Raw genomic sequence first — 144179 nt, 5'->3', positions numbered from 1 at the left:
CTAAGAGATGGAATCAACTCTTGAACTAGAGAATCAAGAGCAAACAAACCCCAAAGCTAGCAGAAGGCAAGGAATAACCAAGATCATAATGGTACTGAAGAAGATAGACATGAAAAGTCTTCCAAAAAAATCAAAGAATACAGGAGATAGTTTTTTGAAAAAAAAAAAAAAAAAAAAGCCACTGGCCACACTAATAAAGAAGAAAAGAGAGAAGAATCAAATAGACACAATTCGAAATGATAAAGGGGATATCACCACTGACCCCACAGAAATACCAACAACCATCAGAGAATACTATAAACACATCTATGCAAATGCACTAGGAAATCTAGAAGAAATGGATAAATTTCTGAGCACATACTCCCTCCCAAGACTGAACCAGGAAGAAATGGAATCCCTTAGTAGACCAATAACAAGTTCTGAAATTGAGGCAGTATTAAAGAGCCTAAAAAAAAAAAAAAAAAAAAAAAAAAAACCCAAGACCAGAGAGATTTACAGCTGAATTCTACCAGAGGTACAAACAGGAACTGATACCCTTTCTTCTGAAACTATTCCAACCAATGGGAAAGAAAGGATTATTCCTTAACTCATTCTATGATGCTAGCATCATCCTAATGCTGAAACCTGGCAGAGATACAACAACAAAAAAGAAACTTCATGCCAATATCCCTGATGAACATCAATGCAAAAATTTTCAATAAAATACTGGCAAACCAAATCTAGCAGCACATCAAAAAGGTTTCCACCACAATCATGTTGGCTTCATCCTTGGGATGCAAGGTTGGTTCAACATACACAAGTCAGTAAGTGTAATTTATCACATAAACAGAACTAAAGAATAAAACCACATGATTTTCTCAACAGATGCAGAAAAGACCTTTGATAAAATTCAGCATCTCTTTATGTTTAAAACTCTCAATAAACTAGGTATTGAAGGAACCTACCTCAAAATAATAAGAGCCATTTATGACAAACTCACAGCCAATATCATACTGAATGGGCAAAAGCTGGACGCATTCCCCTTGAAAACTGGCACAAGATAAGGATGTCCTCTCTCACTATTCCTAGTTAAAATCGTATTGGAAGTTCTGGCTAGGGCAGTCAGGGAAGGGAAAGAAATAAAGGGTATTCAAATACCCAAGAGAGGAGGTCAAATTGTCTTTGTTTGCAGATGACGTGATCCTATATCTAGAAAATCCCACTGTCTCAGCCAAAAAGCTTCTTAAGCTGACAAGCAAGTTCAGCAGTATCAGGATACAAAATCAATGTGCAAAAATCGCAAACATCCCGTACAACAACAGACAAGCAGAGAGCCAAATCACAAATTAACTCCCATTCACAATTGCTACAAAGAGAATAAAATATGTAGGAATGCAACTGACAAAGGAAGTGAAGGACCTCTTCAAGGAGAACTACAAACCACTGCTTAAGGAAGTTAGAGAGGACACAAACAAATAGAAAAATATTCCAAGCTCATGGATAGGAAAAATTAATGTCATGAAAACGGCATTACTATCCAAAGTAATTTATAGATTCAGTCCTATTCTCATTGAATTACCATTGACATTCTTCATAGAATTACAAAAAACCTATTTTAAAATTCACATGGAACCAAAAAAGAGCCCCATATAGCCAAGACAATTCTAAGCAAAAAGAACAAAGCTGTAGGCATGCAACGCACTACCCAACTTCAAACTGTACTACAAGGCTACAGTAACCAAAACAGCATGGTATGGGTACAAAAACAGATACACAGATCAATGGAACAGAATAGAGAACTCAGTAATTTTCTGTATCTATGTATCTCTTGATGAACATTTGAGTGTTAATGGAATTTGAAGAGCCAAATTCTATCGTCTAAAATCTAAATATATATATATAGAAAATAAAAAGGGCTCAAACAGCTGATACACTCCCTGAAAGAGTAACCGGGCATGAAAATTGCTTACAACACTATCCCTTCACTGTATTAATTGACAAAGTGTGGAAGTTGCATGGAGACAGACTGATAAATCAATGAAACGGATTAGACTCCAGAAACAGAGTAACACATATATGTAAATAGAGTCAAAATGGGAGACCATTAGCTATAGTGTAGAAATAACTGAATATCCACGTTAAAAATATGTTTTGAAAGGGTCCTTTATATCACACACATGTACATACACATGCATCCTAAATATAAGAAAGACTTTACATTGAAAGAAAAAAATATGAAAGCTAAAAAGTTCTAGGAGGAAATCTAAAACAGTTTGGAGTCTGGACTTAAAAAGCACAAATCATGAAGGAAGAAGAGCTTGATACCTTCAACTCTATAAAATATAAAAAATTCTGTTTATTGAAAGACTCCAAAAAGTGAATGTGTAAAGGAGCCACAGCTGAGAAAAGAAACTTTCAAAACATATGACTGGAAAAGGATGTGTGCTAAGGCCTTTAAAATATCCTATCAATCTGTAGAGAGTCAGCCTAATTAAAAATGGACAGAAGATACAAGCTATTTTCAGAGAAGAGGAAATATGAGAAGAGAAAACATGAATAAGAATATAAATGTAAATGTCCACTTACTATTCATCAGGGAGATTTTAATTTAAAAAGCAATAATTTTACATTTATCCAATTTGGCAAAAAATTTAAAGGACTGCCAAAGGATGTGAAGAAAGGGAACTGTCACTTCTGGAAAAAATAAAAATGTGTGTAGAAAATGATTTTAAAAACAATTTAATATTACATAATCAAGCTAAACATACACATAACCTATAACTTAGCAAGGCATACTCAGAGCTCATGAAAGCATGTAATAAAACACATGCACACGCACATACACACAAAATTGGAAACAGGCCAATATTCATGAATGGTAGCTGGACAAATAAATTGGGATTATTCATGCAGTGAAATACCCTACAGCTATGAAAATGAGTGGCTTGCAGCTATGAATGTCTACATAGCCAATTCACCACATTATGGTAAGCAAAAGGTGCAAGGAACTGAACACACAAAGCATATTCTATTGATTACATTTCAAAAAGCCAGAACTAGAAAATATATCATTTATAAATATACATGCGGTAAAAGGATAATGGAAATGAATGACATGATTAAAACTACAGAGGCAGTGAGGGAGGACAGGACTGCAGGACGTTAGTTGGATTCCTAAACGACACAGGTAATGATCTAAAGCTGGATAATGGGCTCATAGGGTTTATAGTATTAATATTCTTTAAATTATACCTAGTTCCTTTTTGTGCTTTTCATATGATATATTTTAATATTTAGAATATTAATGCAAATAAAAGCCCAAAGTGTGTGGAACAAAAGCTATTTCTCTATTGATATCTTCAGGAATTTTGGATTTTTAAACTAAAAAAAATTCAAAAAATCTTCTGGACTAGATTTCATTTTATTTTACTTAAACTTTTATTTGGTTGATGTAACTTGACATGGAAAAAAGAGTTACAAAATATGCTTGAGGCTCAAATTCACATTCAATAAGGCATACTTCTTGAATTCTTCCATAACCTCTGTTTTTAAAACCTGTTTTAAACCTCTGTTTTTGACAGATATTGTATAAAATATTATTGATTTTCTACATTATTCTTGAGCAACCTGTAATTTTTGTGCATTCAAATTTTCCCACTCTGCTTAAAATATTCCTACAAACCCTCACCTTTCCAAGATACATTAAATAAGGCCAGTCTCTCACTGTGGCCCAGCAGGGCAGAATTACTGGGGTTTGTGCAATTCTTTTCACATTGCATATATTTGAAATGCTACAGTAACCACTACAGCACTGGATGCCAGAGCTGTGCCAGTCCCACAGCTTATTGACTTACTTAATTTCTTTTATGTCCAAAGGCCCCTGTCTCATTCCTAGCTCTTCATTTTCTCCAGAAACACTGTTATTCCCCATGCATTCCACTGCCCCTTTGTGCCTGCTATTTTGTTTCTTGGAATTCCCTGGCTTGGTGTTTTGTCTGGTTAACTCATTCATTATTTCAAAGTTGCTTGGATATCACCTCCTTTGTACCTATAACTCACAGGGGAGTCTCTGTACCTGCAGCAGCGGCGTGCTCTGGAGGTTTGCTCAGAATGCAAACTCTTGGGCCCAACCCCAGACCTACAGAGTCAGGTACTCCTGGGGTGGGTCCAGCGACCTGCTCTTTTCATCCCTTTGAGTGACTCTGACCCACACCAATATTTGAGAATGTCTAGAGTAGGGAAAGCATCTCTTCTTTGAGTTTCCATGTGACCAGCCTCTACTCACTGTGCCACTGTATCCTCACCATATTATGTTAAAACTCCATGTTTGCCTGTCTCTCTGTATGAGGCACAGACTCTTATTTACCTCTGTATTCACAGCTCCTGACTGTGGGAGTCACTCAGGAGATGTTTAGAAAACTGTAAGTTCTAAAATATTTTAAAGATGTTCGTCAGAGGCACAAACGAGACAGACCGGTATTTCAGAGCCCTGCAACCCATCTTCCTACCAGAGATTTATCCCACAGCCCCGCTGAGAAGTGTAAGTCATCTTAGAAAAACCTTATTTGACAAGGAAAAAATCAGTCAATGTGTGTGTGAGCATGGGTTCTAAAACATAGCGTGCTGATTTTCTGGCCGTAAATGTAGCAAGAGACCGATAATTCTGAATTCAAGAGAAACTCATTCTAGTTAAAGGCCTTGGTGGTGACTGAGGGTATGGCAATCCTAATCCCGTTTTTCTCTTCTACCGGTTCCCACGTCATAAGGATCTCTGGATCACAAATATACATCAAGGAAACCTCTGCACTAGAATCCAGAAGAGCAGGTGAAGTGGTCATTTTCTAGATCTGGAGGTTGCTTGAATCATAGTAGATAATGGTTGAAACTAGATCACTAACCTGGAATCAGGAGGGTGGAGATGTAGAAATTATGACAAGGCAATGAGTCAAAGTCTGGACATGTCAGCACAAATCACGACTATTTATTTATTTGCTTGTTTGTTTATTTATTTATTTACTTATCTTGAAACAGAGACTCTGTTGCCCAGGCTGGAGTGCAGTGGCACGATCTCAGCTCACTGCAACCTCTACCTCCTGGGTTCAAGCGATTCTTGTGCCCCAGTCTCCTGGGCAACTGGGACTACAGGCATGCATCACCACACCTGGCTAATTTTTGTAGTTTCAGTAGAGACAGGGTTTCACCTTGTTGACCAGGCTGGTCTCAAACTGTTGGCCTCAAGCGATCTGCCCAAAGTGCTGGGATAACAGGCGTGAGCCACTGCATTCAGCCATAAATGATGAACATTTTAGAAACCAACTGTTACAGGTAGCTAGCAGGCATGAGGGGGCAGGAGAGGGCTCTCCTCCACCCACTAGACAAATCAGTTAATGATTTGGCAATGATCACATTGACTGTCTAAAAGTTATACATTGGCAACCGGTGCCAGGGAAAAAGGCCATATCCTGATGGTCCACACCTGTTGCACTAAAGTGCTAATTGAATGCAGATACCAGGCAAAAGCAAATTCCCAGGTATGTGCATTAAGAGACAAAATGGCTGAGTATGAGCTTCCAGGGACACACCCCTGAAAAAGAGAAAGAAGTCTCAGATGGGCTTGTGTGTAACTTCTTTTTTTTTTTTTTTGAGATGGAGTCTCACTCTGTCGCCCAGGCTGGAGTACAGTGGCCGGATCTCAGCTCACTGCAAGCTCTGCCTCTCAGGTTTATGCCATTCTCCTGCCTCAGCCTCCTGAGTAGCTGGGACTACAGGTGCCGCCACCACGCGTGGCTAGTTTTTTTTTTTTCTTTGTATTTTTTTTTTTTTTTAGTAGAGACAAGGTTTCACCGTGTTAGCCAGCATGGTCTCGATCTCCTGACCTCGTGATCCGCCTGTCTCGGTCTCCCAAACTGCTGGGATTACAGGCTTGAGCCACCGCGCCTGGCCGTGTGTAACTTCTTAAACACACTGTGTGTGCTCACTTCCCAGGGTTAAGGAGGACACTGTGCATGTGGGCGGCCCACCCTAAGGGAAGAATCATGGGAAAGGGGCCAGCATATAAAGTCCTAGGATCAAGGTTAAACACCACACTGGACCTTCAGGTGCCCTCTTCGGTCTCTTCCAAGCATACTTTCCCTTGTTTCCTGTTCTAAAACCCTTTAAAATAAACTTCTACTCCTGTTCTGAAACTTGCCTCGGCCTGTTTTTCTGCCTTATGCTTCTCAGGCGAATTCTTTCTTCTGAGGACGCAAGAATTGAGTTTGCTGCAGACCCATATGGATTCACCACCAGTAACTCAGATACCGTCCACTGGTGACACAGCAAGGACTATGGAATTCAGCAGCAGGTATGTGAAGATTCTTGCTTTTGGCCCATTCATGAGTTTTAAAATAAATTTCTTTGACAGCAGAAAACTTGCCTATGTTAAAGGTTTCGCAGGCAGGAAGTAAGAAGAGATGAGAATGTACATCAGATGGAAGTTTGGGTGAAGGGCAGGAAGAAGGTCAGGTCAGAGGGAGAGAGAATGGTTAAAGAAAAAATAAAGGGCTAAGGATGAATACTAACAGCTTTGAGTGTTAACCCCATACTATGATGCAAATCTAGTGTGTCTTGCAATATTAAAAATGTTGTCTTCTCAACAAGTGTGTTGAGATGGGCAGACTCTAAAATCAGATTGCAATGCTACCTATTAAACCATAAGCTCATTAAAGACTATGATTGGTTTTCATATCTAATATTGAAATATATATGCTCCTCATCTTCTTTGCTCAATACATATTTTATGAACACCTACTATGTACCAGGTACTAGGCACTGACATCCTCAAAGAGCCAGGCTGGATATAGCTGCTGTCCTGAAGTAGATCACAGACAAGTAGACAGGAGGATGGGTCCAGGCTTAGTTCATCCTCACATGTACTCACTCCTCACCTCACAACAGCGTCAAGGTCATGCAGATTTGAGCCTCCTATTCTCCTGCCTAGGCCACTGTTCCTCAAACCTGGTTAGATTGCAGTGAATCTAGGATTCACAATGTTTTAGACAAAATACCACATATTGTTGTCTTTTTCTTAAAAGCAATGTTTTACACTAATTCAAATAACACCTCATATTAGCACCTTGTGTTTGCTCATCATTTATTCATTCAACTAAAATTTATTGATAGCTTATTATGTACCCATTCCTGCGCCGAGCACCAAAGATATGATGACAAACAAGATGGGCACAGTTCATGCACTGAGTTTCATGAGACTCCATTCCCCATAGACAGAGCGCAGGTCATGAACAAACCAAAAGTACAGAGAAAAGAGGAAGAATACCTGCTTTATATATGAAAAGGATGGGTGAGTCAGAAAAGCTTCAGCAAAGAGATGATAGCTGAGTGGAGTCATGAAGAATGAGTCTCTGTTTAGCAGCAGACAATGGGGACAGGGAGGAGCACGGGGAATTAATCTCGAGCTTGGAAGAAAGCAGTCCATCAGAGAGAAGAGTACCTCCAGATACGGTGCTTGACAGATAACAATAGTAGGTGAGAGGGAAAACAGAGGCCAGCTGAAAACGTCCTTGAACCCCCTGCCAGGAGCTTGACTTATATCCTCAGGGCAAATTAGCAAGAGTCATGGAAGGGCCAAAGAGAATATGACTGACTTAGTTAGGATTTTGGACACATCAAGGTGTGTTGTGTGATGGAGTTCTGAAGGCAGGTACTAGCCAGATACTGGAAGGTGATGTAGGGCAAAGCAAGAAGTTATTGGAGCTTTTCTGAGATTCTTGATGGCACAACATGGCTCCAACCTTACTTTTCTCTGGCTTCAGGTAAGGAAGGATAACCACTCAGAAGCGGGCACACTTCTAAGTGTTGATTGGCTTCTTGATAAAACCCTGATAAACCAAGACTGAACCACAGACTAGGAAAGGAATAAACAGGGCAGGCTGACCAGTGTGGTGCTGCTTTGGACAGTGGAGAGGGCAGATGTGTCTCTCTGCACATCATTTGTATCTCCCTCTGTAATCACTTCATTCTCTTGTCTGTTTATCAGTTGCCCACATTTCATACACGTTGACAGCACATCTTATTTAGCTTGTGTCTATGATTTCCTCCACCTGACTGACAAGCACAGGTCCCATAGGTTCTCTCTGTTTTCAATGCCAGTGGGTAGCCAATCAATCTTTCAATTTATATGTGGAAGCTGCAAAATCCTGAGAATGAACATGCACTATCAACCTTTCAAAACCAGCTTTACCACTCCCAAAAGATATAGTAATTAAAAAAGAAAACAACTTTGCAAAAGATACAACAAAGAAATAGGATTTCTTCTTTATATTCTCTTCTAAGAGAATTTTAAAATCTTTTCTTTTATAAGAAAAAACTACATTTCTGACAAGAAGGGAAGGGGAGAAGAAAGAGAAAGAAGGAAGAAAAAGAGAGAAAAGAAGACATTCTCTCCTTAGAGAGAAAGAAATCATGTTTGCTAACTCACCTATTCTTTCTCTAGTAAATATAGTGTAGTGAATATTTGAAATCATGAATTCAGTTTCCTGAGTTCTAAATACCCATTTCAAGTATTAATGAGAAGTTATTATGATACTTTCAAATTACTGAGTATAAAATTAGGGGAGAAGCCTGAGCTTTCAAAAGACTGTAAAGGAACCCAGAAGACTAATGAATGATTAATAAAAAGACAAATAAACAGGAAAAATAAATAAATGAGCCTCAGTTGATCCTGAAACTGAATTTTTATAAACCAAGCCACAGTATCCAAATGGAAGTCAGCTAGTTTCTCTCTCTCTCTTTTTTTTTGTTTTTGTGTTTGTGTATCAGCAATATTGTTAAGGATATGTCTTTTGTAGCTTATTTCATTTGTCCCTGAATTGGAGACAGTAAGTTGGGAAGTAACAGAGGATTGTAGTAATGGGTCTAAGTGCAAAAGTGTTGTGGTTCTTGTTTTAAATAGTAACTGCTTAAGAGGGAGGAGGCTAGTAAAGACCTAACAGAATTATATTATATAAGATTATACATATACATGTATTTAAATAAATTCCATTGTGTATATTTAAGGAATACAACATGATGTTATGAGATAATATATAAATCTTTTTCTTTTTGTTTTGTGGCGGAAGCAACTAAAATCCGCTCATTTAGCACAAATCCCGATCCAATACGGTTTTATTGCCTGTGACCTTCACATTGTCTATTAGATCTCTAGACTTGTGTATCCTGCATATCCGCTACTCCAGGCCCTAGGCTGCTCTGTTGTCATTTCTTTATTTTATTTTTCTTTTCTTTTTTCCTTTTTTTTTTTTTTTTTTTTTTTTTGAGACAGAGTCTCGCTCTTGTCCCCCAGGCTGGAGTGCAGTAGCGCGATCACGGCTCAGTGCAACTTTCGCCTCCCGGGTTCAAGCAGTTCTCCTGCCTCCGCCTCTGAGTAGCTGGGACTACAGGCCCCCGCCACCCACGCCCAGTTAATTTTTGTACTTTTAGTGGACACGGGGTTTTGCCATTTTAGCCAAGCTGATCTCGAGCTACTGGCCTCAGGTACCCACCCGCCTCGACTTCCCAAAGTGCTGGGATTACAGGCGTTAGTCACCGTGCCCGGCCGTCATTTCTTAGCAATATTTCTTTTTTATGTCTGCCTTTAAAGTTCGTTTTAACTTTATTGTTCTCAATAAATATGTTCAGAAATGGGAAGTTGATTTTCTGAAGCTCCACACTTCTCTAGAGATAAGGGAATTATTTTAACTGGCCCTTCTGTATCGGGTACCATAGAAATCAGATAAGTCCAGGATGTCACTTAGGTTAGGAGCTTTCCATGTCGCAAAAGAACAAAGTATAACTATTATATCAACATTTTTACTCAACAACCACCCCTGGTGCAAGTCGTGGGTTCCTCTTCTGTAGATTGCTGTTCTGGGGGAATGAATATGATACAGCACTGCAGAAGAGGTGGTTTCCAGCCTTTCCCCAGTGTCTGATGGTATAACGCAGCAGCTATCCACACACTCGCTCTTATTATGCTTAAGGATATTTGGAATTACATGTATCTCTTTGAATTTCTTTTCCGCAATACATACACTTAAAAATGTTCTCTATTTTATCTTAATCCTTTTCTTTTCAGTGAGTCTAAGAACACACAATGTCTCCACCATTCTCATTTGCCAAAATATAAGCACATTAAGGATGGTGAACTATCAACTATCAGGCACTGTTTAGAAGAAAGAAATGCTTTGGGGAAATTATTCTCTAGGTTTATCTACACAAAAACACTTAGAATAGTTTTATTATCAGTTTGAAATAACTTCGTGATATACAAAGTTGTTTCCCAAAGAATGATGCTATCATTAAGTCAAGAATTAGTAGTTAATTACAGCAGGTTACCAGAAAGTATAAATAATACTTGGAATTAAAAAATGTGTGGTCTTATTTGAACCCTAGTACTTAAGTATCTCATTCCTAGATTAATAAGAATCAGGCAAATGAAACATTTTCATTCACAGGCAAAGACAAAATATTGAATATAATTTACTGGGTCTGGTCTACTCAAGCAAGACTAGATAATATATAGTTCTAATAATACGTTTTCTAGCATTGAAACTTTTCAAGATGAATTACATAATAATTACAGAGTCCAGGATTTCTAATATATGGTACAATTCCTAAGGTATAATCTGTTCTAATTGGACATTAAGGGTGAACGTAAAAAGCAGAAAATATGAAATAGCTAATTTAAAACCACCACATTACACTTTCAGACTTCTAAAATATATCTGAGTTTTGCCTTTTCTGAAATAGGTAATTTTATTAATTTTGTCTCCTCTGAAGACATAACGTGTCAAAGAAAATACACTTCAATGACGAAACTTATTTTGTTGAGGATTTTGGGGGGGGGGTAAAATTTCCTATTTCAATTTTCATGATTTTCCCAAATGAAAGTAAACCTCCCTTTCTTCTCTTTAAGGACCCTGGCCAAGATAAGTTTTTTAAAAACTACAGAGTAGTGGTTGTGAAAAAAAATGTTGAAAGTAAGTCAGATCATATAAACCACACAGCAGTCCTTACATGGCTTTTTGCAAATTCTAACTCAATTTATAACTGCTAATATTTGCCTCCCAGACTTTTATTAGGTTTAAATAAAAGAATAGATATTATAGTGCTCAGAAAACGTACAACGCATTACACACATGTTTTATCAGTATCATTTCATCAGCAATATTTACTATAAAGTTGATGGTAATATACAAACAGTTCATTGGAGGGAGGAGGATGAGGGGAAAGGGGAAAACGGAATTCTCCATAAACTACTGAAAGCTGCAGGTCAGTCACTGGTCAATGAACTTTCTGAGAAACAGACATAAAATGAAAGCAATATTCTGCCTGTAGTCCCAGCTACACGGGAGGCTGAGGCAGGAGAATGGCGTGAACCCGCAAGGCGGAGCTTGCAGTGAGTGGAGATCACGCCACTGCCCTCCAGCCTGGGCGACAGAGCGAGACTCCGTCTCAAAAAAAAAAAAAAAAAAAAAAAAAAAATTGATAGCAATATTCTGCAACCTTGTTCTTGGTGGTAGCACAGCCGGTCAAAAATAACTTATTTGCCAGGTTTTTAACCTCTGCAGAAATTGAAGAATGTTCATTTAGCACTAAGGGCTCTAGAGCTCTAAAGACAAAAATCTGACCGTTTTATGCAATGGCATAAATGCACGTAGCTAATCTCAGTCATCCAATGAGATTTACTGTTGAGCACTTGGGGTCGATGGAGAGGAAACAGGAAGGGATTAAACACAGAACCTCTGTCTATACGCATATACCTAATTTGTAATGAGAGCTGTTTAGTCAAAATGTCTTAAAAAGGGTAGAGAAAATAAAGCAAACTTTTTTGTTGAGTTTGTTTGTTTTACCTCTCAATATTGATTCAGCAGAATCATCTCTTCCCCATAGCGCATGAATACAGATGAGACTAGCTCAACTCAACTCCTGGAGGAGAGCATGTCATTAAGGCTTATACCAAAGTGTTTTTTTTCTTTTTCTTTTTTTTTTTTTTTTTTTTGAGACGGAGTCTTGGTCTTGTCCCCCAGGCTGGAGTGCAGTGGCGCAATCTTGGCTCACTGCAAGCTCCGCCTCCCGGGTTCAGGCCACTCCCAAGTAGCTGGTATTACAGGCGCGTACCACCACGCCCGGCTAATTTTTTGTATTTTTAGTAGAGACGCGGTTTTACCATGTTAACCAGGATGGTCTCGACCTCCTGACCTCGTGATCCACCCGCCTCGGCCTCTCAAAGTGTTGGGATTACTGGCGTGAGCCACCGCGCCCAGCCCCAGTGTTTTGTTTTAATCCAAGGTAACTGATTGGATTAGTGATAGACTTGTTTCCCAATAAAACCATAAAATGCAATGAAAGGTTAGCTGAAAATTCTAGGAAAGGGTAACTTAACCTGCTAGTATTTTGTCTGGAGTTAAGAAGCATCTAGCTTCCAAAAGGGGAAATTTTTTCTGAATGACAGTAGATGACAGTAGAGCAAAGTTAGCAGGATGGAAGGCAGGAGAAAGAGAAGACGAACTGAATTCTGCAACAAACTGTTCCCGAGACCTGCCCTTACTCCTAGAATTTTCAGGTAAGGTCCCCTTTTGCTTAAGCTAGTTTGCATTGAGTTTTCTTTTACTTTGAATTGAAATAGGTTTAAATCATTGGAAAATGAAAAACTAGATGTTGAAAACCAGAAAGTTATGAATAAACCAAATTCACAGATTTAACAGAAATAAAAAATTAATTAGTTTCCATCAAAATCCACTCACTTGCACTCAGGCAAAATTAAGTGGCCTCAAATTAGGCCAACTATGGTAAGTTAGAAAACTAATAAAATAAATAATATATCAGGAATCTGGATACACAGATGCTCAGGAAACAAGCAACAAGCAGATGAAACCCAGATAGATGTAGGTACCAATGAGCAAGGCCAATCCAGAGTAGTATATCCACAAATACTTACTTAATAAATTGCAACTAAGGGTTAAACAAGTGATCAAGAATCAATTTATTTGCATGAATCAAAAAAGGGAATAATGTAAAAATTTAAAAATTATAGCATCAAAAACAAGAATAAAGGCTGCCATTAATTGCTTACTACACCAGTATCATCCTCTGTGGTTTACATACTGTGTCTCATTTTATTTTTACTGTTCTTTTTTAAAATTTTATTTTACTTGAAGTTGCAGAACAAAGAGGTTTGTTACATAGGTAAACACGTTTCAGGGTGGTTTACTGCACCTATCCACCCATCACCTAGGTATTAACCACTGCATGTATTAGCTATTTGTCCTGATGCTCTCCATCCCCTCGCCCCATCAACAGGCCCGGATGTGTGTTGTTCCCCACTCGGTGTCCACGTGCTCTCATTGTTCAGCTCCCACTTATGCATGAGAACATGCAGTGTTTGGTTTTCTGTTCCTGCATTAGTTTGCTGTGGATGAAGGCTTCTAGCTTCAGCCATGTTTCTGCAAAGTACACATCATTCCTTTTAACCACTGAATAGTATTCCATGGTATATATGTACCACATTTTGTTTATCCAGCCTATCACTGATGGGCATTTGGGTAGATTCCATGTCTTTGGTATTGTGACTAGTGCTGCAATAAACATACATGTGCATGTATCTTTACAATAGAATTATTTATATTCCTTTCGGTATATACCCAGAAATGGGATTGGTGGATCAAACGGTATTTCTGGTTCTAGATCCTTGAAAAGTCACCACACTGTCTTCCACAATGGTTGACCTAATTTACATTCCCACAAACAGTGAAAAATTGTTTCCATTTGGCTACAGCCTCGCCAGCATCGGCTGTTTCTTGACTTTTTAATGATCGCCATTCAGACTGATGGAAGATGATATCTCATTGTGGTTTTTATTTGCATTTCTCTAATGATCAGTGATGTTGAGCTTTTTTCATATTTATGGCCACATAAGTGTCTTCTTTTGAGAAGTGTCTGTTCATGTCCTTTGCCCACTTTTTGATTTTTTTTTTTTTGTCTTATAAATTAGTTTAAGTTCCATGTAGATCCTGGATATTAGACCTTTGGCAGATGGGTAGATTGTAAAATTTTTCTCCCATTCTGTAGATTGCCTGTTCACTCTGATGATAATGTCTTTTCCTGTGCAGAAGTTCTTTAGTTTAATTAGATACAATTTGTCAATTTTAGCTTTTGTTGTAATTTCTTTTGGTGATTTCATCATAAAATCTTTGTCCATGCCTGTGCCCTGAATATTACTTTATCTCATTTTATTTTCACTATATCTCAGTGAGAGAAATGTTGTCATCTACATTTTTTTCTTAAATTTTTAAAATTTTTATTTGTTATTTCCATTGATTTTGGGGGGAACAGGCAATGTTTTGCTACATGAATGAATTCTTTAATGGCGATTTAAGAGATTTTGATGCACCTATCACCTAAGCAGTTTACACTGTACCCAATTTGTAGTCTTTTATTCCTCACCCACCTCCCACTCTTTCCCCCAAGTCCCCAAAGTTCAATGTATCATTCTGTGTCTTCACATCCTCATAGCTTAACTTCCACTTCTGAGTGAGAAAATATTATGTTTAGTTTTCTATTCCTGAGTTACTTCACTTAGAATAATGGTGTCCAATTCCATCCAGGTTTCTGTGAATGCCATTATTTTGTTCCTTTTTATGGCTGAGTAGAATCCCATTTCTTTAGAAAATTCACAATATCTTTATCCACTCATTAATTGAAGGGTTTTTGGGCTGGTTCTAGATTTTTGCAATTGTTAATTGTGCTGCCATAAATATGCATGTACAAGTATCTTTTTCATATAATTATTTCTTTTCCTCTGGGTAGATAACCTATAGTGGGATTCCTGGATCAAATGATAGTTCTACTTTTAGTTTTTTTTTTTTTTTTTTGAGACGGAGTCTTGCTCTGTCACCCAGGCTGGAGTGCAGCAGCGCGATCTCAGCTCATGGCAAGCTCCGCCACCCAGGTTCACACCATTCTCCTGCCTCAGCCTCCCCAGTAGCTAGGACTACTGGGGACCACCACCACACCTGGCTAATTTTTTGTATATTTAGTAGAGATGGGGTTTCACCATTTTAGCCAGGATGGTCTCGATCTCCTGACCTCGTGATCTGCCCGCCTTGGCCTCCCTAAGTGCTGGGATTACAGGTGTGAGCCACCGCGTCCAGCCCTACTTTTAGTTTTTTAAGGAACCTCCACACCATTTTCCATATAGGTTGTAGTAGTTTACATTCCCACCCACAGTATAAAAGTGTTCCCTTTTCTCCACATCCTCACCAACATCTATTACTTTTTTATTTATTGATTATGGCTATTGTTGCAGGAGTAAAGTGGTATCACATTGTGGTTTTGATTTGCAATTCCCTGATTATTAGTGACGTTGAGCATTTTTTCATATGTTTGTTGTCCATTTGTATATCTTCTTTTGAAAATTGTCTGTTCATGTACCTAGCCTATTTTTTGATGGGATTGTTTTTTTCTTGCTAATTTGTTTGAGTTCCTTGTAGATTCTGGATATTAGTCCTATGTTTTAAATACATAGAGCCATGCTATAAGAGTATAGGGTTTGAAGTCCATGCTTCATTTGCAGAAATAGTTTCCATGTTATTCTCACCTCTTTCAACTCCTTTGCTATATCAGAATTACAAATATAAGCCTTCAGCATACGAATTTGCAGTGCCTCTAATATGAATAGAGAATATGCTCCTATTACCCTCATGGCAATTGGCTTTGGCCAAGTGAATGTGGGTAGAAGTGATGGTGGGCCAGTTATAGACACAGGATCTATGAGCCATCACGTCACTGCTTTCTCTCTTGCACTCCTGAGACTTACCATGAGAAAAACATGTCTTAGGTAGTAGAGACAAAGACCTGAAGTCAACCAGAAGGCTGGAGTTCAGCCCAGCCCAGACTAGCCCTGCCTAGATCAACCAAACTACATGTACAGCATAATAAAATAAATGTTTATAAGCCATTGATATTTTGCGATTATTTTTATTACAGAAAAAAGGACATTTATTCTGAAGGACATCAAATCATACCTACTAACGCAAGAAAGTATCTTGATGTGGAGACTGCTAATCCAGAGCACAGCCAAGTTTGACTGGCAGGTGGAATATAGAAAGTCTTTGCCCTTGTCTGAGAAGAGTGTTGGTCCTGACTGTATTACAGTGATTTGGGTTCCCATTGAGAGTCTTTTCAGCAAGAGTGTAGGCAAGTTATTGACAAGTCGGGTTCAGTGTGAAATCCAGACTCTGCTACTTGCTAATCATACTAATCCTTCGAAATCTTTTCTTTTCCACAAAATATGACAAATAACACATAATTCACTGGGTCCCTGTGAGGGGTCTGTCTATGTAATGTTTATTAAATGCCTAGTACAATGCCTAGCTCAAAGCTAGCACATAGCAAGCTGTCGCTATGCCTGGGATAGTTGTGTCTATCAATATCATTTCCTAAAATTATTCCCAAATAATTATTCTGACAAGGGAACTCTCCAGTTTAGTGAAGTATAAAAAAAAACAATCACAGCATACTTGTATTTGAGCTGGAAAACACATTTGGCAAACCTAAATTAATTCTAAGTTTTGGCTATTAGGCTAAAAAAGTATATTTCTTCCATTTCTTTTATCACTCCTTTATATTTTGGCATCCCTACCAAGTCCCATTTCCACCATTTCCCACAAATATAACATGATTTCAAATGTTAAGAAAGAATTGAGAGTTTTTAATTTTAGCTGAGAATACTTTTATTCTTTACCTGTGGGGATATGTGAACTGGTGACTAGGAGTGTGCTTCCCTTAGAAAGAAAGATATAAAATAGGAGCAGGAGTTACTCATCTGGCAATGACAGTAAATATCCTCCTACCAGAAACTCAAGTTTCTCCTTGAAGATGTCAACTTCAAATGAATTTCAAAGATTTATTTTCTTAGAGTTTTATCGATTCCTTGATTTGGTTTTGACACTAAAAAGCAAACAAGGTCAGAGGCTGTATCTTCTTTGATTTTAATAAATGGCTTAGTAAAATGAGATGGTACATCACACAGATGAAATATCTGACAGCAGTCTTACAATAACAAAATACTACTTTATGGGCCCAGGACAGCAGGTGGTTATCCCATCCTGGAAGAGCAGAGGAGGGGAGGTAGCACCATTTCTATCTCCCCCTCAGAGGGTTCAGCGTTGGGTCTGTTGTTCTTGAAGTAAAGATGCAAATTTAAGGGGTGGCAAGAACAACAGCAGTAGCATAACTTTGTGACAGCATGTTCCTTTGATGGGCGTCTTGATAAACTCTTTAATCATGAATCATTTAGTATATATGACTGGCCTATAAATTCAGTTGTAATCAATATAATTACATTGCCACTTGATCCCACATATATCTTACAACAAAGACTCTGTTTTTAAACACTTTAACATCTCTCCTTTTATTCAATTATTCTTTCAACTTTTTTCTTTCCAATCTAGCTTATTTTAAAATACTTAATTGACAAAGATTAAAGACATTTAAGGTGTCTGCAGTGGTGACTTGTAATCATTACACACTGTCTAATGATTGTCACAATTAATTTACATATCAATCACTACCCATACATTAGATCCCGAGAATGGGCTCACTTTATAACTGGAAGTTTGTATCCTTTGACCAATATCTCTCCATTTCCCCACCTGCTCAGCTCCTGGCAACCACTGTTCTACATCCTGCTCTTATGATTTCAGCTTTTTAAGATGCTACATACAAGTGAGAACTTACAGTATTTACTTTTCTGTTTCTAGTTTGTTTCACTTAGCATAGTGTCCTCCAGGTTCATCCATATTGTTGCAAATGTCAATGATATTCCATTGTATAAATGTTCCACAATATTTTGTATCCATTCATTCATTGATGGATGGCATAGGTTGTTTACCTATCTTGGTTATTGTGAGTAATGCTGCAATCAACATGGGGCTTAGAAATCTCAAGAAACTGGTTTATGTCCTTTTAATATGTACTGAAGTGGGGTTGCTGGATCAAATGGTAGTTCTACTTTTAATTTTCTGATGAACTTCCGTATCATTTTCAACAATGGCTACACGACTTTACAGTCCTACCAACTGGGTACAAGGGTTCTCTTTTCTCTACACCCTTGCCAATACTTGTTATCTCTTGTTTTTTTCAATAGTAGCCATTAGAAAATGTGTGAGGTGGTATCTCATTGCGTTTTTGATTTGCATTTCTCTGAAATGCTCAAGCATCCTTTCTAGATCTGTCAGCCATGTGCATGTCTTCTTTGAATGAAATGTCTATTCCATCATTTGTCCATTTTTAAAATATTGAGTTCTGTGAGTTCCTTATAGATTTTAGATACAAACCCTTTACCAGATATATGGTTTGCAAATATTTTCTCTTATTCTGTAGGTTGCTTTTACATTTTGTTGGTTGTTTTCTTTGCTGTGTAGACACTTTTAAATGTGAGGTCTAAAAGCATAAAACTTGTAGAAAAATACATAGGGGTAAGGCTCCTTGACATTCATCTTGGCAATGATTTTTTGATATGACACAAAAGCATGGGTAACAAAAGCAAAAATAAACAAGTGGGACTACATCAACATATATTCATTAAGCTTCTTCTACGTGCTAAGCAAAAGTCCTTGCTGTCATTAAATTTGCATTCTAAGAGGCATGGGGGAGACAGACAATAAATGAATAAACAATAAATATATTCAGATAAGGAATGCTATTGTGGGCCAGGTGCAGTGGCTCACATCTGTAATCCCAGCACTTTGGGGGGCCTGGGCAGGTGGATCACTTGAGGTCAGGAGTTTGGGACCAGCCTGGCCAACATGGTGAAACCCCGTCTCTACTAAAAATACAAATATTAGCTAGGTGTGGTGGCGTGCACCTGTAATTCCAGCTACTAAGGAGGCTGAGGCACGGGGATCGCTGGAACCCGGGAGGTGGAGGTTGCAGTGAGCCGAGATTGCACCACTGCACTCCAGCTTGGATGACAGAGCAAGACTTCGTCTCAAAAAGAAAAAAAAAAAAAAAGAGAGAGAGAGAGAATTGCTATTGGGGAAAATAAAGCAAAGTAAGAAGGAACAAGGAATGTAGCAGAGGGCTGATGCTCTTTTCAGGGGCAGTCATCTTGGTGAAGATTTTGTGGGTGACAATTGAGGAGCATCTAGGGAAAATGTTGTCACCAGCCATGTAGCATAAGATCATCCCAGAGAAAATTGCATGTGGAAAGGACCTAAGGCAGGATCATCTATGGCATGTTCAAGAAACAGTGGGGAATCTAAAGTGAGCAAGAGTCATGGGAGCCAAGGTTAGAAAAGTGGTGGGAGGCAGATCACATAGCCATTACTAGGGTTGAATGGTGTGAGAGATCCTAGCATGCCTGTGGAAAAGCCATGCCATGATCTGACTTGCATCCCAAAGGTTCAACCTGGCCTCTCTGCCAAAGACAGTGGGTACGTGTTGAAGAAAGGAAATTCATCAGGAGGCTATTGGAATAATCTGTCGGAAACGGGGAATTGTGACTGCTTTTATCACTGAAATTGCAAAAACTGCAGAATTTACCGATGGATTTCACATGGGGCCTGATAATAGGAGAGTATTCAAAGATTGCTCTAAGTTGTGGGGCTTAAGCAACTGAAATGACTAAGTTAAATATGAAGCAGTATGTGTGTAGTATCAAGAGAGGGACTAAAAGCAAAAATGCCTAGACAGCAAGGATGGAGAAGGTATGGATGAAGGGATAAGGAGATGCAGAGCAGGACGCAGAGAGAGAAGAGACAGGCCCTGAAACCATGACTTATGAGTTTGAAGATAAGGTGGTAATAGTATGTGAGGCAATCTGTAAAAGTTCTGGATAAACCCTATTTATTTGGAACTCTGTGAATCCAAATAAAAAGCAACTTTAGAGATAGATATAAACCAGATGGTATTATTCTATTCCAAAGATCAATATAATAGAGTAGAAGTGAAGATTTCCGTTTATATTTTGCCATTCTCAAAAGTCCACAAAAGCCGGTGGTGGGCATGGTATGCATCTGCTTCGGGAATACCTGGTCCCACAGATGCTTGGCAGGGTGAAGGATGGGCATAGGTTAACATTAGGTTAACATGTACCTTTAGGGCTCACAAGCATTTAGAACGACATTTTATTATAAACCATCACTGATCAAAATTCTTTGTTCTCCTCTGTGGATACATATTTGATTTTTATAAATATGAAGTTGTTTGGAAGCCACTCTCCTGACAAGGCCATTTAAATCATGATGAGGAATGAGGGTCAGAAAATGAGATGCAGTCATAAAATAACAGAACTGCTTTCTTTGTGTGGCTCTGAAAGTACGTCCAAACATATCTTCAGCAACAAAATAACCAGAAATGTAGCCAGTTTCCCAAAATGATTTCTTTAAAAGATAACTCTATTATGGATACATTCATCAATGTGTTATTAAAGAAGCCTTACATCTTAGTCACAAGTTTAATAAGGTATTGCAGCAGAAGGGGAATATATTAATTAGTACAAGCTCCTCTTGATTTTATGTCTCAATTTATTTTGATAGTTCCTCGGGTGGTGTTTTTTAACTGAATAGAAGGGGTACTGATGAGTCTGTTGGCAACCAGGAAATGACTGAGGATTCAGGTACAATGTAGGGTTCTTACCCTAAAAAGACTTAGAGAATAAAGAAGATGAAAACAGAAAAGATACAGTTCCAGTCAAACTAAGAATTTGCTTTTCACTCTTTATAAAAAGAATGTTTTCCTCGTGTATTTTATTTCCTTTTTATTTTCCTGGGAGAAAAGAGTATGAGAAAAACATATTACCCAAAATGAGCCTGAGAAGGAAAGAAAATAATAAAAACAACTGATAGGTTACAAATGAGAAGAGTCCAGCAAATGAAATATGTATTAACAATGAAGATAAAGAGAATGTGTAGGAGCAGACAAAAAGGAAAGGTAGTAGAAGAAAGACATACAGACTCAATCACAGACAGGGTCTGAAAATTAAATGCCCTAACAAAAATGGGCTTGCAGACAGATAAAAAAGAGAATGGGAAGAGCAGATAGGAAGGGATAAGTAATGCAGCTTGTTCCTTCTCAGACTACAATCTGGCTTTAGAGAGAAAAAGTCATTAATATAGCTTATTCACTCACACATTGTCAAGAAGAATCAACCAAAGAGGGCCCTTTGGTTAAATTTAGAGCAAAGCTGCTATTTGCACCATTGGCTGTGAACCTCATTATAAAGCCAACATGTGGAATAATCTCTGGGTTGAGAAACAGGAGACCCAGAATCTAATTCCAGATCTGTTGTGACTCACTAATGCCCATTAGGAAGCCTCTGGGCCTCACCCTCAGCATCTATAGAATGGAAGAATCAGGCTAAATGTCTTCTAAGTTCCCTCTGGATCCATTGTTTAATGACTTATACAAGTCTTCCATCAAATGTCCAGTATTTGACTCAAAAATGATAGAAGGATAAATTAGTCAACTTCAGACTTCTTGATTATCCTTTTTGATTTGTCTTCACTTTTATTCCTAGGGAACAGCCTTGACAAGTTTTTAAAACATATGCTTGTTACATTATTAATTTATCTACCTTTCAAATCTCACAATTTATTAAATCCAATCAGTCTGGCCATACCAATGAAGAAACTGTGACAATTTTTCCTTCTAGTTATCTAAAATAGCATCACAAGATGTACAGAATTAGCACTTACTAAAGCATTTTCTATGTGATATCAGAGTCCTCTATAACTAGCTTCTTTATTTTGAAGAATGCTGGTAATGGAATAGATCTGAGAAATTATCTAATGATTACATCATGAAAGAATTATCAAATAACGTTTAAAATTTTTTATAGTGTTTTAAAAAATTTCAACAGCTTTGGGGGAGCAAGTGGCTTCTGTTTACATGGATAAACTCTATAGTGGTGAATTCTGAGATTTTAGTGCATCTGTCCCCTGAGCAGTGTACACAATATCCAATATGTAGTCTTTTATCCTTCACTCCCTCTTGCCTTTGCCAAATCCCCAAAGTCTATTATAACCCTCTGTATTTCTTTGCGTCTTCATAGCTTAACTCCCATTCATAAGAGAGAACATAAAATATTTGGTTTTCCATTCCTGAGTTACTTCACTTAGAATAATGGCCTTCAACCCCATCCAAGTTGCTGGAAAAGACATTATTCTGTTCCTTTCTATGGCTGAATAGTATGCCATGGTGTATATATACCACATTTTCTTTATCCATTTATTTGTTGATGGGCACCAATCAGAGATTGGTTGTACTGCTATAAACATGCATGTGCATATGCCTTTTTTGTAGAATGACTTCTTTTCCTTTGGGTAAGTTCCCAATAGTGGGAATGCTGAGTCAAATGATAGATCTACTTTTAGTTCTTTAAGGAATCTCCTTAATGTTTTTCACAGAGGTTGCACTAATTTACATTCCCATCAGCAGTGCAAAAGTATTTCTTTTTCACCACATTCACGCCAACATCTATTGATTTTTTACTTTTTAATTATGGCTATCTTTGCAGAAACGACGTAGCATCTCATCATGGTTTTAACTGCCTGATAATTAGTGATGCTTACATTTTTTCATATGCTTCTTGGCCATTTATGTATTTTCCTTTGAGAAATATCTATTTATATCCCTTGTCCCCTTTTTGATGGAATTATTTTGGGGGGCAAAAGGGGGAGGCTGTGATTTGTTTGAGTTCCTTGTAGATTCTGGATACTAGTTATTTGTTGGACGCATAGATTGCAAATATTTTCTTCCATTCTGTGGGTTGCCTGTTTACTCTGCTGCTTATTTATTTTGCTGTGCTCAGAAGCTTTTTAGTTTAATTAGGTATCCTTTATTTCTTTCTGTTTTGTTGTATTTCCTTTTGGGGTCTTAGTGATTAATTCTTTGCTTAGGCTGATGTCTAGAAGACTTTTTCCAACATTATCTTCTAGAATTTTTATGGTTTCAGGTCTTATATTTAAGTATTTCATCATGTTGATTTTTGTATAAGGTGAGAGAGGGACCAGTTTCATTGCTCTACATGTGGCTTGCCAGTTTTCCCAGCACAATTTCTTGAATAGAGTATCCTTTCTCAATTTATGTTTTTGTATGCTTTGTCAAAGATGAGTTGGTTTTAAGTATTCAACTTTATTTCTGAAATTTTTATTCTATTCCGTTGGTCTAAGTACCTATTTTAAAATCAGTACCATGCTGTTTTGTTAACTATAGCCTTGTGTTATAATTGAAGTATGGCAATGTGATGCCTCCAGATTTGATTCTCTTTTATTAGAATTGCTTTAGCTGTTTGGGCTCTTTTTCGGTTCCACAAGAATTTTAGGATTTTTTTTTCTAGCTCTGTGAAAAATGATACTGCTATTTTTATGGAAATTGCATTGAATCTGTAGATTTCTTTGGGCAATATGGTCATTTTTACATTATTAATTCTCCCCATCCATGATCATGAGACACATTTCTATTTGTTTGTGTTATCTATGAATTCTCTCAGCAGAATTTTTTAGTGTTCCTTGTAGAGATCTTTCACCTCCTTGGTTAAGTATATTCCTATATATTGTACTTTTTTGCAGCTGTTGTATAATTTAAGTTATTGATTTGATTCTCAGATTGTCATTGATTGGTCATCATAGCATAGCAGTGCTACTGATTTTTGTACATTGCTTTTGGAACCTGAGACTTTACTGAATTTGTTTATCAGATCTAGGAATCTTTTGGATGAGTCTCTAGGGTTCTCTAAGTATATGATCATATCACTGGTGAAGAGCAAGTTTGACTTCCTTTTTTCCAATTTGGATGGCTTTTATTTCTTTCTCTTGCCTAATTGCTCTGGCTAGGACTTCCAGTACTATATTGAATAAGAGTGAAAGTGAGTATCCTGGTCTTGTTCCAGTTCTCAGGGGGAATGCTTTCAACTTTTCTTCATTCAGTATGATCTTGGCTGTGGGTTTGTCACATATAGCTTTTATTATTTTGTGGTAAAACCCTTCTATACCTAGTTTATTGAAGGTTTTTATTATAAAGGGATGCTGGATTTTATTGGATGTTTTTTCTGCATCTATTGAGATGATCATGTAGTTTTTGTTTTTAATTCTGTTTATAAGATGCATTATATTTATTGATTTGCATATGTTAAACCATCCCTAAGATGAAGCCAACTTGATCAAGATGTATTATCTTTCTGATGTGCTGTTGGATTTGATTAGCTAGTATTATTTTTTTTTTTTGAGAATTTTTGCATCTATGTTCATCAGGAATATTGGTCTGTAGTTTTCTTTTTTTTGTTATGTCCTTTCCTGCTTTTGGTATTAAGGTGATACTGCCTTCATACAATGATTTAGAGAGGATTTCTTCTTTCTCAATGTTTTGGAATAATTTCGGTAGGATTGGTACCAATTATTCTTAGACTGTCTGATAGAATTTAGCTGTGAATCTATCTGGTCCTCGTTTTTTTTTATTGGCAATTTTAAAATTAATGATTCAATCTTGCTGCTTATTATCGGTTTGTTCAGGATTTCTATTTCTTCCTGATTCATGCTAGGAGGTTTCATGTTTCCAGAAATTTATCCATTTCTTCTAGATTTTTTATGTTGTGCACATAAAGGTATTCAGAGTAGTTTTGAATTATTGTATTTCTGTGGTGTCAGTTGTAATGTCTCTAGTTCTATTTCTAATTGATATTATTTGGATCTTCTCTCTTGTTTTTTGGTTAATCTCACTAATGGTCTAACAATTTTTTAATATCTTCAAAGAATCAGCTTTTCGTTTCATTTATATTTTCTATGTTTTTGTTTCAATTTTAATATTTATTTAATATTGAAGTTTATTTATTTTCTTTTGCTGACTTTGTATTTAGTTCCTGTTTCTCTAATTCCTTGAGGTATGACATTAGATTGTCAATTTGGGTTACTTCAGACTTTCTGATGTAGGCATTTAACTCTATGAACTTTCCTATTTGCACTGCTTCTGCTGTATCCCAGAGGATTTAATAATTTGTGTCACTATTATTACTCATTTCAAAGATTTCTAAATTTTCATCTTGATTTCATTGTTAACCAAAAATCATTCAGGAGCATATCATTTAATTTCCATGTATTTATATAATTTTGAAAGTTCCATTTGAAGTTGATTTCAAATTTTATTCCACTGTGGTTTGAGAAGGGACTTGATATGATTTCGATTTTCTTAAATTTATTAAGACTTGTTTTGTGGCCTATCATGGGTCTATCTTGGACAGTGTTTCATTTGCTGATGAAAAGAATGTATATTCTGCAGTTGTTGGGTAGAATATTCTGTATATATCTGTTACATTTGTTTAGAGTGTAATTTAAGTCCATTGTTTCTCTGCTGAGTTTCTGTCTCAATGATCTTTATAGTGCTGTCAGTGGAGTATTGAAGCCCACCATTATTACTGTGCTGTTGTCTGTCTCATTTCTTAGACCTATCGGTAATTGTTCTATAAATCTTGGAGTTGCAGTGGTAGGTGCATATACATTTAGGATTATAATATGTTCTTGTTAGATTGATCCTTTCATCATTGTATAGTGATCTTCTTTGTCTTTTTTTTTTTTTTTTTTACTTTTGTTACTTTTAAGTCTGTTTTGTCTGATACAAGAATAGCTATACCTGCTCATTTTTTATTTCCATTTACCTGGAATCACATTTTCCACTCCTATACCTTGCATTTATATGAATCCTTCCATGTTTGGCAAGTATCTTGAAAACAGTAGATATTTGGGTTGTGACTTTTTTTTTATGCTTTAAGTTCTAGGGTACATGTGCACAACGTGTGGGTTTGTTACATATGTATATATGTGCCATGTTGGTTTGCTGCACCCATTAACTCATCATTTACATTAGGTATTTCTCCTAATGCTATCCCTCCCTCATCCCCCCACCTCATGACAGACCCCAGTGTATGATGTTCCCTGCCCTGTGTCCAAGTGTTCTTCTCATTGTTCAATTTCCAACTATGAGTGAGAACATATAATGTTTGGTTTTCTGTTCCTGTGATAGTTTGCTCAGAATGATGGTTTCCGGCTTCATCCATGTCCCTACAAAGGACGGGAACTTATCCTTTTTTATGGCTGCATAACATTACATGGTGTATATGTGCCATATTTTCTTAATCCCGTCTATCACTGATGGACATTTGGGTTGGTTCCAAGTCTTTGCTCTTGTGAATGGTGCGGCAGTAAACATATGTGTGCACATATCTTTATAGTAGCATGGTTTATAATCCTTTGGGTATGCACCAAATGTATATACCCAAACGGTATATACAATGTGTCAAATGGTATTTCTAGTTCTAGATCCTTGAGGAATCGTCACACTGTCTTCCACAATGGATTTGGAATAGTTTACATGCTTTTTATGCTCCCACCAACAGTGTAAAAGCGTTCCTATTTCTCCACATCTCCTCTCCAGCACCTGTTGTTTCCTGACTTTTTAATGATCGCCATTCTAACTGGTGTGAGATGATATCCCATTGTGGTTTTGATTTGCATTTCTCTGATGACCAGTGATGGTGAGCATTTTTTCATGTGTCTGTTGGCTGTGTAAATGTCTTCTTTTAATAAGTGTCTGTTCATATTCTTTGCCCACTTTTTGATGGGGTTGTTTGATTTTTTTCTTGTAAATTTAAGTTCTTTGCAGATTCTGGATATTAGCCCTTTGTCAGATGGGTAGATTGCAAAAATTGTCTCCCATTCTGTAGGTTGCCTGTTCATTCTGATGGTAGTTTCTTTTGCCATGCAGAAGCTCTTTAGTTTAATTAGATACCATTTGTCTATTTTGGCTTTTGTTGCCATTGCTTTTGGTGATTTAGTTATGAAGTCCTTGCCCATGCCTATGTCCTGAATGGTATTGCCTAGGTTTTCTTCTAGGGTTTTTAGGGTTTTAGGTCTAACATTTAAGTCCTTAATCCATCTTGAATTAAGTTTTGTATAAGGTGTAAGGAAGGGATCCAGTTTCAGCTTTTTACATATGGCTAGCCAGTTTTCCCATCACCATTTATTAAATAGGGAATCCTTTCCCCATTTTTTATTTTTATCAGGTTTATCAAAGATCAGATGGTTGTAGATGTGTGGTGTTATTTCTGAGGTCTCTGTTCTGTTCCATTGGTACTGGTATCTGTTTTGATACCAGTACCATGCCATTTTGGTTACTGTAGCCTTGTAGTATAGTTTGAAGTCAAGTAGCGTGATGCCTCCAGCATTGTTCGTTTTGCTGAGGATTGTCTTGGCAATGCGGACTCTCTTTTGGTTCCATATGAACTTTAAAGTAATTTTTTCCAATTCTGTGAAGAAAGTCATTGGTAGCTTGATGCGGATGGCATTGAATCTATCAATTGCCTTGGGCCATATGGCCATTTTCACGATATTGATTCTTCCTAGCCATGAGCATGGAATGTGATTTTTAAATCCATTCTGCCATTATGTATCTAAGTGGAAAATTTATTCATTTTGGTGTAAATCAAGCTTTTGTTTCAAGATTTAGTCCTCCTTTTGGCATTTCTTATAGTGCTGGTTTGGTAGTGGCAAATTCTCTCAGCATTTTTTTGTCTGAAAAATGGTTTTATTTCTCCTTCATTTATGAAACTTAGTTTTTTTGGATACAAAATTCCTGACTGACAATTATTCTGTTTAAGGAAGCTGAAGATAGGACTTCAATCCCTTCTAGTTTATATGGTTTCTACTGAGAAGTCTGCTGTTAGTCTGATAGATTTTCCTTTACAAGTTATCTAATGCATCTGTCTCACAGCTCTTAGAATTATTTCCTTCATGTTGACTTTAGGTAGCCTGATGACTATGTGCCTTGAGAGTATCCTTTTGCAATGAATTTCCCAGAGTTCCTTGAGCTTCCTGTATGCAGATATCTAAATCCTTAGCAAAGCCAAGGAAGTTTTCCTAAATTAATCTCTCAAATATGTTTTTCAAAATGTTAGCCTTCTCTTAACATTTTACATAATCTCATATTTTTTGGAGACTGTTCGTTTCTGTTGATTTTTCTTCATCTTTGTCTGATTGGGTTAATTCAAAACCTTTGTCTTCAAGTTCTGAAATTCTTTCTTCTACTTCCTATAGTCTACTATTGAAGCTTTCTACTGCATTTTGTAATTTTCTAAGTGCATTTGTCATTTCCAGAAGCTCTGATTGGGTTTTCTTTATGATATATATCTCTCTAGAAAATTTTTCATTCATATCCTGATTTTTTTTTTAAATTTCTTTATGTTGGTTTTCACTTTCCTCTGGTATCTCCTTGAATAGCTTAATCATCAGCCTTCTGAATTATTTATCTAGTATTTCAAATATTTTATATTGGCTTGAATCAATCACTGGGGAGCTAGCATGATCTTTTGGGGGCGTCATAGGATCTTTTTTATTATATTACCAGAAGTTACTTCTCTGGTTCCTTCTCATTTGGGTAGACTATTGTAATCGTTCTTGACTTTATGTTTTAACATTACATTTCCCCCTTAAGGATGTGACTTTAATGTTTAATGTTTATTACAACTTAATTTTGTTCTTCATCCTCTTTAAGGGTGAAGATTCTGTATGAGTTCCTTGGTTATAGAGACTATTTGTATGATGGTTTTCTCAGGTGCTCATTGTAGTACCAATGTATGCAGCGTGTGGGCAAGTTCCTTGTCTCTTATGAGGTTGAAATGGCATAGGTCTCTTGAAGCTTATCTCATTTTCCCCGGGTGTGTACTATTTTATTTATTTATTCTTCCACAGTATTTTATTAACTGAGTTGATGGTTCTGGCTTCAGGTCAGTAGTTGAGGTGTCCTTGGGTAAGCACCGGTTTTAGCTAAAGCAGGTGGGTAAATGCAATATCCAACGGTGAGCAGAGCTCTCACCCTTGACAGAAATGGCTGTGGGAGCTCTCAGTGAAATGCCCTGAGGTTTTATCAGTTGGGAAGGGTAGGAGTCACTTCAGCTCCCCTGCCAGGACCTCAGGAAAGCTATCCACCTCTTAGACTCATTTCTTCCCCAGTGTTCTGGCTATTCAGATTCGACAAGCACCTCTTTTCATCTGTAGAAATGTTGATATTCTAAGTAAAGAGGAATTGTGACTCAGCCTCTCATGAAAGCCTGAACCTGGGGTGTACGCCTCCTGTGAGGATGCGGTCACCCTGAAGTATTTCAGGAAAGGTGTCTATAGGTGCAGCTATGCCAAGCTCCCATGGGAGAAGCCCCAGCTATGTCTGTAGTGGTGGACAAGAGGGGAAAGAAGCCCGCTTCTCCAACGTTGTTCACAAATTCCAAAGCTACCTGGGTTTTGGAGAAGAGCTACTGACTTTCCCTGCTAAGCCTAGCACTGCAGTTATGCCTTTGCTGAGAGAAACTTCCTACTAGTGGAAAGATCTAGGATTCAAGGCCTCCCATCTGGATTATTTTGTCCTGTGGGATGTTCCCTTGATATGATGCTCTCCCCCTTCTCCTAAAAGTAGGAGTTCTTGACGGTCAAATTATAAGGATAATATTGGTCTTTTAGGCCTAGCCACCAGTTGGGCTGCCACATTCCAGGCTGGTACTGGGGAATGTCTGCAAAGGATCTGGTGATATGACCTGTCCTAAAATCTCCCAGCCCAGCACCAGCTCTGATGCGGGTGGCAGGAGAGTGATGTAGACTCTGTGAGATTCCTTGGTTATAGATAGCCTTAGTGTTCTTGAATGCTGGCTTTCTCAAATGCTGGTCTTCACAGTAGCGAACTGGTCATGTTGACAGACTAAGGACTTCCTGGTTAGCCAGCGTGTTGCAGGCAATGGTGATAGATGACATCATGCACCAGTTTTCTCCTTTATGGGCGCAGTGTTATTCTACCTAGAGGTGCTGTAATGAACTGTATTAGTTGGCTTCCAACCAGGAAGTGGCATTTGCAAAAGAGCACCAGCTGCAGTGGTAAAAGTGGGATTTCAGCTTGTTCTATGTTGCCCAGGGGAAGTATTCTGGTTTCTCAGGTGAAGGGTGGGGCCATAAATCTCCCAAAAGTTTCTGTCCTTTGTGTTAAGCTGCCAGGGCAGGTGGAGGGGAACAGACAAGTAGGGGCTGGGTCAGACAGGTCTGTGCTCTGACACTCCATGTGCGGGCAAGCTGCGGCCCCTGTGGGGATCAGTGGTTCTCAGGCTACTGGAGTAAGGTTCCAGTGGGGAGTGTAACTGCCTCTGCTGCCCAGAAGGCTTTGCACAGGGAGTGGAGAGTAGTGGGTGGCAGTAAGTCTCACCTAGATTCTACACAATTGGCAAGGCAGATCTCACTCCTGCATTACCCCATTAAAAGCACCCAGCTAAGTTCTAAGCAGCTGAGTTAAGAACTCCACCTGTCTCAGACCATAAGTTTTCCCTGTCGCAATAGCAATTGTACCGTTCAGGGCATGCCCCTTTCCATCTGCATGCAAGGCCAGGTGCCCAGTTCCTGCACTGGTGGCTGCAGCACACTTCTGGCTCACCCCCCAGGTTCTGGCCAAAGGAGTTTGTCTCCACTTGATGTTATATTGCAAAATTCAACTGGAAGCTTCTTTTAACCTGTAACCTCTGCCTGAGCTAGTTGGCTGACTTCCCCAGGGTCTCTTGTGACATACAATAAGGAATGGCTTTTCTAGGTCGGCATTAAAGACTGGGAATGCCTGCCAGGCAATTTCCACTGCCACTTCTTCTGTTACATTTCTCATCACTCCCTAAATCAGTTCCAGTTCTGGGTAGGGTTAAGGCCTTCTCAGATAGCCTGGATTTTCAGGTTCCCTTGTGGGGATGTGTATCCTGGAGGCAGTGTCTCCCACTCTCATACTCTGGGGGTTTACAATTTTTCACCTGTCTCATGGTGAAGGCTGCAGCCTGACACTTCTTTCAAAGGGTCTGTAGATTCTTTCCATTTTTCTGTTAAGTTCGTGTGTTGCTTCTTGGAAAAAAATATATGGTGTGAACCTCTACACATTATTCTTTCCTTCCAAGTACCCATCAGGCTATTGATGAATTTCTTGGCAAAAACCTTATAAGCCAGAAGAGACTAGGGGCCTATTTTCATCATTCTTAAATAAAAGAAATTCTGGGGATGAAGCCAACTTTATTGCTTCATCCCTGGGAAGCAAGCTGGTTCAACATACACAAACCAATAAATGTAATGCATCACGTAAACAGAACCAATGACAAAAACCACATGATTAACTCAATAGATGCAGAAAAGGCCTTCGACAAAATTCAACACCCCTTCATGATAAAAACTCTCAATTAAGTAGGTATTGATCGAGTGTATCTCAAAATAATAAGAGCAGGTTATGACAAACCCTCAGCCAATATCATTCTAAATGGGAAAAAACTGGAAGCATTCCCTCTGAAAACTGGCACAAGACAAGGATGCCCTCTCTCAACACTCTTATTAAACATAGTATTGGAAGTTCTGGCCAGGGCAGTCAGGCAAGAGAAAGAAATAAAGGGTATTCAATTAGGAAAAAGGGAAGTCAAATTGTCTCTGTTTCCAGATTACATGATTGTATATTTAGAAAACCCCATCATCTCAGCTCAAAATATCCTTAAGCTGATAGCAACTTCAGCAAAGTCTCAGGATACAAAATTAACGTGCAAAAATCACAAGCATTTTTATATACCAATAACAGACACAGAGCCAAATCATGAGTGAACTCTCATTCACAGTTGCTACAAAGAGAATAAAATACCTAGAAATAAAACTTACAAGGGACGTGAATGACCTCTTCAAGGAGAACTACAAACCACTGCTCAAGGAAATAAGAGAGGACACAAACAAATGGAAAAACATTCCATGCTCATGGATAAGAAGAATCAATATTGTGAAAATGGCCATTCTGCCCAAAGTAGTTTATAGATTCAATGCTATCCTCATCAAGCTATCTTTGACTTTCTTCACAGAATTGAAAAAACTACTTTAAATTTCATATAGAACCAAAAAAGAGCCCACATAGTCAAAACTATCCTAAGCAAAAGAACAATGCTGGAGGCATTACGCTACCTGACTTCAAACTACAAACCAAAACAGTATGGTACTGGTACCAAAACAGATATATAGACCAATGAAACAGAACAGAGACCTCAGAAATAATGCCACACATCTACAATCATCTGATCTTTGACAAACCTGACAAAAACAAGCAATGAGGAAAGGATTCTCTATTTAATAAATGGTGTTGGGAAAACTGGCTAGCCATATGAAGAAAGCTGAAACTAGATCCCTTCCTTATACCTTATACAAAAATTAACTCAAGATGGACTAAAGACTCAAAAGTAAGACCTAAAATCATAAAAACCCTAGGAGAAAACCTAGGCAATACCATTCAGGACATAGGCATGGGCGAAGACTTCATGACTAAAACACCAAAAGCAATGGCAGCAAAAGCCAAAATCGACGAATGGGATGTAAATAAACTAAAGAGCTTCTTCACAGCAAACAAAACAAAACAAAACAAAACAAAACAAAAAAAACATCATCAGAGTGAACAGGCAACCTACAGAATGGGAGAAAATTTTTGCAATCTATCCATCTGTCAAAGAGCTGGTATCCAGAATCTAAAAAAACCTAAACAAATTTACAAGAAAGAAACAAACAACCCCATCAAAACGTGGGTGAAGGATATGAACAGACACTTCTCAAAGAAGACATTTATGTGGCCAACAATCATTTGAAAAAAAACTCATCATCACTGGTCATTAGAGAAATGCAAATCAAAACCACAATGAGATACCATCTCACACCAGTTAGAGTGGCAATCATTAAAAAGTCAGGAAGCAACAGATGTTGGAGAGGATGCGGAGAAATAGGATTGCTTTTACCCTGTTGGTAGGAGTGTAAATTAGTTCAACCATTGTGGAAGAAAATGTGGCTATCCCTCAAGGATCTAGAGCTAGAAATACCATTTGACCCAGCAATTTTGTTACTGGGTATATCCCCAAAGGATTATGAATCATTCTACTATAAAGACACATGCACATGTATATTTATTGTGGCACTGTTTACAATAGCAAAGACTTAGAACCAACCCAAATGTCCATCAATGATAGACTGGATAAAGAAAGTGTGGCACATATACACCATGGAATACTATGCAGCCATAAAAAAAATAGGACATGAGTCCATGTCCTTTGCAGGGACATGGATGAAGCTGGAAACCATCATTCTCAGCAAACTAACACAACAACAGAAAACCAAACACCGCATGTTCTCACTCATAAGTGAGAGTTGAACAATGAGAACACATGGACACAGGTAGGGGAACATCGCTGACTGGGGTCTGTCAGGGGGTGGGGGACTGGGGAGGGATAGCATTAGGAGAAATACATAATGTAGATGATGGGTTGATGAGTGGAGCAAACCACCATGGCACGTGTATACCTATGTAACAACCTGCATGTTCTGCACATGCACCCCAGAACTTAAAGCATCATAATAATAATAATAATAATAATAATAAAAGAAATTCCAACCAAGAATCTTATGTCCTGTCAAATTAAGGTTCATAAGTAAAAGAGAAATAAAATATTTTCCAGACAATCAATCACTAAGGGAATTTATTACCACTAGACCGGCCTTATAAGATATTCTCAAGGGCATTCTAAGCACGGAAATGAAAGAACAATACTTGCTAACACACACACACACACACACACACACACACACACACACACACACACACACAACACTGCATTGAAATACATAGTCCAGAGGTCCTATAAAACAACTAAACAATAGAAACTACAAAGCAACCAGCAAATGACTTCACAATAGGATCAAAACTTCACATATCAATATTAACCTAGAATGTAAATTGTCTAAACACCCCACTTTAAAGACACCCCACTTTAAAGACACCCCACTTTAAAGACACCCCACTTTAAAGACAGAGTTGCAAGTTGGATAAAAAAAATAAGACCATTTGTCTGGTGTATTCAAGAGACCTATCTCATATGTAACAGCACCCATAAACTCAAAGTAAAAGGTTGGAGAAAGATCTATCTTGCAAACAGAAAACAAAAAACAGCAGGGGTTGCTACTCTTATATAAGATAAAATAGACTCTAATCCAACAACAGTAAAAAAGACAAAGAAGGCAATTACATAATGATAAATGGCTCAATTCAACAAGACATAAACAGGGCAACAAGGAAGAAGTGCTTCTAGACCTGCAAAAAAATCTAGACAGCCATACAATAATAGTGAAGGGCTTCAATGCCCCATTCACAGTGTTAGATAATCAAGGCAGAACACTAATAGAAGTTTTGGACTTAAACTTAACACTTGATCAATTTCATCTAATGGACATCTACAGACCACTCCACCCATCAACCTCAGATTATGCATTCTTCTCATCTGAACACAGAACATATCATGAGATTGACCACATGCTCAACTATAAATCAAGTCTCAATAAATTCAAAAAAATTGAAATCATACCAACCATACTCTTGGACCACAGTGAATAAACATAGAAAGCAATGCTAAGATGATCTCTCCAAACTAAACGATTATATGGAAATTAAACAACTTGCTCTTAATGCCTTTTGAGTAAAGAAAATTATGGTATAATAAAATTTAAAAACTCCTTGAAATGATTAAAGACAGAGACACAACATATCAAAATCTCTAGAATGAATCCAAAGCAGTGTTAAAAGGAGAGTTTATAGAGCTAAATGTCTACATTAAGCAGTTAGAAAGATCTAGAATTAATCTAACATTATACCTAGAGGAACTAGAGGAAACAAGAACAAACTAACCCCAAATCCAGCAAGAAAAAAAGTGGCTAAAATTAGAGCATAACTGAATAAAATTGTGAATCAAAAATTCATAGAAAAAATCAAGGAAACCAAATGTAAACCAAATGTTGGCTTTTTGAAAGAATAAACAAAATCAATTGAAACGCTAGTTAAATTAACAAAGAAAAAAAGAGAGGAGATCCAAAAAAGCACAACCAGAAATGGCAAAGGAGATTACAACTGATTGTATAGAAATACAAAAGATCCTCAGAAACTATTGTAAACACCTCTATGCACACAAATGAGAAAATTTGGAGAAAATGGATAAATTCTTGGAAACACACAACCTCCGAATAATGAATTAGGAAGAAACTGAAAACTTGAACAAACCAATATTAAGCTCTGGATTTGAATCAATAATTAAAAACGTAACAATCAAAAAAAAAAAAAAAAGAGAGAGAGAGAGAGAGATAGACCAGATGATTTCACAGCCAAATTTGGTTACACAACCAAATTCAAATGTACAGAGAAGTGCTGGTACCAATAATAATGAAACTACTCTAAAAAATTGAGGAAAAGAGACTGATCCTTAACTCATTCTTGGAAACCAACATCACCTTGATATCTGAACCTGGTAAAGAAACATCAAAAAAGAAAACTACAGGCCAATATCCTTGATGAGCACAGACACAAATGTTCTCAACAAAATACCAGTAAATCAAATCCAGCAATCACATCAAAAAATTCATTTACCATGATTGGGTGGGCTTTATCCCTGGGATGCAAGGTTGTTACAATATAGGTATATCAATAAATGTAATTCATCACATAAACAAAACTAAAAACAGAAACTATATGATCATTTCAATAGATGCAGAGGCTTTTGATAAAATCCATCATCGCTTCATAATAACCCTCCCCCACCTAAGAAACTAGGCATTAACAGAACATACCTCAAAATATTAAGAGCTATCGATGACAAACCCACAACCATCATTCTGAATGGGCTAAAGCTGGAAGTGTTCCTCTTAAGAACAGGAGAAACACAGTAATGCACACTCCAACCATGCCTACTCAACATGGTATTGGAAGTACTGGCCAAAGCCATCAGGCAAAAGAAAAAAAAGGCATTCAAATTAAAAAAAATACAAAGTCAAAGTATCTATCTTCACTGATGACACGATGCCTAGAAAACTTTAAAGACAGTGCCAAAAGGCTCCCAGACCTGATAAACAGCTTCGGTAAAGTTTCACAATACAAAATTAGTGTACAAAAATCAGTATCATTTCTATACACCAATAATGTTCAAGCTGAGAGCCAAATCAGAGTGCAATCCCATTTACAATAAGTTGTTTAAAAAAAAAAAAAAGAGAAAGAAAAAAAAAAGGAATACATTTAACCTAGGAGGTGAAAGATCTCTGCAAGGAGAACTATAAAACACTGCTGAAAGTAATCAGAGATGACACAAACAAATGAAAAATCATTCCATGCTTACAGACTGGAAGAATTATATCATTAAAATGGCCATACTGTTCACAGAAATCTACAGATTCAATGCTATTCCTATCAAACTACCAATATCATTTTTTCAAAAAATTGGAAAAACTATTTTGATTTATATGGAACCAAAAAGGAGCCATATTAGCTAAAGCATTTATAAGCAAAAAGAACAGAGCAAGAAGCATCACAAGACCCAGCTTCAAAATATTCTTAAAGCTACAGTAATCAAAACAACATGGTACTAGCACAAATATAGACACAAATACTGTCCAATGGAACAGAATAGAGAACACAGAAACTAAGCAATATACCTACAACTATCTGATCTTCAACAAAGTCAACAAAAATAAGCAATGTGAAAAGAACTCCCTGTTCAATAAATGGTACTTGGGTAATTAGCTAGCCATATGCAGAAGAATGAAAGCAGACCCCTGACTTTTACTATCTACAAAAATTAACTCGAAATGTATTAAAGATTTAAATTTAAGGCCCCAAACCATAAACATCTTAGAAGAAAACCCAGGAATTACCTTTCTGGACATCAGCCCTGGCAAAGAATTTATGACTAAGTCCTCAAAAACAATTTCAACTAAAACAAAAATTGACACGTCGTACCTAGTGAAACTAAAGAGCTTTTGCACAGCAAAGGAAACTATCAGCAGACTAAAACGGCAACCTACAGAATGGGAAGAAATATTTGCAAACTATTCATTGGACAAAGTTCAAATATGCAGAATTTATGAGGAACTTAAACACATCAACAAGCAAAAAGCATATAACCTCGTTAAAAAGTGAGCAAAGAACATGAACAGACACTTCTCAAAAAAGGATATACTAGCAGCCAATAAGCATATGAAAAAAATGTTCCATACTAATTATTAAAAAAATGAAAATCAAAACCACGAGATACCACCTCACACCAGTCAGAATAGCTATTATTAAAAAGACCAAAAAAAAAAAAAAAAAAAAAAAAAAAACAGATGCTATCCATTCTGCAGAGAAAAGGGAATGCTTATACACTGTTTGTGGGAATGTAAATAGGTTCAGCCACTGTGGAAAGCAGTTTGAAAATTTATCAGAGAACTTATATCAGAACTACCATTTGATCTACCAATCCCATTTCTGGGTATATACTCAAAGGGAAATACATTTTTTTTTTAACCAAAAAGACACACGTACTAACATGTTAATAACAGCACTATTCACGGTAGCAAAGACATGAAATCAACCTACATACCTATCAATGGTGGACTGGATAAATAAAATTTGGTAAATATATATCATGGAATGCCAGCCATAAAAAAATCAAAATTATGTATTTTTTTTTTTACAATAACATGAGTACAGGTGGCGGCCATATCCTAAGTGAATTAACTTAGGAACAGATAATCAAATACCACATATTCTCACCTATATGTGGAGTTAAACTTTGGGTTCATAAATATACAAGAGGGGAACTATAGTCCTGGGGATTACTAGAGGAAGGGAGGGAGAGGCAAGCAGGTGCCGAAAAGCTGCCTATGGGGTGTTATGCTGAGTACCTGGGTGATGGGATCATTCAAACCCCCAATGTCAGCATCATAAAATATAATCATGTTACAAACCTGCATACATTCCCTCAAATCTAAAATAAAATTTGAAACTATTAAAACATACAAAATAAAAGATAAAAATACGATAAAGGAAAGTTTTTTGAAATTAAAACAATTGTGGTACAATTTAGAAATTATTTTTTAAATGTCCTATCTAGACTTTTATCTGCTATAATAAAGGTATGAATTATTCCTCAAATACTTATACAATTAAGTTCTAGATGAAACTTTACATTTTTGAAGTGAAGAGGAAACAAGGCAACATGTATGCACCCTTGATTTGCAGACAAAATAAATGTACCCTTTAGAGTCTTATTGAAAAAAAAAAAAAGACAAAACAAACAAGAAAACCTACCTCGTTTTATGTAACAAGTAGTCTATTAATTTTTAAAATAGCCAAAACACATTGGACCTCTTTGTACTTTCTGCTTAATTTTGCTGTGGACTTAAAACTTGTGTAAAAAAAAATAAGTCAATAACAACAATATTGGGCCAAAATGTCAGCCTTTATAAAAAATTATTTTTCATGACTAAATTTTCTTCTTGTTGAAAAGTATAAAAGTTAAAGAAGGTAACTATTGGCAAAACCTTTGTTTCTTCCCTATTTAAATGAGGGTTAAGTTGCCTGCTTGAAGATTCCTCTTTTGTAGATCTCAGTCATATTATTCATTTGGTCTTTCTGTTCCCCTAGACAGGTCAAGGAGCTCGAATATATTACGTGGATACAACAGAAGTACTACTTTCTGTTCTAACTTCAATATTTTTAATCTTCCTATAGAAAAAAAGGTCAACTTTAAATACAGATGCAATTGAGGTCAAACACCTCTCGCTTGATCAGTCCACTTTTTCCCAAACTGTCCATTAATTTTAAATATTTAAAACCTCAAGAATGAACTTCATTCAATGAAACTAAAATAAGGGCAGCCATTCAGGCCCAGTGCCAACCAGTTTGGGGGAGATTATTACATAGGTCAGGAAAAGGCATGACAGTGGAACACTTCAGTGTATCAATAGTCATAAGGATGTATAAGATTTAGAGCCATTTGCATAGCTAGCTTGACTTCCTCACCACCAGTATTTCTGAACAGGAGATATCAAAATGTAAGTAATGTGGGAAAAGCATAAAAGAGTAACATAATATATATTTTTTGAAGTGACATATGTGGAAATAAGAATGCTGTTTCCATTGGTGCCCATGTCACTTAGGTACCATTGGAGTTTAATTTTTCCAAGTCACAGTTTCTTTAACCCTTCAAAGGAAATAATAATTCCATCTTCAAGATTATAGTGAACCACAAAAGAGCTGTGATACTATAGTACTTAGCAAAGCATAGAAAAGAGCAAGTACTCATAAATGTTAGGGAAAGATAGCAGTACTTGGAATGACGATGTTAAAAGGAATGTTGGTAATCTTGGTATCATTTCTTTCTGTCATGGCAGTAATAGTAGCAGTGGAGGCTACAGGCACAGCAGCAGAAGTAGCCATAGTGGGAATATGTTCAGCAGTAATTATATGCTGATGGCACTGAAATTCCTGAAAAGCAAGGAAGGACCTAATTCCATCATGCTTTCTATCAGGGGTCAGCAAACTGCAGCTTGCTTCCCCGTTTTGTATGGCCTGAATGCTAAGAATATTTTTTTTTGTATACGTCAATGGTTACATTTTAAGTAGTTATGTAGGTACTTGCATAATATGTTCAATTTTGCTGCTTGACCAAAAAATATTTACCACCTAACCCTTTAGAGAAAATGTTTGCTGATCCCTGCCCTATATCCTTGATTATTGCAAGACATTCAGAATGTCTCTTATCTCTTGTACAAATGCTTTTCAGATCTCCGGATCTGATCTAAGTTAACAATCTCTTTGTAATACCCATATTCTCAGCAAAATCTCCTAAATTCTCCATGCATTCTTTGTTTCTAATCTCCTGAAGACATAGATTTCTCTGTTTTCTCTCCCACACAGCTGGTAACTTTAAGCCTGAAGTGAGGAATACAATCTTCTCTGTTTTTCATAACACTTTTTTACTATTCTCCTTCTGCCTAAAAATCCCAAGTTTGTTTGAAGTTCATACTATCAAATTAAGTATATTAATTATGGCCTTTAATTTGGATTTATTAGCAATCAATTCAGTATCTTACTGACTTAAAATAACAAAAATATTATTTCTCATTCACCTAACCTGTCCATGTCTGCTCAGTGGAAAACTCTACTCCATGTCACCATCATTTTGAGACCAGGTGGATGGAACCTGCATCTTGCCATTCAGTGTGGTGCAGAGAAATAGACATGGAGAATTGTATCTTGGCTCTTGAAAATGACTTTCCAAGAGGTGACATCTTATGCTCACATTAATGGACCAAAGCCACTCAAATGAACAGGCATAACTCCTTGGGGGCATTTCCTACCAAATGACCTGAAAATGGAAAATTGAAACTACTTCAGAACTTCATGAATTACTCTCATTCTTTACCACCTACTATGTCTCTTTAGTTTGCAGTCCGCTGTGGATCTTGGGGCTATTGTCCCTAATTCCTCTAAATGTTAGCACATGAATCATGTCTCTCTCCCACGATTTTTGTCTCAAGACTCAGTGCTGTTAATCTCCACATAGATTATCTTTCCAGCATCTGTCACTGAGTTGTTTGTGTCATCATTTCACCTCAGTTACCTATTCCCATGGTCATAACCTAGACCTTGGAATTACTATACCTGCAACCCACCCATAGTCTCAAGCAGCCATTCTCCTATTAACACCTCCCATTTTTTCGTCCCAGACCTACTTATTTTTGAACTCTAACTTTCACCCAGCCACTGGGACTTCCAATCCATTAACATTACCAAATTTTCACTATTGATTTCCATCCCCTTGTGCTTTTATTTCTTCCTCTATTGTTCTCAAATTTCATAGCCCATCATTATAGTCACTCCTTTGCATGGTGTTTCAGCTCCTTTGTCCCTCTCTCCCCCCTTTTTACATATTTAGCAAAATGCAACTGGGATTAAATATTGGTCTCTGCCTACTCAACATCTGGACCCAAATTTCCAAATGGCCTTAGAAAAACACACAACCTTGCTGACTAGTATCACTTAAAATTCATGATCATACATTTCAAGTGGATTATTGGAATTTCCCAGAGATACAAAAATATTCCGCTAGTCAACACACTGTGCCACTTTCTCCTAGGTCCTTGCTACTCAATGTGTGGTCTAAGGGCCAGCAATAGAGGAATTGCTTTGAGCTTGTTATAAAAGCAGAATCACAAACTTCTCTCTGACTCAAAGTGTAAGAATCTGCATTTTAACAAGACACTCAGATAATTCTCATGTATATTAAAATCCTGGAATCTTTATTCTAAAAGAACTATCTCACATTGGCTGAAAGTGCTCAGTCTCCTTTGCAATTTCTGTTTACCTTCCTAACTTCTAACATTAGGATGTTTTAGGGCTCAGTCATCAGACCTGTTCTTCATTGACACTTAACACGTCATTTTAGATCATCCAGTCCCCTCCCTTTAAATACTTTCTAGAACTGCAATGGCCAAGTTTATAATTCCAGTCAAGTCTTCTCCCATATACTTATATTTTTGCATCCAGTTCTCATCTACTGTGTTTCTCCACGGGCACGTGTAATAGGTACCTCAAATTCAACATATCCACATATCCAAAACAAAATTATTCTTTTCTTGGTCCATCCCTCCTCAACCACCAATCTGCTTCTCCCAAAGACTACTCTATCTCAGTAAAGACAACTTCATTTTTAATGTTTGTCAAACCAAAATCTTGGCACAATCCTGATTTTTCTCTCTTTTGTGCCTTACCTCCTGTCCATCAAAAAGTCTAACTGGATGCATTTTCAACTATATTCAAAATCTGACCATGCCACACTTATCCATTGCTACTACCCCAGCTGTAACCATCATTATCCTTCACGTGACATATTAAAAGCCTCCTAACTGGTCTTCCTTCTTTCACCTTGCCCCTTGTCCACCTGGGTTCTCCATCTATGGATCCAACAAACCAAGTACTGACATGTGATGGAGAACCTGTGGATATGAGGGGCCAACTTTTATATTGAGGGTTTCACAGGCCACCTGTGGGATTTGAACACCTGTGAGTTTTGGTATCTGCAAGGGTCCTGGAACCAATTCCCCATTGAATACAGAGAGATGACTGTACATATAAAAATCCAATTCTGTGTACGGACGCACAAATATATTTATAGTAAAATGGAAGATAATAAAACCACCAAAATGCTAATCATCATGTTCTATAAATGATAGACTTAGTATTCTATCCTGATTTTCCACCTTGCATTTTATCATAAGAATTTAATATAAAATAAACAGTCATATAATGATTAAAATCATTAGAATCGACATTATTAGCACCATAATTTAGCCATTTGCTTACTAATAGAGCTATTCAAGCTACTATTTCTAAATTTTCTCTATTTTAAAAATAGGGAAACCTCCTTGTACATAAGTCTTTACTTATATTTCTAATTATTTTAAAAGACAGATTCCAACAGGTTGAATTACTGGGTCAAGGAGAATATTCAAAAGACTCTTGATGAATATAATCAAATTAACCTTCATCAAATATGTAGTAATTAACATTCCTGTAAGTAGAATCTGAGAATTTAGATGCTATCACACCCTTGATAGTCCAAAATTCTTCATTCATTAAAACACTGCCAGTAATATAGATAAAAATATTTCATTTTTCATGAGAATATCTGTATTAGTAATGGATGTGATCAGTTTTCCATGTATTTGGAGACTAATTCTTAATGCTCACGTCTGCTCAGTACTCCTGACTCTCAGGAATTGGCCAGGGAGGCATGATTCCTGCCTCTGCAGTTAAAAAAAAAAAAAAAATTACTTCAAGTTTACTCATTAGAATTAGCCTCTTGCCAAGCAACCTTTCATTATTCTTTTTCTAACGTTGACCTGACCCAGTGCCGCCTTGCAATTGATCAAGCCAACATCTAATTAATGGGGTTTGTATTGATGGTAAATAAGCCACACTGTAATTTATAATGACTTTATTTCAGGATTATTTACCTATGGGAAAATGAGATTTTTTTCCTCTGTGAATTCAAAAGGTGTCTCAATCAGAATCTCCAAATAAACTCAAATAGATTTAGCACAGGAATGTTATATCTCAAGACTTCCCAAGACAATAGACCAAACCCACAATTTATACATAGAAATAATAAACGGTTACTTGTTTCAATGTGATTTTCATGTCACTGTTAAATCTTTCTTAACCAAAATAATTTATTGAACTTGCCTTACACAGTACCTTAAGTTTTACCATGATAGTGACCTTTTCGCTAATGAATTTCATTGCTTTCAGATGTGCATCTCTGTACCAGGAATCAGCATTCACACATGAGGCTCATTTAACTCATTGTCAGTCTTGGTCATTTTGATACATCTTTGATGAAAACTTACATCTGAAAAAAGTGTAGATTGTAAGGAAGGATATTTCAGAATATAAAGCATTATTCTAGTAGGTTTTAGTGAGATTCCAAAGTTGGGGATGGTAAGATGGAAGTATACCCTGGGGTTAATAATGCATTGGGAAATAAATTGGCAGTGCCTGCCTAAAGAGCTCAATTAAGGCCGGGCGCGGTGGCTCACGCCTGTAATCCCAGCACTTTGGGAGGCCGAGGCAGGCGGATCACAAGGTCAGGAGATCGAGACCATCCTGGCTAACACGGTGAAACCCCGTCTCTACTAAAAATACAAAAAATTAGCTGGGCGTGGCGGTGGGCGCCTGTCGTCCCAGCTACTCGGGAGGCTGAGGCAGGAGAATGGCGTGAACCCGGGAGGCGGAGCTTGCAGTGAGCCGAGATCGCACCACCGCACTCCAGCCTGGGTGACAGAGCGAGACTGCGTCTCAAAAAAAAAAAAAAAAAAGAGCTCAATTTAAAAATATTCTGGGACTAGACACAGCTCTTGTGGGAAATAACATAGTCAAGAAATGGTAACTTCTAGCACCAGCAGAGGAGGAAGGAGTAATATTACAGGTGCTATATATTTGACTACACTGCATATTTGACTACAGTTCTCAAACACGAACTTGCATTAGTATGCCCTAGAGGGTTTATAAAAACACAGATTGCTGGACCCCAACACCAGAGCTTCTGACTAGGTAGATCTCGGTGAGGCTTAATCTTGAGTATCTGCAAGTGGTGCTGACGCTGCCGGTCAGGGGCCGCACTTTAAGAACCATTGGTCTAGAGTGTTAGATGCCATCCCCCTACTGTTGACGGCTGAAGGAATGTGGAGTTGAGAAATCAATTACCTTGATCTCTCTGCTGAAGATTGAACACATTTAACCTGTATTTGAACCTATAAAACAGAAATCTCTGCATAATATAATTCTGTTACAGCATAGGCAGCTCTTAGAATAATTCTTATGGAACTTATCAGACTAGGGTTGCCAGATTTAGCAAAAGAAAAGAAAAAAATCCAACAAAACATTTTTATTCTAAATATGTCCCATGTCATATTTATGTGAAATTCAAAGTTAACCAAGAATTCTATATTTTACCTGGTAATGCTATATCTAACTAAACAGTGTGGAAACGCTTATAGAAAAGAAGAGTGTAACAAATGCACGTCCTAAACCAGAGATACAAAAGACTTAAACAAAGATTGTGGAAACACCATAGGACTAAATATGAGTACTCCGAATCCTCCTCCTCAAAACAGATGGTGCTCTGTAATACTAAGACTATGAAGGATAAATGTCCAAAACGGAGTAGAAAGAAACCAAATAAATGAAGTGAGTAGAACTGCATCTGTGTCACACCTCTTTCACTCTCTCAGCATGTGAACTTGTCCTATAATAGTCTTAAGCAATCCAAGCAGCAGAACAAGGAAACAGCTGGAAGCTGATAACATTTCCTACATCAGGCTGCACTAACTTATATGCAATAAGGAAAACTGGGTATCTTTAGAAATTGAATTTAATGCAGAGATTTGCTTTTAAGCCAATCTCTTAAGAAGAGATAAAAGGGGAAGGTAAATTTTTCCTGAAATTTGTAACTAAAAGTGGTTTCTGCCCCCCATAGAACTGAAGAAGCAGAGGAGCGTTACACCCCAAGCCCAGGATCACTGTCCCATTGGAAATGCTGTTGTTGGGTCTGAGCTACTTTATCTGGAACCAAGACACACAAAATGATAGCAGCTATTGCTACTGTTTCTACTGGTGATACCACTGACATTCTGTAAAGCACCTACAAAAGCAAAAAAAAAAAAAAAAATACATCTTTTCTCCTTCTTCTAACTTCACTTCCGTATTTCCCATTGGCTGAAAGTGATGGAAAGCCAGCTGAAAAAGGAATGTTGAGAACGTAACTTAGAAGGCTTCCAGTCCTTGTTTCAAGGAAAGAATATTAAAGGTTGAACATGAAGCTGAAAGACTAGAGACACCATTTGGGAGAGCCCATTCCAGATGACTGGTTTTCATACTCATCATTCTTCCCATAGTTAAACTCCCAAACAACAACTTTAACAATGTCAGGTTTCCTCACAACTAAAAGAAACAGATGGCTTTCATAAATACTAAGATAGACATTATTTCCTCTGAAAAGGGCACATATTAAGTCAAATAAGTGACTAGATAATATTAATTCCACTTCTAGTTTTGTTAAAAGCCCACCTAGACATATTATTAGCTAAAAAGACTTTTGTACCTCCTCTTACACAATATAGTAGAAAAAATGGAAAGGAAAATATAAATCCTACCTAACATATGTACATAACAAACAATGGGAAAATGTGAGCAGTCACCACAGTCTTCATTTCTGTAACTATCCAGGAGAACATAGTTGATGTTATAACTTCCTTAGTCTGTGATCTATCTAATGTTCCCCATGCCCCTGCAAACATGTCAGCTGATTAGTGTTCTTTACCTAATTATTTATTCCTGAATTTCTGATTACTTGTTTGTCCTACTATTATTGGATTTCTGTCATCTTCCACTAATGTTTACTTCTGTGCAGAGAAGTACTAATACTACTAAGAGACAACCCAGAGAATCCCCCAGGTCTCTTAGTTTCTCCTGCCTCTATGGGAAACAGCATCCTATTTTCACTTTAATAAAAATAAATAAACCCCAGCCTGTACAGTAACCCCATATTTGACTCTTGACTTGATGGCATGAGGAACTCAAATAAGCAAGTAGCAGCCTCAACCTTAATTTTATGGAAAACAATGTTGTGATGCTTAAACGTTTTCCTCCTGGGCTCTAAAACTCCTAAATCAAAAAAACTCAAGATTCTGGAAATGGGAAGCAAACGTTTGTGAGTGGGTTGTTAGAGACATTAGTGACAGGAATCGCTTGCTTCCACTCTTTACTTCTAAACTGCTGTATCTTGCTGTGAGGGAAACAGCATGATCCATTCAACAAAGGTTCTAAGCATGTATCACACTCTGTGGGAAAACAGCCCAAACTCACAAGGTGTTGTCTTTCAACTGATAGCAAGTGAATCATCAGACTGACTCTATCATTCTATGAGGTCAGATGCTTTAGAATAATATGCTACATCCTATAACCAAGAGCTGTATACAGCATGATTGCTGCCCCATGTGACCTACTTTTCCATGCAATTTTATCTGTGTTGAAGATCTTACTGAGCTCAATATCATATATGGTACTAAAATGCCAAAGTGCTGGTGCTACAATCAATTCTCTTACTATTGCCGACTGGCAACACCTTCTTTTTCCCTTATCCCACCTTCTGATCTCCAGTAATTCCCCACTGGAAGAACCTAACAGATATCTGCCAAGGAAAAGAGTATGAAATGTAATAAGCAAATCTCTAGCCCCACTGATAAAGAAACGTCTATAAGAGGGACAAGTGTGAAGCTGAGAAATCAGCAAACACCATTCAACACAAAAAGGGTCCTCAGAGAATATTAGGATGGAAAATCGTAGTAATCATCACTCACCCCTTCTCCCAATGTCAAAGCTACTATTAACTATTTAAACTAATTCTTTCCTGGTCTAAAGCCCCAGCCCTTACTAAGAAGGAAATTTCTAATTTATTGTTTGATGGGCAAAATAGAGTCTTACAGGATACTAAAAGAAAAATAATAATAGACAAAATACTACCATCATTAATCTAACAATTACTGAGCCTTTAATATGAGTCAGATTTTTTTTCTAATCATTTTCTCTATACTGTTTCATTGTACGCTCAATCTGATGAATAATCACTATTAGGATCCTCATCTCAAAGATGCAGAAAAAGGCAGAAGGAAGTTGGTTTGCCCAAGGCTACCCAGCTAGCAAATGCTGCAGCAGAGATACAACCCCAATTTCTCTAGCTCCATAGTTCATGCTCTCAATGCTATGATTATTCTTTCTTTCTGGCCTAATCTCCCTTTCACACCCAAGGCCTCTTATACTCTAATTGACATATTTTTTAAGAAGTAGACCGGGCGCGGGGGCTCATGCCTGTAATCCCAGCACTTTGGGAGGCCGAGGCGGACGGATCACGAGGTCAGGAGATCCAGACCATCCTGGCTAACATGGTGAAACCCCGTCTCTACTAAAAAATACAAAAAATTATCCAGGCCTGGTGGTGGGCACTTGTAATCCCAGTAACTCGCGAGGCTGAGGCAGGAGAATGGCTTGAACCCGGGAGGCGGAGCTTGCAGTGAGCCGAGATCGCGCCACTGCACTCCAGCCTGGGTGACAGAGCGAGACTCCGTCTCAAAAAAAAAAAAAAAAAAAAAAAATAGCCGGGCATGGTGATGCATGCCTATAATTCCAGCTACTCAGGAGGCAGGAGAATCACTTGAATTCAGGAGGCAGAGATAGCAGCTACTCAGGAGGCAGAGATAGCAGTGAGCTGAGACCTTTCCACTGCACTCCAGCAGTGACAGAGCGAGACTCCATTCCCCGTCCACCCCCAACTCCGCAAAAAAACTTCTTTAAATGTGGTATTAGGCATCTGTAAATTACTTTAACTTCATCTTTCATTGTGTCTCAAATCGCAGTCTAACATCTATATTTCAGAAGAGAGAAAGGCAAAACTTACCAATACTTCTCGGGAAACTAGACAAGGTTAAGGTTATAGGGCTACCAAACCCAAAAGACATTATACAGATATTTTCTGAGGTCAGACAGCATGGAAGCAATATATCTGCGAGTCCTAAGTAAGGATTTGACTCCTGATGCCCTCTCTAACGTCTTGAACACAGTTTAATTAATCTTGGAGTTATGAATAATATTGAAGCCAATTAGAATAAGGTTATAGTTTCAAGGGCAGACCGGTAAAAATGAGTCTCTGGTTTTCACAGCAAACACCAGGAGAGCCTTTAGACATGAGAATTCCTGGTCATCCTGGCTGTGTATATAATCACAAGTCTTGATTCTCAATGTCCTTAGCTAATAGAAATGGATATTGTAATGTGGACATTATTATCCTCTCATGAAAAATGAACAATACATGTCCTGATTGTCCTTTATCCTAGTAATATGTCTGGCCCAAAATAAAAGATAAATGAGTCCCCTGATGAAATCAATAAAATGGAAACAATGACCCAAAGGATCGTTTCTCCAAGTGATGTTATTCCAACTTGTCATTCTTTTCCCTTTATGCACTTATCCCCATGCACAGCAGGGCTTCTTTACGCCTGCTATCAGGAAGAAGTTATTGAGTGTACTCCCTCTACTGTCACTTTGGTCCATTTCTCTACTACGCTTCATCAAATTCTTTCATGAATGGCTCCACCTTTCCTCGCCCCAAACCCTAACTTAGACAGTTGATTTCTATGACATTATCTTGCAAAATGACTTTTCATGGGTCACCAAACCCTTAATTCACTCTTCTCTTTCTGGTTCTTACAATATAAAAAGGTCAGACTGAGAGAGGGTTCAGTCAGTCATTCATCTGCAAAATAAACTTCTACTTCTTGACCGGTTACCCAGGTGCTCATCTTCTTCTGTTCCATTCCCTAATGTGAGTACATATTTTGATTTTTTAATGAAATCTTAAGGTGCACACTTCATACCTAACTGCATCCCCACAGCAGGTATCTCCTTAGTGTGACAGGCAAGAGCATTATGCTAAGTAGATAATCACAACAATTAACTGAAAAGGTTATAATTTCATCCTGTTTGGTACTGTTGGCCTGTCAAAAATAATTAGGTTAAAATAGATCTCAAGACTCCCTCTGCAAATTTAGGGGAGAAAAGAGAAGAAGAAAGAAAGAAAAAGGTGACAGCTAAGAATTTTTACTTGGCCAAATTAAATGTTCTGAAATTTCACTGCTGGCTGAAACACTAGAGAGCTATTTAATAGAAGAGTCCTTTCAACTCAGTTGGAGGTATTTGGTTTCTGTTTCAACGCTTCTCAATACAAATATTGAAAACGTATAAGGCAAAATTTCAAGGCACAGGTTCTGACCAAAAAGATAATCTCTCACCATTTACAAGGAAATGAGAAAAAATATATAGAAACAGCTTTCTTAACAGTTTTGACTTTTTTTTTTTTTTATATACTTTATGTTCTAGGGAACATGTGCACAATGTGCAAGTTTGTTACATATGTATACATGTGCCATGTTGGTGTGCTGCACCTATTAACTCGTCATTTACATTAGGTATATCTCCTAATGCTATCCCTCCCCCTCCCCCCACCCCACAACAGGCCCTGGTGTGTGATGTTCCCCTTCCTGTGTCCAAGTGATCTCATTATTCAATTCCCATCTTTGAGTGAGAACACATGGTGTTTGGTTTGACTTCTACCTTCAATTTTGCTAGCACTCGTGCTTGTATTTGTGTTCTAGGTATTTGTGTTCTAGCATCTTGTCTCCACTCATGGCCTAATTAGCTGTGGGATTTCGAGAAACTCATTTATGTCTTTAGCCACCACTTCATTACTAAAAATTAAAAGCTCCAACTAAGATGGTAAAGTATTACCCAGATTTAACATTGTTTAATTATATTAAATGTCTCCATACCAAAGATGAACAGACTTCAGTGACAAAAGTTTGCTTCAGTCACAGCACTATCACTGCCATGAAAAGGGACATTTTCTGTTTGATGTCATTGCTTTTATTCCCTTCTGTTCCTACTGTATGTCTTGGAGGTGGGATGAAATGATTATTATCATCTAATGCTTGCCCTCAAAAGACTTTCAGTCCATCTGGTGAAGCTGAACCTGAACTAATGACATAATTAGAAAAACAATATAATAGACAGAAGATGTGGGCTCAAAGGCCAATATAACGTATTGTGGCTAGTCTAGGAAATACAAAATCACTGTGGTTTATATCATAGACTGCTTGGAAATTTCTTGTAATATTTTTGCAGACTCTAAAACAAACTATATGTATGTATTATATTCAAATAAAATTGGACCTTTCTATAGTGTGGAAGACCACAAAAATACAGGATGAACAGCATAGATGCAAACTGTATCAACAGCATCTCTTTTCAGGAATAATTCTTGTTATTTTTATTTATTTATTTTATTTATTTATTTTTATTTTTATTTTTTTGAGACGGAGTCTCGCTCTGTCGCCCAGGCTGGAGCACATGGCACGATCTCGGCTCACTGCAAGCTCTGCCTTCCAGGTTCACGCCATTTTCCTGCCTCAGCCTCCCGAGAAGCTGAGACTACAGGCGCCCGCCACCTCGCCTGGCTCATTTTTTGTGTTTTAGTAGAGACGGGGTTTCACTGTGTTAGCCAGGATGGTCTCGATCTCCTGACCTCGTGATCCGCCCGCCTGGGCCTCCTAAAGTGCTGGGATTACAGGCGTGAGCCACTGCGCCCGGGCTCTTGTTATTTTTATACTGTCATAATTTTATTTTTTTCTGGAAAAAATTTTGAGGATGTCCTTTTTGCCTTTTAAATTTGCTTCTCCTCAAAAATTTTTCTACAAAAAATGTAAAATAAATTTCCTATTTTTAATTTCACTATATTTGTATGTTTCACCTGCTTTTGTTAGCCTGTTTCTCATGCTTGCTACCAAAGCTTTGTTTAACACTGTTACATTCCAGTGCACCGAACTGTTCCACAATGTATCATTTATTCATATGCTCTCTCCTGGAAACTGGGAACTCCATGGGCACAAAGATTTCCACAATACTTGTCTTAAAACCCCCACTCCTTTACAGTGTTTGTCACATAGTAAATATTAATAGCAGATATTATCGGTTTCCTACTTAGTAACTATCCTTCCCCCTTTGCTTTTTCTATTGGAACCCAGATTTCATTCAAGCACCCACCATTTTCCACATAGCCATATGCTGCAGAAGAGGTGAGCCCTCACCCCAGTCGCCGAGAGCGAATCACATTCTAAAAGAAGAAATGGTCTCATTCTTTCTGCCAGTGATTGAGGTCAAGTGATGATACTTGGAAAGGAAAATTCGTTCACACAATACAAATTCCCATAGTTTGGTATTTCTAAGGTTGTTCCATGCAATGATGCCATTACGGGCTCAGGTTCATTTTATCTTTCTTCTCTGCCACTTTCAACAGGTTGACTTTATCCCCTGCCTGGATCTGCTTCTTTTTAAGATGGCAAACTGCTAGTTCCTAGATGTCACCTTCAGATAAAAAAATGCAGAGCAGAAATTTTTGCTAAGTTGTTAGGAAAAAGTTTTTTTAGTGTTATTGTAAATGATTTATCTTGCCAATAGAAATAGACATCATGCCAATAAAAATAGATTTTAAAAAACTGTCTCCTCTGCAGCATTACCCTATTCTTTATATGTGACATCAGGAACACTGGCTGCCGTGTGAGAGGCCTACGTAGACCCAGCTTGAGGACAAAGTCAGCATGTTGGGGAGGACAGAATAGAGCCATAGAACAATCCCTGTTTCATTAACCAGTCTTGGCACCTGCTCTACCACACAACTTATAGAAACTAAATTTTCCTTTTTCTGTTTCATTGTCTAAAATTTTGTCCTACTAAATGTTGAAGTCCCACAAGAAATATAATAATAATCTCTCAATAATAAATGAATTATTTCAATCCTGAAAGAACTACTGGACCTTAGAAAGGAGCCAAAACATTTTGTCTAAACCAGGGTTTCTCAAATTCTGGCACTATTGACATTTTTGACCCAGATAATCCTTTGTCATAAGTGGGTGGTACTGTGCATTGTACAATGTTTACCAGCATCCCTGGCCTCTACGCACGAGATGCCAGTGGCACTCTACCACTCAAATACGGCAATCAAAAATGTCTCCAGAAATTGCCAAGCATCCTCTGGAAGGTCAGCTTGCCTCAGATGAAAACTACTGGTCCAAACCTATCATTGTCTAGATAAATAAACTTAGGTTCAAAGAATAAAGTGACTTTCTCAACATCACACAGCTATAAAGTAGTAGAAGGGAATGAAAATCCACGTGACGGCCGGGCGCGGTGGCTCAAGCCTGTAATCCCAGTATTTTGGGAGGCTGAGATGGGCGGATCACGAGGTCAGGAGATTGAGACCATCCTGGCTAACACGGTGAGACCCCGTCTCTACTAAAAAATACAAAAAACTAGCCGGGCGAGGTGGCAGGCACCTGTAGTGCCAGCTACTCGGGCAGGAGAATGGCGTAAACCCGGGAGGCGAAGCTTGCAGTGAGCTGAGATCTGGCCACTGCACTCCAGCCCAGGCGACAGAGCGAGACTCTGTCTCAAAAAAAAAAAAAAAGAAAATCCACGTGTATGAATTTTCAACACGTGTTCATCATGAAACTACTCCTCATCTGTGGGCCACTGTGTTTGATTAATTAATAGATCAAGCAACAATATATAAATGAAATAATGGAAATGTATTAGTACTAGGCTTGGCTGTGAGTAATCAAAATTAAAAATAAGAGTGTCTCAAACCAGATGCTTCTTTCTCGCATAAACCCAGGCTTGGTAGGAAGCCTCTATGAACACCATCCTGACTTCTCATAACTCCTTATTTACCAACCTAAAAATACAGCTTCTGCTTCACAGTCTAAAATAGTCCATTTAGTTCTGGCCATCATATCCTCATTTGAGTCAGGAGGAAGAAGGAAAAGAAGCCAGAAAAGTGTTTGTGACATCCCACCTCTAAGGACGTATCACATTTACCATGTCATTTCCACCTCCTCCACGAATCAGAATCTAGCTCCAGGTAATGACAGGGACAGTAGATTTTATTTGGGGCAGCTATCTTTCCAGCTAACAGCAATGGTTCTATAATTGCTGAATAAAGGGAGATAATATATTAGGAGACAATGAGCGTCTCAACTAGAGGAAAAATGTGGAAGATAGAAAAACAGAGAACAGAGCAGAAGAAAGCAAAGAGGAAAAGAAATAAAAAACAAATATAAATGTTAACCATCTGGCACTTAGTAGGTCCTGAATAAAGATGAGTTATCTTTCCTCTTTCAATCCTCCTACTTCTCCTGAAGAAGTCGTTATTTAAGCACTAACACTAGCTGTTCTGTCCATGAGACAAGTTAACTATTTAAAACTTATAGCGAAACCCAAATTCAACGAAATACATTAAAATTCAATGCAATGTTTCTGGTGTTTTTACTCAAACAGAGGAGTAGGGGTTCCATTCCCTCATCTTAATTCTGGAAAGACTTCCGTGTGAAACTTGATTATTATTAGTATTATTATTTTTATTCTGAAGCTGTATCCTACTGTTTTCTGACATTAATTCATCATGTCAGCTGGGCTTACAGACTTTACTTCTAAGCTAGTTACCCTGGAAAGCTTCAGGAACACAACATATTATCATTGTTTTTGTCTCATGCTCATTTCACAGCAGATGGAGTAAGAAATATGTTGCCTGACAGATGGTTATTAAAGAAGTTCGTTGGTCAATCACAACCAATCAGCTTTTTGTTTACAAGGCTGAACATGCACTAGAAGTTTACATTCAAGGAGTTCCCTTAACAGTTTACATTATCTTCAAATAAAACTCGAGGCTGAATTACTTTTTAACTTCAAATTTTAAAACAAATAATCCCATTTAAATTCCTGAAAACTATATGTCAAGAAAAAATGATTTGTTCTTTTTTCTATTTATTCAAAAAGCTTTCAGAGAGTATCAGGCATTGTTCTAAATGCTCAGGGGTATTGTGTGTTATTGAATATTGGTAGAATATTATATTCTATCAAATGAAAGGTAGAGGTAAGACTTTCAGATCTACTTCATCTACTGTAGAATGTGCTGCTTGACATGCCAGTCTGAGGTCTTCATATTCCCTCTGCACTCCTGGAGCAATCTTCCATATGATTGTACATCTTCCCATAAAGAATACAATTGCTGGTTCCCTTGACTATACTCCCCTTAGTTTGCAAACTCTTTGAATAGGAAGGGTCATCTTAGTCATCTTTCAATACTCTGTACCTAGCACTCAACAAAGTCAGTTTTACAAATAAACAAAAAATTATAAACAATTTTGTCTTTTATTTAATTCAACAAAAATGTAAGCAATTGGAACATACATTAAGTTATTCAAAATATAGAAATGATAATGTAGTTTAGAAAAGCCATGGAAAGATTCAAGAAAAAAAAAAGCATTGAGAATATTTTTCCAAAAAGCCATTAACTCTGTCTCACCAGAAACTATTCTTACTACTCTAATTAGCTGCAACTAGTGTGGTAATGTCAAATATCAAAGGTGGAGGAAACTCTAAGATAGTTAATTTCACCTCCACCTAGCGACATTATATTACATTTGCAACTTTTAAGGGTTGATTCTTGAAAAGTTACCATTTCTAAAGAAATGCCTATGTAAGAAATATCTGCTTGAGTGGCTAATGCTTTCTCTTTACTCTCTGGATAGCTGTCCTGGGATGGATGAATACACAGTGACTGACAGGCTGGCAGTTCTACAGCTGCAGATGTCACTGTGAGCTAGAGTTGATCAGCTGAGACTTTGCTGTGACCAGGTAGGATATAAATTCGAAAAGATCAAGTGATAAGTTACTTTGTTTTATAACAAAAACCATATTGAAACCAGGTAAAATATTTATGCAAATGTAGCACATTTTTTAGTCGTTAGGTTTGAATCTGGGAACTGTCTTAAAATGGTTTTAAAACTTAGTGCTTTTACGCCTACACACCAACAACAGTCAAGCTGAGAGCCAAGTCAGGAACAAATTCCCCTTCACAATTGCCACAAGAAGAATAAAATACCTAGGAATACAGCTAACTAAGGAGGTGAAGGATCTCTATAAGGAGAACTACAAAACGTTGCTCATGGATAGAAAGAATCAATATTATTAAAATTGCCATACTGCTCAAAGCAATTTATAGCTTCAATACTACCATTGAGATTCTTCACAGAACTAGCAAAACTATTTTAAAATTCATATGGAATCAAAAAGAGCCCAAACAGCCAATAGTCAGAATGGCTATTATTAAAATATCAAAAAATAACTGGTGCCGGTGAGGTTTTGGAGAAAAAAGTACACTTATACACTGATGGTGGGAGTGTAAATTTGTTCAATCGTTGTGGAAGACAGTATGGCAATTCCTCAAAGACCTGAATAGAGAAATACCATTCAACCCAGGAATCTATTACTGGGTATATACCCAAAATAATATAAATCATTCTATTATAAAGAGGCATGCATATGTTCATTGTGGCACTATTCACAATACAAAGGCATGGAATCAACCTAAATGCCCATCAATGATGGATTGGATAAGGAAAATGTGGTACATATACACCATGGAACACTATGCAGCCATAAAAAGAATGAGATCATGTTCTTTGCAGGGACATGGATGGAGCTGGAGGCTGTTATTCTTCCCAAGCTAATGCAGAAAGAGAAAACAAAATATGGCATGTTCTCACTTCTAAGTGGAAGCTCAATGGTAAGAACATATAGACATGTAGAGGGGAGCAACACGCACTAGGGCTTATTGGAAGGTGGAGGGTGGGAGGAGGGAGAGGATCAGGAAAAATAACTAATGTGTACTAGGCTTAATAAGTGATGGGTGATGAAGTAACCTGTACAACAAACCCCCCATAACACAAATTTACCTACGTAACAAACCTGCACATATACCCCTGAACTCTAAAAAAAAAAAAAGTTGTATAGCTATCCTTTTTCTCTTGAATCCTAGATTGTGATTTATTCTATTTCTCACAAAATATTATTTAAAATGCCCAAATTGAGGAAACTGTATTGTACAATGCGATTACACTAATGGATTTTAGAGGGCTTCATAGGCAAGCGATAGACCATTAGAACAAGCCAATACAAATGTGTGCCTCCTTTCCTTCTCTCTGTAATATTCTCTGCTACTTTACTTGTAACTGGCTAGTAAGATATACTTCATACTTTTGCCTGTTTAACCTTAAGTAAACTTCTGAAGACAGTTATTTTGGCACTATTCTGTGAAATATTGTCTATCCAAATAACAAACAAACACTTTTATTCATTGATTTAGTCTTTCTATTTTCTTTTCTACCTGTCATCCTTCTATTCAATGGCATTTGTGACACCTACTCTATGCACATCCCTGTCCTTGGTCATGGGAAAAGCAAAGCAAATATATATTCTTTGTGGGTCAATGTTATCAGTATGCTAACTAAAATATTTCCTGTTGCCCCAAAATTGGTGATTAGAAACTAATAGTAAAGACAAAGAGACATAAGTACTCGCTATTCTAAAGAGAAACCCAAACAAACAACCCGTGGGGGATGCCATCTTTAGAACATTTGAAATGTCATTAAATAAGCTCTGCTACTCCATCTCAGTTACTGCCTGTATCATAGGTCATTTTTTTAAATTGAAAAACTAGGAGATCCAGACAGATGATAAAATCACTGTAGTTATGAGTTATTGGCTATCTGGATCAGCTGGATCTTCACCCTGTCCTTTCCAAAGGAGTAATGAAGGGGAACTTCCTTACCACCAAGGGACATGAGGAAAGTTTCAAGAAATTTCATTTGTAGACATTGGTGCTGCCTTCAAGGAGGATAACTGGCATCTAATTTCCTGATTTAATATTTGTTTGTGCAGCGGACTTGCCAACTTGCCTTCAATGCCTCTGGAAGCAGCAGAGGAGGAAAAACAGAAAGAAGCTGGCAGGGCAGAGATAAGATTGGTCCCTTTGGTCTAGCAAATATGTGTGAGTTTCCAACATGACAAGAAGACATTGTGTGCGATAGTACAGAGTGAATTGTGTGGCAAGTATCATACCTAAGAGGAAGGGCACAGGGCCCTCATGATCAAGAGGCTGTGAGGTATTCTCCAGGAGTAGAGCACGTTTAGAAATGTCAAGTCAGAGTCTCACATGCCAGAGAATGGTGGAGGGAAGAGGGCTCCTCACAGGGTTCCCTGAAGAACAGGGTTCCCTGAAGGTGGTGCAAAAGGAATCGCAGTTTTGGACCATGAATTTTAATCATGATAACAAGGCTCAAACTCGTCTTTATTAATCAAAATAGGAACCATTCCAACCCATATTTTTGCCAACAAGAAATAAGTTTGTTTATTCCTGTAGCATACAGATCTGTGCTTCGGAGTTTGACCAACTTTCAGCATCCTGCTGCTTGTGGAAGATTTTTTCCCAGCAAAAAGTTGTTGAGATGCTTGAAGATGTGGTAGTCATTTGGTGAGAGGTCAGGTCAAGCGAATATAGCAAATGAAGCAAAACTTCCTAACCCAATTCGTTCATCTTTCGATGTGCAGTTGGATGTTCTCATGGAGAAGAACTGGCCCCTTTTTGTTGCCCAATGCGGGCTGCAGGCATTGCAGTTTTCAGTGCATGCCATCGATTTGCTGAGCATATTTCTCAGATGTGATGTTTTTGCTGGGATTCAGAAAGCTGTAATTGATCAGAACAGCAGCAGACCACCAAACAGTGACCATGAACTTTTTTTGGTGCAAGTTTGGTTTCAGGAAGTGCTTTGGAGACTCTCCTCAGTCCAACCACTGCACTGGTGGTCGTATAAAATCCACTTTTCGTCTCATGTAACAATCCGATAGAGAAATGGTCTGTTGTTGTTGCATAGAATAAGAGAAGATGGGCCGGGCGCGGTGGCTCAAGCCTGTAATCCCAGCACTTTGGGAGGCCGAGACGGGCGGATCGCGAGGTCAGGAGATCAAGACCATCCTGGCTAACACGGTGAAACCCCGTCTCTACTGAAAAATACGAAAAACTAGCCGGGCGAGGTGGCGGGCGCCTGTAGTCCCAGCTACTCGGGAGGCTGAGGCAGGAGAATGGCGTGAACCTGGGAGGCGGAGCTTGCAGTAAACTGAGATCCAGTCACTGCACTCCAGCCTGGGCGGCAGAGCGAGACTCCGTCTCAAAAAAAAAAAAAAAAAAAAAAAAAAAAAAAAGAATAAGAGAAGATGACACTTAAAATCTGATTTTTTAATTTTTTGCTCAGCTCATGACTCATGAGGCACCCACCTATCAAGCTTTTTCTCCTTTTCAATGTGCTTCAAATGCCAAATAACCGTAGAATGTTTAATGTTGGGTTGTTCAGCAACTTCTGGTGTAGTCATAAGAGGATCAGCTTCCATGATTGCTCTCAATTGGCCATGGTCAACCTTCGATGGCCATCCACTAGGCTCCTCATCTTCAAGGCTCTAGTCTTCTTTGCAAAACTCCTTGAACCACCACTGCACTCTGGGCCAAATGCATTGTTGATGTTATGAGTTGTCTCCGTAACATCATTTTGAACTTGAATAAAAAAAAAATCACTCAAATTTCCTTCTTGTCTAACATCTTTTCTCTAAGTCTAAAATAAACAGCAATTAATAAGTCATTGGCAAAAATAAAGCAAGAATCCTCCATTGAAATAATGTTTAAGGTAACCACATTCATTTAAGAATGTATTGCAATATCAAACAGCAAATTCCAACTATGCAGAAACCTCAATTACCTTGGCACCAATGTAATATATGCCCCACAGGTGAGCTAACATTAGGATATCTGCCACAAAAGGAGCATTTCTGGCAAATTAGGTTTAGCCAGAAACAGTAGCCTCTAAAAGACCAAACAGATGGCCAGTCACCTAACAAGCACTGCTGTTTCTTCTATTCTTTCTTCCAGATCACTAATTGCAGAGGAGTGAAGCATAGGTGAAAATAAAGAAATAATGAAAGCAGGAAAGGACTCCCTACATTTTAAAGGGTAAACTGGGAAAACAAGTGTATAAGCAAATCATACCTCATTCCCACTGAGGCCTCTCAGTCTACAAGGCATTCTGCAGTGAATTCCACTGCAGACAGGAGGAAAGGAAGACTGCAATTTTAGATATCTGGACTGGATTTTAATTTTATAATACTAAGCCATTTTAAAAAATTATTTATTTTTTACTTTAAATCAATAGTCTGTTCATATGTTGGAAAAATCCAAACAATGACAAGATATCCTATTTCATTTCTTTGATTTCCCTATAGGTAATAACATTTGTTAAATTCTTGTGGAGTTATTTCTTATATAAAAGTAAAAGATTATTGTGTCTTTTATAAGATATTTCTGTGTCTATTCTTTCTTATACGAAAGTTATATTTAATATGACATCCACCGCTCTTAATCTTGCTTTTTTCCTTAGCATTTTTAATGCAGATCTTTCTATGTCTATACATCTTTAAAATGAATTTTCATTCATTTTAACTTTTATATAATGGTACATGGGGCGGATTATGAAATTTATTAACCACACATGAACTTTTTAAGACCTGTAAATTATTTTAAAAGTATAGGATCTACCCAATATTATTTCATATTTAACAAAGCATGATTGTAGATCATAATTTGAAAAAAATCAAGTTTATATCCTACCAAATTCTGGTTGTTTAAGAAAGAGTTTCTCTACTAAACTGTGTATGTTCAGCCCCAAACATTGTGCTGAGCTTCATATATACAAAAGGTCATTTAGCTATCTCACAAGGGTCTCCAACTGAGCAAATTAAAAATTGAACTAATTATCTTTTCACAATAACATGTGCATATTTATTGTACAATTCCTCTTCAAAATAGAACAGGGTCACTGCTGATGCCTACTGAAGCAGAATATCATAGTTCCCTCCAGTTCCCCCCATAAAGCTAAGGAACAGTGCAGATAGGCTGGCTGACTTTAAGGCAAGTTAGAGGGCCCCAGTACTAGCAATGTGTTTTGTATCTCTCTTAAAATTCTTCTCTGTGAAGGGGTGAGTCATCTCTGACATGGAACCCAGAAATCTAAGTCTTCAATCTACCTAGCCCGACCTACCGCAATTCCCCTGGGCAGGTTCCTAAAAGATAACTACACAAAGGAGGAGCCAACCAAGTTAAAAAAAAAAAAAAAACTTTTAAATACTTGGAGATATTTCCTACAAAACTAGTGTTGGCAACTAGTAACATAGGCTGAACAATGTAGAGAAATGCTTTTGCCTAGGTCCTGGGAAGATTTCATTAATCCACAGTTACAGCAGCCCATGAGCCTCCCACTTCCATTTTCCCAGGACCTGTTCCTCCCTTGGACTCTGAGGATGAAAAATGTCCATTCAGGGAAGGCCATGCTGAGATAGTTCAAGCCAGTCAAAGAAATCAATATCTGTTTTAATGCTTAGAATACGGCAGAGCAATTTTCCAGCAGAAGTAGCACTGACCTCTCCCATAACTTGCAAAGAGGACAGAAAAATTTCTGAGGAACCAGTCTTATTTTACTCTTAACTGTATTCACATGTCAAAGCACCAAGACTTTATGTTATATGTGGCTTTTCTACATCTGCCAGAAACTACTTTGTGTTGTCAGTGTTAAAATAGATGTTGGAGGAAAGATGAGGAGTATTAATGTAGAGAGAGTTTGTGTAATAAAAATGACCTCTGAGACAAAGTAAATGGGTTTTAATTAAGTGAAACAAGTCACAGCTGAAGTATAACTTTGGAATATCCTAAAACTGAGAATGGCACACCATCACTTCCGTGTTGTTCTTGCCAAAAATTCACAACCTGATTCTAATCATGGAAAAACATTAGACAAACCCAAATTGAGAGACATTCTTCAAAATAACTGAGCAATACTTTTTTAAAATGGCAATGTCATGAAAGACCAGAAAAGACTGAAGAACTCAGATTAGCAGGGACTAACCACTAAATGCAATGAAATGTAGTTTAGGATCCTGGATTGCATCCTAGAACTGAAAACATTAGTGAGAAAAGTGGGAAAGTTTTAATATAAAATGTAATTTGGTTCATAAAATTGTACAAATGTTAATTTTCTGATTTTGATTGTTGCATTGTTGTTATGTAAAGCATTGACATTAGGGGAATTTGGGTAAGTGGTGCAAATGACTCTCTTAATTTTCATCTCTTCTATAAATCTAAAATTATTAAAATAAAAACATTTAAGAGTAATACAATGAGATACATCTTATATATATTACATATGTACATACATATTCTCTCTCTACATATACATACTCTTTCTTTCTCGCTCTCATGTACACTTACACACATGACATAGTGAAAACCCTTCTGCTACAAATCACATTAAAAAAGCAGAAAATAACAGTATCTTCACAAAGAGGAAGCTAACGAAGGTACAGTAAGTATGATAAGCCTGAACGGTACTGTTGTCATAACTTTTCCGAGAGAATTTACTGATATCCATCACTGAGAGTAGTAGTTCTCAAGCCTCAGTGTGCATCAGAACTTGGAGACCTTGTTAAAACACACATGGCTAGACTCCACTGTCAGAATTTATAACCCAGTAGGTTTGGGTTAGGGTCCAGAAAGTTACATTTCTAGCAAGTTCTCTGATGATGTAGATGCTGCTGGTACAGAGAAACCACATTGAGAACCAGTGAGAACTGGTGGACTAGCGGATAAAGCTGAGGCCATCTAGTCTCTCACACCCACTACTACGCCAGCACAAATCTCGTAAAGGTTGTGATTTTACCTGAGCTATCAGTAGCCTTTCCCACATATGATTGCTTTGTCTTGAAATATTTGCTGAGATTCTAGAAAACCCCTCTCCTGAGTTTTATTTTTTTCTAATTTCACTGACCATGACTCTTCACTGTCCTTTGTTTGTTCCTCCTCATATTGCAAGCACTAAATGCTAAAATTAATCAAGGCTCAGTCCTTGAATCATTGCTCTGCCTGCACTCATTCTTTGTGTGCTCCAAGCCAATTTCAAGGCCAAATAACATCATATGCTAAAACTCATACATTTATACCTCCAAATCAGACTTTTCCCATGAACTTCCCTACTCATATATACATCTGCCTCCCTCATTATTACCACTTAAATCTCTAAAACTTAAATGCACTTCTTGTTCTTCTCCCCATAACATGCTTATTTTGCAATCCTCCCTATTTCAGAAAGCAACAGTTCATTTCTTTTTAGTTTTTCAGAAAAAAAAAAAAAAAGGTTCTAGTTGCTCTTCTTTGACTGCATTCTGCGACTACCTGATCTGCCAGATACAGTTATTGCTCTTCTCCACCTAGCATGAAATGATCCTTTTATATAGTAGGTAGGATTATGTCACATCTTAGCCCAAATCCTACCAAAGCCAATATTCTTTCAACATTTAAAAGAATCTCCCAGATTTGCCCCATGCCTAGTAACACAAGTTACCACTCTCTCTCCAATTCCATTTTACCCTTCTTAGTTTTCCTCAAACATTATCCAACATGCTCCTCCTTTTCCTATCTTGCCTGAAACATTCTTCCCCAATTTCCTTAATCTTTCAGGACTCTGTTCAAATATTACTCTAATAGGCTTTTTATGCCTTAATGTTTAATATTCCTTGTCTCTCTTACCTGGTTTTGTTTTTCTCCGCATCATTTCCTGAAAACTCACATACTATGCAATTAAATGTACACTGTATTTTTTTCTCTACAGACAAATGGACAAGTAGAATGTAAGCACATAATGGAAGGTATTTTGTCTATGCCATTCACTATTTTATTCCTTTACCTTAAACATTAGTTCACAGCATATAGTAGCTGGCCAATAAATATTTGCTGAATTAATGATATTACTCAGAATGCAACTCAGAGATTAAAAAAAACTCAAAGATAGGCCAATAAATGTAGAATATAAAATGAGTAGGTCTAATATGTATGTAATTGAAGTTCTTAAAAAAAAAAAACAGAAAGGCCGGGCGCGGTGGCTCAAGCCTGTAATCCCAGCACTTTGGGAGGCCGAGACGGGCGGATCACGAGGTCAGGAGATCGAGACCATCCTGGTTAATACGGTGAAACCCCGTATCTACTAAAAAGTACAAAAAACTAGCCGGGCAAGGTGGCGGGCGCCTGTAGTCCCAGCTACTTGGGAGGCTGAGGCAGGAGAATGGCGTGAACCCGGGAGGTGGAGCTTGCAGTGAGCTGAGATCTGGCCACTGCACTCCAGCCTGGGCGACAGAGCGAGACTCCATCTCAAAAAAAAAAAAAAAAAAAAAAAAAACAGAATAAGCAGAGTAAGAAAAAAGCAGTATTTAGGCAAAAAATGGTTGAAAATTTTATAGAATTTCTGTAGGGCATGAATCTTCAGAATTAAGGTGTATAATGAATAGCAAACATGACAGATAGAATGAAATCTATACTTTAAAAGATTGTAATGAACCAGACAGCACTAAAGACAAAGAAAATATCTTCAAGGCAGCTAGAGAAAAAAGTCAGAATAACTACAGAGGAAAGAGAGACCACTGTAAATCTTTTGACATGAAAATGGAGGCCAGAAAACAGTGACATATTAAAATGAAAGCACTGAGAAAAAACAGTGGTAATCCTGGAGTTGTATACCACAGTCTTTCAAAAACAATTGATAAATGAAAAAATTTTCTGACAAAAAATATATATTACCCATTTACTCTCACCAAAGGATAAGCTTCAGAAGGAAGAAAAAATAGATGGAAGAAGAAACAATGAGCAAAAAAATAGGTACATATATTGGTGACAAAAATGTATAAAATAATAATAATAATGTCTAACAAGATAGAATGATATAGAAATTAATTACTAAAAACATGACACATAAGAATAAACAGCTAAAGTAAACCAATGTTGTATTGTTCACAATGATGCTTGTAAACAATCATCTGAATGATTCTGTCTGCTGGTATTATATTAATAATGTAATAGTTATTTTTGAAAACCCTACACTTAAGAGATCTCATAAAGGAAACTAGTATTTAGAGAAAATATTATAAAAGTAATAAATTAAAAACTATTAATAGAAACAAGCTCTTAGGGTTTTGGCTAAATTTTATGTTTTACCTTTTATTTTATTGTTTTATTATTAACTATAGTCTTCATGCTGTACACCAAATCTCTAAGTTATACGTAACTGCAGTTTTGCATCTTTTCATCTATATCTTTCCACATCCCTCAGTGCCCTCCATAACCACTGTTTTACTCTGTTTCTATGAATTTGATATTTTTTTAGATTCCACCTATAAGTGAGACCATGCAATATGTATGTTTTTCTGTATCTGCTATATTCTATGCAATCCATGTAGCCTTGCATTTGAAGAAGCAAGCACCTTTTTCAGTCCATACAGACTGGTTTGGGCATGTTAAAGACTTCTCCTGTTAAAATCAGCCAAGTGTGGTAGTGCACACCTGTAATCCCAGCTACTCAGGAAGCTGAGGCAGGAAAATTACTTGAGCCTGGGAGGCAGAGGTTGCAGTGAGCTGAGATCGTGCCACTGCCCTCCAGCCCAGGTGACAGAGTGAGATTCCATGTCAAAAAAAAAAAAAAAAAAGTTAGATTTCCAGGGTGATGGGATTGTCTCTAGGGTCACAGTTGAATGAGACTGAAAATGGACTATGTGACTGCTGCAGTGGGGCCCATGGCTGATGAGCCTATGACCAGGGGCTTCAGTGGGCATGAATTCTGTCTGCACCCTTAGCAAACCAGACTGTCTCCAGGACCTTGGTCTATAGGCGAGTGCTGGGATGCACATCTACTTAAGCATTTCTAGATTGAAAGTCCATTATTAGGTGCATAGATGGGTGTGGAAACTGGGTGGCTCCCTGAGCAGGTAGTACTGCCCGGGTTCATAGCTAAGAGGGACTGGAACTGAGTTGCAGGGCCACTGCAGAGTCCACAGCGAGAACTGAATAGACAAAGTCTATTTTGTCTGAGGTAAGTATAACCATCCCTGCTGTCTTTTGTTTACCATTTGCATAGAGTATCTTTTCCATCCCTTCACTTTCAGTACACATGTGTGCTAATATTTAAGGGGAGCCTCCTGTTGAGAGTATATAGTTGAATCTTACTATCTGTTCAACCATGTAATGTCTTTTGACTGGTGAGTTTAATTTATTTAAATGTAAAGTAATTACTGATAGGAAAGCATTTACTATTTCCATTTTGTTAATTATTTTCTATCTTTCTAAATAGTTTTTTTCTGCTTCTCCTTTTCTCTCTTACTGTCCTCCTGGACTGGAAATTTCAAATGACCTATCTTCAAGTTTATTGATTCCTTTTTCTGCTTGATCAACTCTGCCTTTGAAGCTCTCTATTGAATTTTTCCATTCAATTATGGTACTCTTCTGCTCTAGAATTTGTTTGTTTTATGTAATAGTTTCTATACCTTTGTTGATATTCTTATTTTCATTATGTATTGTTTTCCTTATATCACTTAATTTTCTAACTGTGTTCTTATGCAGCTTTGTAAGCTTTATGATTATTTTTAATTATTGCTTAGGCAACTTATAGATCTATATTTTTTGTCCAAGTCAGTTAATGAAGACTTTTTTTTTCCCTTTTGGTGTAATATAGTTTCCCAATTCTTCACATTTCTAATAGCTCTGTGTTGATGTTGGCACATTTGAAGAAGCAACCACTTCTTCCAGTCTTAATGGACTGTTTTCAGTAGAAAAAAAAAAAAAAAAAAAAAAAAAGACTATCACCAGTCAGCCCAGCTAGAAAGTCTGGAAATCTCTGAAGTGTTTTCAGTGGATGTGATTGGGATGCTCCACTCCTCCCCTAACGAAGGTTGTGTGCATTCTCCCAATCTCAGAGAGAAATGCAAGTCTCTGTAAACCTCCGATCCCCTTTCTCTATGGCAGTGAACTATGTTAGATGTAGGGTGCAATCTCTACTTCTATCCCATCTTTCTAAAGGAAAAGATTCTAAGTTGTTTGCCTTCTTCTATCCTATGAGGCTGTGACAGCTGGTGAGAGCTACCTATCCTTTTTCCCTTGGGCAGTACACTGAAATGCCAGAACATCTGGCGAAATCATCACTTCTCCCCCTGTCTCCATAAAGAGACGTCTCATGATCGTGTACCCTCAATCTCAGTCCCAAAGAATCATGCTGGCTGCTGAGAGCTGACTGCCCCCTTTCCCTAGGAGAGTGCACTGGGATACTGGGGGACTGGGTGCAAGTTCCACTTCTCTCCCTTTCTCCTGAAGAAGTCTCAAGATTGGGCACCTCCTCTCAGTCCCACAACACCTGCAAGCTGCTTGACCACGTGTTTTAAGTATAATCCCAGCTGGTACAACAGAAATTCCCAGGAAAAACACATGACCTTTTCAGTCTTTGTAGAAATCACATTAATGACTCACCTGGGCATACAGCATTTCAGTAATTACAACAACCTAATAGAATTTTGCAGCATTGCTAACTGGTTGGCATGTCAAAAATGACAAATTTCAGGCTCAACAGTCTTTTCATGTAATTCTTATGAAAGCTTTGCAGAAAGGATAATGAAAAGCATCTAGTACAAAGCTTTTCTTCTCTTTCGTGTCTTCCTCTTTTTACTTACCTCTCATACTAGCTAAGAGTAACTAGGAAGTAACTAGGAAGAGTAACTTAGGAACTTACAGCTGCAGCGGTTCAAAACCAACTGCACTCTATTTAAAGCAGACGTGAGTCCAAGTGCCACACTCCACACACCCAGGCGTGACAGCAGGATAGTTGTTCATCAATCTCATGCTGGTCTGAGGAAGCAAGACTCTGGTGCATGATAGATGTGTATCAAGTCTCTCATGAACCTATTTCTGGAGATATGTGTCTACTTACAAGAGCAAGAGGCCCACAGTCATGAGTTCCAGCACTCATTCATGCATTCAATAAGCTTATTTAGTGCCATCAGTATGCAAGTCACCTTGTATAACCTGGATGATTTAGAACATTAACTTATTAAGAGCTGCTCCTTAGATCAATTCTATGTGTAGAAAAAGGCAATAATAATTAACATATCAGGATTTAAAGAATGCTACAAGGCCTTATCTATTCAAAACTCTACCTTCTCATGCCTTAGTGTGGCTTTCTTTACTCCTCTTTTCTTTTTTTTAATCTCATGTTCTTGTGTTAGAAATATTTTCTTTGCTTAGGCAACCAAAAACGAAAAGATTTCTTTCATTATTCAATAAGAATTATTATTATATGTATACAGTCGACCTCCTGTATTCGGGGTTTCCTTATCCATAGGTTCGACCGACTACTGACTGAAAAGATTATTAAAAAATAAAAATAATTTCAAATTGCAAAAATGCAAATTAAAAACAATACAGCATAATAAGATTCTAAATAGGTCGGGCGTGGTAGCTCATGCCTGTAATCCCAGGACTTTGGGAGGCCGAGGCGGGGGTGGATTACGAGGTCAGGAGATGGAGATCATCCTGGATAGCATGGTGAAACCCCGTCTCTACTGAAAATACAAAAAAAAATTAGGTGGGCATGGTGGCGGGCGCCTGTAGTCCCAGCTACTGGGGAGGCTGAGGCAGGAGAATAGCGTGAACCCGGGAGGCGGAGCTTGCAGTGAGCCGAGATTGCGCCACTGCACTCCAGCCTGGGCGACAGAGTGATACTCCATCTAAAAAAGAAAAAAGAAAAAAGAAAAAAAACAAGATTCTAAATAGCATTTACATTTACATTGTATTAGGTATTATCAGTAATCTAAGGATGATTTAAAGTATGTGAGAGAATGTACACATGACATATGCAAATGCTGTGCCATTTTATATAAAGAACTTGAGCATCCACAAATTTTTGTTTCCTGAAACCAAGCCCCCATGGATACTGAGGAATGACTGTAATAATAACAACCTTATGGCATCCACCCTATCGTAGCTCTGTGACTCCATGTTTGGATCCTTTATATGCCCATATATCTTTTTAACTTTTTTTCAGTTTTGCAAAAAATTGCAGTGCAACAAAACAGCCCTAACAGATACAAGTGATGATCAGTTTATCAGATCAGTTCATTATTTTCTAAGACCGTGCAGATGCCAGAAGTATCAGACACAAGGCAGCTCATTTTACAGCATGGCCACCGTAAGAAAATTATTTTGGTGAGGGGAAGATTTAGAATGGAGTGGCCGCCATAAGGAAAAATAGACAAGATCAGGAATTGACTACATTTTGGGATTCACTCATTCAACCAATATTTATTTAGCACTACTCTATGCCAGGCCTATGACAAAGGTGCTAGGGATACCTCAATAAAGATAACAGACATGGCCACTGATCTCATCTTTGTGAGATAGACCTAATGAAGATCAAGCAAACACATAAATAATAAAATCAATATTGTAATTACTGCTGTGAAAGAAACAAAGCAGATGCAATAGTACTAAGATACATTAATAGTTATCTAGCTAGAGAGTGACATTGAACAAGAATATGTTTTACTAATTCATAAAAAGCGAGACAATACAATAATAGGTCATAGCATTGAGGGAAGAGGAGGTAAGGAAAACAAGAAATGAAGGAAGCAAAGTTACTTGATGCCACTTAAAAGTGACTTTGGTCCTCAAAAGTATAGCCCCTAGCTCTATGGGCTAGGACTCAAAGAAATCTTATGGACACAGTGGTTGGGAATCTGTAAGACTGCATCTCTGAGAATTATCCCAATAGCCCAGTAAGGGCTGGGAATAAAAACATGAAGAATTGCATGATGGATGGGGAAAGCCAACAGCAACCTCATAAACTGTGGACAGTGAGCTGAATTAAATCTGTAAGTACATCTCCATGCTCTGATGCCTCAAATGCTGAAAGATGAATGAAATCAGGTTATAGCATTCATTACTGCCAAATAATTATCTATTCCAGAATATGTTTACTTGGTAATTTATATAGCCTAAGAAGATTCTGGATTGTTAAATGTTTAGTGTGAAGAGATTGTGTGTTGCAATTTTAAAGATTACTAGGTTAAGAAAGTAGCATTTTCACATAGTTGGGATCTGTTACAAACTGCAAGAATATCATCCTTGCACCCTGCTCCCCATACTGCCACTCCCTGTCAAGGAGAGGATCGTAGTAAAATAAAGTTAGGCTCACTGTCCTAAAGGATCAAGTTGCCCAATGATGTAGCAAGAAACTACCTTAGCAATAACCAAGTCACATAATGATCATGCAGTCAAAAATTATGACACTAAATTTGGATATGAGGTTTGAGTGACACAGGTTTATTTCTATGCTACCCCCAAACCTGAAAAAGAACAAAATGCCGGAAATTCTCACTCTGAGACTTTCTGACCAAGAAATTCTTATCTCTGCGTAAGGTTGAGGTTCCTGTGCTTTATCAGCATCTCTCTTAAAATATCAGGGAGATATTGGAAGACTACCAGGCATTAATAGATTGCATGTGTATTCTCTTGCATTGCTTATTTGTTGACTGAATCACCAAGCACTTGAAAATAAGTTTAGTTAAGACACTGTCATCACTCTCTCAAGACAGTGAAATAGGGCAAGTGTATTCCAGTTCAGCTCAGTATAGTAAATATGAAATTTCATTTTAGAAGACTGCTCCCTTAATCAGAGTCTGGTGCTTAGATTCTTTTCAAGAAGCCATGGAGCATAAACCTTGCCCAGGATGTCCTTAAATGTTTTGTCTCCAAAGAAGCACCATTATGGAAAATCCAAATCATCAAAAGATAGACAACTTTGTCATTCAGAGAGAAACAGTGAGGTCCACAGGGGATGTAAAAAAAAAAAATGTTCAAGATATTTGATGTATGACAGTATGTCAATTAAAGGTAGGAATGGACTCTACCCCCAAACCTCAGGCAGATATTTCCAGGGCTTTATTGCATGAGATATCAATTCCTGAGGCTTAAATAATCTCATCTTGGTGGAATTCCACACTAGAAAGAACAGCTCTATGATCTGGTAGATCACAGGTTAACTCTTAGTAATATGTATGTCTTACTTATTTTCTCATTCATTCCACAGATATTTACTAGAGTCAGCATGGATGTGCTAGTGACACAGTTAAACAAGACAGACATAGCCCCTACCTTAATAGACCTCTGTCTAGTTAAGAGGGGTGGTGGCTGTTTTTAAATAAGAAAGAAGTATGTAAATACAAACAGTTGTAAAACACAATGAAGAAAATACATGGTGATCTATGAGCATTAACGAGCATCTGATTTAGCCTGGGGGTCAGTGAGGCTTCCTCTGAGATTGGGAGGATGAGGAGTTAAATAAGCAATTCTGGGAATCTGAGAGAGGAGAGAACCATCTTTACAAAAAAAAAAAGCTGCATATTTTTCATATCATTGACAAATATCACAGTTTAGTAAGCATATGGAGACAAAATTCTCTTTTATATTGCTGACGTGTGTAAATCGGGAAATGCTCATAAAAACTTTATCTATTATTTTATTATTATAAAAAATTATTTTATTATTGGAAAAATAAAATAATTACAAATCCACATAGTTTTTGATCTATTAATTTAGCATCTATGACTGCAACCTTTTAATGCATTCACGTAATATGGCAAAACGTAGTTATAACAAAATTTGGGTGGTGATAATTCAAAAAGATTAGAAACATTTAATCTTTATCAATGGGGGAGGCTAGATCATGAACGCATACAAAGAAATCAATAACACAAAGCATCATGTGGTCATAAAAAGAAAGATTAAGTGCTATATGAACCAATATGTCATTTTCTCTTGTATAGACACTGTAGGGTCCTGCCCAGAACCTCTTCACTGGGGTAGTAAGCATAATCCCGAGCTATGATGAGTGTCATCTGCTAACTAGGTTTGCACCCTTCCCGTGAGAATTACCCTCAAACGAGCACTTCCACCTCAATGAGAGATGTCTGTGATATTACACAATCTCTAACGGTTTAAAGGATGGTCTGCAGGCAATATCTGACTAATTTCAGCTAATAAAAGCCAGATCCCTTGCCCAAAGGCAGGACAGTCTGTGATTCGATTATTCTTCAGAGCATTGTGTGGAAACAGGCTGGATGAAGCTTAACTGAAGCCAGACTTGCACCAGCCCCTGTCTTCTACTCCTTCTCTATCTTCCAACCCTCACTCTCTTATGGGTTTTCCACCCGAGAGCACTCACTTGAACACAAACCCCCATCTTGGGATCTGCTTCTAAAGAACCTGACCTAGGAGGTTTGTATTTTTTATTTATTTTTTACAATCTCTCAGTCCATGAAATATACAGAACCAAACTTTGTCAGAAGAACAAAAGTAATTGAGGAATAGGAAAAAACTATGAGCTGTAGACAGAAAGATCCATCTGCTTTTTCAAAAGAGTTTCAAAAAACACCCTGTTTGAAAGCTGAACAATCAGTCCTAATCCTTAAATGTCCACATCAAAAAAAAAAAAAAAGAAAAGAAAAAAATCCCTACTATCTCAAAACTCTCACCAATTTTCTGCAGCAGTTCTTGGCAAGTTGATCCTTGCCCTTAGGGAAAGTAGATTCTTAAAACCTCTCACAGCAGAAAGCTATGGCCACACACAGACTCTATAAGACGAAACACAACTGGAATAGGTGGGAAAAACAACCCAAACTGAAACAAAACAAAAGCAAATAGAAAACCTGGTCCTGGGAACAATATCCATAGAATATACTCAAAATCAAATGGTCAGAGACACAATGCATACTTGTTTCCATCAATTCTGTTCTCATTACCATCCCATTGTTGAGTCCTCTTCTATCTACCCTTGTAAGCCTGCAAGTTATATTTTTGGAATGGTTATTTCAAGCTTTGCATAAACATTCATGATATATTTTTGCCCATTGGAAACCTATGACAAATGATCATTTCAACAGTGCTGAGCTGCCTTTCAGTTTGCATTAAACCAGTAGGGTTGAGCCACCATACGTATAGTTCATATTTTTTGTTGGAAATATGAAAATTATAAACTGTACCTAAGGGTATTCAGCGGTCTGCTCCCTTATCTGTGGCTGAGAAGCCTATTTTGTGAAAGTCCAGAAATATCCTCTCATAGCCATTTAATGTTGTGGGTCTCTAAACAATGGTGATTGATTTTGTTTGGTCTGGCAAACACAAATTATCCCATAATCATTTTAGCCTGCCAGCCATGCTTACATTGACTTGTTTGTGTTTCAGAGAAGAAAATGCAGTAACTGTCATGAAAAATGGAAAGGGTTAGAGGCAAATAAAAGATTTATCTGTGCTGAGGAAAAATGCAGCTACTTTAATTTTCTACACCAAATGAGTTTCATTTGATATCAAAGAGAAGTGAATTTGAAAATAGAAGCGAGCACTTCAGTTTCGAGTAAACCGATCCTTTAGGCATCCATTATGAGTTTTGAGTCACTGGCTTGCTCTATGCCAAAAAAAAAAAAAAAAAAAAAAAGCAAATCCTAAATGGGATGAAAGTTTCTGCAGTTTTTGTCCTAAAAACACTGCTCCTTGTAATGATATCACAGAAATCTAGTAATGAGTTTCACACACACGTACAAACACACGTGCGCGCGCGCACACACACACACATCCTCATAAACTCCTTGAAAACTAACAAGTAAAATGGACATTAAATAAATATTTGAAAGAGGGGAAAAAAGAAAGAAAAAAGGAAAGAGGGCAAAGAAAAAGGAAATAAGGAAAGAGAAAGTGGAGAAAGTAATGTTTTTCATTTAAATATCTGATGCCTCTCTCATTCTATATCATATTTCCAATACAGTATAGTGGAAAACCAGAGCTTTCTTCTGCTAGTATCCTTTTCTAGGCATCCATATTCTTAACTGAAAATGAGCAGGCAGGACTACTTCTTCTCTTAGAACACCCCTGGTGTTGACTTCCTATGATTCTGAAGTGATTTCTACAACAGCAGGCATTTGATAAATGCCCTATAGTACCAGCTAGAAGGTTGATCAAATCAATAGGGTACAAAGTTCCCAGGGAACTGTGCATAGTCTGAAAAGTAATAGTCATTGAAATGTTCCAACAAAAAAGAGAAAAGTGTCAAGTCAGCAATTTGGAAATACCCTTTTGGGTAAAATAAGAAACAATTATATTCTATCAGGCATTTCTGAGCAGTTCACCTTGACAGCCTTTGCCATTTCAGCTTTGTCTCTCAAGCATACACCGCCCACATTAGCCCTAATTGCTCTTCCCTTTGGATACTCTAAGTTCTTCTGACTTGACTGGGAAAGTTTCATTGCAAAGTGTCATGTACTTTCACAATATTTTTCTTTGCTTGACTCATCCTTCATTTACTAATTGATAACAATAATATAGACAGATGCACAATGTTCTTATTAATGACTACTTTACACAAAAACAAAATAAAAATAATAATACATGCCTACTTCTTTTGTTATACGGTGTTGTTGAGGGTGTTTCAGGAACCAAATATGAGTAGGTACCTGTGTTTCCAGTGTTTTTATCGCTATGGGAAATTTATGTTAAGTATTAGTTTCAGGATAATTATCATAATAACATCTAGGACAGTAAACACTATTTGATTTTCATTCAGGCCTATGAATACATTCAAATTAATTCAACATCTATTAAGTACTTTATATTATTAGGCCACTCATCAAAATTCTGGAATTTTATGGAAGGGCTGTGGAGGATAACAAAATGAATGCATAGTGTTCAAATTTTAAAGATACAATGTTCCATATTTAACTTCTCAAAGATAAGTCATATTCAGCATCTACTTTAGTCCTTTTAGCAACCTTCTGTGGTAAGCAGTGCATGCATTTTTTTCTTTTAATAAACATAGAAAAAACTAGATAAATCATGACTTTTCCAAGTTGCTGAAAATCTGCGGAATCATCAGTATTAAAACACTATGCTTCTTATTAAAAGCGAAAGCTTCTCATACACTAGATTAAATCAATTTGCTACCAGGCTTGGGTTCAAGGAGGCAAGCACAACACAAAAGTATTAAGGAGAATAAAATACTTCATATATGTGTCAGATGAAACATCTGATTTAATGATTCACCAAACAGTCATTGGGAAAATAATATGTCAAGCACTATGTTAGGCATTGGAAATAAGTAATTAACAAGATGTAATCTCTATCCTACAGAATCTTGCAGGTTGTTTCTAGTATGAAGGGCAGAATAAACCACAAATCATAAAATAAGACAAAAATTGTTGTAGTAATATTTCAAAAATAAAGTTATTTCCAGCCTTATTGAAGTCACTAGTACTGGATTTGCCCTCTATCATATAAAACAGGGCAAAATGCATGAAACAACTGTTTTTAAAAACATCATACATCAGCGCTATAGAGCTGCAATCCCTGACACCAAGGACACAAATGAGATGAACCCTGTGGCTTCAGCTTTCTGACAAGGAGGCACCTTCTAGTGCAGCAATGTGGAACCTACGCAGATAGTGGAAGTCACATTGAGTTGAAAAAACAGATGTTGGAATTCAGGGTGGTGAATACAGCTAATAACTGTGAGGCAGAATACTGGAAAACAGAATGTGCATGTAGAGTAAAAATTTTATCTTAAATCTTTGCCTAAACATCAAGCTGCACATACCTAAATAAAACTCCACAAGTCTGAGAATGGATTAACTGTAAGAGGGTTACAAACTAAACAATTCCCAGAGATCACACATTGCTAGAAGAAATGTGAGTTCTTACTTGCCAGAGTACAGAGGTCTCAGTGAAGACCCAGGACATTCAGTAGGAACCCTAGTAACCCTAGTATGTGTCACACCTTATTAGTAAGATTAAACAAGCTCTAAAGTCTGCTCCAGACCTTACCTAACAGTTTTAAAATATATGAAGGGATCTAACTGATATACAAAGAACTTAACTGTTTGCCAACATAACATTTAACAATATTTAAAGAAATATGACAAAATTTAGACATTCAACATTGTAATATTCACAATATTCAGCACCCAATAAAAAAATTTAGGTATACAAGAAACCATGAAAATTTGGCCCATAATCAGAGGAAAAAGAAAGTCAATCAGGGAAAAAAATGTCAATGGAAACAGAACTATAAAGAATAAAGATAATGGAATTACTAATTACTAGACAATGACTTTATTATTATTATTATTATTATTATTATTATTATTATTATTATTTTGAGATGGAATCTCGCTCTTTCACCCAGCCTGGAGTGTAGTGGTGTGATCTCGGCTAACTGCAGCCTCCACCTCCCAGGTTCAAGCCATCCTCTCACCTCAGCCTCCTGAGTAACTGAGACTACAAGTGCACCACCATGCTGGGCTACTTTTTGTATTTTTAGTGGAGATGGGTTTCCATTATGTTGGACAGTCCAGTCTCAAACTCCTGACCTCAGGTGATCTGCCAACCTTGGCCTCCCAAAGTGCTGGTATTACAGGTGTCAGTCACCATACCCAGCCTAAACAAGAACTTTAAAAAAGATTTTATAAATACATACAAAAATTTAAAGGAAAATAGAAACATAATAAATATTTTCTTCTGTTATGTGTGTTGTCTTTTATACTCTCTTGATAATACGCTTTGATGCATAAAAGTTTTTATTTTTCATGAGGTTCAATTTACATATTTTTTTTCTTCCATTGCTCATGTGTTTGGCATCATATCTAGGAATTCATTGTCAACCCAAGGTCATGAAGATTTATTCCTATGTTTTCTTGTAATGGTTTTATAATTGTAGCTTAACATTTAGGTCACTGATCCATTTTGAGTTATTTTTTGTGTATGATTTAAGGGTAGAGGCCCAGCTCCATTCTGTTGCTTGTGGAAATCCAGTTGTCCCAGAACTAACTGTTGAAGTGACTATTTTTTTCTCCATTTAATGGACTTGGCACCTATGTCAAGAATCAACTGATCATAGATTTATTGGTTTAGTTTTGTTATCTCAATTCTATTCAATTGGTCACATATCTATTCTTATGAAAGTGCCACATTGCTTGAATTACTGTAACTTTATAGTAAGTTTTGAATCAGGAACTTTGAGTCTTTCAGCTTTATTCTAGTTTTTCAAGACTGTTTTGGCAATTCAGGGGCATTTGCAATTTCATATGAATTTGAAGATCAGCTTTTCTAATTCTGGAAAAAATACCATTGAAATTTTGGTAGACATTGCATTGAATCTGTATCTTTCTTTGAAGAGTATTGACATTTTAACAATATTTAAACTTCCTATCCATAAACATGGTATGCCATTCCATCTGTTTAGGTCTTCAACTTCTGTCAGCAATGTTTCTTAGTTTTCAAGAAATAAGATTTTCACCTTCTTGGTTTATTGTTTTAGATGCTATTGTAAGGGGAATTTCTTTATAAATTTTCATGTCATCTGTTAATGTTGATAGGTTTACTTCTTTCTTTTCAACATAGATGCTGTTTATTTATTTTTCTCATCTAACTTTTCTGACAAAAAATTCAGTACAATGCTGAATAGCAGCAGTAAAAACAGGCCTCTTAGTTTCTGTTCCTGATCTTAAATAAAAAATATTCAGTCTTTCACTATTGAATATGATGTTAGCTTTGGGTTATTCAGATGTGCTCTTTATCATATTGAGGGAGTGCCCTTCTATTTTTAATTGTTATTATGAAAGGGTATTGAATTTTGTCAAATGCCTTTTCCGCATCAATTGAGATAACTGAGTACTCTTTCCTTCTTTATTGTTATTAGTGTTATTGCATTTACTGTTATTAACGTGATGTATTATTTTAACTAGCTTTCTTATGTTGGGCTAGCTTGCATTCCTTCATGAGCTAAATCCCATAAGATAATCATGTATAATACTTTTATTAAATGTTTGATTTGGTTTGCTAGCATTTTGTTGGTGAGTTTTGTGTCTATGTTCATAAAAGATATTGATTTGTAATTTTCTTGCCATTTCTTTTTGTGGTTGTGGTATTAGTATAATTCTGACCTCATTGAATGAGTTAGAAAGTGTATCCTCCTCTAAAAAAAAGAAAGAAAGAAAGAGTTTCCTCCTTTTATTTTTTAAAAGAATTTGAGAAGGATTGATGTAAATTCTTATTTCATTATGTGGTAGACTTCATTAGTGACCCTTGTTTTGAAATCTCTTTCTAGCGATTTTTTAAATTATTGATTTAATTTCTTTGCTTGTTATAGACCCATTGAAACTTTCTATTTCTTACATCTTCCTTTCTATTTCTTCTTGAGTCTGTTTAGGCAATTGGTGTGTTTTTAGGAATCTGTTTGTTTCATATAAGTTATCTAACTCATTGGTGTCCAATTGTTTTAGTATTATCTTATAATCCTTTTTATTTCTACAAGGTCATTAGGAATGCATTCACTCTCTTCTCTGATTTTAGTTATTTGCAACAACTCTTTCGCGCGCTCTCTGTTTTTTTATTAGTCAGTCTAGCTAAAGGTTTATCAATTTTGTGGATCTTTTAAAAGAATGATGTTATGATTTTATTGATTTTCTCTATTGTTTTTCTATTCTGTATTTTATTTATCACTTCCCTGCCCTTCATTCTGCTAGACTTAGGTTTACTTTGCTCTTCTTTCTCTAGCTCCTCAAAATGTAAAGTAAGTTACTGATTTGAGATCCTTCTTTTTTAGAGAATAATTCTAATCCTAATTTAGAGATAAATTGTGACTAAAAGCATGATACTGTTAATTAATGTGTCTGCTCAATCCAAGTTTCTAATGGAGTCAGGCATTTTATTCATTATTTTTTAATAAACCTTCAAATTTACTCAGGAGGAGTAAGTGAAGTGGCTGAACCCTCTACTTTCATTTAATGTATCCTATACCTAGCTTTCATCCCTGTGGGATAATTTATCTGTGTTATTCCGAAGATAATATAATCTATAAAATAATCTCTAACAAGATCACTGTGCATCTATAATTGTGAACCAAAAAAAAAAAAATGTCAAATATATCTTTTATATCTTTGACATTCAAGATGTTTACATGTTTTACATATATCCATTTTCCTAATCAGTCTATTTCCTTTGTGAAAAATAGTCCAGTCAAATGCTTCCCTCATATGGAATGTGACACCACTGACATTATTTTTGCCCTCTGCTATATCAATGCTAAATAAAATATAACCATGAATTTTGGAAACAGTGTGGTTTGTTTAATTGAAGGGGCAATTATGAGATTCTGAATCTTATCTAAAAAATACAGCACTCGTGAGCATACAATTGATAACCATTTCTGAAGTTATTTTAAATTCAAATGTTAGTTTGTTTACTGATTATTAAAAATGTGAATTTGATATTTTATCAGATTTGAGATAAAAAGTGTTATTGAAGAAAGTGTTTGGAAACAGGATATAGTTTTAATTTGTGAATTTCATATTTTATCAGGTTCAAGATCTAAAAATGTTATTGAAGAAAGTAGAAAACAGAATATAGTTTTAATTTAATCACTTAAGATTTAAAATTCAAATGTGATTTTTTAGAAGCTGCCATATAAAGTTTGAGTATCTGTTGACTACAAATGATGTGTGAAATACAAACCATTGTCTTTTTATATTCCTTTTTATAATAAAATACAATAACCTTCTTTTTAGACATCTGAGACAATTTCCTGATCCTACTCATTTCGGAATAAAATGTTTTCATTCATTGACTTACTCTGCAAGCACTTTTTTTTTTTTTCCATTGACTTTGTACTAGACAATTTGCTAAATGCTTGGGAAGCAAATATATGTAAGATACATTTCAGCTAGAAGTCATTAGAATGATAGATACAAAACAAAGGTCTAGGCACCCGCAGAAACAGAATAACCAATACTAAATATCAGCATACTAAGTGAAAGTCAGATTTTGATACTTCAAAGCTCTAGCTGCTGAAAAGAGACTTGGAAACTAGAATGAAAGGACACTGCAGTCTTTTACAAAGCATTGCTTCTGGGGAAGAATTGTGTAACTAGATAAGGGTGGTACCCCTTAAAGACATAGAAGTGAAGAGAAAGTAGAAAGAAAGAGAAAAAGACTACAAAACTGAAGTTATATAGCGAAGAAAGTAAAACAAATAAGACGAACAATCCCGTCTACTCTCTACCATAACCAAATTTATGTTATCTATTAAATTAAATACTACAAATTTAACAAATAGTATCCCACCTAAAATGATAGAGGAGGGCATATTTGATTTAAAACCCTATTAATAAAATGCCTAGGAATAAAAAATATCTAAACAAACTCAATGCAAGTAAACTGTAAAAAAATTAAGCTATAACATATTTGGTGGATATTATTTCCTAAAAATACAACTATGAAGCAGAAAAAAATTATAGCATGGAACTCAAAACTGAACTAAATATTAATTATATTAATATATTCCCAAATATTCCTCAAATTTTTGGGAATATATTTTACAAAATAAAGAAAAAGAAAACTAGCATCAGAAAATCTTAAACCAAAAAAAAAAAAAGTTACATACAAAAAGAAGTAAATTTCATGAGATTGTTGAAACTCTAAACAGAAATTAGGAAAAAAAGACAAAATCATAAGAAGAAAGACTAATAAAAATAGATGTGAATAATGATTTAATAAGGTGAATTGAAGTAAAACAGAAACACACAAGACAATGAGAAAGAAGAGAGTAAACAAATATAGAGGATCACAAAAAAGTTGTTAAAATTGAAAGCAAACAGAAAAGATTACACATACATATATTTACTCTTCTTAAAAGTGTACCAGGAGCAAAGAAAAAAATTAAAACATAATTCAGGGAGACTTTCCAGAAATAAGAATAAATGTAAATTATTCTATCAAAATGTCCTACCATTTACCTGTCAATTTTGACCTGAAAAAATTAACTCTTAGATATTCAAGTCAAATTAAAAAGTTAACAGGACAACCAGAAAAAATGATCTAATTACTTATAATAGTAATAGAAGAAGGCTATTACTTCACTTCAAAAGAGCGATAATTAAAAGCAATTTTCAAAAAACTCAAAAGAGAAAGCATAAGACAAAAGATTTTACAGCTAGCCAAGCCATTTTTTAAATATAAAAATTACATAAATACTTTCGATTTTGAAAAATATCACATTTCTGAGGAACGTATAAGAGGATAAATTTTAGTTTTTCAAAAGATAATGGGAAATTTCAGGAAACAAATAGATGTTGAGAATTTAATATACTTAATTTTAGATCTAAGTCTGAAACAAAGATGAAGACATGGGAAGAAAGAATAGTATGTAAAGGCTGTATTTTGAAATAGTAAAAAGAATGGTTGTAAAATACAGAAGAAGTAAGAAGAAACAAAAAGTAGAATAAGTCAATTTATTGTTATAAAGGAAATAGGTGGAAGCAAAGGATACTATTTAAAACTGACATGCTAGGTAATAAAATATAAAGTAAAATTATAAAAATTGAGAGCATTATAAAAAAAGTATTTGTTAAGCAAAAATAGAAGCTTTCAACTTAAATAGTTGCATACAAAAGGTCCATTGAATAGAAAAATAAATATAGTAAATTCATTGTAATTAATATATTAATTATAAAATAAAATAACTGACAAAGGAATCTGAGGAAATTCATCATCACTGGGGCTATTTCATAAGAAATTCTAAAGGGAGTTCTTCAATCTGAAAGAAAAGAACACCAGTGTGAAAAAAGAAAACATTCAAAGATATAAAACTAACTCAAAAAAGTAGATTCACAGATAAATTTGGAATACTCTAATACTAATTGTGGCATGTAATCCACTGATATCTTTAGTATGAAGACTAAAAGGCAAATCTATAGAAAAGAATAATAACTATAGCAACCTCTTAAGACAGGGAATATAAAAAGCTGTAAATTGAGACAACAGAAAGTCAAAATGTTGAGAGGATGAGGTTAAAGTGTAGAGAATTTTAGTTTTTCCTTTGTTTCTTTCGTTTTTGTGTGATCAAAATTATCATATATTTAAAGTAACTTATAATTTCTATAAAACGTTTCTGTAAGCCTCGTAGCAGCCACAAAACAACAACCTGTAACAGATACGCTAAACACAAAAAGCAACGAATTAAAACATAATACCAGAAAAAAAAAATCACATAACCACAAATGAAGACAGTAAGGAAAAACCTAAGCAGAAGCAGAAGCAGGAGCAGAAGCAGAAGCAGAAGCAGAAGCAGAAGCAGAAGCAGAAGCAGAAGCAGAAGCAGAAGCAGAAGCAGAAGAAGAAGAAGAAGAAGAAGAAGAAGAAGGAGAAGAAGAAACAAGAGAAGAGTTACAAAACAACTCAAAAAATAAAAATAAAAAAACAGCAATAGTAAGCCCTACCTGCTAATAACATTAAATGTAAATGGCCAAAATTCACTACTTGAAAGATATAGAGTTACTGAATAAATTAAGAAAAGAAAACAAGGCCCAACTATTATACACTGCCTACAAGTAACTCACTTTTCTTATAAAGACAGAAACTGAAAGTGAAGAGATGAAAAAAAGTATTCCGTAAAAATAGAGACCCCAAAAGAGAAGGAATAGCAGTGCTTATGCCAAATAAAATAGACTTCAAGTACTATAAAGGAAGACAAAAAAGTCACTATATAATGATAAAGGGGTCAGTTCTGGAGGATATAACAACTGTAAATATATGTGCACCCAAAAACAAAGCACCCAAAATTAGAGGAAACATTCATAGATCTAAAGACTGAGATAGACTGCATTATAATAATAGTTGGGGACTTCAACACCCCCTTACAGTAATAAACAAATCATCCAGAGATATAAAAACAAATAAACATAGGAGTTAAATGATACTCTAGATCAAATGAATCTAGCTGACTTTTACAGAACATTTCATCTAACTGCCTCAGAATACACACTCTTCTCATGAGCACATAAAACATTTACCAGAATACTGTATTTGTTAAGACACAAAAATGTCTGAACACATTTTTAAGAAGTTGAAATAATTAAAGTATTTTTTTCTGACCACAATGGCAAATTAAAACTCAACAACAAGAGGAACTTAGGACACTAGACAAATACAAGGAAATTAAGCAACATGCTTCTGAATGATCAATGGATGAAACAAAAAATTGAGTTGGAAATTTTAAAACATTTTGAAACAAATACAAACAGAAGCAACACTCCAAAACGCATGGAATACAGCCAATGCAGTACTAAAATGTAATTTTATAGCAATAAGTGCATAAAGAAGACAAGTAGAAAGATTTCAAATAAAAAAAAAAAAACCTAACGGTGCACATAACCTAACCATGCACCTCAAGGAAGAAGAAAAGCAAGAAGAAACCAAATCCAAAATAAGTGGAAGGAAATAAGCAATAAAGATCAGAGCTGGAATAAATAAAACTGAGACTAAAAGATATGACAAAAATCAACAAAATTAAAAGTTCTGTTTTTGAAAAGGTAAAAATAATTGACAATCCTTTCTAAACTAAGAAAAAGAGAGGGAAGACCAAAATGAATAAAATCAGAAATTAAAAAGAATATGTAACGACAGATACCACAGAAATACAAGACTACTAGAGACTATTAAAAACAACTCTATGTCAACAAATTGGAAAACCTCTAGGTTGAATAAATTCCTGGACACATACAACCTACGAAGACTGAACCAGGAATAAATAAAAAACATAAGTAAGTAACAAGACCAAAACTGTAATAAAAAGTCTGTCCAAAAAGAAAAGCCCAAGACCTAATGGCTTCACAAACAAATCCTACAAACATTTCAATAAGAATTAATACAAATTTTATTCAAACTATTCCAAAAAAAATGAAGAGGGGACAGTATTTCAACATGTATTGTACAAGACCAACCTTATTCTGATACCAAAATAGAACTTAAGAAAAAAAAAAAAAAAAGGCCAGGCATGGTAGCTCACACCTGTAATCCCAACACTTTGGGAGGCCAAGGTGGGAGGATCACCTGAGGTCAGCAGTTTGAGACCAGCCTGGCCAACATGGTGAAATCTCGTCCCTACTAGAAAAATACAAAAATTAGCTGGGCGTAGTGGCAGGCACCTGTAGTCCCAGCTACTCAGGAGGCTGAAGCAGGAGAATCGCTTGAACCCAGGAGGTGGAGGTTGCAGTGAGACGAGATTGCACCACTATACTCCAGCCTGGGCAACAGAGTGAGGCTCCATCAAAAAAAAGAAAAAGAAAAAGAAAAGAAAAAGAAAACTACAGGCCAATATTCCTGATGGACATAGATGTAAAAATCTTCAACAAACTAATAGCAAGTCAATCACAAAAACATATTAAAAACATCAATCACCATGATCAAGTAGAGAGTCAAGGATAATTCAACATGTGTAAATCCATAAACATGATACATCACATTAACAGAATCAAGGACAAGAACCATGTAATCGTTTCAATAGATGCTGAAAAATCATTCAACAAAATTCAACATTTTTATGATAAAAAGTTTCAATGAACTGAGTATGAAAGAAACATAACTCAATATAATAAAGGCTATATAGGATAAACTTACAGCTTACATCACACTGAACAGGAAAAAAAATGAAAGCTGTTTCTCTAAGATTTGGAACAAGACAAAGATGCCCACTTTCATCATTTTTATTCAATACACTGGAAGTCCTAGCCAAAGCAATTAGGCAAGAGACAGAAATAAAGGATATCCAAACTGGAAAAGGAAAAAATCAAATTATCCTTGTTTGCAGACAGGATAATTTTACAATTAGAAAAACCTGAAGAGTACACCCATGCCAGGTGCGGTGGCTCACACCTGTAATCCCAACACTTTGGGAGGCCAACGCAGGTGGATAACGAGGTCAAGAGATCGAGACCATCCTGGCTAACAGGATGAAACACCCTCTCTACTAAAAGTACCAAAAAAAATAGCCGGGCATGGTGGCGGCCACCTGTAGTCCCAGCTACTCAGGAGGCTGAGGCAGAATGGTGTGAACCTGGGAGGCGGAGCTTGCTGTAGAACACAAAATCAACATACAAGAATCAGTAGCATTTTTGTACTCCAATAGCAAACAATCTGAAAAGGAAATTAAGAAAGCAATCTCATTTAAAATAGCTACAAGAAATATAATATATCTAAGAATAAATTTAGCCAAAGATGTGAAAGATCTACAGAGAGAAAACTATAAAAAGTTGGTTTAAAAAATTGAAGAGGACCCCAAAAAATGAAAAGATAGTCCATGTTCATAGATTCAGATAATATTGTTAAAATGTTTATACTACCAAAATGATCTCCAAATTCAATGGAATTCCTATCAAAATACAAATGATGTACCTCACAGAAATAGAAAAAATAATTTCTAAAATTTTTATGGAACAACAAAAAATCCTGAATAGACAAAGTGCTCCTGAGCAAAAGGAACAAAGCTGAAAACATCATACTATCTGACTTCAAAATACATTACAACACCATAGTAAACAAAAGAGCATGGTACTGGCATAAAAATAGACACGCAGACCAATGGAACAGAATCGGGAACATAGGTACAGGTCCACATATCTACAGCTACCTTATTTTCAACAAAACTGCTATGTTAGTTCATTCTTGCATTGCTATAAAGAAATACCTGAGGCTGGTTAATTTATAAAGAAAAAAGGTTTATTTTGGTTCGCACTTCCACAGGCTGTATGAGAAGTATGGTGCTGGTATCTGTTCTTGCTGATGCCTCAGGAAGCTTGCAATTATGGCAGAAAGTGAAATGAAGCCAGACTATCACATGCTGAGAAAAGCAACATGAGAAAGAGAAGGGAGAGGTTCTAGACTCCTTTAAACAACTAGATCTTGTGATTATTGATGACTCACTCATTAACAAGAGGATGCCACTAAGCCACTCCTTATGGATCCGCCTCCATGATCCAATACCTCCCACTAGGCTCCACCTCCAATATTGAAGATCACATTTCAACATGACATTTGGAGGGACACACATCTAAACCATATCACACACTAAGAACATACATTTGGGGAAACAGCAGTCTCGTCAATAAATGTTGCTGAGAAAACTGATTAACCATAAGCAGAAGAATCATGCAAGACCCATTTTCTCCCTTTAAACAAATGCCGAATCCAAATGGATTAAAGTCTTAAATGTAAGCTGTAAAACTATGAAACTACTAGAAAAAAAAAATGAGAAAATGCTTCAGGACATTGATCTTGGCAAAATATTTTTGAGCAAAACCTCAAAAGTACAGGTAACTGAAGCCAAAACAGACAAACAGGATTATATCAAACTAAAAAGTTTCTGCACAGCAAATGAAACAATTAAGAAAGTGAAGAGAAAGTCTACAAAATGGGAGAAAAATATTTACAAACTTTTCATCTGATGAGGTATTAATAACCAGAACATATAAGTCACTCAAGCAACTCAAGAGCAAAAATAACAAATACAGTTGACCCTTGAAAAACACAGGTTTGAACTGCATGGATCCCCTTATACTGGAATTTTTAAAAATAAATATATTGAAAAATACTGTGGAGATTTGTGACAATTTGAGAGAAACTCATACTCAACCGTATAGAAATACCAAAAATATTTTTAAAGGTATTTCATGAATGCAAAACATATGCATAGATACTAGTCTATTTGATTCAGTGAGACACGAGTAATCTCTGCATGAGTAATTTGTCTCTCCAGGAAATTGTGTATCACAGTAAAAAGTAATCTCCCATGGTTCTTGTTTATTTTTCATTGTGTTTAGTGCAATACCTCAAACCTTGCATAACACCATGGGACCTATATAAAGTGCCACTAGTGATCCTGGAAGTGCTCCCAAGAAGCAGAGAAAAGTCATGATTTTAAAAGAAACAGTTGAATTGTGTGATATGTACCATAGATTTAGATTTGCAGCTGTGGTTGCTTGTCATTTCAAAGCATTCATATTTTAAGCAGACGACATAAACTTACAGTATCAATAAATACAGTGTATTACTATAAATGTATTTTCCTTTTCTTATGATTTTCTTGATAACATATTATTTTCTCTAGCTCACCTTATTGAAAGAATATAGTATATAATACATATAACAGACAAAATATGTTAACTGTTTATATTACCACTAAAGCTTCTGGTCAACCGTAGGCTATTAGTAGTTATGTTTCTGGGAAGCCAAAATTTATACACAGATTTTTGACTACACAGGGGTCAGTGCTTCTAACCCTCATGTTGTTCAATGATCAATTGTAATCTGATGAGCAAAAGATCTGAATAAACATTTATCAAAAGGAGAGATGCAGATGACCATTAAGTTTATGAAAAAAACTCTCAACATCATTAACCACGAGGGAAATGAAAATAAAAAACACAACTATTATCTCAACTCAGTTAAAATGGCTTTTATAAAAAATACAAAAAATAATGGATGCTGGTGAGGATGTGAAAAAAGAGAAATACTCATACACTGTTAGTGGGAGTGTAAATTAGTACACACACTATGGAAAACAGTATAAAATGTCCTCAAAAACTGAAAATAAAAAGACCATATAATTCAGCAATCCCACTGCTGGGCATATATCAAAAAGAAAATAAATCAGTATATGAAAAGATATCTGCACTCCCATATTTATTACAGCACTGCTCACAATAGCAAAGATGTAGAAGCAGCCTGTGTCCATCAAAAGATAAATGGATGAATAAAGTGTGATGACATATACATAATGTATTATTATTCAGCCATAAAATGGAATGGCATCCTGTCATTTGCAACTACAAGGATGAAACTGGAAGCTGTTATGTTAAGTGAAATGTTCAGTGCAGAAAGACAAATATCATGGGTTCTATCCACATGTGAGAGATGAAAAAAAGTGAATCTCATGAAAGTTGACAGTTGATTGGTGGTCACCAGAGGTTGAGAAGTATGAGGTGGGGTGAAGAAAAGAAATGAGTTGATGGGTACAAAAATGCAATTAGATAGAAGGAATAAGATCTAATGTTTGATAGTAAAGCAGAGCAACTACAGTTAACAATAATTTGTTGTGTAGATCAAAATTATTAGAGAAAATAAATTGTAATGATTTCACTATAAAGAAGGGGTGAATGTTTGGAGTGAAGACTGTCCCAGTTGCCCTGGTTTCATCATTATATATTGTATGCCTGTATCAAAATCTTACCAAATACCCTCCAAATATATATATCCGTTATACATCAATAACAAATAAATAAAATAGAGTTGACATCAAATATATCAGTCATATAAATAAATATGACTACACTTAACCAACCGATTAAAACCATTTTCAAATTGACTTTCTAAAGAAAACCTACCTGCTAATTACAACAAACATACTTTAAATAGTGATGTAGTAAAAGTCTTCAAAACATAGAAAAAAGATGGCTCATGATAAGTGAAACAAAAATGCTGGAATTGCTCTGACATACTCTGATAAAAAGGGAATAAAAGTTTCAGATAGGTGAACATGTTGAAATGCATGTATTATGTATGGTTGGAAGATCCACCAGGTGATTATGTTATTGGGAAGAACTAAGTACATTTATTTACCAAGACCATAAATAATGCACTGGTGAGAGGAAGTTGGAGTCACATAAGAATCTGAATTTATATGTGTAAATCTCTAATTATATTTTCATTTATTTCATGTCTTGCTTTTTCAGAAACCAGACATATCCCGGAAAGTGATGGTACAGGATGACACCTTCAATCAAGCAGTGGTTCTAATTATTGTGATCGCCATGTTAGATGTAGTAACTTTGCAACAGCAGATTAACACAGCCTAATATACATGGTGTAAAGACATTATTTGGGGAATAAATTCTTTTCTATGTCAATTGGGAAAGGGAAATCAAAGGCAATGTGTATTATTTTACAACAGAAAATAATGTGTATTTTTTATTTTCTCTGCTAAGGCTATTCTACCTGTAATATGGTCCAAACAAATCTGGGTCATCTGGACATCCCATACAACATCACATTGATGATTTTACGTTGATCAAGCTAGATAGCATGAAGTTGCTAGCATGCCGAAGGCCTTTGTAAAACACGTGAGCTCCAGGGCCTGGGAAATAAATCCTATGAAAATTAAGGGATTTATGGAGAGTCTTTGGTCCTGGAGGCAGTAGAGTTCGCACTTGGTAATACTGCTCTAGCTCATGTGTTTATTGACAAAATTTTTCAGCTTTGACTGGGGACTAGAGCACAAACTGGCTCTGGAGACTGTCTGAAATAGCATGCATACTTGTGGAATGGGACATACAGTACAGCAGACCATGTGGTGTAGGATGTATCACTGCTAAGAAAAGATGTAGTTTGAAGTTTGTGGCAAGGCACAGTAAGAGAATCATAATACCTCTGTTCTTTTAATGCAAATACATCGCATCTTTAGAAGACAAACACATTTTGAACAACAATCTATGGCATAATATTAGGTCCTTACAGAAACATAATGCCTGATCATGGTTCATACAGCACTATTTCTTGAAAGCAACCACCCACTTGGCAGCAAGCTAACTATGCCAGATTCTCTTGATCCTGGAAAGGACAGCAATTTTTCCTCATGGATATAGGTACCAGTTCTGGGTATATTTTTGTTTTTCTTTTCCAAATAGCTTCAGCCAGCACCATTTTCCAAATGATTATATAATTTTTTATCTACCAGCATGAAATTTAATGTAATATCACAACAGTCCAGGGGATCCTCTTTATAACAGAGGAAGGATAAGAGTAAGACAGTAACCATGGGGTCCCCTGGTCATATTACGTACCTGAACCATCTAAATTTGCTGATCTGATAAAGCATTAGAGGGTGAGCTGAAAGCATAGCTGAAATACCTACATAGCTTGAAGGGAATGCATGAAAAAAATGGTGCCTTCTACCAGGATGCAGTATAGGTGTTAATTCAAACATATCAATATAGCACTGTGTCCTCAATAGGAAGAGTACATGGAGTTCAAAAAACAAACAGTAGGAAAAAGAATGAGCCCAATAACACACATTTATATTCTCAATAACACACTGAGACATTGTGCACGTCTTGTTTCAAAACATTCAGAACCCCTTGCTTCTGAAACTAGAGGCAAAAGGAGGAATCACTATTTTACAAACAGAAAGTGGCTTGGATTATCAGGAGGAGCTGGGGGCTGCTAATACACCACAAAAGTCAGGTGAAAAATGGATAAAATCCAGGTGATCTACTTGGGTAACTTCTGGTACTGTTTGACTCAATTGTGATGGTAAATGGCAGGCATAGCACTCTTGGTCTTATATGGGAGCTCAGGTGGGCCTGTCTATTGAGACAGGGTTTCAGATCCCTCACATGTGAGTCTGTGGGTCAAAATATCAAGAAACCATAGAAGCCAGAAGTTCTAGCTGAGGGTGAAGAGAATCTAGACTAGGTTGTGAGAAAGAAAACAGTGGCTATTAACTGTAGACCTGAGACTCTCTCGTATGTTTCCCATCAGAAAGAGAAGTTCACTAGTCTCCTAACGAAACAGGTCCCTGGATGTATATGAAGATGTGGAGCTAAACTACACAAGAGATGGCATGTAGTAGACAAAAAGATGTGTCTCCCAGACCCGCCTTTAAAGAAAGAGGGGCTGCTTAACTGAAGGAAATGCCGTTGGCAGTCTCCAGCTCCTTGCTCCTTCAGGGTCTGCTTCAGATGCACAGTGCTACCTCACCAAGGTCACAGAGTCCCCAGAGTAGCCCAGATGTAGTAACTGAACAAGGTGGGGGTATAAAAGCTTAGCCATATTTGCCTGTCATAGGACAAACAAACTTTGTCTCACTCTCTTCTGAGAACCAAGCCTGTGACACTTGAGTATTTCCAAAAGCAAACAACAGAATATTTACTAACCAATGCCTTTCTTCTCTAACACCAATGCTCATGGAGGAAGCCTAGAGATATTCTCATACGTTGGCCTTATCCCACTGAAATTTTACAAAGTATAGCACTTTCATGTGAGGAGAAATGTTATAAATTAAATTAATGGGACTCTATGGTACATATAAGGCTTTATTTTAATGAGTTGAATTATAATGGAGTTGATTTTTATTATCTCCCAGGGTGATTTTATAATTGATACAATCACCTTTCTCCAAAAACTTCCTCTCTTAGCTACTGAATTCCATCTTGCTTGTTTTCTTTCTTAAGTTTCCCTATGCCATTATAATAGGGGGCTAATAAGTGCCCCCTATTATGATAATGAGAAACAGTGTCTTCCCATATAAAAGAAATGCTTTAACAGATTTCTTTCCTGCAAATGAGTTAGAGAACCCTTCCTTCACCAAGTCAACCTAAGGACACCAATTCATGCCAGTATTTTCAGAGAGAACTCTGAGCTGGACATAAGGATCCCCATGTTCTTGTTCTGGTTATGTGTGGTCTCCAATTAAGTTAGTCTGTCTGACCCATAGTAGTCATATTTTTTTCCATGGAGATAGTCTCTGTCCTGTATCATCATGTTATTGTTGTAGAATCTGAAAAGTTCTTATGAGAAAGTACATTGAAAAGTTAATAATACCTTACATTGTAGAATGATTTTATTACCCAAGACATATCTTTGAAATTGTCTGAGATATTAAACTCATTCTTTAAATTTAGCTAAAATAATGTTTTGAATTCATTTGATTCTAATCAATAGAACTGTTGATAAAGCTGCAAATAGGGACAAATTAAACATGTAATAATGAGGTATAAAAGAGTGAAGCAATATTGTGGGAATCAGCTCATATTCATACTAAAATGTTTTGGATTGTTTAAAAACAGCAAAATAGAATAGTGAAAATAAAGCCTTGTCCGAAATAAAATTATATCCAAAAAAATCACCGTCTGATAAATCCAAAGTTAGCCTGAACTGCTCCATTGCATTATAATGAAAAAAAATACATAAACCAACAAGCTTTGAAAAGACAGAGAAATCATTAGATATAAATAACACAGGATTACTTCAAACAAATTATATTCAACAAACTTTATGGCTGTGCAACACTCATTTCTGAAATAATAAAGAAAATGCATCATGAACTGCATATTGGGATCTTACTAAAGTACTTGATTGCCATGGCTCATAAAATTTTACTGGTAAAAAATTAGTAAAATTAGTTTTATATGAGCAGAGGAATTTGGCCTGAAACCTTAGAACAAAATTAAGGAAGTCAGAGTGGAGGATAAATTGGGATGTGCTCAGTGACTCCCAGCTTCTGGTCTGTAGAGTGGCTTCATAAAGTCTCCTGGGCCTTCATTAATGGATGGGACATACATACACAAATATGCCTAGGGCCTGCCTCAGGCCTCCTAATAGAGAATCTTAGTAGTAGAACTGGAGAATCTATATTTTGAACAAGATATCTCAGGTGACACTGATTTGCCGCCATGTTTGTGGATTACTAGCATGACCAAGTATATTGAAAAGGGAATACCTTAGCTCAACCAATAGCCAGAATGCCAAGTTCATTTAGAATGTATATGCAAGAGTGTTATCTGGGAGAAAGAGGTAATATAATTATTCTGAGACACTAAGCAAGATTGCATTGCCAAACCAAATCCAGAGAACATTGGACCCAACTGCATTCTCTGCCTGCCAATAAACACATCCTCTGCAGATTCATACTGCATGTAAGCCTCTAGGTGTGCCAGTTCCGTCACAAGAATGCATTCTCTCTACACATATTCCGTCAGAATTATGATTCTAACCTGGCACTTACAAAAATTTTATTAGAGAAAACAAGTGTTACATGGCTAAAAATGTTGGATGACTAAGTGAATGTGGGGAACTTGGGTTAACAAAGTTAAATGGGTTTCTTTACTGTAGGGCTTTTAAAAAGCTGTGTATATTAATATGTGCTATGGACTTCAAATATAAGCTATGAAACACAGTACTTCAACACACTTTTATAAAACTGTTTCACTCTTGTATATCTCATGATCACGTCCATGAAACACATTTAAACTGCACAGGATATATCTCTTGGGTCTAGTAATCTGTGGAACACACTTTTGGAATCACTTTTATGTGCACTTAAAATCCCAGTTTCTTTTTGTTTGTTTGTTTTAAATTTACTTACTTTTTATTTCAATACATTTTAGGAGAACAGGTGAGGTTTGGTTACATGAATAAGTTCTTTAGTGGTGAGCACTCGCAGTACTTGGTTTTAATTTCATATTGCTAAAAGACACTAAATAGGTAGGAAAAACAGTCTCACCACCACAATCCCTTCCCGACTCCCTGGCGGCAGCAGCAGCATGGGGCAGAGAGCACTTCTGTGTGCTGGGGAGGGGGAGAGCCAGCAATTGTGAAAGATTGAATTCAGTACTGCACTTGTTAGAGCAGAAAGCAAAACCAGAACAAACTCTGCTGACACCTGCCTATGGAGGATGCATTTAAATCAGCTGTAGCCAGAGGGTAATCACTGATCCCAATGAAGCAGAAATTCTGAAGTTGAAAAGTGCAATTGGCATACTAAAGAATGCAACAGAGTCTTTTAATATCACAATTGATCAAACAGAAGAAAGAATTAGCTTGAATACAAGCTATTTGAAAATACATAGAGTAGACAAAAGAAAAAAGAACAAATAACAAGGAAGCACACACTTACAGGATCTAGAAAATAGCCTAAAAAGGGAAGATATATGAGTTATGGGCCTTATAAGGGAGGTAGAGAGATAGGGGTAGAAAGCTTACTCAGGGAAATAGTAAGAGAGAGTTTCCCACACCTAGTAAAAGATATGAATATCCAAGTACTAGAAGGATATAGAACACAAAACAAAGAAAACTACTTCAAGGCATTTAATAATAAAACTCCAAAAGTCAAGGGTCAAGAAAGGATCCTAAAAGCAGCAAGGAAAAAGAAACAAATAATATAAAATGGAGCTACAATACATCTGACAGCAAACTTTTCAGTGGAAACGTTATAGGCCAGGAGAGGATGTCACGACATGCTAAAAGTCCTGAATAAAAAAATCTTTTATCCTAGAGTAGTATATCTGGTAAAATTATTCTTCAAACATAAAGAAGAAATACTTTGCCAGACAAACAAAAGGTGAGGGATTTCATCAACACCAGATCTGTCCAACAAAGAATGCTAAAGGGAGTATTTCAATCAGTAAGAAAAGGATGTTGATGAGCAATAAGTAATCATCTGAAGGCACAAAACTCGCTGGTAACAGTAAGTACGCAGAAAAACACAGAATATTGTAACACTGCAACTGTGGTGTGTAAACTACTATTATCTTATGTAGAAAGACTTTAAAATAAACTAATAAAAAATGATAACTACAACTTTTCAAGACACAGACAATACAATAAGATATAAATAGTAACAACAAAAAGTTAAAAAGTGGAGGAATGAAGTTAAGGCATAGAGTATTACTTTTCTTTGGTTGTTTGTTTCGTTTATGTAAACAGTGTTCAATTGTTTCAGCTTAAAATAACGGATCATATGATAGTATTTGCAAGCCTCATGGTAACCTAAAAAAAAAAAAAAAATACCATGGATACACAAAAAGTAACAAAGGAAGGAACTAAATCATATCACCAGAGAAAATCACCTTCACTAAAAGGAAAAGATAAAAGACATAAAGAAAGAAGACCACAAAATGACCAGAAAATAAATAATAAAATAGCAAAAGCAATCCTTACTTATCAATAGTAACATTGAACGTAAACTCACTAAACCCGCTAATCAAAAGACATAGGGTGATTAAATGAATATAAAAAACAATATGCATTGATCCATTGCCTACAAGAAACACACTTCACCTATAAAGACAAACATAAACTGAAAATGAAGGGATGGCAAAAGGTATTCCATGCCAACGGAATCTACAAAAGAACAGGAGTTGCTATATTTGTATCACAAAAAATAGATTTAAAGACAAAACTATAAGAAGAGACAAAAAAAGGTCACCATATAATAATGAAGTGGTCAATTCAGCAAGAGGATATAATGATAGTAAATATATATATGCACCCAACACTGGATCACCCAGATATATAAAACAAATACTAGTAGATCTAAAGAGAGACATAAACTTCAATACAATAATATATAGAGACTTAAACACCCCACTTTCAGCATTGGATAGGTCATTCAGACCAAAAAAAAATCAACAAAGAAACATCAGACTTAATCTGCACTATAGACCAAATAAATCTAATAGATATTCACAGAAGATTGTATCCTACAGCTTAACAATACACATACTGTTCCTCAGTACATGGATACTTCTTAAGTGTAGACCATATGTCAAGTCACAAAACAAGTCTTAAGGCATTCAAAAAAAAAAAAAAGAAATAATATAAAACTTATTCTCTGATCACAATAGAATAAAACTAGAAATTAATAACAAGAGGAATTTTGGAAACTATACAAATACATGGAAATTAAACAATATACTCCTGAATAACCAGTGGGTCAATGAAACAAATTAAGAAGCAATTTAAAATTTCTTGAAACAAAAGATAATAAAAACATGATATGAATTAACCAAAAACATAAAAAAACTTCACAATGAAAAACATAAAACACTGATGAAATAAAGAGGACACCAAAAAATGAAAGTATATTCCATGTTCATGGATCGAAGGAATCAATATAATTAAAATGTCCATACTACCCAAAGCAATCTACAGATGCAATGCAATGCCTATCAGAATATCAGTAACATTCTTCACAAAAATAAAAATAAAAATTCTAAAATGTATATGGTACTACAAAAGACCCAGAATAGCCAAAGTTATCCAAAGCAACAAGAAGAAAATGGAAGGGATCACGTTACCTGACTTCAAATTATACTACAGAATTACAGTAACCAAAACAACATGAAACTGGCATAAAAACAGATACATATACCAATGGAACAGAATAGAGAATCGGGAAACGAATCCACACACCTACAGTAAACTCATTTTTAACAAAGTTGCCAATAATATATACTGGGGCAAAGACAGTCTTTTCAATAAATGATGCTAGGAAAGCTGAATATCCACATGAAGAAAGATAAAATTAGACTCTATCTCTTGCCATTTACAAAAATCAAATCAAAATTGATTAAGGACTTAAATCTAATACCTCAAGCTATGAAACTACTACAATAAAACATTGAGAAAATGCACCAAGACATCAGCCTCACCAGATTTCTTGTGTAATACCCCACAAGCACAGGAAATCAAAGAAAAAATGGACAAATGGGATCACTTCAAGTTAAAAATCTTCTGCACAGCAGAGGAAACAATGGACAAAGTACATAGATAGGTCACAGAATGGGAGAAAATATCTGCAAACTATCCATCTGACAAGGAATTAATAAACAAAATACATAAGGAGCTTGAGCAACTGAATAGGAAAATATCTAATAATCTGATTTAAGAATGGGCAAAATGAATAGACATTTTTCAAAAGGAGACATACAAATGGCAAATGAACATATGAAAAGGTGCTCAACATCATTGAGAAATGCAAATCAAAACCGCAATGAGATATCATCTCACCCAGTTAAAATGGCTTTTATTCAAAAGACAGGCAATAATAAATGCTGGTGAGGATGTGGAGAAAAATGAACCCCCATACACTGTTTGGAATGTAAATTAGTACAACCACTGTGGATAACAGTTTGAAGTTTCCTCAGAAAACTAAAAATAGAGCTCTATACAATTCAGCAATTCCACTTCTGGCTATATACCCAAAAGAAAGGAATCAATATATCAAAGCGATATCTGCACTCTCATATTTGTTGCAGCTCTATTCACAATAGCCAAGATTTGGAAGCAACCTAAGTGTACATCAGCAGATGAATGGATAAAGAAAATGTGGTATTTCCGCATATTCTCACTCATAGGTGGGAACTGAACAATGAGATCACTTGGACACAGGAAGGGGAACATCACACACCGGGTCCTATTGTGGGGAGGGGGGAGGGGGGAAGGATAGCATTAGGAGATATACCTAATGTAAATGACGAGTTAATGGGTGCAGCACACCAACATGGCACATGTATACATAGGTAACAAACCTGCACGTTGTGCACATGTACCCGACCAACTTAAAGTATAATAAAAAACGAAAAGATAAGATAACCCCCCCTCAAAAAAAGAAGAAAATGTGGTATTTATACACAGTGGAGTACTATTCAGCCATAAAAGCAGAATGGAATTCAGTCATTTGCAACAACATGTATGGAACTGCAGGTCATTATATTAAGTGAAATAATCCAGGCACAGAAAAACAAACATCACATGTTCTCACGTATTTGTGAGATCTAAAAATAATAATAATTGAACCCATGGAGAGAGAGTAGAAGTATGGTTACCAGATGCTGGGAAGGGTAGGGGAGGTAGTGGTGGGGAGGTTGGAATGGTTAAGGGGTACAAAAAATAGAATGAATGAATAAGGCTTAGTATTTGATAACATAACAGGGTGGCTACAGTCAATACAGATTTAATTGTACATTTCAAAATAATGAAAAAATATAATTGTATTGTTTGTAACACAAAGAATAAATGCTTGAGAGATGGATATCCCATCTTCCATAATGTGATTATTATGTATTGCATACCTGTATCAAAACATTTCATGTCCTCCATAAATATATACATCTACTATGCACTCACAAAATTAAATAGAAATTTTTTTAATTTAAAAAATTCTTGACTGACAGTTATTCTCTTTAAGGAGGCTAAAGATAGGATCCTATTCCTTTCTGGCTTTGAAGGTTTCTGCTGAGAAGTCCGCTGTTCGTTCAATAGACTTTCCTTTTTAGGTTACCTGATGCTTTGTTCTCACAGCTCTTAGAATTCTTCCCTTCACATTGACTTTAGATTGTCCAATGAACATACGCCTAGGTGATACCCTTTTTGCACTGAATCTCCCAGGAGCTCTTTGAGCTTATTGTATTTGGATGTCTAAATCTCTAGCTAGGTCAGGGACGTTTTCCTCAATTGTTCTCTCAAATAAGTTTTCCAGGGTTGGAATTGGTGGTTCATGCCTGCAATCCCAGCACTTTGGGAGGCTGAGGCAGGTGGACCACGTGAGCCCAGGAGTTCAAGACCACCCTGGGCAACATGGTGAAACCCTATCTCTACAAAAAAATTACAAAAAATTAGCAAGGTGTGATGGCATGTGTCGGTAGTTACCGCTACTCAGCAGACTGAGATGGGAGGATCACTGGAGCCCTGGAGGTCAAGGATGCGGTGAGCTGTGATTGCGCTACTGCACTCCAGCCTAGGTAACAGACTGAGACTGTCTCAAGAAAAATAAGTTTTCCACACTTTGTGCTGCTTCTTCTCTCTTAGGAATGCCAGTGATTCTTGAGTTTGGCCATTTTGCATAATCCCAAATTTCTTGGAGACTTTATATATTTCTTTTATTTTTTTCTGTATGTTTGTATGATTGCATTAATTCAAAAGCTTTGTCTTCAAGGTATGAAATTCTGTCTTCTATTTGGTCTATTCTATTTTTAAAAGTTCCAACTGCATTTTGTAATTTCCTAAATATATCTTTCTTTTCCATAAGTTCTAGTTGTTTTTTCTTTAAAAATGTCTATCTCTTTAAAAAAATTTTCATGTATGTCCTGAATTGTTGCTTTTAAATTTCTTTATGCTGATTTTCACCTTTCCATTGTATCTACATGAGTAACTTAATAATAAAACTTTTGCTTTCTTTATCTGATATTTCAAAGATTTCATCCTGGTTTAGATTCATTTCTGGAGAGCTAGTGTGATTTTCTGGTGTGTTATGGAACCTCTATTTATATTGCCAGAATTATTTTTCTTGTTCCTTTTCATTTGGGTAGACTGAGTCTTCTAATTATTTTTGAGTTTATTTTTGATTTGACTTAAAAAAAAATTCCACCTGTAGGATGTGACTTTAATTATTTCAGTTCATTGTAATTAAATTTGGCTCTGACTTCTTTAGGGTGTGAAGACTTTGTATGAGTTTCTTTGTTATAAAGAGACTTTGTATGATGGCTTCTCAGATTATGGTTGTAGTAGCAAAATGGTAGGCGTGCAAGCATTTTCACTGTCTTTTATGGGGTGAAATGGAAGAGGTCCCTTGAAGATTATCTCATTCCCCAGTGGTGTGCACTTTTTATTTTACCTTTTCCTCTAGTATTTTATTTATTGGGTGGGATAGTTCACATTTCAGGCCAGTAAGAAAGGTGCCCATGGGAAAAAACTGGCTGTGTCTAAAGGAGGTGGGTAAATGAAATATCTGATGGTGGACAGAGATCCTAGCCTTGACAGAGGTGGCTGGGGAGCTCTTAGTGAAATGCACTGAGGTCTTTTCATGGGGAAGAGAAGGAGCCACATCAACTCCCCTCCTAGGGCAGGAGGAAAGTGATCCACCTCCCAGTCACATTCCCGACCCAGTGTTCCAGCTCTTCAGATCAGACAGGCTCCTCCTTTCGTCTGCAGGAATGTAGACGTTCCATGTAGAGAGAGAATTTGATTCTACCTCTTGTGCAAGTGCAAAACTGGAGTGCACTCCTCCTGTGCAGATGCCATCACCCTGAAGTATTCCAGAAAAGCTGCCTACAGGTGTACCCATGCCAAGGACCCGTGGAGGAAGCCCCAGCTGTGTCTGCAGTGGTCGATGAGGAGAAAGGAAATCTCTCTCTCTAAGACTCTTCTCGAGCACCAGGGCTGCCGGACTGTTGAGTAGAACTGCAAACTTTCCCCCATTGAGCCCAGGACTGTACCTATGCCTCTACTAAAAGAAACTTCTCACAAGCAGAAAGTTTTGAGACTCAAGGCCACCATCTGGATTCTTTTGTCCCATAGGGTGATTCTTTAATGGGATGTACCTCCCCACCTGTACCCCAGGAGTAGGAGTCCCTGAGAGATTACTGTGAATACTGCTGCTTCTCTCGGTCTAGCCACCCAACTGGACTGCCTACGCTGGTGCTGGGAAATGTCTGCATGGGATCCAGTGATGTGACCTACTCTCAAGACTTCCAGCAGTGGGTACCAGCATCCGTTCTGATAGGGGTAGCAGAGGAGTGAGGTAGACTCTGTGAGATTCCTTGATTACAAATTAGGTTTAATGTGTTCTTCTTCTCAAATGCCAGTTGTAGTAGTAATGAACTGGTCATGTGGACACACTCAGGACCAACTGGTTAGCCAGGGTGATGTGGGCAATGGTGATAGATAAGGTCACACAAGTTATCTCCTTCCTGGGCACTGTGTTATTCAGCCTGCAGATGCTGTCATGGATTGTCAGTTGGCCTCCAGCCAGGAGGTGGCGCTTGCAAAATAGCACTGGCTGCAGTAGTAGCAATGGGATTTGTGTTTGCCTTATGTTGCCCAGGGGAGGTACTCCGGTGTCTCAGGCAGTGAGCAGGGACATAGACCTCCCAAAAGCTTCTCTCCTTTGTGTTAAGCTACCAGGGTGGGTGCAGGGGCAAAGCCAGGTGGAGGCTGGGTCTGGAAAGTCCGTGCTCTGGCTCTCCACATGAAAGTGCAAGCAGCAGCCCCAGTGAGGAGCAGAAGACAGTTCTCTGGCCACTGGGGTAATGTTCCAGGGAGGCACACAGCTGCTGCTGCTGCACAGAACAGTCCACAAGGGAGTGGGGATTAGCGGGAGCAATAAGCCCCACCCAGCTCCCATACACTTGGTAAGCCAGGTCTCCCACTTGCAGTGTTCCACTAAAAGAAGCTAGCTAGGTTCCAGTCAGTCTGTGCTCAGAACTCAAAACAGTCCTAGGCTGTAAGTCTTCTCCACAGAGACAGAAACCACTGAGGCTTTCAGGCCCCTCCCCTCCCAGGCTGCCCATGAAGCAGGGTCGCCCAGCTCCTCACTTAAAATTATATCTCAAATCTCACCTGGGGCATTCTCGCAATCTGTGACCACCCTGAGTTAGCTGGCAGAGTTTCACAAGGCTCCTTGTTAGGTAGCATTAGCGATGGCTTCCCTCCTTCCCTGCTGGAGACTGGGAGTGCACACACAGCAGGTCCTGATGCTGCTCCTTTTCATATACTCCCAACCATGCACTAAATCAGATCCAGAGCTGGGTAAGGTTAAGACCTTCCTCACTGGCCTGGATTGCCAGGTTCCCTGGTGGAAATTATATCCCACAGGTAGCTTATCTACCTCTCAAACAGTTTGATAGTTTCTTAAAAAGCTAGACATACACCAACCATATATATCACTCATTCCATTTCTGAGTTTTTACCCAAGCAGGTAGGAATGAGAAGTAGGAATTGCAAAAGGCACAAGGAAACTTCTGTGAGTAAATTACGTTCATCATCATTATTGTTTTAATGGTTTCCTGTGTGTACATATGTCAAAACTTGTGCCATTATACAATTTAAACATGTAGTTTTTTGTATATTGATTATACCTCAGTAAAGCTCTTTAGGAAAAGGAGAGTATGTTTATCTTATATTGAACTCAGGAGGGGAAATAAGTCTCCTCTGAGAATTAGTAATTATAGCTTGTCCTCATGTAGATTTGACTTGCAAAATTGCACTAACTAATGCCTCTGGAGGCCCCAAGATGAGAAATGAGTATAAATTTACCCCGCTAGAAATCCTGTTAAGAGCTAAAACAAATTTATCTTAAGGGAGACACTCTGAATTTTAACCTTGTTGTATTCCTACCATAAATTCATGAAATTTAAATTTAAGTTTGTAATACAGTATTCCCAAATATTCAAGAAAGTAGAAAGCCATGGGTGAAAGCTGGAATTCTCCACAGGAACCCCCACAGGACATAAGTACTGATTTATCATATATAAAATAAAAATTTCATTAAAATACTTAAAGACATTAAAATACAGAATTTGAAAACTAAGGTAAATTTCAACGAGAAACAAATTCCACATTTAAAAATAAAGATCATATTCACTGAAGTTACACAAGAAATAAACAGTGAATAAGATTAAGTTAAAAAGAAAATCAGTGATCTGAAACGTAGATCTACAGAAAATACATGAAATATGTCACAAAGAGCTAGACATCTAATGATAAAAGAGATTAAGAGATTTGGAAGATATAATAAGTTCCAATATGCTTCTAATCACAGTTTTAATAAGCAATACTCATGAGACAGTGAGAGAGAAATTATGCAAATAAAAATTGCTGAAAGTTTTCTATAACTGGTAAAAATCAAGAGTGTTTGGATTCAGAAGTTCATCAGTTCCTAAGGAGAATAAATAAATCCAAGAAATGCTGATGAATCAGGTAGTTGTAGAGCATAGACAATAATTTTAATAAAAATTTTCAGTATTTTATGTTTAAATTTTTACGTACCATTTTCAGGGGAATTTTTTTTCTCTATGCATTAACCCACTGAACACTTCTATAAGAAAATTTATTGCCACTTAAAACACTTAAGAATTTATTTTAAAATGCTCAGAAATGTGATATGGCAAAAATAAAAACAAAGCCATATTCAGGAAACTCCGGGTTCAAAAGCTCAGCTGTGCCACTTGTCAGCAATATGCCGTTGTTCCCTATGTAAGCAAGAAGCAAACATTGTCTGGAAGCAAGAGATATCGATTTTTGTTACAATTCTACCTGTAATTTATAATTTCATTATTACTAAACTAACCATCATTCCATACTTAATTATCCTTTTGAAAAAATGCACTTAAATTACTTCGCCTGTCATCCAGGGGTGTTAAAAGGCAAAATAATAATGGAAGATAAATGTTAAAATGGTTTGGAAAAATATGACACAAAATTGACACTTATTATTTAAGGCTATTTTTGAGTTGAGTGTTCTGTTTTAACTAGTTATCACCCTTAGAGTCAGAACTTTATGTCTTTGCTGCTGTTTCATAAGTACAAAGCACGCCATAGTAGATAAGGATTCAAGAGACTGCTTAGAGGGCAAACTTTGTAGCTTACTAGAGGAATGCCCTGAGTCAAGTCAGAGAATCTCCAAAAAGAAAGGGATGATAAATGTCATATGTAGGCTTCCATGCGTATTTATTAATAAGCAATTGAATCTCCTTTACCACAGCCTTGTCAATGGATGGTTAAACTTATGATTGAATATGTCTTGTGATGACAAATGGAGTACTGCCTAAGAAAGTCAATTCTGAGTGTCAAAAAGTTATTCCTTATCCTGGCACACTCAACCTTAATGACACTTATTTTCCCCCAAAAGAGAGTGGAGTGATAATAATAGCAACCATTTATTAACTACCTACTATATGTCAAGCATGGAATTAGGCACTTTCCATAGTTAAATTCTAATCATCACAAATTCCTGCAAGATAAGTGTAACTATCCTCCTTTGACATTATAAGGAAACTGAGATTCGAATTTAAGTGTCTTTGCCTAAGGCCACACACTAATCATTAGAAAAATCTAACTCTGGCTTCCAGTCTGCTAAGATTGCTGTAAAAAAAAAAAAAAAAAAAAAAAAAAAAAAAAAAAAAATTAAATTAAATCTTACAAGAAAAAGAGATTTGTAAATTGAATTTTAAAAAAATAAAAGCTGCTCTTATAATTACTGTAAATGTTTACCTGGTAGGACCGGTGTTCAATTTCATAAAGCCTAGCCCACTTATTAGCATGACAGAGATGCTCAATAACAGTTCATTTACTTATCTTAAATACAGAATGGTGCACTGTTAGACATATTCAATAATGCTGAGGTCTACCAAATCTTAATTCCAATGAAGAAATTAAGAAACAAGAAAGGCAGTATTTCTATAAAAATAAGACAGTTTAATTGAATCCAAATGTTCTTTCAGAATAATTCTGATTATACTGATTTTGGTTGTATTTTTGAGGATTTATGTTATATTTTCTATTCTTATTGGAAATTGTTAAAAGTTTAGGAAAGATGATTTACACCTGTCGTCCCAGCTACTCAGGAAACTGAGACAGGAGAATTACCTGAGCCCAGGAGTTTGAGACCAAAAGTTAAGAAAAGAGTTCAGAAAAATTTCCAACCTTACCGGAATGGCACACAATCATGGAAGACTGTCATAATTCTGAGGCTTTAGGCTTTTAAAATATGAGAAAGTGTCAGGAAGGCAGTTTTTCAAGATTTCAACTTAAAAATATCCTTACCATAATCTTACCTATGTGCTATAGGGTTGACTTAATGTCTCTTCCAAGAAAGTCATGAAATTGTAAAAAACAAAGGCATAAAATTTAAAGTTTCTCAGAGAAAACACCAAGAAGAGGATAAAATAAAGAATTATCACTGTGCCTTTATCTTTCCCCTGGAATCCACATGCACCTCCAAACGCGAAGGTGGGATGGGGGCTTCCTAAAGCCAGCAGGGGTTCCCACAAAGTGCCCTCAGGTCCTCCCCTCCATGGGTACCCAGGCACTGACCTCAGGGGGGCCTCCATCTTGCATTCGCTTCTTAGACTTCTTTGTCCATAACTTCCTCCTTGATTCTCACAAACCTGATTCCAGCTTCCTTTGCTAAATTCACACTCTGTGTCTGTCTGGATTCAGCGGTCAATTTTTAAAATTAACTTAAAATTAAATTAACTTAATTTTTAAGTTCCAGGGTACATGTGCAGGTTGTTACATAGTTAAATGTGCGCCATGGTTGTTTGCTGCGCCTATCAACCCACCACCTAGGAGTCAAGCCTGGCATACATTAGCTATTTTTCCTGATGCTCTCCCCATACCCTGTCCTGCCACAACACCCCCCCCCGCCCAATGTGTGTTGTTCCCCTCCCTGTGTCTACGTGTTCTCATTGTTCAGCTCCCACTTATAAGTGAGAACCTGTGGTGACATGAATAGAGCTGGAAGCCAACGCAGGAACAGAAAATCATCAGTTCATTTCAACGAATATTTGTTTAAGCTCTACTATTCCCCAGACTCTGCTAGACCATGATAAAATGGTGACAAAACACACAAGCTCTTGACTCTCAGAGTTCCCAGTCTGGTGGGAAATGATCGCATCAATGAAAGAAAGGTAGAAGTCGAATAAGCATTTCAAAAGAGAAAGTCATGGTACCAGAAGTGCCTAAAACAGAGAATTGACCAGTCACAGAGGCCAGGAAAAGTTTTCCTGGAGAAACGACACATGTGTTGAGATCTGAAGTAAAGTTAGGAGTTATGTCAAAGAAAATCCAAATCTGTAACAATTGAAAAAATACCAGAAAAATTTGTTTATGCTTCTGTTGAGTTTCCTGTTTATATGCTTTATTAGTGTAATCGTTCCCTGCTACATCTGTAACAAGTTACCATACACTTACTGGTTTACAGCATCACTGATTTAATCTCTTACAATTCTGGAGGCCAGATTTCTGAAATGGCTTCCACCGGACTGAAATCAAGGGGTCAGCAGGGCCTGCCTTCTCTGGAGAACCTAGAGGACAATCCTTTTCCTTTCTTTTCCCGGCATCTGGAGGCTGCCGTCATCCTTGGCTCATGCTGAGAGGAGCCGGGCACATTCCTCAGCCCCGGGCTCAAAACAAACAAGCCCAATACAAACACATCCCATCCTCCCATCCCACCACATATCACCATATATCTCTCAAACTTCCTGAGCCCAGTACAAACACATCCCATCCTCCCATCCCACCACATATCGCCATATGTCTCTCAAACTTCCTGAGCCCAGTACAAACACCACCTGGAAAAGTCTCCGATAAGGAGGCAGCCGTTCAAAGTTTTACTGAAAGCGCGGGAACCAAAAGAATTCCTTTGTTCCCCTGTAACTTTCGGGCTATAAAAAGCAAACACTCGCATTGTTCGAGGCCCTCTTGTATGCTGTGTAATGGAGGGACCAAGTTCGAACTTGTCATAAAGATCCTTGCCGCTTGGCTTTGACTCTGGACTCTGGTGGTCTTCTTTGGGGAATAGAGGGTCTGGGCATAACAATGCCTTACATCACATTGTCATTTCTTGCCCTGCTTCCATTGTTACAATGCCTCCTGCCACTCCTGGATTAAAATCTCCCTGTCTCCCCCTTATAAGGTACTTACTATGCCATTCAGGGCCAACACAGATAACCCAGGATCATCTGTCCATCTCAAGATCCTTAACTGTATCGTATGTGCAATATCCTTTTTGCTATCTAGAGTCACAGTCACAGATTCCAGGGATTGGAATGAGGATATCTTGGGACGGGGGAGGGATTACCCAGCCCACCACAATCAATAATTCTATCTTCCCACAGTTTTAAAAAACAAAACAAAACAAAACAAGCTTCAGCATAAACTCACTGCCTAAGTGAATACACTGCTGCATTCCCTAGGAACCCTTCAGGACAGAGGCACTCCATCTTAATAAAGAATTTGGCCCAACTTCCTCTTGGCCCAAAGCAGCTGCTGTTGCCTAGATTACACCTGGCATCACCACCACCAGCACCACTGCAGGGGACAGATCACACTCAATGACTGCTCCGTGCAGTATAGCGACGCCTCCCCCCACCTCCATTCAGGACAAGTTGGAAAGGCCATCCCTGTACCCCTGCTCCCCAGGGGCCTCTGCTGGGTCTGTTCAGCTTCCGCCTCTATCCAGTCCTGCCTTCTTTGCTCCCTCACAGGTGCTGCTCCTAAGACCTCTTCCAAATAAACCTCCTGCATGTACATTTTTGCCTCAGAGTCTGTTCCCAAAACCTGATTATTGGCAGGAATCATACAGAATTTTAGTTTCGGATGTTTACCAAAGATTATTTTTGATTTTTTTTCCCTTGATTTAAAAATACAAAATGAAAACATTAACTTGACTGAGATATCTGATCATTCTTTCTTCTCTGGTCCTGTCCTCTTAGAATTATTTTTCTTTTTATTGACATACTTCAAAAGTGTTTTAAATTTTTTTTAATGCCAGATCTGAGCTTTATATGGCAGAGAATGTTTTAACAGACCCTTACACTAAAATAATAGTTTGGCTGGATATGAGACCTAAGCTCAAAGTGCATTACTTAACCACTTTGAAAATATTATTCCATTATCTCCTTGCATAGTGATTGAAGTCTGATGTCTAAATGATGTTCATCTTTTATAGTTAACCTATTCTTTCTCTTTAAAGCTTTTGTAATTCTCTGTTATCTTCGGTGTTCATAAACTAGAATGCATCTGAGTGTAGCTCTTTCCTTATCTCTCTTTGCTTTGTTTTGTGCACTGTGAGCCCTTTCACCAAGAGCCAATCATCACCTTCTTCTAGAAAAGATATTATTTTTGAACTCTGTCCTTCCCTTTTCATTTATTTTGTCCCTCTCATTCTGGGCATCCTGCCACCCACAGATTATACATCTTCCACCTTACATGTCCCTCTAAATTTTACATTATATTTCATCTACTATATTCTTATTCTGCTGCCTACAAGAAGACTGACTCAACTAAAAATCTTCCAAAACACTGGTTTATTCTTTAGCTGACTTGATTCTCTCATTTATCCAATAATGTATTTTCTATCACTGTTGCTTTATATTTCATATCCAATGTTTCCAACTGATATATATATATTATATATATATATATTATATAATATATATATATAATTTTTGTTTTTATTTCAATAGCTTTTGGTGTACAGTTGGTTTTTGGTTACATGGATAAGTTCTTTAGTTGTTATTTCTGAGATTTTAATGCACCCGTCACCAGAGCAGTGTACACTATATTCAAAATGTAGTCTTTAATCCCTCACCCCTCTCCCAAAACTCCCCCTGCGAGTCTCCAAGGACCATCATTCTTATGCCTTTGCATCCTCATAGCTTAGCTCCCACTAAGTGAGAACATACAATATTTGGTTTTTCATTCCTGAGTTACTGCACTTAAAATAATGGCCTCCAGTTCTATCTAAGTTGCTGCAAAATAAATTATTTTGTTTCTTTTTATGGCTGAGTAGTATGCCATGCTGTATATATACCACATTTTCTTTGTCCACTCATTGATTGATAGACACTTATGTTGGTTCCATATGTTTGTAATTGCAAATTGTGCTACTATGAACATGTGTGTAAACGTGTCTTTTTCATATAACAACTTATTTTCCTCTGGGTAGATACTCAGTAGTGGGATTGCTGGGTTGAATGGTAATTCTACTTTTAGTTCTCTAAGGAATCTCCAAACTGTTTTCCATAGTGGTGGTACTAATTTACATTCCCACCAACCAAACTGATAGGCTTTTAAAAAGTTCTTCATTTTGCTTCATAGTACCAATATGTTCTTTTGAAGATAGTGTGTTTATTTCATATTATTAATCTATATAGGTGATTTACCTTTCTTCATCTGGCATATGTTATTTATTATTCTTTTCTTTCTTTTACAGTGATTGTACTTCTCAGATATTAATTTAATTCTGCTTGATAACTTATGCAGCCCTGGGACTATTGGCTACCTTTTTAAGGTACAGTGTATTTAGACATGTCTGAAAGCCCAGGCCCTAGTCTGCATTTCTCCTTTGAGTTTAAAAAGATAGAAGAAAATCTGCCTCAGGCAAGAATGCTAATTACGCACATTTGTTTGCTGCCATTACACCAAACAATTCACCTCCTTAAGCTCTTTCAAAGAAGGAGCACTGGCAGAATGTCACCTCCTTAGAGTACAATCCTCTAGTCTTGATTGTGAAGAAAAGAGAGAAGGAGTCAAGGCTCACGGCCTACCAGTCTGGAACTCACCTCATGTACTCAGCTCTTCATCTCAACCTGATTTGTGTACTATCCTGAGAGTCACAATAGACACTGCATTGTCTGGTCACCAGAAAGGGAACAAAGGAGTAGGCCAGGTATATTTGGATTGGCAGCAACCCCAGATGATATACAGTACTTAACATTCATACAATTAGAACAAAATATGTTCTGTCTAGTGAAAAGAAGAAAAGAATTAAAAAGTACTGAAAATAAAAAATACAAAATAAGATAGCAAATGTAACACATAATATTTAGGAAATCAGAAAAAAAAAATATAGGGTAAATTGCCCATCAAAAGACATCAATTCCCAGAAGGCATCAAACAAACAATCAAAAAAAGAACCAAAAATATGTCTTCTGAAATATGTCAACAGAATGGAAGGTGAATGAGAAAATGGAAAATAATGAAAAAATATATCTGAAAATTATGTTTAAAAAACTAATTTTAGTATCTGACAATAAATAATTCAAAACAAAAAAAAAGTTACAAGGCTGAACAGGTACATTATATATAAATAAGGAATGATTATTCTTGAAATAAAATTCATTATGAATATGATACATTGAACAATATAGTCTCAAATCACATCAAGCAATAACTGAAAAATTCAGAAGAAACTAAATCAATAAAAATATTATTGTAACACATTCTCCTTGGAACATAATAGGTGAAGCAGGCAAAAATAGCAAAAAGGCAGACAATCTGGATACCAGAATATTCATACTTAGAATAATTTGAATACTATTTTTTATAATTTATTGACTTCTCAAAGAAATTACTCATCCACTAGGTAACAAAAGGAACTCTTAATAAATTTCAAAGAATAAACACCATATCTACTATATCCTCTGTTCCTATATTATTAACATAAAAATTAATAGTGGTGAAAAAGAAAAAAGATAAAAGATAAAAATTCTCAATGTCTCAAAACTAAATAAAATATTGTTTAATAATATGGGCTTCAACAATAAATTACAAAACACTTAAAAGTAATCACTAAAAGAACAGTAAGTCAAAATGTATATAACTCAACTAAAGCAGTATTTGGAAGAAAGTTTATAGTTTTCAGTATATTTACTGGGAAATGGAAATGATTGGAAACAAATGGGCTTAGTAACAGTTTAAAGCAGGAAAAATGAACAAAAATATACCCAAAATTAAAGTAGGAAATTATCGGGGGAACCCTCCCCCAGTATCTCAACGTAAGTTTTTTCTATTTTCCATAAGTGTCAGCCGACTGAGAAATAAAGAGAAAGAGTACAAAGAGAGGAATTTTACAGCTAGGCCACTAGGGGTGACATCACATATCGGTAGGATCGTGATGCCCACCCAAGCCTCAAAACCAGCAGTTTTTTATTAAGGGTATCAAAAGGGGAGAGGGTGTATGAACAGGGAGTAGGTTTGTTATGCCCAGACTGTTTGTTCCCCAAAGAAGACCACCAGAGTCCAGAGTCAAAGCCAAGCGGCAAGGATCTTTACTACAAGTTCGAACTTGGTCCCTCCTTTACACAGTATACAAGAGGGCCCCGAACAATGCGAGCGTTTGCTTTTTATAGCCCGAAAGTTGTAGGGGAACAAAGAAATTCCTGCGCTTTCAGTAACCTTGAACGGCTGTCTCCTTATCGGAGACTTTCCAGGTGGTGTTTGTACTGAGCTCAGGGAGTTTGAGAGATATATGGTGGTGGGATGGGAGGATGGGATGTGTTTGTGCTAGGCTCAGGGAGTTTTGAGCCCGGGGCTGAGGAACGTGCCCAGCTCCTTTCATTCCCCCCTTCTTTTTAGGTATCTTTAGAGCCAATCTTGGGTCTTATAAGTCTGATTCTGTTTCAGCGTTTACAGGTTGGTATTGGGCTCTGAGGACCATGAGTTGTACGGTGTCAAATCTCTCCCTAATAAATTGTAAAATTCTGTTAACAACACAAGGTCCTACGGTAAGCAGAAATAGTAGACTTAGCAGGGGTCCAAGGAAGGGGGCTAACAGAGAAAACATAGAGGAATTCCACCATTGGTCTGCAGCTGAAGCAAACTGCCGTGTTTTTACTTCAGTGCTTAACTTGCGTAACTGTTGGACCCGGTCCTCTACAAGTCCTGATTCATTTATGTAGAAACAACAGTCTTCTTTTAGAAATATACATGTACCACCTTTTTCTGCAGTGAGTAGGTCTAGGGCCCTCCGGTTTTGCAAGGTTACCTGAGCTAGGGACGTGAGCTGCCGCTGAAGGGAGGCAAGGGACTCAGCCGACTCCTCCATAGCAACGGCAAATTGTTGGTATAACCTGTTACTTTCTATGAGGGTGTGACCTAGGGCTCCCCCCGCCAGTCCGGCCGCAATGAAGGATGCGGTGAGGGAGATTCCTGCAATGAGGGGGAGAAATATGGCTCGTGCAGGTCTTGGTCTAGGGTCTGGGTGAATAACAGCACTAGTCCAGTTACCGGTATACCCTAAGAACTCGCCAGCAGTTAGTAGAGTCAACCGGGGAACTAATGTGACAGGGAGACATAGTAGGTTATTAACAGAAGGACTAGGTAGGTTCTTAGATAAGGTTCCATTACACCAGAAGAATATGCCTGATGGAGCCCTTAAGGTAATATTAGGGGGCGTTGCAGTGATGCTGCAGAGGCTGGAATTGGTTCCTGAGAAACAGTAGGGAAACTTCTCCTGACTGGGGTTTAGGTATAGGGGCACGTTCAGGATAGGAGCATACGAGTGGTTTCGGAGGTTGTTAGCTTGGGCAAAGGTAGAGGGTCCCCATGGCAGAGGGACAGCTGTTAGCGGTGGACGCCCTAGAGTGGCGCACAGGAAGCAGCCAGACAGGCTATGAAGTCCTGTAAGGTTAGCAAGTTCTAGTCCTTCTTGTAATAACTTTAACCAGGAGAAAGGACGTAAGTCTTGTGTTAGTCTGTTTTCCTGTCGTTGGATATTCCCGTGGACCAGGGGCAGTACTTGCACTAGGCCTCGCCACAGATAGAGGTGACTGCTAGGCCATGTGGAGGAGGGGGAGTAGTATACAGCCCCATGTTGAGGTGTGGTCCAGCGGGAGTTCCAGGGGTCTCTAACTATCTATGTATATGGAAAGTCTTTATCCCGTCTACGATAGAAGGGCCATTTAGGGTCTAACTGTTTTCTCTCTCCCCAATAACGGGGCCTGTGGATGTTACAATAGTTATAAGGACAGCCAGCATTTTGGTGCCACCAATAGTGTTTACAATTGTATTTAGTCTGATCAAACTCAAAGCATATTATTGGTGTCATAGGTTTGGCTATTTGAAAACCGGTAAAATTTAGTAGAATTGGGCTGTTGCACCCTGAGGAAGGGCAATCAGCACTGGCCAATAATTTTCCGGGCTTATGAGGTTGCCCAGGGTGGGTTCGGTTTTCATAAAGCCAGAATCTCCAGACAAAGGGATTATGAGCTGGTTTTGTGATTTCTCCAGCGGCCACTAGGGCGACTAACATTAGGGTTAGACTACCTAACTGCATGTTTGCAGTGAGCTATGCTGTCGGCGCAGGGTGAGTTTTAAGGGGTTGTTCCTAGCTCTGTCCACAGTCCACGTGTCCGGTGCTTCAGCCGCCGCCGTGATTGGTCCCAGAAGATCAGAGGTTGGGTCCACTGGCTTGACGTGGGTGTAGTGGATCCACGATGCGATGCCTTCTACCTTCAGGGCGGTGGGTGTGGTTAGGAGTACCTGGAGTGGTCCTTTCCACCTGGGTTCTAGGGTCTCTTGTCGGTGTCGCTTGACCAGGACCCAGTCTCCCGGCTGGTACGGATGGGGTGTCGGCGGGGGACCGGTCTCATATAGTTCTTTCAGCTTGGGCCAGATTTCTTGATGAATTTTCTGCAAGGCTTGTAGGGAAAACAAGAGTTCAGAGACATTTTCTGTTTCGGACTTGAGCAGATCATCTTTTAGGCCGGGAACTAAGGGTGGGGGTCTGCCATACATAATTTCATAAGGAGTAAGGCCCAGTCTGTAAGGGGTGTTACGGGCCCGGAACAGAGCGTAGGGGAGAAGGACCACCCAATTAGCGCCAGTCTCCATAGTCAATTTAGTTAAGGTCTCTTTTAAGGTCCGATTCATTCTCTCTACCTGTCCTGAACTCTGGGGCCTGTAAGCGCAATGTAGTTTCCAATTTGCCCCAAGGATGGAAGCCAAATCCTGACTTACCTTAGCGACGAAGGCCGGCCCATTATCTGACCCTATCTGGACGGGGAAGCCATACCTGGGGAGGATATCTTCCAGGATTTTCTTTGCTACAACCTGAGCAGTCTCTTTCTTGGTGGGGAATGCTTCAGTCCACCCTGAAAAAGTGTCTACAAAGACAAGTAAGTACCGATACCCGTATTTTCCTGGCTTTATCTCAGTAAAATCTACTTCCCAGTAGATACCGGGCCTGGTTCCCCTGAGCCTTGTTCCCGTTGCAGCCTGGGATTGGGGGTAGGCGTTGTTAAGCTGGCAGACTTTGCAACTTGTCACGATGTTGCTGGCCATCTCGGCTGTATGTCTGAATTTGAGCTTAGAGCGTCTGATCAGGTCTATCATCCGCCGAGCACCCAGGTGGGTGGTTCGGTGGATGTGTTCTAACACTTGTTGTCCTAATTTTTCTGGTAGGATGGTTTGGTCATTAGTATCAGTCCACCACCCATTCTGGATCTGTTTCAGGGGAAGCTTGTCAATCCACTGGAGATCTTGTTCTGAATAATCAGGGAAATATGGCAAGTCCCGGGGGCCCGGGTCAGGGAGCTGGAGTGCAAGGAGTTGGCTGGGAGCCTTCGCCACCTTTCTTGCAGTTTGGTCCGCTAGAAAGTTGCCTTGAGCAGTTGGAGTAGTTAGCTTCTGATGCCCTGGGCAATGCACAATGGCTAACTTTTCTGGCCTCCATAGGGCTGTTAGCAGGGCTAGGATTTCTTGCTTGTTTTTTATTTCTTTTCCTTCAGCCGTTAGTAACCCCCGCTCCCTGTAAATGGCCCCATGTATATGCGCTGTTGCAAAAGCATATCGGCTGTCTGTATATACCGTCAGCTTTTTCCCCGCCCCTAAGGTAAGAGCTTGGGTAAGCGCTATTAATTCGGCCTTCTGGGCCGATGTCCCCGGGGGCAGGGGTTCCGCCCAGATTACCTTAGTCTCTGAAGTCACTGCCGCTCCAGCGTACCTCTGGCCCTGATGCACGAAGCTGCTCCCATCAGTGAACCAGACGAGGTCGGCGTCCGGAAGTGGGCGATCCTGCAGGTCTTCTCGAACTCCGTGCACCTGAGCTAGTATCTCGGTGCAGTCATGGAGTGGGGCGTCCAGGTCCGGGTTGGGCAGCAGCGAGGCAGGGTTTAAGGTCGTTGGGGGCAGGAAAGTTATCCTGAGAGGATTTAGTAGTAATTCTTGGTAGTGGGTGAGTCGGGCGTTACTCATCCATCGATTGGGTGGCTGTTTGAGTACACCTTCGATGGCATGTGGGGTAACGACCCGCAATTCTTGCCCCATGACAAGCTTATCAGCATCCTGCACCATCAGAGCCGTGGCTGCAATCATTCGGAGACAAGGGGGCCACCCGGCAGCCACTGGGTCTAACTTCTTTGACAGGTAGGCAACTGGCCTCCGCCAGGGGCCTAAGTTTTGAGTTATTACTGCCTTAGCGATACCTTTATTTTCATCTATGTATAAGTGGAAGGGCTTGGTAACATCAGGTAGTCCCAGTGCAGGCGCGGAGAGTAGGGCAGTTTTAATCTGTTGGAAAGCCGACTCGGCTTCGTCTGTCCACTTAAATGGCTGCTGCCCCCGTGTTGCCTGATATAGGGGTTTAGCCAGTTCTGCGAACCCAAGTATCCATAGTCTGCAAAACCCCGCTGACCCCAGGAATTCCCTCACTTGTCGGGTGGATTGCGGCCTGGGGATCTGCAGAACAGTTTGTTTTCGGGCGTCTGTTAACCAGCGCTGCCCTTCTTTAAGCAGGTATCCTAGGTATGTTACCTCTGATTTACAGATTTGAGCTTTCTTTGCTGAGGCTCGGTATCCTAGATTTCCCAGAGCTTGTAAGAGACCTTTGGTCCCTTGGATGCAAGCTTCTTGGGTCTCAGCAGCAATCAGGAGGTCATCAACATACTGTAGTAAGGTTATTTCAGGGTGTTTGCGTCGGTACTCACCCAGGTCTTCATGGAGGGCCTCATCGAACAGGGTAGGAGAGTTTTTGAATCCTTGCGGCAGTCTGGTCCATGTCAGTTGGCCACTTATGCCTCTATCAGGGTCATTCCACTCGAAGGCGAAGAGCTTTTGGCTCTGAGGGGCTAAAGGCAAACTGAAGAAAGCATCTTTTAAATCTAAAACAGTGTACCATTGATGTTTAGGGTTTAGGGTGCTTAGGAGGGTATATGGGTTAGGCACAGTTGGATGTATGTCCACAACCCTCTTATTGATTTCTCTTAAGTCTTGTACAGGTCTGTATTCTCCACTATTAGGTTTTCGTACCGGCAACAATGGAGTATTCCAGGGTGAGTGACATGAGCAGAGGATTCCTTGGTCAAGGAGCCGGCGGATATGCGGGGCAATTCCTTTCTTGGCCTCTAGGGGCATCGGGTATTGGCGTACCCGCACGGGGTCTGCCCCAGGTTTAAGTTCAACAAATAAAGCAGGACGGTGTTTTGCTAGTCCTAAGCCCCCCGTTTCCGCCCAAGCTTCTGGATATTGCTGGAGCCAGGTTGCTATGTCCTGGTCAGGGGCCGGTTGCTCCTGGTGGAGCCGGTACTCATCTTCTAGGGTTATAGTTAGGACGGACACGGGTTGATTGTGGGAGTTGGTCACGATGGGCCCCTCAGGGAGGAAATGGATCTGTGCTCCCATTTTAGTTAGCAGGTCTCTCCCTAATAGGGGACAGGGGCTCTCAGGGATAACCAGGAAAGAATGGGTTACATTCTTGGCTCCGAGGTTTACTGTTCTTTGTGTTGTCCATGGGTATTTCTTAACTCCTGTGGCCCCTTGTACCCACGAGGACTTGGAGGATAATTTTCCATTAGTTTTAACTAAGACTGAGTGCTGTGCTCCCGTATCGACCAAGAACTGGACTGGGGACCCCTCCACTTGCAAAGTTACCCTAGGTTCGGGGAGGGGATCCGAACCCCGTCTTCCCTAGTCTTCATTTTGAGTGACTAGTACGGGTGTAGACCTAGGGGGTCCCTGTCCTCGTTGTTTCTTTTTGGGGCAGTCTCTTACCCAGTGGCCAGCCTCCTTGCAGTAGGCACATTGGTCTTTTTTCAGATTATCATGCCTGGGGGGCCGCCTGGGTTGGGTGTACTCTGGCTGTAGATGCTCTTTCTGTACTACTGCTGCCAGGACCTTGGTCATTTTTTCAGTGGCCTTAAATTGCCTTTCTTCTGGAGTATCTCTGTTATTGTAAACCCGCTGGGCTATCTGAAGGAGGTCCTGAATCCGCTTTCCTTCCAAGTCTTCTAATTTCTGGAGTTTTCTTTTAATATCTGGGGCTGCCTGATTTACGAATGACATTACAATAGCTGCCTGACTTCCTGGAGCCTCTGGATCTATGGGGGTGTACTGTCTAAAAGCTTCCATTAATCTTTCTAAGTAGGTGGCTGGGCTCTCTGTCTTTTCTTGCAGAATAGAATATACTTTAGCCAAATTAGTGGGCTTGCGAGCAGCTGCCCGGAGACCTGCCATTAGAGTCTGGCGATAAAGGCGTAGCCGTCCCCGACCTTCTGCCGTATTGTAGTCCCATGCCGGCCTGGTCAGAGGAAAGGTCGCGTTTATGAGGTCGGGGTTGGCAGTCGGTTGACCGTCGTCCCCCGGGACCAGCTTTCTAGCTTCTACCTGTATTCTCTCTCGCTCTTCCGTGGTAAACAAGATTCGGAGGAGCTGCTGACAATCGTCCCAAGTGGGCTGGTGGGTGAACATGACACTATCCAGTAAAGACAGTAAATCTTTGGGGTTGTCTGAAAACCGAGCACTCTGAGTCTTCCAGTTATACAGATCACTGGTGGAGAATGGCCAGTACTGGAGCCTGGGGATTCCTGTGTCATCTGGGGGTCCTATTTCCCGGAGGGGTAAAGCCACCGTGGAGTCAGGCGGCTGGGGGGGGCTAGTCCGCAAAGTGCGCCCTCGCGTCCGCCCCGCCGGCCCCTCAAAGTTACTTTCTCTTTTAGCAGGCCCGTGAGTGGCGGCCGCCTCCTCTCCGCCTGCTCTCTCCCGCGACTCAGCCCGAGGGGCCGGAACCTGGTGCCCGGAAGGGTACGGAGGGGGTTCTGTGAACAGTGGGTCCCCGCTATCAGGTAGAACAGGATGGGAGGGGGCAGTTGGTTGCTTGGTTTTTAGTGGTCGAGCAACCAGTGCCTTAGAGGGTTCAGAGGCTAATTGGAAAGGGGACAGCCAAGGAGGCGGGTTTTCAACAAGGTCCTGCCATATGAGGATGTATGGGATTTGGTCTAAGTGGCCCGCATGTCCAGGTAGGAAAATCTTGGATTTTACCCTAGTGATGACAGCAAGTCGGAAGGTCCCTTCGGGTGGCCACCCCACATCAAAGGCAGGCCACTCGGAGCGACACAGAGTAATTAGCTTTCCTTTCCTGATTTCCATACCAAGATCATGGCCCCTTGCTCTAACTTCTTTGAAATTATTTGTAAGGAGAGATAGAGGAGTACTCTGGGTATTGCCCATCCTGTAACGATTTGTAGTCCTTTCCTGTAAAGGAATGTGGGTTAGAATCCCAATAGAGGAAATCTGATCTGACTTATTACTGATAGCTAGCCGGGAGTGCGGCGCCGGAAGCCGGGAGCCGGGGGACCGGGGCCGGAAGTGTGGCGCCGGAAGCCGGGGAGCCCCGGGACCGGGGCCGGAAGTGTGGCACCGGAAGCCGGGAGCCCGGGGACCGGGGCCGGAAGTGTGGCGCCGGAAGCCGGGAGCCCGGGGACCGGGCCGGAAGTGTGGCGCCGGAAGCCGGGAGCCCGGGGACTGGGGCCGGAAGTGTGGCGCCGGAAGCCGGGAGCCCGGGGACCGGGCCGGGAGCGCGCCGGAAGCCGGGAACCCGGGGACCGGGGCCGGAAGTGTGGCACCGGAAGCCGGGAGCCCGGGGACCGGGGCCGGAAGTGTGGCGCCGGAAGCCGGGAGCCCGGGGACCGGGGCCGCGAGCGCGCGCCGGAAGCCGGGAACCCGAGGGACCGGGGCAGGGAGCGCGCGCCGGAAGCCGGGAGCCCGGGGACCGGGGCGCGAGCGCGCGCCGGAAGCCGGGAGCCCGGGGACCGGGGCCGCGAGCACGCCGGAAGCCGGGAACCCGGGGGACCGGGGCAGGGAGCGCGCGCCGGAAGCCGGGAGCCCGGGGACCGGGGCGTGAGCGCGCGCCGGAAGCCGGGAGCCCGGGGACCGGGGCGCGAGCGCGCGCCGGAAGCCGGGAGCCTGGGGACCGGGGCAATTCAGACGGCAGGCGCGCACCCGGGGACCGGGGCAATTCAGACGGCAGGCGCGCACCCGGGGACCGGGGCAATTCAGACGGCAGGCGCGCACCCGGGGACCGGGGCAATTCAGACGGCAGGCGCGCACCCGGGGACCGGGGCAATTCAGACGGCAGGCGCGCACCCGGGGACCGGGGCAATTCAGACGGCAGGCGCGCACCCGGGGACCGGGGCAATTCAGACGGCAGGCGCGCACCCGGGGACCGGGGCAATTCAGACGGCAGGCGCGCACCCGGGGACCGGGGCAATTCAGACGGCAGGCGCGCACCCGGGGACCGGGGCAATTCAGACGGCAGGCGCGCACCCGGGGACCGGGGCAATTCAGACGGCAGGCGCGCACCCGGGGACCGGGGCAATTCAGACGGCAGGCGCGCACCCGGGGACCGGGGCAATTCAGACGGCAGGCGCGCACCCGGGGACCGGGGCAATTCAGACGGCAGGCGCGCACCCGGGGACCGGGGCAATTCAGACGGCAGGCGCGCACCCGGGGACCGGGGCAATTCAGACGGCAGGCGCGCACCCGGGGACCGGGGCAATTCAGACTGTTGCCCGGATCGCGAACCCGCTCCGGCAACTCAGATCGCAATTTAAATCAGAAGAGAGCCAGGGGACGTCTCCCACCGGTCTCCACTGGCTGTCCTATAGCGCGTCCGCCAGGACTGTGCCAGCCTCAGTTTCAGACCTCGCGAGTCAGAGATTCAGATTCAGAACAGACACACAGACACAGACAGACAAACGGAGACGAGCCAGCTCACCTATCAGTAGATCGATCCTAGCAGATCCGTTGACCAGGGGTCTGGTGGGCTTGGGGAATCCCGGACGGGCCCCCAGATGTTATGCCCAGACTGTTTGTTCCCCAAAGAAGACCACCAGAGTCCAGAGTCAAAGCCAAGCGGCAAGGATCTTTACTACAAGTTCGAACTTGGTCCCTCCTTTACACAGTATACAAGAGGGCCCCGAACAATGCGAGCGTTTGCTTTTTATAGCCCGAAAGTTGTAGGGGAACAAAGAAATTCCTGCGCTTTCAGTAACCTTGAACGGCTGTCTCCTTATCGGAGACTTTCCAGGTGATGTTTGTACTGAGCTCAGGGAGTTTGAGAGATATATGGTGGTGGGATGGGAGGATGGGATGTGTTTGTGCTAGGCTCAGGGAGTTTTGAGCCCGGGGCTGAGGAATGTGCCCAGCTCCTTTCAGGTTACAAAGATCACATGCTTCAAAGGGCAAAAAGTGGAACAAAGATCACATGCTTCTGAGGAAACAGGACAAAGGGCAAATGGCAGAATTCCTGATTAGGGTCTATGTTCAGCGGTGCACATATTGTCTTGATAAACATCTTAACAGAAAACAGGGTTCAAGAGCAGGTCTGACCAAAACTTTACCAGGATGGAGTTTCCCAATCCTAGTAAACCTGAGGGTACTGCAGGAGACCAGGGCATATCGCAGTCCTTATCTCAACCGCATAGGGCAGACATTTCCAGAGTGGCCATTTATAGACCTCCCCCCAGGAATGAATTCCTTTCCCAGAGTATTAATATCAATATTCCTTGCTAGGAAAAGAATTTAGTGATATCTTTCCTACTTGCACATCCGTTTATAGGCTCTCTGCAAGAAGAAAAATATGACTCTTTTTGCCTGACCCCACAAGCAGTCAGACCTTATGGTTATCTTCCCTTGTTCCCTAAAAATTGCTGTTATTCTGTTCTTTTTCAAGGTGCACTTATTTCATATTGTTCAAACACACATGTTTTACAATCAATTTGTTCAGTTAACACAATTATCACAGTGGTCCTGAGGTGACGTACGTCCTCAGCTTACGAAGATAACAGGATTAAGAGATTAAAGACAGACATAAGAAATTATAAAAGTATTATTTGGGAACTGATAAATATCCATATTAAAACAAAATCTTCACAGTTTATGTTCCTCTGCCACGGCTCCAGCTGGTCCCTCCATTCAGGGTCCCTGTCTTCCCGCAACAAGAAATAAATAACGGAAAAGATAGAAATCAATGACTAAGAGAACAGAAGATGCATGAGATCAACAAAACTAAAGTGATTTATTTGAAGGGATTAATAGCATCTGGAAGACCTCTGAAAAGAGAATTCAAGAAAAAAAAAGTGAATATGTAAACAAAAAATGAAAACAGAAAGATAAAAAAATTACTTCATAAAGATTAGTTTCAAAAATGAAACACTGTTGTATGCAGCTGCGTGCTAAAAATATGGAAACATATGAACACTAATTCTAAACTAATTTATGTGCATAGACCCCTGAATCATGAAATTGCTTACTGATACTAATTATTAGCTAATTAAAGCTAAAACTGGTTAAAAATTAATACATCAGGATCAAATAGAATGCATTTCAGGAATGCAAAAGTGCTTTGACATTAGAAAATCTATCAATGTGAATAAGATCATTAATTCAACATATACAGTGATAGTATTTGATGAAATTTCAATACTTTAAAAGTTCAAAGCAAGTTGGGAATACAATAGGTGTTCTTTAACTTAAAAAGATCATATAACAAAAAATTTACATCAAATATTATACTTAAAGGTGAACTTTAGATGGGTTTTTATTCATATTCAAAAAAAAAAAAAAAACAAGGATAGCTCCTATCTAGCTAATGCTCCAGATGGTTCTATAAATGTAGTAATTGCAATTAGACAAGCAAAAGAAAGTAATACTCATAAGAATAGAATAGGAAAAAATAAAATATCCATTTTTTTGCAGAAAATCTGATTATCTGCACAAATAAATCAACAGAATCAGTAAAACATTAGGACTCACAGAAGGGTTTGGTAATGTTTTCAGACTTAAAGTATGAAAATCACTGTTTTTTCTGCACTATTTTTAATCAACTAGAAAATAAGATAATATTCATAATCACCAACAACGATAAATTATCTAGAAATAAACTCAATAAAAATACATTAGGTTCATATGGAAATCTTCTCTGACTACCAAATATATGAGGGGGTCTCATACATGAGTGAAATTTTATTCTCCTGTATGGAACAACTTAAAATCATGAAGATGACAATTCTCTTCAAATTTATCTAAAATTCAATGTGCTCCTAAGAAAAATTTCTATTTTCTATGAACTTGACAACATATTCTAAAAGTAACATAGGAAAATAAAAGTTAATGAAATCTAAGTTGACCAAGAGAAAACAGAGAGGGAATGTGTCCCATCTGATGGTTAAATGAGACTATAAAGCAAAGTAATAAAAAGCACATCGTAGTTGCAAGAAAAAAAAAAAAAAAAAAGACAAACATAGTCCCATTGAAAAGAAGGCCTCAGAAACAAATCCTTGTATATATGGGAACATGACTCAATGTAAAGATTATTTCCTCAAAAGAAAACTGACTCATTGTATGGAGAAAAATAAAAACAGATTCTTACTTCACACCAATGATGGAATGTGGAAAATTAGAGATAGGAGAATAGCTTGAGCCCAGGAGTTCGAGACCAGCCTGGATGACATAATGAGACCCCATTCTCTACTAAAAAAAAAAAAGGAATTTTTTTCATTTTACTTTTGAAACAACGAAGTAGCAATATTTAAGAACATTTTAAAATGGAAAAATGAGTATAATGCCACCACACTAACAAAATCACATTCACTTTAGTGTATTCTTCTCTAGCGCAAGTCCTTTTATCAATATCATCTGTCTCACTGACATCATCACCTATGGATCTTATTGTAAACTGTCATGAACAACATTATGTGATGTTTCTGTCCGTATAAATTTTCTAAAGCAGATTCTCTTTATCTGGCATAGTAACTGTTAGAGAGAAGGTCACTTTATACATGGACTAGAGAATCTAGAGAGACCTAGCCTGCCTTTGCTGTGACACAGCATCTGAAATCTCTGTTCTACCACTGAAATACTGTTCCCAAAGGGCAGTTGCTTTCAATTCCAACCAATCCCTCCACCAGTTTTATTCTAGTCCCTTTTGGTTCCTCAAGGTCAAAAATATACTTTTCAGAAATTCCAAAGGAAAATGACCATTTGGTACAGTAGGAAGAGATAAAAGGGAGAGAGGAGAGAGGAGAGAGGAAAAAAGTGAATAAAGTAAGAGAATAAAGCTAAATCTGTACAGTCTTCAGTGGCTAAGTCAGAATTATTGGTCAGAAGTTCAAAAGTATTATCATGAATAAGCTAGATGTTTGGTGACTTCGTGATTTTCTGAAGGCTACCTGTGCAAATGGCAGCAGGTTCTATTGCCAGGAAAGGATGTGTATTTGCTAAAAATGAAACAAAAATAAAAATAATTTCTAGGACTAAGATCACATCTATGGAGAGAACAAATTTTCTATAGAGAGATTCAGCAAATCTGCCCCAGCGCATCTGAGATCACACTGAAAAACAAATGAGCAATGCCTCCCCTTGTGTTCTACTGACATCCTAATCAGACCTCCCCAAAGGCAGCTTATCACAACAGCTCCTAGTGCTTGCACCTACCTCCCCCACCCCCACCAGAGAGCAGACTCTTTTCCATCCTAAAGGAGTTGGGAAGAACTCCAAGCTCTTTACAGAGTTTGGATGCAGCCAGTAGTTCTCTACCCTGATTGCACATCACTGTCACTGGGAGGCTGGAGGGAAGGGAGTAGGTCTGTAAAAATTAATTAGGCTTGGGCCATGCATCATGAGTTAAATCACAAGGACTAAAGATGGGGCTCAGACATCTAGACTTAAAAAGTTCTCCAGGTAATCCTAATGTGCAGCCAGGTTTGAGAATCACTGAGTTACGCTGAAGGCAATGAAACTGCTCAACAGACAGGAGTGGGAAGAAGGATCCCTCAGGCTGGTGAAAAGCGGCAGCCTGTACCACAGCCACACACCTAATTTCATAAGGCTTGTATCATTCTCTTCTTGTGCAGATTGTCTTCCACAAGATCAGATTTTCCAAAATCAGCCTTTTTGGTAATTCACTCTCTCCATTGATTAAACTCCCATTCTGCCTTCTGGCAAAACTCCTGATCTAATCAATGATTTTCTGGAGGCTACCTGTGAAAACAGAAGGCAGGTTCTATGGCCAGGAGAGGATATGTATTTGCTAAAAATGAAACAAAAATAAAAAGAAATTCTAGGACTAAGATTTCATCTATGGAGACAGAATAAATTTGCTATAGACAGATTTAGCAAACCTGCTTAGATTTTGTCACTTTAAGGAATTCTCACTCATTTCAAGTCATGTGTAAGTCCGTTCAGGTTACTTGCCCTCTTTGCTCTCCCTAGGTGAGGTTTATGTCTGGGGAAAAGAGGAGCTAGAGAAGTGAGAAAATAGGCACCAGGATCTATGCCCTACTGTGCTGGGGTTCTTCAAGAGGCAAAATTGTACTATTTTATATTTCAGTTAAAAAGTCTCCCTCCCACTGAAATGTTGTGTACTGTTGGCCTACAGTCCCATGTCTCTCCAAGACTACATCCTCTGGCATAATAGTGAGCGTCCCTTCCTCTCCTCTCTCCTCTGCTCCCCAGTTCTTCTCCCCATCTCTCTTCCTCCCCTCTTCTTCCTCCTTTTCTTGCTCCTCTTCCTCTTTCTTTCTTTATCCTCCTTCTTCTCCTCCTTTCTCTTCTTTCTCTCTCTGTCACTCTCTCTCCTCCACGCCTCCGTCCCCTTTTATGAGTGCTAGGAAACCTAGGAAAATTCCAGCTGTTGTCTTGAATGAACAGAAACATCTGCCCCAAATTATCTCCCCCCATCATTCACACCTTTACTTTGCTGTCTGTAGCAAATATGCAAGATGACCTCCTTCTAGAATTTTAGATAGTAATAGGACCAGACCGTCATTCTATTGCACTCCATTTTGGCATAGAGGAGTTTATCATGAAATTGCTATCCCACTTGACTTCAATGTAAAGGGTGAGGCACAGGCCTTCTCTACACTTGAGTTCTACACTTAAAAAGCATGCTCTAGAATCTCCCCCAGAACTTGGCCCAGAGTTACAAGGATGGAAAGAAGAGCTCCTAACTTTTTATTTCACTCTCTTGTTTCTCCTCTGACATCTCCTACTCTCCATAATTTAAATGATTCTGTCTAGTGGGGTGGGAAAGTAGAAGAACTTCCCTTGAAACTGCTTCACCCAAAACATTCCTGGGTATAACTGAGATTAACCCTTTGAATGTAAAAAACAAGAATGTGGTAAATGAAATAGAGATGGATGGAGAATCTCATACATTAATGTCAAAATCGCATTCTGCTACACACTTAATACTTGAATTAACGTTTTACAAATCTTACAAATAGGTATCTTTATCCTAGATAAGAAAATTAAGGTCAATATCTAATATGTAGAATGTTTTCATCAGGAGGTGATAAATACCAAGTTTTGTTTAGTGCCTTTTTCTCATAAAATTCAATGTTGTCTCCTTATTCCCTCGAAACAAGCTCTGTGGGCCTCCCGAAGAACTGCCAAATTGGATTTTCCGGGAAGCAATAAAAAGGGCTTTAACAAATACATTAGGCAATTTTGTTGCACACTAAACTGTGAGAACCACTGCCAAGTAATCTATTACTTGAGGGTTGTTCATATTTTTCTAGCTAGCAGTCAGCTTGAATCCATTCTCAGTAGCAGTTGAAAGGAGATGGCCTCTTTTCTGAAGAACTGGTGATAATGTAGTAAATAGAAAGTTAAGATGCTTTTTTCATTTATGTTTTGCATGAAAACTCAGTGTTTATATCTAAGATATTATTCACAGTTAAAAGTAATGGAAGTGACTAATAGGACACTACAAAATTAAGCTATTAAATCGCTGATTGGCACTAGGACTATGCTAAGAATTATATTAGGTATGACTTCTCACAAGAACCCTGTGGCATATATAGTATTAATTGTCTTATAGATGAGAAAGGTAATGTTTATATAGAATATAGCCTAATATCATATCATGCATTTATTTATTTATTTATTTATTTATTTATTTATTTTTTGTTTTGAGACGGAGTCTCGCTCTGTCGCCCAGGCTGGAGTGCAGTGGCCGGATCTCTGCTCACTGCAAGCTCCGCCTCCCGGGTTCACACCATTCTCCTGCCTCAGCCTCCTGGATAGCTGGGACTACAGGCGCCCACCACCTCGCCCAGCTAGTTTTTTTTTGTGTGTGTATTTTTTTTTTCAGTAGAGACGGGGTTTCATCGTGTTAGCCAGGATGGTCTCAATCTCCTGACCTTGTGATCCGCCCGTCTCGGCCTCCCAAAGTGCTGGGATTACAGGCTTGAGCCACCGTGCCTGGCCGTTTTTTGTGTTTTTTTAGTAGAGATGGGGTTTCACCGTGTTAGCCAGGATGGTCTCGATCTCCTGACCTTGTGATCTGCCCCTCTCGGCCTCCCAAAGTGCTGGGATTAGAGGCTTGAGCCACTGCGCCCGGCCATATCATGCATTTAATAATTGAACAGTTATTAAAATTCAGTTCCAACATCTTTATACATTTTCTGGTTACATTTTCTTGAGAGTCAGACTTCCTTTTTCTGAGATCAGTCTCAGATATTAAAAAAAAAAGAAAAAGAAATAAAGAAGGAAGGAAGGAAAGAAGGAAGGCAGAGAGGAAGGAAGGGAGAAAGAAAGGAAAATCTTTAACAGTTGTATAGAATGTATGTGTATTAAGTACCAGAGTATAGTGCAATTTAAAATCTTTCCAGAAGCTGAATGTTCTTCCCTTGATGCCCATCTCCTCCTAGAGCATGACTTCATTTGCTTGTTATATTCACAAATGTCCATTTTGTATTTATAAATTCTTTTTGATTACGATGAAGCCTCCCTGGAAAAAAAGGTTAAAAAATATACAGCTTCTCAAACTGTGGACCACATGGCCCAAGAATGAGAATTGGCATGTTGGGTTCAAACACTGAATTTCAGTGTGACAGGCTAGGATTTTCTCTCAGTTTGTTTGTTTTCATGAAGAAGGGAAATAAAGAATATTTACCCAGTATGCAGCATGTGTGAAAAGTCTGTTTCTGTTACAAAGCGGAATAATTTAAAAGTGCATGCTCTTTTCTGCGAAGTCCAGCCTATATATAAATCAATAGAGCAGAAATGTAGTAAGAGAGGTAAATTAGATTTTGTAAAAAGGTCAAGCTCCATTGGTCTGACCAGAAATATTATATCAGCATCTATGAATGCCATTGTTTGGGGGCTTGGTTTGCTCAGATATTGATGAAATTCAATAATACATTGTTTTTATCTGTCCCAAAGATAAATTCTATATTGGCCCTTCATTGACATCACCCAGAAGTCATTGCACCAATCAACCATTTCGGCAGCTTCATCCTACATTCTCTTCAGATTTGATCCAGCCAGGGTCTATGGATATCAATCAATGCTTCCTGTATAGATACTATAGACCACAGTTCTATGATACTGAGTCTTCTCCCTAATCATTATTTTATTAAGAATAATGAAAGTGTATAAGGTAATCAGATAAAATGACTGATTTTTTTCTTCATTCCAAAAGGTATCAGAATTCATACATCCACATTAAAGATTCCCTTTCCAAGCAGGGAATAAATAATATTATCGATCCACAAAATGTTGTAGAAGCCTCTTTTGGAAATGGATTTAGAACTATTTCTAAACCACACATGGAACTTATCTTAATGTTGTATAGTCACACCATTTAGATCCAAATTTGTTTATTCACCTTGTACTACCTCTGAAATCACAAAGAATGACTGCCAATGTGGTTACTCCAGTGGAACTCTGAGGACAATTCCAGAATCAGAGCTCCTCTCCTCTAAATGCTGGGAGCAACTGGTCATAAGCACATGGCTAGGAAGCTAAATTTTGGAAATGAACAGTGTTCATCTGGAAGTAGTATTTCTTTTAATCCCCATTTACAAAAATTAAAAAATAAAAATGAAGAGCCCAGTTTGGCTTTAAAGGCGAATTAGCTCCAGACTAGCTAGAATGATTCCCAAATAAAATCTAGAAATAAGACATTTTTATGAAATACAAACTGCAACCAGAATGGAAAATGAGAAGGGCATTGGTTCACAATTTATTTTCGAACCCTTTTTATCTATGTACGAGGTGCATGGAAGGCACACACTAAATATACAGAAAATCAGTGAGAAAACAGGGGCAGGGAAATGAGTTTCCATGAGTCAATGTTCAAGGCAAGTTCAATTTATGTTGTTAAATGAATGAATAAATGTATGAATGATATTTTTATTTTTCAAATACATTGAATGCATTAAAACTTACACTTCCAGAATGTGAGATGAAAGAATTGAGCCAGTTTTGCTTTTATCAGTCAAAAAGAAGCAAGAGTACAAATGCTTATGGTAAGAGGGACACCTGACTGAGGTATGGGGACTGTAAGTGCCCTTTGTAGGCCTCCAGGGCATCCTTACAATAGGACAAATATGGGTTCTGGTTCCAGCAGACTTGGATCTTGCCTCAGTTCTGCCACTCACTGACTGCGAAGTCCTTTAACCTCTATAGGCTTTAGTTTCCTCACCTGTAGTATAGACAGAATGAAGCTTCTCCTGTAAGGCTGTTGAAAACATTTTAAAAGGTAATGTAATGGGCAATAATGTATTACATACTGGCACTGCCATGTAATACATGTCCCAACAGATTATTTCACCCAACAGACAGGAGGAACGTGGGCCCTAAATCCCAAACAGGAAGCTTCAGACATATCTAGTCTTGTTCTATCAATGCTGAGAGTGAGAGGAAATATGGTTTAAAATTCGAAAAAAACTATTTAAGGTAATGAATAGAAAAACACATGGATTTGTTCATTATAGTTCTGCACACTGTACCTCAGCATTCATACCATTATAGTCTTAAAAGATGCAATTAGGACAAATTAATGAAAGAAAACTTAGAAAAGTGTCCTTGAGGAAGATTCATGTAATTCCCTCCTTCGCATTCTACACCTTTGTGTTCAAACATCCCCCACCATGAAATCTTAAAAACCCTGTCTAAAATAGCTCCCTTCTGCCTCCTAAACCTGCCTTCATTTTCTTCATAGCTCCTATCTCTACGTGACCGTATTTTCTACTTTTGTTTGTTTTGTCTGTCTCCCACTCCAGAATATAAGCTTCTGAGGACATATAGTAGTCACTCAATTATTTGCTGAATAAATGTTAATAAGCCAAAAAGTAAATTCCAAAGAATTATGAATGATTATTAAAGGAATATGGATAGTTTTTGAAATATATCTCTAAGTTTCAAAGTGAAGCCACGTAAATAGGTTTAAAAGACCCATAGGCTGAGAGAGAGGAAACTCAAATGAGCTCAAGTCCTATCACTAGCTTAACTGAATGGTTTGGAAAAACGTTCCTTTTGAGCTTCATTTTATAACCCACGAAATGAAGATATTTCACTAAATAATTCTTTAGGAGTCTCTTACTGCTGTTGTTTTCTTATGTTGAAATTCCATGACTGGCAGAAGGAAGGGATGGCAGGGATGTGCAGACTGCAGACAGGAGCAAGTATGCTTGCCAAACAGGACACTACATTGAAGCTCACAGCTGGCTTTTTCCTGAGTGGCTCGGCTTTTAGGCACTGCCTTCCATAGACAGAAAATGCTTCTGGGTATCAGGATCCCCATACAAGCCCAGCTGTAGTTTGAAATAGTCATGTTGGCCACATCACCTAATTACCTTCTATTCTTACTATTTCTTCTATCTTTTCTGTAAGGCATAGCTTCTTGCATATGAAGTCAAAGCTCTGTCTGCAGAGACCATGCTATATCTGCCTATATATAGCAACCAACAAATGGATATTAAATGTACAATGCATGTAACCTAGATTTCAGTTTTCTCTGGTGTCTCGTGTATTTTATGATCAGCATACTTATTAAGCACTCTCAAACAACTTTATTAGTTCTCTCTCACCTTTCAGAAGCTTCTCATTGCCTTTCCTTAGCAAATTTATTTTCCTGTCTGCGTCCAGGTCTCTGCAATTGGATCCAAATGTGTTTCATTTGTTTCTAACTACAATGCCATGCATTTTCACATGACTTTTGCCACCTCTTAATATCAGCTCGTTTCTTTCCTCCGTCACCTTCCTCTTTCAATATGCACTTTCTTCCACTTTAATTTCTCTCCCACGGAACTCACTGATTAGCTGATGAGGCTTTAGGTTTCGCTGGCTGTGTGTAACCTGTTCATTCCACAGCCGCTTGGCATGGAATTACTCTCGATCAGAGCAGTTGTGCACTCAACGAGCCACAGACAACGAAGACTTCAGCAGGCAGTCAACAGATCGTGCATGCTGTCAAATTAATGTGCTTGAACAAGTGCTGAGAGCCACGTATTTCCTCGCGTGGTGTTCTTCCAGTATGTATGTAGCATGCCTTACGTATCCTTTTTTTTTTTCTATTGGATATTTGAAGAGCTTATGGTAGAATTTCTTAGCACTACTTGTATGTAGTTTCACTGTCAGTCTTCCTATAGTTGCTAATCTTTGTCTCTAAAAAATCAAGGCCCTTATAAGATACACATAAAACAGAGCCTGGAGTCAGAGGATAGACAGATAAACAAGAAGTGACCTGAGGAGTTTTCTAGCTCAGATACCTGGTTTGTCAGCTAAGGAAACCAAGCACAGCAAGGAAGCAGAGGTACAGCTATTTAGCCAAGGTAACTCTCGAATCAGTACCTTAATTATTCCCAGTAGTAGCTACATCAAAAATTCAATCAAAGAGATATTGGATAGTTGAGCTGAGAGAACTCAGTAAGCTTTTGACAAAACAAGGGTTCAAATTTATATGAAGCTGGCAGATTTGTAGGCTACTAGTGCATCAAAGGCAAAAGAACCCTGTGTGTGAAAGGTAAAAGAATGAAGATAGATGTGCAGTATTCATGCTGATGATTAAAAAGGAAGAGATTTGCATGAGACCTGCTGTTAGCATCTCAACTGGACCTGGGTTGGGTTCAGGTTGGAACCAATCTGCCAGCAGTGCTGTTAATGGTCATTGCTGAGGTTTCTGAGAAACACTTGGTTCAGAGAGTTCTCATCGTTGAGCTTAATTTCCTTCCTTTTCCAAAAAGGTTTTATTATATAAAATATGTAAATATGCACATTTGCATATCTGTGTTGATTTTACACACTGGGAATGTGGAATTCTCTTCTGCAGCTTGGCTTTTTTCACTCAGCAAATATACACCTGCTATCTTGCCAGATCATGATGTACATCTAGCTCTCCTTTATTCTTTGTAATGGCCACATAGTATTCCAGGGTTTATATAACCATAATCAATATAGTCACTTTCTAAACAGTCTTCTCTAATAATATAAATAACGCATGCTCTTATTAACAAAAATAATTTGAATAAAGAAACAGAAGTGACAGAATCTTCCTTTCTCTCAACCATGTTCATACTCCTTTCTCTCAACCATGCTCATATCTCATACTGAGATAACTATGCCAAGACAGTTTTCAGTTGTTCTAATCTTCATGTTTATGACTTTAGATAAAATACTTATCTTAGCCATCTATTTGTATTTACCAACTTGAGAGTATCCAATTACCTTCTATTCTTATAATTTTGTCTATCTTTTCTGTAAGGCATAACTTCTTGCATATATAAGCCATGTTCTGTTATCAAGAATTAGGAATTTAGTCTAGGTAATCTTCCTTTGCTTCCCTTCTCATGCTCAATGCACTCCTTATTTTCTGTGTTAGTATATTTATATTTTCAATGTTCATAATGTTTAAATTTTAATGTGTCTATAACTTAATCTCATACTTTAGGATGTGGTGAAAACTCATTTAGAAGATCAACATTTTTATTACTATGACTTTGAAATTTTATGCCATAACAATTTACTGAAGAAAATGTTTTTAAGTAATTTTATTCAAACTATATAAAATTTTCTTTCTCATTTATATTACTTCCTTTGGGACATAGTCAACTGCCACTGCTCCTTGTATCTAATGTCATCCGTTCCCCAGAATTAATTTTTCTCTTTTTTTTTCCTGAAGCTCTAAAGTACACATTTTCATATAAAATGTCTAGCAGAAAATTTTTTTATATTCTTATATGTTCAGCATCGTTTTTATACTTTGCTCTTAAGTTTGTTTGAGGACATTCATAGAAATAGAATTCTAGGTCCAAATGTTTTCTATTCAATTTTAAAGATATTAAAATATTGTATTCTTATATTCAACCTGTTATCAGTCTGATTCTTAATGCATTGTAAATAACATGATCTGCTTTATTCTTTACTTTCTGAAATGATGAGTAGTCAAAATTTGTATACTTGTTTTGTCATAGTTAGATTCCGGTTAAAGGACATATTCTGTTCTCTAACAGCCTTTAATCTTTGATGGCCTGTGCCTGAAGTAATTTTCACATTGGAGAGATTACAAAGTAGCAATTTTCTAAATTGTTCATTCCTTCCATTTAAAGAAGCTATTTTTTTCTTCTCCCTCTCTCTCTCCGTCTCTCTCTCACACACACACACAATATATATCGATATCTAAGATATGCACATACATATATATGTATATCTTAACTATCAACAAGTGCTCATGAAATTATTTTTATTCAATATGTTACCATCTGATTTCTGATTCCAGTACTGGGGAAGTAATTTGTTTTGGAATAACCCTTTTACAGATAACAATTAAGAACAAGGGGAGAAATATGATAATAACCATTTGGAATCTCTGCAGGCAGAAATTACAGATCTGATCCTTGATAGCTAAGAACCACAATGAATGAGACCCAAATTCATTCAGCTTTTCCCCAGATGGCATCCCTAGACACAGGGCATTGAAAACCTAAACTTCAAGAAAAGGGCCCCAGTGTTGTTGGTCTGAAGAATGCAAGAAAGTATTTAAGATGACCAGAGTTGCACAAAATCGAGCAGAAAATCCCCAAAACAGGGAAATCTCAAAGACCCCAAAGTCTCCATATAAACTCTCCTCAAATCTTTGGCCGTGTTTTAAAGAAACCAGAGACACCAAAGAAAAAATGAGTGAAAGTCTGAGACAGCTGAGTAGAGGTTCCAACAGATGGACACACAATTTGGAGTTTAAGTCTTATCAGATTAGAGGGGCTTGACAAATACTTTGAGCTTTTCATTGAAACTTTTTAAGGTCCATATCTTAGAATTAAAGATTACATAAAAGGAAGTACACTGAGAGGTATTTAGGTAAATATTTTAAAAACTATTTTTATGTTCTTAATTCTTTAAAAACAAATTGACTCATGACAGCAAAAATAACAACATATTTTGGAGTTATAATATGTAGAAGTAAACTTTATGATAACAATAGCACAAAAGATAAGAGAAGATGCAAACTGAGTTATTTGGTTGTAAATGAGCCTTAATTATAAATGGCATAATATTATATTACTATTTTAAAAAATATTTTCCCATTGCAATTCAAAATTAAAATCAATTTGGTATGTAGTTTTATTTTTTCTGTTACTTCCTGAGATTTTAATATCAATGTTGTACTTTCCTTGTGTAAATACTTTTTTATACTCTGGAAATGTCTATTTAGCATTGAGATTACCTAGTCTGAAATTTTGGTAAAATTTTCCTATGAAACTATCTGGGCCTGAAGCTGTTTTGGAGGGTAGATTTTATTGTTGCTGTTGTCTGCTTTTTCTTTTTGTTTTCATGGAAATTTGTATATTTAAGACTTTAATCCATACTGGGGTCAATTTTTAAAACTCGTATATATGTAACAAAATCTTATTTTAATCCAGGTTTTCAAATTTTTTTACATGACACACAATTTTAATTTCCTCTTTTCCTTCTTATGTTATATTCTGTTTATATGTGCATTTTCCTTTTATTCAACATGACATTAGTTTTTGGGTTATCTATTTTTTTTAATTTTTTTTCCAAAGAACCAATATTTTGACTAGTTCTTCTATTAGTTTTATTATTTCTTCGTGTACATTAGCTTATTTTCTTTTACAAGTTTTTGAATGGAACATAGTTTTTTATTCATTATATGAGTGAAATTTATTATTAACATAAGTACAAAAAGCTATGAAATTTTATCTGATAATTGATTCAATGGCATCCTATAAATTTTAACATACTATGCCTTTGTTTTCATTTTTTATTGCAGATGTGTCTTATATTTTCTCTGTTATCCAAGTATGCTTTGATAGAGGGGTAATTTTGTTTTATAATTTATTTTGTTTTCTTTTTTTCAGTTTGTCTTGTGTCTAGTATATTACGTTTTACAAAATATTTTATGTGTACTTAAAAAGAAGGGGTATTTTCTATCCAAGAGTATACATTTGGTATATGTCCATATGAATTCTGGTAAACTGGCCCCTAGGAAAAAAGAAAAGAAACGCCCTAATTATAGCATTTTGCCAATTTCTGTTGGACACTATGGCCAGTTTCAAATGACCACCATGTGCTGTCAACTGAATATGGAATTGGGAAAAGATGTGTAGAATCAGTTTTCACCAGCCATACTGTATGGGCCAGTTCAAACACAGCAGACATAACTCATTGACCTTGTGTTTAGGCTTTCAATAGGCTTACTTCTTTTTTATTTTACCTGATCTGTCTTGAACTTAGAATTAGTTCTTAAAATTTCCTATTATTATTTTTATTTGTTTTAGTCAATTTCTGCTTATATAGCTCCTGTAGTTTCTGCTTTATGAAGGCAAATGCCATATTAAATGATGCATCGTCTTCATAGCTGTTCTAGCATTATTTTGAATTGTTATCTTAAGCAGTATAACTATGCTCTTCTTTATCTCTTATACTGCTTTTGGGCCTGAATTTTATATTGTCTGATATCAGGATTGCAATCCCGATTTCTTTATTGTTTCCATTTACATGATACACATTTAGCCATGCCTTTATTTTCTCACATTTCTGAATCACTTTGTTTTAGGCATGCCTTTTGTTTATAGCATAGAGCTGAAGTTTTTCGTTGTTGTTGTTGTTGTTTCTTTTTTTGTTTATTTTTTGCTAAGCCAATTTGAAAATTGTTTCCTTTAAGTAGTTAAAGCATTTGTATTTATATTATTATGTGACTAAAAAGTTTGGTCTCAACCTGGATGGTATTAAGTTATATTTACAGTGGGTATTAGGTTACATTAACTACTTTTTTATATGCTTTTAGTGAGGAAAACCTAAGTTTTACTTCTTGGTTTATCAGCTTTAAGTAATATCCTTTCACTTCTGCTTATAATTATCATTCATTGTAGCAATCACTAAGAGATGATCCTATGTGCCCTTTTCTTCCTTCCATTCTGATTTTTAAATTGAATTATTTCTGTTTTATTTTCTGAATACATGACATTTACTTCCTCTTCTTCCACTCATGTATCTGCTTTTGAATTAACCTTACACGTATATTAAATATATCTAATGCTCATTACCATTCCTTTTGATGAGACTGTCCTAGTTATCTCTTGGTTTGATGAAGTTTGACCTGCAGTATATTCTTCAAAAATAAATCTGGAGTGAAGTATTTCCTGGGTTCCTCCAGGTTAAGACAGTTTTTCTATAGCCCTGATTCTTAAGCAACAGAGAATTTTCTCTGGAGCAGAGTGGCTGTGGTTTTTGGGGACTTGTGCTTCCTCAGAACCTCACACGGTGCCCGACACAAAGTAGGCAATCAACAACTATGAGTTAAATTAAAGAACAATGTTGTCTATAAGTTTAATCAATGGTAAGATCCACTCTGCAATGTATGTTGTCATCCATATAAAGGATCCTGGAAAATATAAGGCTGTACATGACATTTTTAGTTTAATCATATTGTGATTAGAGCATGTGTCCTCAGCCATCCAGGCAATTAAACAATTGTGTAATTGTCACTTAGAATCACAATGCAACAGTTATACTTTGTCCTTGAAAAGGGTCTAAATACGTATGTGTCCTTGATCAATTCATAGTATACCTTCCACCTAAAAGAAGGATTTTTCTCTACAGTGTATCCCCTCCGTTAAAGTAAAGATAAAACATCACTGAATATATCTACGGGAGAGATTTTCAGCTCATGACAATTGGATCTTCATTTCTCACCAGTCAGGGACTAAGATCTGTGCTCAGCTTCCAGCTACACTGCTTTGGAGACTGTTTTCAAGGGAACATGTATTACTCAAAAAGAACAAAAAAATTTGAGAGCAAGTGCTGTAAAATAAACATAGTGGGTCAGAAGCGTATCCAGGATGGAGAGAGCACAGCACATAAGGATCTGACTTTTCAATTAACTGTAAATTGGAGAGAAATCTACAGCAATGTAACAAGAAAAGAAACAAATACCTAGCTTACTCAGACGACTGGCACAAAAATCAGACGAGGGTAGTTCTAGCAGGAGACATTTCGTAAATTCCAGCCTCCAGCTTGGCTGATTGAGGAAATAAAACCCCTGGCACACAATCTCCTCTGTGAAAGGCAAAAGGGAGAGAACGTAATATTTATTAAGCATCAATGGTATACCAGGTACTGCATTGGAACATTTGTACACATTTTATTTCTTAATGCTCATGACAACCTTGTGAAGTAAGTGGTACCATGAGTCCCTTTTTAAAATAAAGAAGCCCGAAGTAACCAAACATTAATTTACTTTCCCAAGGTCACAGACCTAACAATTGTTGGCAAAGCTGAGACTTACATTCAGCTCTGAAAAAAAGCCCTTACTTTTGTCTGGCTTACATTTCCACATTTTTACTTTTTTTTCTTACTCCTTCACTGCTTCTTAATTTCAGAAAGACCAGGAAGACCAATAAAATTAGGCGGTTAAAGATGAGGATGAAGACTGTTAACATAGATATTCATGGGCTAGAGAAGCTCTGATTGCTCCAGAGGAAGGAGACTGGACCACCTCCTTCTGAGTCACCAGATGGCCATCACACCAAAGCCAGAGCGGAGTCTTCTTTAGGTGCAGGATTGATAGTGGTCTCTTTTCCATAATGAGCCAGCACATTTTAAATTATGGAAATGTAGAGATTTTTATGTCTCTATACTTTTCAACATTTTACCAGCAAGACACTTTGTTCAAGGTAAAGATTACAAGGAAAAATATTCAGTACAGCATAGGACTTGAGATCAGAGACCCTGGAACCATATCCTACCACTTACTAACTAGCTAGGTTACCTTGAGCAAGTTAGTTAACCTACCTCTATCCTGCTTTCCTTGTCTGCAAATTGCAGAAAATCATACTACGTAGTTATAGAGTTGTGAAGATTAAATTAAACTAAATCAGTTAATACCTATGAAGTAGGCAGGGCAGAGCTTGACGCATACTAAGGCATTCATTGGTTGAAGGAAAGTTGGCTATGCTTGGAATCCTGAATGATGACAATTCCTTTACAGAATCCTTTAAGACTCCACAAAGCACAATCGTAAAGCATTGTTTTCAACTCTCTCACTTACAGCTGAAGTAATTGGAGTTAAGGAGATAAAAGTTACTTAGCCATGGCCATATAGCTAATTACTAACAAGCTACAATATGAACCAGATCAGCTTACTTCATATAAAGAGTTCCCCTCTACTTTTTTTTTTTTTTTTTTTGAGACAGGGTCTCACTCTGTTACCCAGACTGGACTGCAGTGGCAAAAAAAAAAAAAAAAAAAAAAAAAAAAAAAAAAAAAACCCAGCTTACTGCAACCCCAACCTCCTTCACTCAAGTGATCCTCCTGTCTCAGCCTCCCATGTAGCTGGGACCACAGGCACATGCCACTATGCTTGGCTAATTTTTTTATTTTGTATTTTTGGTAGAGATAGGTCTCACTTTATTTTCCAGGCTAGTCTCAAACTCCTGAGCTCAAGCAATCCTCCTGCCTTGACCTCCCAAAGTGCTGGGATTGCAGGTGTGAGCCACTGCACTCAGCCCACATTTTATTTATCTGCATACTATTGTTTTGTCTTCCAGGATACATTTTCTAAATAAATATGGTATGTGTATATCATATATATGTGTGTGTGTATATATATGCATTTAGTATATACATATCCCATACAGAGAAGGCTTATACTATTTTACGTATTAATTCCATATGTTAATAATTTATAAAAATAGAATTCCAATAAATATGTGGCTGGTAAGCCAGAAAAGCCTAATAAGTTATTGCTGTAAATATGCTGTAAACCTACTTGACCCCTCATTCCTGCCAGGGTATTTATCCCCTTTTATTGCATATATCAAACTCTGGCACCTGAATCAGTTCCCTTAAGTGGTCAGACATAACACAGAAACAGAATAATGAACTCTTTATCCATCTTCATGCATCCAAAACCAAAAGAAGAGCTTTCTAACACATTTAGTAAAGTTCAGGGGCACTAGGACCAGGCAGTTTTACAGGTGAAGTTTATCAGGCTATAAAACAATAAAATAATCTCTCCTGTATTAAAAACCATTGCAGAAACTACCAAAATATAAGATGTATTAAAAATGAGATGAAAGTAAAGAAAATGTGTTAACTAATTTCAATTATTATACTTATTACTTATTACATCTTGTAAATATTATTATTTATAATCTTAAATTTTATTATATACTCAAGTAATCTTTGATGTCCTTTAAAAACATTTTGTATTTTTCTCATAGATGTCCTGCATAAATTTGTAATATTTATTCTGAGAAACGGTGTATTTTTGTTGCAATGTTTAATGAGACTGTTAAAAATGAAAATTCTAACATAAAGTACTCTTACGTATAATTCACCATAGAAAAAGTAAAATTCATGTTCCAACATCAGAAAATTTATTGGCATCATATTAAGAGAGTAAAAAGGAAACATCATATCTTCTCAATGCACACAGGAAAAAGTATTCAATAAAATGCAACAGCCATTTATAATAAAACTCTAAACTCTGAGTAAATTAAGAATGGCAAAGCAGTGTGTTCACCTGATAAAGGACATCAAAAGTCTTTACTTGATATTTGTATAACAGTGAAACTTCAAAATGTTCCCATTAAGATTAGGAAATAAAGATGCCCCCTACCCTTTCTATTCTGTATTCCATTTTAGAATCAATATTACACCAATGATTCTGACCAATGCCATAAGTCAAAAGAAAGCAAAATAACGATGTCAAGATTTAAAAATTAGGACAAAAATATCAATTTGTACAAATTTATGATTATTACTAGAACAAATTCAAGAGAATATATACAGATAAACTGTTGACATTAACATTTAACAAGATTGCTACAAACCAATAATATCCTTATACATTAATAGTGGTAAAATATAACCAATTACATAAAATTGATAATAACCAAGTGTCAAAAACATAACATTAAACAAAAACCCTAGGTTATAGAGTAACACATGTAATAAGCTATAATTTTTAAAAGGTTTATATTATTTGGGGGCATACAGATAAGTAGATAAAAGTATAAAAGTGGCTGGGTGCAGTGGCTCACACCTGTAATCCCAGCACTTTGGGAGGCTGGGGTAGGTGGACCATCTGAGGTCTGGAGTTTGAGACCAGCCTGGCCAACATGATAAAACCCTGCCTCTACTAAAAATACAAAAAATTAGCTGGACGTGATGGCAGGTGCCTGTAATCCCAGCTACTCCAGAGGCTGAGGCAGGAGAATCACTTGAACCCAGGAGGCAGAGGTTTCAGTGAGTCGAGATCGCATCACTGCACTCCAGCCTGGGCAACAAGAACGAAACTCCATCTTAAAAAAAAAAAAAAAAAAAAAAAGTGTAAAAGCGTGCATGAATACCATACCCAAAAAATCAGTCAAGGATCATCTGTAGGAAAGGAGAATGGGAAGGAAATGGGTGCAGAGAGAGAAACACAGGAGGAAACTGTTTTAGTAAAACGTTCTTTAAAAAGATTGGATAAAGTTAAGTGGGGTAAACTGAGTCATTATGTTTGTCTCTATACTTCTCATATATCCATAATATTTTAGATTCTTTTACTGCTGAAGAAAAAAGTAAAGAAGTGCTATAAGGGAAAATGTATGTTAAAAATTTTAAGTGGTATTAGCCTTTCAACACAGGTGTACATACAGATTACAAGTTCCTGCTGGAGTGGGGGAAACTTTGTCTTACCCTCCTCAGGCGAGAACAATCTGCAGCTTTAGAAAATGGCATAAGACATCCTTGAAAAAGAAGACGATCATGTCCTTTGCAGGAACACAGATGGAGGTGGAGGTCATTATCCTTAACAACATTATCCTTATCCCAGTGTAGGGATAGAAAACCAGATACTGCATGTTCTCACTTCTAAGTGGAAGCTAAATGATAAGAGTACATGGACACAAACAGGGGAACACCAGACACAGGGGCTTACTTGAAATGGGAGAGTAGGGAGAGGGAAAGGATCAGAAAAAATAACTTTCAGGTAGTAGGGTTAGTGCCAGGATGATGAAATAATCTATACACCAAACCCCCGTGACATGAGTTTACCTAGATAACAAACCTGCACATCTACCCCTGAACCTTAAAAAAAAAAAAAAGTTAAAGAAAAGAAAATGGCATAAAGTACAGAGGTGTCCACACCTTTGCCCGTAATTCGTCTTTCAAAGCTGCCAGAGAAACCCACAGGCCAGCACACCCGCCAGAGCAGGTGAGATCTGTGTGTCCGGGGCCCCTTTCCCCTCTGACCATGGATTATTGCTTTTCTTCCTTCCCCAGAGGAAACCAGCAGATCAATGGATACACTGCTGGATGGAGACAAATGACTTCATTGCTTAGAAAATAAATGACTTTCACTAAATGTTCTTTGCTTCTCTAGTTTCGCGTTGTTGTCATTCCTCCTGTCCTCAGAATTTGTCGGTGTCATTAAACACTGTAAGTTTCTGAATATTTAGAGAAGATGGAGTACATGCCCACTATCTCCCACTGTTTAATAGAAATACTGCAGACAAATCCATTTAGTCTGTACTGTGATCCATCATGGAGACACAGTTATCTTTCCACAGTCTTTCCTATGTGACCTTATACACAAAATATCTCTGCCCCTGGGGTATAGGACAGCCCAAACAAGGTCCCTCGAGACAGACAGAATGTAATATGTGGCATTATACTCAACAGTATTCAGAAAGCATCCACTGGATAAAACACGCTAGACAAGCAGGATCAGAGAAGTACATCTGAGCAATCTAATGCTGAGACGCAAGATTTCAAGACTCTATCAGCAAGACCCACATCAGGATGATTAAGTGGTGATCAATGGATACAGTTCTTTTGCCACTCACATTGCAGTGGTTTCTAAACTTGCCCTACCGTATCGTTCAAATCAATCATTCGTTGACACCTCCAGTCAAAGTTGAAAAAAAATCAATTTCTGCCATGTTGGTTAAGTTCTATCTCACCTCTTGGCACCTATAGATACTCAGGCACTTAGGTGGAATGGGGAGGGCTCTCGTTTAGTCTTGGCTGTTGGCATCACCAGTGCTCCTGCTGCCACTGAGGATCCTGCTCCCGGCATATTCTATTAGCTGTTGGGCCCTGATGCTCTGGGCTGACTCGGGGATGGCTTCACTGTGGTCTTTCTTGCTGATTACAGACTAGGCAACCCTGAAGTCCATCCTTTTATTTCATATCCCATTGCACTATGCAGCCATCCAATTTTCCATTAGATTTCCCAGGAAATGTCCCTCTTTCCTTCTTGGATTTAGCCACTTCTAGCCCCTGATTTTCTTTCTTCCTCACCATGGGTCTCCACTGCCCAAATGAAAGAAGTGTTAATGAAGAGGAAGGGTGCTTAATAGGTGCCTAGAACATTCTGTTGTTCATCCTGAAACACATAAGCATATGGAAATTGAGCATCTGTATATTTCAGGTGCCTACTTCACATGATGGGAGGTTTTAATTAAATCTATGGTTAATAAATCACTGTTTTTGGAACACTTAGAACAACCTTTCAGCATAATCCTTTGGACAGCCTTGCAGCTGCCTCAGAAGTCAAGGCATAGCCAAGTGGGCTTTTACTTCCCACGTTCTCCCTTTGAACCAGAGAAGTTTTTCTTAGTTTCCATAATTGATATAAATTTCAGTTAATGAAAAGAATATATTTTGTTTCCCTTTGTTGAATAGATGTGCAGATTTGCAGACTACTCTCGATGAACTGATCTCCATGCGTTCATCACTGATTTCCATGGACGTCCAAAGGAGGTATGTGTTGTTAAAACATCAGCCAGGCACTATAACATCTATAAATCTGTGTAAGGTTTGACTCCTAGCCTTTACCACACCTGCAAGTTTCTGTGCTAGTACTGACTGTAGGGCATATTTTCAACTATAGCATTTTCTCTTTAGAGACACTGCCAAATTTACTTGAATAGAAATTGAGTCATGGTTGCAAAAATTTTCTCCCATTCTGTAGGTTGCCTGTTCACTCTGATGGTAGTTTTTTTTGCTGTGCAGAAGCTCTTTAGTTTAATTAGATCCCATTTGTCAATTTTGGCTTTTGCTGCCGTTGCTTTTGGTGTTTTAGACATGAAGTCTTTGCCCATGCCTATGTCCTGAATGGTACTACCTAGGTTTTCCTCTAGGATTTTTATGGTATTAGGTCTAACATTTAAGTCTCTAATCCATCTTGAATTAATTTTCGTATAAGGAGTAAGGAAAGGATCCAGTTTCAGCTTTCTACTTATGGCTAGCCAATTTTCCCAGCACCATTTATTAAATAGGGAATCCTTTCCCCATTTCTTGTTTCTCTCAGGTTTGTCAAAGATCAGATGGCTGTAGATGTGTGGTATTATTTCTGGGGACTCTGTTCTGTTCCATTGGTCTATATCTCTGTTTTGGTACCAGTACCATGCTGTTTTGGTTACTGTAGCCTTGTAGTATAGTTTGAAGTCAGGTAGCGTGATGCCTCCAGCTTTGTTCTTTTGACTTAGGATTGTCTTGGAGATGCGGGCTCTTATCCAGAACCTACAAAGAACTCAAACAAATTTACAAGAAAAAAATGAACAACCCCATCAAAAAGTGGGCAAAGGATATGAACAGACAGTTCTCAAAAGAAGACATTCATACAGCCAACAGACACATGAAAAAATGCTCATCATCACTGGCCATCAGAGAAATGCAAATCAAAACCACAATGAGATACCATCTCACACCAGTTAGAATGGCGATCATTAAAAAGTCAGGAAACAACAGGTGCTGGAGAGGATGTGGAGAAACAGGAACACTTTTACACTGTTGGTGGGATTGTAAACTAGTTCAACCATTATGGAAAACAGTATGGCGATTCCTCAAGGATCTAGAACTAGATGTACCATATGACCCAGCCATCCCATTACTGGGGATATACCCAAAGGATTATAAATCATGCTGCTATAAAGACACATGCACACGGATGTTTATTGTGGCACTATTCACAATAGCAAAGACTTGGAATCAACCCAAATGTCCATCAGTGACAGATTGGATTAAGAAAATGTGGCACATATACACCATGGAATACTATGCAGCCATAAAAAAGGATGAGTTTGTGTCCTTTGTAGGGACATGGATGCAGCTGGAAACCATCATTCTTAGCAAACTATCATAAGAACAGAAAACCAAACACCGCATGTTCTCACTTATAGGTGGGAACTGAACAATGAGATCACTTGGACACAGGAAGGGGAACATCACACACCAGGGCCTATCATGGGGAAGGGGGAGGGGGAAGGGATTGCATTGGGCGTTATACCTAATGTAAATGACGAGTTGATGGGTGCAGTACACCAACATGGCAAAAGTATACATATGTAACAAACCTGCACGTTATGCACATGTACCCTACAACTTAAAGTATAATAATAATAAATAAATTAAAAAAAAAAAAAGAAAAAAAAAAAAAGAAATTGAGTCATGGAAGACTATCCAATGCACCTTTTTAAAGTAGTGAATTGAGGGTTCTTTTTTAAGGGTAAATATAGCCCTACTTTCACATACACTGTAATCAGAAACCAAACACTACTGGGAGAAAATGTAAAAACATAAGAGACTGTGACGTCACATGTACCTCCACATAGCTGTCTCAGGTAAAGTCATAAGAGCAAAGATTTGCTGAAGGTCTGTTGCAGCCAACTGCATTACCATCTTCTTCTGTTAAATTTGGTCTGCTTTTACCTGATCCCTGACTTGATACCTATTTTCTATGAAACATTGTGAAGAAGAAAAAATTCCCAGCAGCAAATCCAGCCAGTTTCACTGGCTCGTAAAGAAATTCCCGTTTCTATAGCTGCGTTTTATGAGTGAAAGCACTTTCTCTCTGAGAATTCTAATTCTCTCCTTTGTCAGAGATATTGGAAGTTGATTTTCATAGATTTGCAGTAGACAGTGATTTGTAGGTTGCTCTACAGAAAAGCCCTTTGGGGGTTTCCTAATAAAGGTAGTACAACAAATGCTGAAACCATGCCAGAAGATCAGGCATAACAATTTACTATCATCCATGCGCCCTTAGAGAAGACCTAAAGAGATTAGAAGACATCTGGAAAGGGAGGCCCAAGGATGCTAGATATTACAGCTTCTGGACATCTGAAAATTAGAATATAACCATGTTCATTTTTGTATTGTGCTGATAACGTTATCTGATTTATATGGATATCTGGTTTATCTGCCTCTGGAAAGAGAGCAGCTGTCTAGCCTGTGGCTCCAAAGCGGACATGCTCCAAGTACTGAGTAATGAAGGAAGATCAGTCAATTTGTAATGTCTCTGAAATGGTGCCTCAAGGCCATTTCCGTTTTCTGCCTTTAAAGACATAACTAATTGGTGAGATCCAACAAATAAGAGAGTGGTTATGCGGGCACCTTAAGACCTGCTAAATGAGGAGACCCTACTCCTCTCCTTGAAGGAAATCTTATTTAATTTGTAAAATAAAATTCTAAGGCCCTCCAAGCATATGAATGGACTTTCTTCTCTGCCAGGTAATTTTTAACATTTAACTTGAAAGGCTGTTTCAGGCCATGACAGGAAGTGGGTGTCGGACATGTCTCGTTATTCCTCTCCAGAGTTAACATCAACAAAGACCTTTAAGTCTGATAAGAAGCATTTATAATCTATTCTCTTTGAAGCCTGCTAATCTGCATGATTAAACTTTGGTCTCTAAAACCTCTTATCGTGTACCCAGACATTTTCTTTCTATTAATTCCAGGTATTTAGATAAACTCAACCAATTGTCAACCAGAAAACTTTAAATCTACCTGTAACCTGAAAGCCCCCACATCGAGTTGCCCTGCCTTTCTGGACCGAACCAATGTATTTCTTAAATGCATTTGATTGATGTCTCATGTCTCCCTAAAATTTATAAAATCAAACTGCATCCTGACCACCTTGGCCACATGTTCTCAGGATCTCGTGTGGGCTGTGTCAAGGACCATGGTCACTCATATTTGGGTCAGAAGAAATCCCTTCAAATATTTACAGAGTTTTACCCTTTTCATAGACAAAATCCTTTTAATTGGAACCTCTGAATATTTCCAAATATCATGAGAAAAATACTAGTTGAAACATGTTGTGTGTTGTTTTGTTTTGTTTTTCATAGTCCTATCATTCCCTAAAAATTACATTGCTTAGCAGTATTTGAAGTTTTATCATGTGTAGGAAAGGTATTTGTTTGTATATCCAAAATTCATTCTGTCACTTAGAGTTATATCCACCTGCATCTGAGAGAAACCTCACAGCACTAACTACATTGAATAGGGGTTTCTGTTTCTAATGTGACAAGTAGTTGGGACATAAGCAGGTTACACAGGTGCAGTGGTTTCACAAGGCTACCAGGAACTCGTGTTCTTCTATCTTTCTTTTCTACCATCGCGTTAGGATGCCTGTCATCCTGTAGTGACGAGACAGTTAATCCACTTGCATTTGTGTTCCAGGAAGGAAATTAGAGACATGTGTGAAAGGTGAAATGTATGTGACAGCCAGGTCATTATTTTACTCAGGAAAACAGTAGCTCTTATGGAATTTCCACTCAGCCAGTACGTCTTAGATGACAATATTAGGATGCAGCACCACCCCCAGTTGCAAGGAATCCTGAAGAGGAAAGTTTTTGGTTTTAAACTGGACATATTGCCATCCTCACAATATCATAAAATTTGGGGTAAGAAATAAGATTCTAAATGTTGGGTAAGAAAGTAGCAGTATCTCATACAGTCTACCCCTTGAGCTACATACATGCCCTTTCAAAGGAGACAGTCTCAAAATCTCATCCAGTTTCTTAATCCTGTTCAAAGTCCAGATTTCTGGGTGATGTAAACTCCTCTCTGCCTGGATAAAATGAAGTTCCTATGGTATCTTGATGTTTAAGATTGACAAGTTATCACCTTATATCTGATATGCAATGGTGGAAAAGGAGACATATAGCAATAAAATGTATTTCCATTTGGAGAAAGGGATGATGGGAAACAAATATTCCTGTTGCACAGAAATACTGAGCACTCTAAGATGTGCTTAGGTTTTTTTTTTTTTTTTTTTTTTTTTTTTTTTTGACGGAGTCTTGCTCTGTTGCCCAGGTTGGAGTATAGT

Source organism: Macaca nemestrina, chromosome 11 (assembly GCF_043159975.1).
Source record: "Macaca nemestrina isolate mMacNem1 chromosome 11, mMacNem.hap1, whole genome shotgun sequence".
Classification (NCBI taxonomy): domain Eukaryota; kingdom Metazoa; phylum Chordata; class Mammalia; order Primates; family Cercopithecidae; genus Macaca; species Macaca nemestrina.
This window is presented reverse-complemented; position numbering follows the sequence as displayed.